Here is a 106,029-nt window from a genome sequence, read left to right as displayed (position 1 = left end):
CAGTCCCAGAAGATCAAAGGCACTTTTAATCCCACCTACAAGGCCCTGTCGCATACATAAGAGACTGATCTATAAGTGGCTAAAGGGACCATTAGGGGCCAAAATAACAGTGTTAACCTGACCAAGGGAGAGCGAGAGCTTTGAAGAGGAGGGGAGCTGAACTGGTTCAGAGCCTGTTGCTATGGTAGCCATGTGGAATAAATCAGCAGCATGAATTCTATTCTCAAATGCCTTCAGCACCTCACCGACTCAGGTAGACCAAGGCAGAATATGAATGAGCATCATATTGGATTTTTGTATTTGATTTTTTTTATTTCCCCAGTATATGGTGCACCATTTGCAAAAACCACATTTCAAATATCATGTTAATTGTACCTATCAGTTAAATTCAAAGTGTTGAATAATTATGAAAATGTTGGTTTATTCTAAGTGATCGCTGCACACAGCTCTCTCACTCTCTTATCTGTGTGGACGTACACTCGGTACACTACGTGATTATTGATAGTCACGACCATAGAGATGACAACATGAAAGGGTCGGCCATCTTTTTTTAATGACAGGTATTTAGAAGGGGCATAGCAGACACAACATTTCCAACCTCAGTCAAAGCTGTTAGTTGAGGAACATTCCATTTAACCCCATTATGAATACATGGAATACAACAAGGGCAGACTCTACAGTGACACAATTAAGAGATAAATAAGGCACAGCATGAAAAAGAGGTGATCCTCCATACTCTATCTTTAGCTGCTACAATTCACTGAAACATCAGATTGTTTGATGTGTCATCTCAGATGAACTGCATATTCATGAAACTGACTCATCAGTTTTTAAGGGCATGCTTGTATGGTCATCCTAAAAATGCTCTTAATAATAAAGTAATGTGGTGTTCTACATTTCTATTTTGTAGTGGCGATTATGAATCCCATCTGCAACACAATAACAAACAACCAAAAAGAGGACAGACTGGTTTAAGGGGGGTGGGAGGCGAGGGGGAGAAAGAGTAAGAGAGAGGTTGGAGTAGCCAGCTGAGAAGGATTACTTTTTCGAATACAGTTATTTACCAGATGTGCACATAAAAACACTGTGATATTTGTTGATAAATACAATATACAATACACACAATACATTTGACCCCAATTGTGTCAATATAAATGTAGACACTTAGAATAACAACAATACATACGGATCAGCCTACTTTTCATCTACAGTTTTCACAAGTGCTTAAATAGTAATTATTTCCATTGGGGGCATAATTATAATAAAACATGCCTCAAATACCCATATTAGTGGTATTGCAATATCTTACTGTATGCATTGTGGTCAATATAACCACACCCACCACAGCTGTGACCACATTACTGTATATCAAATTAGCAGTATCATTTTTCACTGTACAAAAACAATAGCACAACATTTTCCAGTTCATGTCATCTAAAAACAACTACAGAACTCAAAGTAAAGACCAAGAAAATAAGTTATAATAGTACAAAAAAGAAGATTAAAAGGCCATTAGCTTTATCATAGTTTTCTCTCTTAATAGATATACTAAGAGTTTGTCATATTGAGCCATTGAAGGAGAAATAGGGCAGTCTCTGTGTGCGTTGGATCGGGCTGGATCAGTCCACAGGAGTATAAATATTATAATTTTTCTCTTCAAGTCCGAGGCAACATCGCCAAACAGTCGTCCGTTTTCCCAGGGCCTCTGCTCTGACTCTGACATTTATAGTATTTACCCAGGGTCTGCGCCACATAATCAGTAAACACCACACACATAGGGCAAAATGCTGCTTTTTCAATGAAAACATCATGGTTAAACTACTGAATGATATGTAATGAAGCTACTACAGCTATACAGCCTGCTACTGTTGTTTTTCTGTTGCTGCTCATGTTGTAAGCAATGTTAAAACCTTTTACATGGTGCAAACACAGAGTGAGTCTGACCTTTAGACTGTGTGTGTGTGTGTGAGTGTGAGTGTGAGTGTGAGTGTGAGTGTGAGTGTGAGTGTGAGTGTGAGTGTGAGTGTGAGTGTGAGTGTGTGTGTGTGTGTGTGTGTGTGTGTGTGTGTGTGTGCGTGTGTGTGTGCAGTCAATCTCTGCTCTCCTCAGGCGTCCAAGGTTTGCCTGGGCACTCGGTGGGAGTTCTCCTCTCTTCTTCCTTTCCCTCTCTTCTCGCCACCTGGAGAAACATACTTCCTTTTGCCCTTTTTACGTTTTTTATCGGAGCACCACACTCTCTCGCAGTACTCTTCTACTCTCTGGGCATCCCCGTAGCCAATCAGCTGGAGAAACTCCTTGTACCACAGCCTGGAGTGGGGGCCTGGGACTGAGGATGGCACCAGGGCCCTGGGGCTGCTGCTGGGGCCTGGTAGGGGGCCCAAGGAGAAGGGGCATGGAGCTGCAGCTTTCTCTCCGTCCCCATCATTAGCCCTGTTGATCGCAGACTCCACCCTCTCCCCTCTGAGCACGTGGAGAGAGATACGTAACAATGTGTGCACATATCCATGTTCGGCAGTCTGGCACACGTACACACCAGCATCGGAGCTTCTCACTCGTAAAAACAGCAGCCCGTGGGTGGTCATTATAACTCGCTCATCACCTCGAACCTAAAATGGAGATAAAAAAGTGAAACGATTTTTTTTCCTAGCCATTGATGTAGCCATTATTCAAGTCTAGGCATTTTCACTGCTACATTTGTTCCTACCCCAAGAGGGACCTACAGAACTAAAGTATAATTTAAGAACGGTAGAAAGTCAATCGAGCACTCAATACAGTGAATACTGTGAGGAATACAACCATCTCAAGTGTCCATACATAATGCAGCTTTTAATATAATGTTACATTCAAAATATTCAAAGTATAAACATTGAAATATTTTCTGATACCTTTAAATGCATATCCACCATCCCGGTACAAAGAATCCTTATTGATACATTACATATAAATTCCTTTTAACATCTCTTTCAAGAAATAATGTCACAGCCAACCTCACTATGTGAATGTAATTCCGTTCACCAAAATTGCACTGAAGTAGCAGGGTCAATCTATCTATCCGGACAGATTAATAGGGGTACGAAAAAAATGTTGTTCTGGGTAGAGGTTTGCACAAGAGGAATACTTAAAATAGGAATTTACTTACTCATACATCACCTGTACTCTGCTACCTATTAGTGGAGGTTGTATGCAATCCCCCTTGTTAGCAAAATACATGCCCCTTGTTAACCTGCCAGCCCCCTCTTCAGCATCTAGTAGTTAAGTTAAATATGTTGGTCTAGTCTGCCTGACGCATTGATCCTTTATCTGATGGGGGTTTGTGCAGAAGTTATGGCCTTAAACTGTGTGCTGTGTATTGATAAACAGATGGGGCTGTGCGTAGTGATGAAGTAGTATGGTGGGTTTGTAAAAAATACAAAACCTAAAGACTCGTTAATGTGGCGTTGCTAGCTGTTAAACAAAACAAACTCGGTTGGCCTTCTCTGTTAAAAACAACAGATCAAATTATATATTTTTTTGTGTATTGTTTTGTAAAATTCACCTCATGTTTCTCTTCGTCTTTCTGTAAAAACCAGAGGACCTTGGCCTGAAGTGATCGAGGGACACACTCAAGTAAAGTGCTGTTGCTCTCCACACCGTAAACCAGCCTCTCCTCAGATCTGGGTCGTTGTTCATCTACACACACACACACACACACACACACACACACACACACACACACACACACACACACACACACACACACACACACACACACACACACACACACACACACACACACACACACACACACACACACACACACACACACACACACACACACACACACACACCACACACACACACACACACACACACACACCACACACACACACACACACACACACACACACACACACACACACACACACACACACACACACACACACACACACACACACACACACACACACACACACACACACACACACACACACACACACACACACACACACACACACACACCATAAAAGATAGTGAAAAACAAGATTGGAATGAACTCACTTGACCTTTCATTAGCTGACACAAATAGAGTGTTTGGTTCTTTCCCAATCTATCGCCTCAGCAGAAACACACTAACCTCTCACATCCAACAGCAATCAAACATGAAGAGTTCATATTTTTTCATAGTCAGGCAAGTGCTTCTGAAGAACTGCATCATTCCCTTGCTTACAAACAGTAATTGTCTGACATTTATTCTGATAACAATCAAATACACACAAGCATGCTCATGCACACACACATCACACAGTCATTTTATACTAACCATCCATTTGCAGCCCATTGCACAGCTGAACGGCGTTGCCATGGCGAATATCCTGCCGCCTGAATCGTCTGCTGGGATGGGAGTGAGGGAAGTAAAAAGAGAGAGTCATTTTGAACATGTGATGGAAGTGTGAGAGATGGGTGGAGAAAGAAAAAAGGGAAGAAAAATAAATCAAAGAGAGAGAAAAAGATAGAAAGAGGGAGGCGTGATCAAGTGAATACTGATTGGCTTTACAACACATGGCTGTCATGTCTCTTACAGACTGTGATAATGACTTAGCAAACCTCAGAGCGTTGTGACATTCAGAGCAAGATGCTGTGATGAAACAGAAAAGCTGGTAAAGGTGTTAACAGCTGTTATCACACATACACACAGAAAAGATGAGTCTGTATCTATGTGTGTGTGCTGTTACCTTTTAGGGTAGACTCCAGCAGGGTAATATCTGGAGCAGGTTAGACCATCCCATGCACAGTAGGGGTCTCTGGCCAGACAACAGTCAGCACATTCTGAGCCGTAGAGGTCACACTGATGCAGTCTGACCTGAGCCACACCCACCTCCGACCCCACATACAGCTGTTGCTGTGGAACCAAAAGCATAGAAGATTAATATAAAGGCAGTTGAATTGGTTAGGCCTATATTTATATATTTCAGCAGTTTTTACCTCATTTTAATTATATGGCCACAAGGACACAACATTACATGTAAATGATGTCAATTCAAAGTAATAAAACGTGTTACAATGTTAACATCTTGTGGTTAAACAACAGAATTGCATGAACAACAGTATACATTCGAATGGTCATCTTACCCTTTTCGGTGATATTATGATTTCCCTTATTGGGGCTGGCACCTGCAAACAGAAAAACATGTAGCTGTTGATGTTGAGAATTATTCTTCGAACAGCCTGTCCTCCTACAAAAAACGACCATATAGGTTGATTGTTCAGCAGCTAAATACGACCCAGAGTCACGTTTTAAAGTGTAGCACCTCTAGTGGTCGTGTAAGAAACAACATGCTCCTGTCGATTGCAAATGCTCCGGAGGATCGTTTATTCACAAATTACCCTCTGGAAAATCCTAAATTGTGGAATAATTTGGCCATTAAAATGCTTTTTTATTTGATTTCTAGCGAGAAGTGTATATTGTACTTTTATAATCTACGTCCAGTGGATGTGTAGGATCTACAGTTTGATAGATATACGAAGATAATTTGAGGTCTCGCCAGGAGAACGTGTACTGTATATGGGGCAGCTTCCATGTAAAGTTAGCATGGGTGAAAACAGTATTTCCGGTCTCGATGTTTTCATAATAAAACCGGAAGTATTCCCCACACTGTCAAATGATCTCCATTACTCATCCACTAAAAAACATCAGTGTATCCTTGTTAATTACACAATATTGATTGGTTTAAATTGTGTACAATGCTTTTGTGTTTTTAACCTTCGATTCGGAGAAACAAATAGTTTTTTCGGAGTTTAGACACTACAGAGTTTCCGAAGACACTACACTACCCAGAATCCCCAGCTATCGTTTGGGACTACAACATCCGCCTTGCTTTACAAACCCCGTGATTAGCCCTCAAGCTCTGTGATTGGATGTTGGAGTGGCAGTGCGACAAGGTTACGCCGAATGTCAAACAGCTCTTTGAAATGGAATGGAACCACGCCAGACTATCCAAAACTGGACTTGGACGGGTCCAGCCCAGCCCTCCCCCACAAAATTACACATGCTGGCTATTGTGTGTTTCGCAATATGTTCTATGGCACGTCTCTACTGGGAATTGCCTGGAGGTTTAGGGGATACGAAACACATTGGTGTTATCAAATTTAAAACATATAATTAATACATGGGTGAAAATTGCTTGTGCCCATAATGGGCAGCATTAATATACCCACATGACAGCTAAGGTCAGAAGAGCTTTATTTAACAGCTGGTCTTATGTCTGTGACCCCTCCTGTTGTGAATTGATAATACTGAAACATGCACTTGTCAAGGTTCAGATGCACATTTAGCAAATATGGCAGTAGCCATCGATCATCTTAAGATAAGATACTTTATTGATCCCAAGTTGGGAAATGTTTTTGTTACAGCAGCATGTACTACTTTGTTCTACTCCACTACAATTCAGAGGTCAACCTGGTATTTTTACTCTACTACATTTATGTTTGTTACTTTGCAGATTCTGATTAATGATGTGAAATATAAACAACCCTTAAATCAGACTTTCGTTACACCTGAGTAAAATTCAGCCTTATCAGTTTGTCTGTTTTGCACATCCACCTGTTAATATCTTTGGACGTCCTGCACTAAACTGTTTTATTGTAGCGATCACTACAGTATCTTCTTGATATTTTCAATTCTATATTTCTATCATTGACCCCTATTTTGTATGTAGGCTACTCTTAATATTTAAATGTTTTCATAAAAATTAAACTTATTCAACAACTAAATTCAATAACGTGCTTTAACCACTAGGAGGTACGGTTTAGACCAGTGGTCTAGTTAATAAAACATAATAATATCAAACATAATATGACTTCACTTTATTGTGAAATTAAAACAGAACGGTAAAGGAAAATACAGTTTCAGTCTCTCAATGTGAAGCTTATGCATTGTACCATACACTTTTATAGACCTGTAACAGTCAACTGCATGAGGAGTTGGAAAGGTAGTTCAGAAAATCAGTAATATCTTTAAAAACTACAAAAAAATCCCTTTCTATCAGCTGTGCACCGTTATGGTGTAAATATAGACTATCTACTTATTGGATCAAATATAAAAGTCAGCCGAATTAGTGTTGATACTGCAAGGAGACGTATTGTGTGAAAATAAATGGAAGATGTTGTTTAATTGTTGATATGTTATGGTCCACGTCACATATTCAGTTTTGGCGACATCTCTTCCAGTTTGTCAAAAGGTCTTCCGAACCGTGTATTACAATGCCGTTATGTGATGACTTTCAAAGAGAAAAGCAAGAACACTCGGAATAAAGTATTTTTATTTTTTTTTTAAAAATGTTTTCCGATTTCATATCACATAAACACCATATCCCGACGTGCATTGCGGCGTGATTTTAGCCTATCAAAACCTCTGAAAAAAGAAATGTGTCTCTGTGGTGCCGAGAGACGGGAGTCGGAGGCGGGGTATCAAAGTTACAAGCTCTACTTTTATTTAGCATCGGAACACACATGTAAACAACTTCATGCCCGGGAAGCGAAGACCGGCGGAAACAGGAAGTCCGGCTCACTCAAATGTCCGTGCGGAACAATACCCCAACCCATAGATCCGTGGGTGAATAATGTCAATCACCACACAAGCCCCCCCAGTATTCACCCATAGTCAAAATCCTCGTGCCTGGGAGGAAGTACCACCCGACCCCGGCGCGTACGGACCACAGGGGCCGAGGAGGGCGGGGCCGCAGGCGAGGGCAGGGGCGCCAACGAGGGCATCCCCACAGGGGGCGGGGGGCGGGCCATGGGAGGGCGGCCCCGACGTGGGGGCAGAGCCAACTCCAACGGCCTGGAAATGTCCACGTGAGCAGGCTTAATCCGATCAACGGACACAGTCTCAGGCCTGCCACCAACGTCCACCACCAGGCTCTTGTCCCCGTGACGTATGACCCTGAACGGACCGTCGTAAGGGGGCCGCAGGGGACCGCGGTGGGCGTCGTGGCGAATAAAAACGAAATCGGCCGACCGTAATCCGGGGGACACCCGGAAAGCTGGGTTGCTGTGCTGCGACGTGGGGACGGGCGTGAATGTCCCGGCGGTCTCCAGCAGGGAGGAGCGCTGCCCGGCTGCAGACCAGGGCACAGGGAATGAATTCCCCAGGGACCCGTAGCGTCTGACCATAGACGAGCTCCGCCGACGAGGACTGCAGGTCTTCTTTGGGGGCACACCTGAGGCCGAGCATAACCCACGGGAGCTTATCCACCCAGTTGCCGTCTATCAAGCCGGCACGCAGTGATGCCTTCATGGACCGGTGAAACCGCTCACACAATCCGTTAGCCTGGGGGTGATATGCAGTGGTGCGGTGCAGCTTGACCCCCAAACCCACAGCAACAGCGTTCCACAGCTCCGAGGTGAACTGAGAACCGCGGTCAGAGGAGAGGTCAGACGGGGTCCCGAATCGCGCCACCCACGTGCCGATGAAAGCGCGGGCGACGTCGGAAGCTGATGTCGAGGCGAGGGGAACGGCCTCGGGCCAGCGGGTCGTCCTGTCCACCATCGTAAACAGGTAAGTGAAACCGTGAGAGGGGGGAAGCGGACCTACGAGGTCGACATTGACATGGTCAAACCTCCTCTCAGGAACCGCAAAAAGTTCAAAAGGGGCCCTAGTATGGCGGTGGACTTTGGCCCGTTGACAGGCCACGCACGAGTCGACCCAGGACCTCACGTCCTTCTTAAGCCCCTGCCACACGAACTTCTGTGACAACAACTTCACGGACGGCTTCCTACCGGGGTGGGAAAGATTGTGAACCGCCTCAAAAACGGGTCGACGCCAGTCCGCAGGGACCAGCGGTCGAGGCTGGCCTGTGGAGATGTCACACCACAGCTTTGCGCCAGAGTCACCGACCGTGACCTCCTCCAGGCGTAATCCCGTGACCGAGGCCTTGAGGGTCTGGACGCGCAGCGCCCATGCGGAGGTAATCGAGGCCCAGCTGCACAGCTCCGATGACCGCTCTGGAGAGGCAGTCCGCGACCACGTTAGCCTTGCCAGCGATGTGTCGTATGTCCGTGGTGTACTCGGAGATGTACGAAAGCTGGCGTTGCTGTCGGGCGGACCACGGCTCGGCCACCTTGGACATGCAGAAGGTCAGTGGCTTGTGATCCACGAACGCCGCAAACTCCCGGCCTTCCAGCAGGAAACGGAAGTGGAGAACCGCCAAATAGAGACCAAGGAGTTCTCTGTCGAAAGCGCTATACTTGCGCTCCCTGGGAGTCAACTGGCGACTGAAAAAGGCGAGTGGCTGCCAGGCACCGTCGACCCATTGTTCATGCACCGCGCCCACTGCGTAGTCAGACGCGTCAGTGGTGATAGCGATGGGGGCCCTGTGTGACGGGTGAGCCAACATGGCGGCTTTGCTCAGGGCGGCTTTGGTGGCGTTGAAAGCGACCTCCCTTTCAGCCGTCCAGTCTATGGCCTGGCCGGGGGATTTGTCCCTGAGGGCCTCGTACAGCGGGCGCATGGTGTGGGCCGCCCGGCGGATGAACCGGTGATAAAACGTCACCATCCCGAGGAACTCTCGGAGCGCCCGAGCTGTAGGCGGTCGTGGAAAGGCAGACACGGCTTCCACTTTCGACGGGAGGGGGGCGGCCCCGTCCTTGCTGATGAGGTGCCCGAGGAAATGGATGGAGGACAACCCGAACTGACACTTCGCCGGGTTGATAATCAGGCCGTGTTGGTTGAGCCTCGCGAAAAGGACCCGGAGATGTGCCTGGTGCTCTTCGGAGGAGGAGCTGGCGACCAGGATGTCGTCTAAATAGACGAAGATGAATGGCATGTCTCTGAGCGCTGAATCCATCAGCCGCTGAAAGGACTGAGCTGCGTTCTTAAGTCCAAACGGCATACGCAGGAACTCGAAAAGCCCAAACGGCGTAATTACCGCAGTTTTGGGGACGTCCGAGGGGTGCACCGGAACCTGGTGGTAGCCCCGCACCAGATCCACCTTGGAGAAAACCAGCTTGCCCGCCAGGTGTGCAGAGAAGTCCTGGATGTGAGGGACCGGGTAGCGGTCTGGCGTAGTGGCGTCGTTAAGGCGGCGGTAGTCACCACACGGTCGCCAGCCACCGGCTGATTTAGGGACCATGTGAAGCGGCGAAGCCCAAGGGCTGTCTGAGCGGCGGATGATGCCCAGACGCTCCATGTTGACGAACTCTGACTTGGCGACTGCCAGCATGTCAGGGTTAAGCCGCCGGGCCCTAGCGTAGACAGGGGGGCCTTCAGTGGCAATGTGGTGCTCTACCCCATGTTTGGTAGTGGCAGCGGAAAAGGTGGGCTGCGTCAAGTCGGGAAACTCACTGAGAAGGTGCTGGAACTTGTCGCCCTGTGAGAGTGAGCTGGAGAGCCCGCTGAATGACGCCTCGCTGCGGGTACACGTGAACGAGGCAAACGTCAGTGCGTCCACCAGGCGGCTGTTCTTGACGTCCACCAGCAGTCCGTGAGCGCACAGGAAGTCTGCGCCAAGGAGAGCGAAGGAGATGTCAGCCGTGACGAAATCCCACTTAAACCGCTGACCCTCGAAGCACAGGTCCACTGTCTTTGTGCCATAGGTGCGAATAGGGGTGTCGTTAGCGGACGTTAAAGGTGGGCCGTGGCCTCCACCGGCAGCGTCCTCCACGGTAGCCGGCAGGACGCTCCGCTGGGCTCCTGTGTCACAAAGGAGTCTGCGACCAGAGAGGGTGTCCCTGATGAACAGGAGCCGGTTGGATGTGCCCACGCTCGCGGCCACTACAGAGCGCAGGCCTTGGCGTTTCCCGTTACCTTGTAGGTGCAGGGAGGATGGCACATCTTCGCTTTCGCCCCATAGCGTGCATGGTAATAGCACAGGCCAGGGCTGGAGTTGCTGACGTCGGCCCCGGAGCTTCTGCTAGGTGGCATGCCTGTACCAGGGAAGGTGCCGCTGCGTGTCGGTGCCAGCACCTCCGGGGCAAAACGCTGGGTTGCCAGGAAGTCTGCTTCTTCGGCCAAAGCGCGGGGCTCAGTAATAGCCGTGTTAGCAAGCGCTGTCTGTACATGCGGCGGCATGTGCCGAATAAACAGTTCTATGAACAAAAAATTAGGTTCTTCCGTACCCAGCAGGCTGAGCATCATCTCCATGTGGTCAGAAGGCTTGTTGTCCCCCAGGCTATGAATAGCGAGCAGGCGTCGGGCCCGTTCCGACCGTGACAGCTCGAAAGTCTTTAGCAGGAAAGCCTTGAACGCTGCATATTTATCCTGGGCAGGAGGAGATGTAATAAAGCCCACCGTCCGGGTCGCAGTGGAGCTCCCCAGCGCCGAAACGACGTGAAAATAGCGTGCTGCGTCGTCAGCCACTCCGCGGAGGGCGAACTGAGCCTCCGCCTGAGCGAACCATGCAGCTGCAGATGTCTCCCAAAACTCCGGCAGTTTGAAAAAAACGGCGTTACTTGCCATGCTCGGTTCAGTCTCGGATCCTTCAACAAGACTTATGTCGGGGTCACCAATGTGGTGCCGAGAGACGGGAGTCGGAGGCGGGGTATCAAAGTTACAAGCTCTACTTTTATTTAGCATCGGAACACACATGTAAACAACTTCATGCCCGGGAAGCGAAGACCGGCGGAAACAGGAAGTCCGGCTCACTCAAATGTCCGTGCGGAACAATACCCCAACCCATAGATCCGTGGGTGAATAATGTCAATCCATAAAGTATTATTTTTTTTTTTTTAAATGTTTTCCGATTTCATATCACATAAACACCATATCCCGACGTGCATTGCGGCGTGATTTTAGCCTATCAAAACCTCTGAAAAAAGAAACGTGTCTCTCAGAATCGAAAGAGAAAACCCTATGGGAAAAACACAAAAGCATTGTACACAATTTAAACCAATTAATGTCGTATAATTAACTAGGATAAACTGATGTTTTTTAGTGGATGAGTACTGCAGATATCACTGTTAAATCATTTGATCATTGGTTTTATTATGAAAACGTCGAGACCGGAAATACTGTTTTCAACCCGTAACTTTACATGGACGCTTGCCGCATATACACGTTCTCCTGACGAAACCTCAAATCATCTTCGTAATATCTATCAAACTATAGATCCTACATAACGACTGGACGTGGATTCTAAAAGTACAATATATACTTCTCGCTAGAAATCTAATCATAAAGCGTTTTAATGGCCAAACTATCCTACAATTTAGGATTTTACAGAGAGGGTTATTTGTGAATAAACGACCATCTGTAACGTTTGCATTCAACGGGAGCACTAGAGGCCGACAACTTTAAAACGTAATTATAGGTCGTATTAAGCGCTTGAACAAACGACATATTTGGTCGTAATAAGGGCTTAAACAATCGACCCATTTGGTCGTATGAGTTGGAGGACTTGTTGTCTTCGAAAGCTAAAAGTAAAAAGTAACAAGTGCTGACTCTAAGTTCTTTATCACTGAAGGCCCCCCGTCATGCTTCTATCCATTCAAAATATTTAATTAAAATTGCAGCAGCAACTGCTTGCAGTCTGGTTTTCAAATGTATCCGATATTAATAGAATGTATGTATTCAAATCATTCTAAAGATCTCTCACAGTAGGCCTAATACCCAATCATTCTTGTTTCCCTCTGATGATGGACAAAAGGAAATCAGCAACCAGTTTCAGTCAGACAAATCTGCTTAATATGTAACTGCAGCAATAATGGAAGGTTATTTTCTTGGCAGTACAATTTAGAATTTGCTTGGTTACAAAGTATTAACTACTTGGCTTTCACATTTATCAGCTAGAAATAGAGTACCTTGAATACTTGCAGCTCTTCCAGCAACACCTCCTCCATAGAGTCTGTGTCTTTGTTGTAAATGGTGATAACTTTCAACACCACTGAGTCGTCTAACAAAAGAGGACATTTGTCTTGTGAAAAAAAAGGTTTAAAAGGCAATGAAGTAAAACATTTCCTTGAAAATCCCAGATTGAAAACTGTCTCAGTGTATGGAAAACTGTTGTTTTTCACTTATATATTTTAAATGACTTTATGCTAACAGAAAGACAATTTCAATGGCAAAAGGGATGTTAGTGCACCCAAATGTTGAAAGTACCTCCTGTAAATCTGTTATTTTGCCAATAGTATAATTTCAAGCAGTTTTTAGTGACTTTGTACCGGTTCCGATGTAGAGAACATGATAGTGTCCGTCCTGGGCTTGGACTCTGTCCACAGCGATCTGGGTCAGCTTCCTCCTGCCCTCTGTCTGCAGCAGGACAGGTCTTTGATGCTGGGGAAGGACTGGACGATACATCACAGGATTCGAACGCACAAACCGCAAAACCTCATCAGGAAACTCCTTAGAGCTGGAGAAGCCACCACCGTTCACTTTACTGGCACACTGTTAACGAGATAATGTGACAGAAAGAGAGGGAGTAAAGTAAGGACAGAGACAGAGGGGGGCAATTAATTACATCGGCCTTTTATGCAGCATAGAGAAAATCTGACATGCTTTAGTCTGGCTCAGACTGTCCCCGTATGACCTGCTGAGGTGGCTACAACAGTGCTGACATTTACCCGAGATGTCCTACATGCTTTCATCGCTTACCCTCACAAAGGACCTCTGTCATGGACACAGAGTATTGGGGAGTGCTGTGAATACATGATTGGTGCTAACGAAACAATATATGCTTTAACAATACTTTATTCAGACTTATACTCACAGATCCAGGTCGAGGGTAAGGGACTCTACCCTCATAAGGTGTCCAGTGATGCTCAGGCCTCTCCCGGTAAGCAAATGGACCGTTAAAGGCTGCTCTTATATCATCCATGTGATAGACACACACTGCAAAACCTTTAAACACCGTACTGTAAAAGAAGGTTTGATATGTTATTTGAGGGATAGTACAAATTGGACTGTGATTAAATGCAGACCTCACACTTCATGTACCTTGTTGTGCTAAATAGGCCAAAGATTTCTGGGTTTTTGCCATCCTTGTTCTTGAGCACAAACACATCCTCTGAAACACAACATTTAGAAATTAGCTTTTAGTTAGCAACACTAGTTTGACATTTGAGTTTTTCAGGTAAATGTTAAGGAAAATTCGACACGGTCAACATGGTGAACATTAAATGTGCTGATCATGAGCATTTTAGCACTGTCATTGTAGGCATGTTAGCATGCTGACATTAGCATTTAGCCCGAAGGCACTGCAGTGCTAATGTTACAGCTTCACACAGCTGCTAACATGGTTAAGGCAGTTTATTAAGGGACAGGCATACCATTAACAGGTTTTTAATTTCAAGGTTTTAGGATTATTCAACAGATTTAGAAAGAGGTTGAATGTTTTTATCCTGCAGTACATAGACAGATATCCTTTGTTTAAAATAGAGGGGTTTTAGCTCTACTACACCATCTGGCTGTAGCTACATCTTAAGGAGACAATCAGGAGTGTTTTTTGCGTTGCTACTAAAAATTGGTAGTATTACTGCTGCAGGTCGAGCTCACAATACAACAGGTACATTACTGTCAAGAAAAGAACCCTCAACGTTTAACATGACATTATTAAGAAAACATGCTTAGAGTTTCATGTAGCCCCACCAAGTTCATCAAAGTGTGTATCAATGCCATTTGGTCCAGCCACAGAGCAGATAAGACGAGTTTTCAGGAAGGAGCTCCATCTATTCACCAGCATTCTCTGTCCTCCTTGGTCATTCTGACAGATGAAGGCAGATATAGAATGTGAGTGCAATTCCTGGGCTTTAGCTGGATAACGGCCAGAAATCTTTTTACAGCATTGGCATTCTCACCGCACAGATTCGCCCAACACGAGTATACACAGCCTTGTTCAGTCCTTCAGCATTCATCTCTCGCTCAGTGAAGAAGAAGTACACTTTATCATCATCCCTGTCATCGTTGTCTGGAATAACTGCCGACCCCACAAATTTAGGTTCTGCAGGGAAAATCATTTGTCAGAAAATGTACAATGAATTCAAACAATTTTATAAGCTTTTATTGAATATGTATGCAAATATTATCGCAATATCCCAGTACTGATTTTTGGAATATGTTTTGAAATATTATTGATTCATACATTTTTGAAAACGTACTTTTTACCTCAAGCACTCCATTGAATTTAAATTAAGATCCTTTTTTTGTAGTTTAGTAAACAAACCATTGAGTTGCTGCCTGTCGTCTCTTTCAGTGCGCGTGTAGGTCTGGTTGTTCAGTCGACAGAAAGCACCATCATTCTCCCAGTAATCAGTGTAAAGACCAATATACAGCTCTCCTCCTAATAAGTGAAAATGCATATGTTATCAACTGTAAAACCAATTTTGCGGTGATTGAAATACATGCATTAAATATAGGACCACAAGATGGCAGTATTGACTGGTTAAAGGTAAACACTTTGTGCTCAACTGATGTTGAGTGAGTGACAGAGTGAGCAGTGTCTTACTGGAGAGTGTAGACGTACAGGGACTGTTAGGATCGTATGGACAGCGTCCTCTGCCACTCATGATGCTGTCTTCTTCAAGAGAAAACAGCTTATCCTGAGAACAAAACACATATATTCATATACAGGAATATGATGCAAATATGCTGGAATATGAATTCAGCCAGAACAAACATTTAGTAGCTGTTTCCTTGCCATTTCTTGAACACCAGGAGGTTGTGTGTGATAAAGAGATAAAGCTGAACTAGAGAGAGGAGGGATCAGGAAGTGATTGATGAGGAAGAGGAAGAAAGATTGATGAGACAGGAAGTGATGGATGACCAGAGAAAGGAGTTTTGTCTGGAAGTGTATAACCCACTATGGCCTGCTCTTATATCATATTGAATTCACTACTCCTACTCTTCTGAACCTATTGCCCTGCACAGCAGGTGGTGATTGCACACATACACATAGAACTGAACTCTCTTTAGAATCAAAGCTCATATCTTTTGAGCCACCAGAGTGTTTATGACTGTTACTGGCAGATCAGAGGAAATGTCATGTGTTGATTTATGAGTAGCCGTGGCACCCTACTGTGCTGTGACCATCGCCCGATCTACGACTGTAACAGAAGTCCAGTCTTGAATTAAACCCATCCATCATATAATCACAAAACCAGAAGAAAAATAGTTAAAAAAGGCTCACGTAATAGATTTTTTAAATGTCTAGGGCAGTGGCACAAAAACTCTCAATTTGTTTATCTGGGATTGGCAAATATGACAATAGTATTTTTTGTAATTACGGAAATATTATTCTGCTCAAACTTTATGGTAATCCTAGACTAAGTGTAATCTCATACACCAAGTATTATAATTTGTCTGACCTTTATGCAACCTTGGAGAGAGATTAAGTGGCTTATACGGTCCCGGTTTTGCTCTCTCTAAGGGCATTCCAATGATATGAGTGATGAATGGTTCCTGTTTGAATGGCGTGAGTGGCCTTGTCGACCTACTGGACTAGTGTTGGAATGCAGGGCGGAAACCTTCTCCGATCTTTACACTCTAAATACACCCTAGAAACACACACACACACACACACACACACACACACACACACACACACACACACACACACACACACATACACACACACACACACACACACACACACACACACACACACACCACACACACACACACACACACACACACACACACACACACACACACACACACACACTGAGGACTGTTGCATGTTCGGCGTATGTGATAAAAGTGTCATACTAGAGCCAAACATGCTACAGATGGATACAAGCTATTTTGCATGGACACCAGTGCGCAGGAAAAACACTCCTGTGCAACAGACACACAGAAAAACACATATTTGAATTGACCCCTGAGTGTGTCTAAGTCTAAACAAACCTCTTGGAGCATGCTTCAATAGAAAGGAGCACCTGGCCTGTTGTCCCTGTTTAGCTGGACAGTAGATGCGTCAAATTGTTTCAAAATGAATGAGAACCTTGTGCAAAAACATTATGTCTTTCTCTAAGAAAACCAAAACTCCACCCTCTCTTACTCACTGTCTTTTCCATATCCACCCTTCACATTACTCCTTGTTGCTAGGAGGATAAACTCAAGTAGTCAGAGTCCAAGCTGTACTAACAGTTTAAGGAGCTCCTGGCTAAAACATAGAAACTGTGTGAAAAAGGTTTTGGCTACTCCAACAAAACACTAAAGTGTCGAGGAGAATTACACAATGTAAAATAAATATGCAACAATTCCATTGGAAAACATCGTTTTTTCCACCAGTTCTTTGCAGTGAAAATCTGGAGCTCATAAAAGGCAACCACTGATGGGGCGAAGCCTGCGATCTAGTTCAGGCAGTCAACTCGAGCACTTGTGCTGCATTCATACTTAACGCCCCTTGCCACTCTACAACCAACCAAACAGAGTCTCCTTAATATGCCGCTCTATTTAACCTGCCAGATATCTCTCTATGCAATGCTTGCTGCTGCTATTGCTGCAGCAACCTCTACGTCGCTGCTGCTTGCCTGCCCTACCACCACCCCAGTTTCCACCCCAGCTTCCACCTGTAGGCTCGGGGGGTTAGTAATTTAATCATCACTCATCGTGCTATGTATATCTGTGGACTGATGAGGTCCGAGCCTAGATGCCAAACTCAACTATATGCTGCTTCTAATAAACATGTTAAAGAAACACGTGAGTTGTCTGACTGAATTACAGTTCTTAAAGCAGGAAAAGAAAGAAACACCAAAAGAAATGTCCAGCGTGGATCAAGTCATTTCTGGAGAAATATTTTCCAACGCCCATAACTCTGACCCAGTTTATCAGTTTATACTGACCTCACTGAGCACACACACCTGTAGCCTTGGAGGCTGTGCTCTCAGTGTTTTGTCTCCCTGATCCTGTCTGTTGGCGTCAGCTGATAGAGGTGTTATGATTCTATCTTGTTATGCACAATGTTGATTATTCTCTCAGAACTAGCTAAATACATTGGTCTGGGGTAGAGATCTTGAGAATTGGTTTGGCATCTCAACCTGTGTCAACTCGTGGCTCATGACATGTCTTGTGAATTCTCCGGCCGAAGCTCCAAATAAACCGTCAGTGTTTTCCATCAAAGTTCCAGCTCTCCTCGTGTCTCTCTGAGTCCTGTTTCCAATTGCTTCAGAAGTTTTCCTCACAATATCAAAGTGTGGTTTGACTTTGAAAATATCTCAAGATGGGGGAAACCTTTCGGTACTATTTGAATGTTTGGTTGTGAAACTCTAATGCTGTGTTAGGGACTCACCTGCCCTGTGTGTCCCACTCTGACCAGGACACAAACTGGGTTAAAGGCTCCCGTTCCACAGACCAGCAGATGGGTCTGGTTGTACTGTTGCAGGACCTTGATGTAGTTAGCACACTCCGACTGTTGGAAGAGATACAGGCAGCAGTGGGTGGGACGGAGGGTGGTTGGGTTAGGGGTCATGAAGACAGATTGAGGACAAGCGGAGAAAATATTGTAGCGGAAAAATGCCAGAACTGCCAAATGCCAAACTGCCTCATCAATACTTCAGGTTGAACAGAGGTTAATGAGCACAGTAAGATATGTAATTGAATCCACTCGTGTTGGCAGCGTCTATCTATATAATTGACCTATCTTTCTAGAATAATTTTAATAAACTTTATATATAAATGTAATTTTTAACTGAGATGTATCAATGTAAGCCACACTACCCAATGCGCAGTTGAGAACATATTGGTATACAGTCATGAACTGGATGTCCCTTACCTTTTCCCTCCCCTTCATCAAACACTCCTCAATCTGAGATTCTGTAGTGGCCCACTGGATCTGTGAAAAAAAAGTAAAAGTCAAAATGACCTATTATAAAAAATGGCATTGATGTATAGTTAAACATGTGACCAGGCAGTCACTATCCACTACTGCATAATTATCTCTCAAGGGTATCTTGCCATCTTTTTAGTTTCGAATTAAAACATCTCACAGACATATGAAGAGGCACACGTGTTTGGCTAACCTATTGCCCTATGGGTTTGTGAGTTCAAAATGTCTAATTTCCTGGGAGGGATGAAAACAGGCCCACCTCTCTGTGGTGTGTGTTAACCTGGTCCAGGCTAAGGGAGAACAGAGTATTCTTGGCCCCGACATAAATCCTGTCGTGGCTCTCATCCAGCAGCATGGTCTGGGGCTGAAGAGATGCTCCATGTGCCTGGAACACCCAGGTCCTGTTCAGCTGCCAAAGCTCTGCAGGCAACAACATGAACACAAATAATTAACACAAAAGTATAGCAGCACAATAGAAACCTGCTATTTTACAATTTAAGGATCTACAGAGTTTTCAATTCAAACTGAAATCCTCATTTTCTTCTGTATAACCAGCAAGATTACGTTTGACCAAATCCCAATCCTCAAGGGATTCTTACTTCTCCAGTAACATGTGCCCCAACTTCTCCCATGGCCAAGGTCACATTACCACATGTGTTTCTGATTCACTGCTTCCCCAAGGGAACAGCAAAGAGCAACAGCATTGCTATCTTCCCATCTCATCCCTCCCTCTCATGTGGCACCTATGCCTCCTTTCATTACATTTAGATGTGCTTTATGTGTCATTCACTAAAAAAAAGTCTTATTTTTATATTCATTAAAGGTTTATAAGGCATAAAAGAGTGTCATAATGCATAAAAGAACACGGGTAACCGACATTTCAGGCATTAGTACCTACCAATAAATTGCCTTAAAGACTCCTGAAAGGAGAACTGACAGGACATAATGACAATTTATAAAAGCAGGGTTGAACAAAGGTGGATATGGGTCTTGGGAAAGATGTTGTCATGATTTGGAGGGACATTTGATGTGCAAAGCATGGTCTATCATCGTCTCTTAAACCGAGAGAAAACAGTTTTATCTCACAGGAAACGGAACAAGTCTTTTTATCAGCAGTTATTTTGATATACGCCACCACTCCCTGTCAGTCTTGCTTAAGGTAATTTAAATTGACATATCTGTCAAGATCCATTGCTTCCTTTTTAATACAAACACACACTGATCTGAATGATCCCAGACCAATAGATAGTCTGAATGCAAATGTGTGAAACACCCAGTTGAGTGTACCTGATTGAACATGACAGGCTACTCCTTTACCTGCTCTCTGAATGCTTCTGGTGAGGTTGAGGGTGAATGATTTTAAATAAAAAGCCTTAGAGTAATGCACTTCCTCTGGATTTTAATGGCCTTAAAAACCTTTCATTAACACATGACCACGTTGGACCGGGTGTCCTTGTCAAAACAATTAAAAGTAGGGATCTGGTCTGTGTTAGCACCGCTTTTCCAACCTTAGACAGATTCAAATAGACAAGCCTGAGTTTTTGGATCGTATTCATAGCACCAGCATTGCACAGGCTGTTTTCTCTCAATTTGTTATTTTCATGCCTACATTACAGTTTTTCTCGATTGCTAACACACTAACATTATGCATAAAGCACAATTATTTTAACCGACACTCAAAGAGCAAAACATCGGCTCAAATCTCCAAAACTCTAAACAGGTTTTCAGCTTTTCACACAATTTGCAAATCAACATGGCACTTTTTGCAAACCACTGCACACATTTCTCCATGTAAGACACAGGAAGTCACGTGTTAGCAGGTTTAAAACACTGATATTCAAAATGCCTCACACATGGACCAATAATCAAGAAACACGTTCCACCTGACCAAACACCTGATAGCATCATTGTTGGCTCATCAATCAGGATGTTAGCACTATAAAAAGACCACAGGTGAGTACTTTCTTACAGCAACAATGGAAGCCAACATGGAAGCAAGAGCAAGAGGAAGAGGAGAGGAGGAGGAAGAGTACTCTCTAATGAAATGAAATGTTATCAACCATGGTTTGACGATGAGAGAGGCTGGACAGAGGGTTCAGCCTAATCTAAGCCGATTTACTGTTGCCTCTGTAATCCGGACACTTAGACTTGAAAACAGGTTTGTTACCAGTTTGTAGCTCTGCATAATTCATGATATATCAGTGCTTATATCTGTTGTGTGAAACGTATTTACTTCATTACTGTAATTCAATTGTTGGCATGCTGCATACTATAACTGTACACAAATCCTGCACAATATACTGTGGTAAACTTACTTTGATGCAACACAGACACTGACCGACCAACACTATATCTTTGTTGTTTATCTGAAGGACTGAGAAACAAAGAGGAAGGCTAAGGGTTTTCAATGAGGCACAGGAAGCAGCAGTTACAAACTGGGTTTGGCAAACAATGCATCACACTTAGAGAGATCCGAAGCATAGTAGCTATGTGCTGAGATGCATGTTGCACAATGTTATTTTTGAATAAAATGTGATTTTTTTCAACAACTCGTTTGTATTTCTTCCTTTACTGTATTTCTGTAAACTCAAGCAATCTTTCTCTGCAGAAACCTCTACTGTATGTACAGAGCATATCCCATAACAGATGAACGTGCTTTAGATTATGCTCAGCAGTGTGTAGCTGGGTGGTCAAACAATCTAGTGTTATGAATGAAGCGTGTTATATTTGGTGCATTTGCTAAGTCTTAATGTAGTTTTGAGTGCAGTTCTTCACTTAGCAGGATAAATGAGGAGTTTTGCACTTTGGGTGTGTGGTTTTGTGAATTGTGTTCTGAGAAACTGAGCAATTAAAAAATAAATGTGTGTTAGCAATCGAGAAAAACTGTAAGCTGTCCACATTCTACTCTTAAGAAAACTCCCTTTAAATGAAGAGAGGTGAAAAAAAGAGACCCCTGCATGATTGTAATACTATGTCAACCTTACAATACCTCAAATAACGCTGAGATGTCTCTACATACTAGGGTAGCAGGGGGCAATTGTATGATTTGTTTTCCTAGCATCTGTATATTTTGAGGGATACTTGATCTCCAAGAAAGAAGTAGAGAGTGTTTATCCTATTTGTGCAGATTAGTCATAGTAACAGCCTACACTCGTAGAAGTTGTGTTTGTTTAACATAGGATTAGGTATCCACAGAGGATTGGTCGACTTGTATATTTTGTTGGCTATTAGGATTTCTATGTTGGAGAAAAGCCACTGTTTGTTTGAGTAGCATTAGATCTTGGCGGTTAGGTGGCAGAAACTGAGGGGATGTGGCAGTGGTGTTCTGCCAGCGTTCAGACATGCTTCCTGTAATTATCTAATCCACACACACTTAGAGATCTTTCTCTCTGTCTCTCTCTCTCCCACCCACACACCCACACACACACACACACACACACACACACACACACACACACACACACACACACACACACACACACACACACACACACACACACACACACACACACACACACACACACACACACACACACACACACACACACACACACACACACACACACACACACACCACACCCACACACACACACACACACACACACACACACACACACACACACTGTCTCGCCTCTCTATCTCCTCACAGTCCCCTCTGAGTATAGCTCAGCTTGGATCAAGGACAGTCCTCTAACATTTCACTCCACCTTTTCTACAAGTGTTAGACCAGGCTCTCAAACAATCAGCTCCTTCTTTTGGTGAAGTCCAATCTGCTACCACTTATTTAGATGACAGACGTAAACGGATATTTAAACTGATGGAGTAAACAGTCCATAAGCTAAAGCCTTTTTTCCGTCTACTTTTCACCTGTCTTTGTCAATAATCCTGAGTGGCAGCTGATTTAGATGGACACACGCTCACAGCCAGATTCATATATTCTCTAGCTGTCTCACGCTATATAACAAATAAACAAAACTGCAGATAGATTTAGTTTTATAATTGTTTTCACATTTTTAAAGTTAATACCTTGTTTGTTTTGTTCGAGGAGAAAGTAGAAACTAACAATAACCAGCTTGAAACTTGAAACATAAAAAAGAAGAAGAGGATGACAGAAAGCTAGAAAGTATCCAATATATAAGAGTTACTATAAAGCACAATTGGTGGATGTGATTACACTGACAACCTGAAAGATACTTCAGAGACACAATGCTGTTTAAGAGGTTACTCCTCTGTCATTATATGTGCACAAGTTAAAGACAGATGCAGCACTGCTGAGCCTGAAGAAGGGAAAGGGGGGATTTCCACAATCCCCCTCTCCTCTGCTCTCTCTTTTTTCACGCCATCTGCAACCAGTGAGGGCTACTTAGCTAAGGAACTGAGAGGAGGAGGAGGAGGAGGGTGTTTCTCCATCGGCAACTGAGCTAGGGAGACACATGGCCTCCACTGTGATCCCACTTCAAATGGAAAATACAGAGAAAAAGGACTCCCTCAAGACACACACTTTCATCGGCTGTCTGAGGAGTGCTGAGAGATGCCCGAGAAGATTTGGTTAAGTGAAATCAAAATAAACTGTGTGCTGTCCTCCTTAAAAGGAATCACCAATGTGTGTGTGTGTGTGTGTGTGTGTGTGTGTGTGTGTGTGTGTGTGTGTGTATGTGGAGCAATTTGGGGTGATGTGTCTTGCCCAGGGACACAACGACATGCTCTGCAGTGGGACTCGAACTCGCTATCCCCTGATTTGAAGTACAACACACTATCCACAAAGCCACAGCCTCCTTAGCAAAGTGTAAAGAGAGTGTGTGTGTGTGTGTGTGTGTGTGTGTGTGTGTGTGTGTGTGTGTGTGTGTGTGTGTGTGTGTGTGTGTGTGTGTGTGTGTGTGTGTGTGTGTGTGTGTGTGTGTGTGTGTGTGTGTGTGTGTGTGTGTGTGTGTTTCTAGGGTGTATTTAGAGTGTAAAGATCGGAGAAGGTTTCCGCCCTGCATTCCAACACTAGTCCAGTAGGTCGACAAGGCCACTCACGCCATTCAAACAGGAACCATTGTGTGTCCAGTCACAACCTACTTCTATCTACGTTAATGTTTAACCAGGAATCTGGAGGATTTCATATAAAACATTCCTCAGGAAACTCGACACTTTTGCTGTCATAATGTAATGTGTTGCCAATATTAAGCACGCAATTCATGTCAGACACAAAACTTGTGGCAAGGAGTCTCATGTTTCCAGCGAAATAATCCTATATGAGCTACGGGCCTTGTGCTGAAACAGAAACAAAGACAATAATTGAAGTGGTGGTGCAGTTAAAGGGGTTAGGAATAAGGAAAGAGTCTGTTCTCCTGAGACTGTGAAGCTCCTGGGGGGGGGGGGGTCTGGAGCTGGATCACTAGGGTGTTATGCTATTATCAGTATACAGCCTTGTGTTGCTTCATCCTCGTGTGTGTTTGGGGGGGGGGATGATGTCAAGGAGCAAAATGAGAGCCACATGGAGAGAGAGAGGGCAGCCTCTGTTTCTCTGTAATAAGCTCTGTGACCTAATCAACCACACATGTACATAACCTTGGAGCCAATATAAATGAGTTATTGATGTGAGTTACTGCGTGCTTAGCTATACAGTAAGTTAAAAGCTCCTTAACGTTTAAAATGAATATCATATGTTCAATTATTTGTGAGGAACATTTAAAGCAATGTTATCACAAAAAACAATCTCTCAATTATTTAAGAAGCAAACAACCCTGAACAAATACAAGCCTGTGAACAGATTATGTGATGCATTGAAGCAATATCTTCTTGGCATGATTGTGTCTTGAAGCGCTCACTCCCGTATAATCCTTCATTCCTATTTCCCCCCCTCTCTTACATCATTGCAACATACTCTCTAAAGACTAAAACAATCTTTGTGCTTTCTCTCCTTTTCTCAGGTCACACATTTAACTCATCTCCTCTTCCTGATCCCTTCGCCGGGAAAAGGTCAGAAAGATATTAGAGTTTCACCAGCTGCCTTCCGCCCTAGACATCTCATTAATGAACTGGAGAGCACACACATAACACAATGGGAGAGAAAAGGACGCTGAGATGTACATAGACAAAATGAAAAAGCGAGAAGGGGCGAGAGGGTGAGTGTGCAGGGGAGGGCTTGGAATATCCTTTTTCCTTTGCTGACCTAAGAGGTGTGATTTATCTAATCATCCTCATAACCTCAGTTTTCCAGTGGTTTGATATAAGGGCTGTGACTGCCCTATGGCCGAGATCCAAAGTGGTAAATGTTAAATATAGGGTGCACATGTAGGGCGGAAGACATTTAATGGGACAGCTCACTTTTCACATTAGCTTGACATAAAAAAACATACAAATAAAAATCCCCCCATTCATTTTATTTCAGGCAGATATAACTTGAGGCCATACTGGTATTCCCCACTTCACCATCAGAAGACACTCATCTACAGCCACATCATTTCAAGGTTGTAAAATACATAGAGAGAGCACTTACTTGTCTGGAGAGGAAGGTTTAAAATTACAGCCCAAAAGGGGGGTTTCATACATACAGTAATTGCTACCTGAGTAATTCCTGTGTTCACACATGCATGTCTCTATGCCCTTTGTGCTGAACAACTCACCATTTTCCTGAGATTGCTGGAGAAGAGAAATGGATTTAGCATTTGTTGACCTATGTGTGCACAATTTAATTCATTGTATGTCATTTCGTTTTTAAGAATACATCCCACACACGGACACACACACACACACGCACGCACACACGCACACACACACACACACACACACACACACACACACACACACACACACACACACACACACACACACACACACACACACACACACACACGCACACACACACACACACACACACACACACACACACGCACACACACACACACACACCACACACACACACACACCACACACACACACACACACACACACACACACACGCACACACACGCACGCACACACATACCAACTGTACATAGATGTATGAGTAAATCCAGCTGTTAAGTGCTTTAACCAACTTTTGTTTACATTTACTTTGAGGTAAATGTTGAGTTTATTTATTTAAGAGAACATATACAGTATGAGTTTAACCCTGTCAAAACAGCTGAACTTCACCTGATAACTTGATACACTTTCACAGACCTGCTGAATATTTTTATATTTACTATATCATTACTTTTACTTCATTATTTTGACTTTTAAATAAATACATATTTGGCAGGCATGCTAAAGGGATAACTGCTAATTTGCTAACTTATTTTCATGAAATGTTAACGGTGTTTACCAAAGATGCTCTCTTTTACTAAACTCAAATGAAAAGAGAGGCGAGCTTGAAAAATGTGTTTTTCTGCAAACAGCTGCAAGAGCACACAGACTCTCCAACACAAGTAAAAATGTAACTTAATATCCAACATATCCAACTTTGCAGAGGTAAGGACGTTTTAGAAGTGCATTCGATCTGATTAGGTCATCATCATTACAAAACTGCTGTATAACACACTCCACAGCTAAAGCTTGGCGTAATGTCAGTGCTGGAGAGGCAGCAAAATAAGTCTAGCCTGGCCACCTACCTGCAGCCTGTCGGCACTTTGACACATGCTAGCTGTGCAACAGCATCATTAGCAGTAGAATTGATGGTCATCCTAAAATAAGAGCTAATTTCACTCCACAGGACTCGATATTTGAAGCTGCTGCCAAGAGCCTGATGATGCTGATCTAAATCTCATGGATTTGTGTCCAAAAACCCCAAAAATAGTACAAAACAAGCTTTCTGTTCCAGAGAGCATGTCTCCCTATAGGGCATTTCTACGTATAATAACACAGGATTTAGGTAGTTTGGTTGGCCAAAAGTCCAAGAAATTGCTTGTGTTTAAGGACTTTGAAAGCTGCGTAGTAAAGGTTTAGGTTTAATGATCTCTAAAGACAGCTGTGAGCCAGTCGTTGTAACTCAATACTCTGTGTGATTTAGGTAACAACCTTTTGGAGCCGGAGTTAATTGGGGAAGTAAGCAAACTAAAGGATGGCTGGGATGAAAGTGAATTTAATGCATTTGGTCCAGAAGTCTAGACAAGACGATGGTGAATAGATGAAAGAGAGAGTAAATAATAATTCCACACCATGTGTGAGGTGTGGCTAACATCAAAGCATGCTAAGATTCATGGCGGATGGTAAGGTCATCCTTGAACTATGATAATGTGCCCAAAGGAATTCATTCCCAGAAGATAGGAGAAAATCGATCTGATGTTTTATTGAGTTCTATTGATCCGACATTGATATCTGCCTACAGTATGTGAACAGGAGCAGTTTGAAGACTCCCATATTATTCACTTTCATTTCACATTATTCTAGTTTTTCCACCCTCTTTTGATACCAGATGTTGTGGTTATATTTTCTTAGTCCTTAGGGTGAACAGTTTAAACCACAACCGCTCCATCTCCCTGAACTAAATCCAAGTCATTGACGTGTGTGGAATTCACACTATTCTGCTTGTGCATGTGTGCATGTGTCTGTCTGTGTGTGTGTGTATACGTTTGTGTGAACTTAAGGGTGTGTGCACAAATGACTGGCAGAGCACATGAGGCATATATAAGGCTTAGATGTTTTTCATTCCATAATGATAGGATCCCACTGCAGCCGTCTCATGGCGCTGTCAGCCTCTGTGCTAGCCAGAACATGTATCAGCACGGAGAGTTGGAGAGAGAGAAAGGTGGATGCCAATCACTGTAGAGGCTTTCCCCTCAGGCGGTTAATGACATTGTGATATTCCTCCAGCACCTTAGTCACGATCTTACCTAGTATTGATGTGGCATTGATGACTTAGCACATCAGCACTGATCTGCTCACTTTTGATGATATGTGAGGATCATTACTGTGTGTATTTTTCTCTGAATGTTTCCTTTAAATTCATTACCTTTCTACTTTAAAGTGGACCTATCATGCTATATTTGAAACATATACTGTAGTGCCATACCTATATAAAGTATATAAATATATATATTTTTTCAAAATACCAAACAGATCCTGCATTTTAGCCATGCCTCATTTCACTCTATTTGCTCTTTCCAGCCCTGTTTTTGCAGGGGGCTGATTCTGTGAGCTGCAACTGACCACGCCCCCCTGCAGGAGAGGGGAGTTGGCAGTTACTTTGGCATTAGGGCAGGGATATCTAGATACTTTCCAAGGTTTGACATAATGAATTGTGCTACTTTTAAAGCAAGCAACGATGTTTTCAAATCTGTAATAAAAAAACTCCTCAAAAACACTATCGAAGCAGTTCCTGCCGTTGCTAGGTTAGTTCAAACAGTAACAACGGACTATTTTTCTTAGCGGATGCATGTCAATTTAAATCAATCCATACAACTATTTTTTAAATCAATAAAATTATTTTCTAAATTCATAAAAGCATTTCAATTAATATTGGGAGTCATGTCGTTACTTTGTTGAGAATGTGGCCATGTAATAAGTGGGATAATGTGCACATTGCATAATGTGCCTTCATGCCGATCTAGATCCCTCCGCTTCGCGTCGGGCTCCTGATCAGCCTGCCGGTGTTCTTTTCCCCATAATGACCGCGTTTCTGCACATTATCCCTTACATATGATTATATAGAGTCATTATTCATTTGTGTTAAAGCAGGAGGCGCAAACGCTTGCCTCGGGGAGGGAGAAAAAGAGCCACAGCGGAGAATAAACAGAAGGGCAACCATAGCAACCATGCAAGGGAAGTCTTCTTCGCTGCTTTTGTGTCAGACTACAGCGCCACTTACAGGCCTGGCATATGTACTACAGCGTCTCCAGCGCTTTCGAGCAGCAATGGCCGGCCGTGGCCCAACCTCTCATTCCCCTGATAGGTGGAGAATTGACCAATAGCCGTAGCACCACCGTCCTGATGTCAGGACAGTGTTCAAATCTGGATCAGTCTGTATCAGATCCGTTGCAGCCCCTTTTTTTAGAGATTTGGGTATGGAGGAAAAGAGAGAGGGTTGTGTTTTCTGACACTTGGTGAGTTCCCTGGAACACCGGGGACACATATTCATGTATAAAAGACGTACAAAATTGCATTTTGCATGATAGGTCCCCTTTAACTAATATTACTTCTCACTCTGAGAAGTGTGTTTTTATTGTTATTAGTTATTGTAAGACATTTGCAGAAAGTTGCTTATCACAATACTTAAAACCCCCTCTTACAGATGTGTGTGATGGCCCAGACTTGTCAACTCTCATAACGGACTCACAGCTCTGTATTTATGTATGATTTATTGACCATCTAAATTCCACACCTATACTCAACCGTGACTAACAGGCTTATGGGGAATCATCACCTTCTGTTGCTGTAGAGATCAAAGAAACTGTGAGAAAAAACGAATGTTTACTCAGGAGTCTTTATCTACAAAGATAAAACCCCCATTATTGTCCCAGAGATACACAGCAATCTGTCGTCATACCAATGCATGCACATCCATATCACACACTCCGCATGCACGTAAACATGCAAACACGTTTCCCTTTTCTCTCTGTCAGACTAGCCTCATCCATTCCCCAACCGAAAAAACCCCACCTCCATCTCCCTGCCACTATTGCATGAGAAAGCCACATTATGGATTCTCAGCCCGCATGGCAGAGGAATCAAAATAAACTACAGAGAGGCTCCTCCGTCATTAACAGTGTTAACTCTACACCAACTTCTCAAAGTCAGAACAGATGTGAGATCAAACGCTGCATGGTGACTTATTATTTGGCCCTTTAACAATAATACTCGCTGAGAGTTCATTATATATAAATGATAAACTGTGGGCTGTTTGACTCACTCCAGCTGACAATACTATGTATTCTTTTTACACCACATTTTCCGTGTTTGTGCATTTTTGGTTGTATTATTATTTAAAATAAATTGCTCATTAATATATGAACATGTGCTACCATCTAGGCTTCCATTAAATATGCTAAACATTGAGAGTAGAATTGCTGTTCAGTTAAACCTGCACTGAAGGCACAGACAGGGAATGATAATTTTGTTCAGAGCTGCATCGACTCTCCCTGACAGTTTATCACACTATACTGCATCTCCAAAATATTGTCTTCTGGAGATTTGGGCAAACATAGCAATTTTGTGCCAAAGTCAATACAAGTAACACACATTAGAGTATTTCTTACCGTTGTGGGAAAGCCGTATTCTTGGGTAGATGCTTTGGGCAGTGTGAGCCGTGCCCAGCAGAACAAGATACAGCAGCATCATTGTGAAATACACAGTCCTTATGCACTCTGCCATCCTCTTTAATACACACACTCCACGTTTGTCTACACAGGTATCCTGCAAGTCCAATAAACACGGACAGTAAAGTCCATGAAAAGAAAATAAGTCTTCACTGCAAGTTCCTGCAAACAGGTTTTATTAGCAGAAAGCAATCCAACAAAAGTCTACTTGGAGGTAACACTCCATTATCTGAAGATCACCACAGTGTGGATCAACTAGATATATCTCTGCAGCTTCTACACAGTCTCTGCTTTCCCCTATAGCAGTGTGATGAGAGCTGCATCCACCCACTACCTCTGTGGACAGGATAGTGCTCGGGTTGTTATCTTTCTTTTAGTCTTAGTAACCACAGCGAAGAGAGGTCCAGTTGCTACATTCACGCCGCAGTGCCCACTGCTCTCTGTCCATATGTCAGTCCGTCTGTTTGTTTGTCTGTCTTTATGCCCAGTTTAAATCCAGTCTTCCTTATCTGTTGATAAAAAAAAAAACCTCAAGTCTGTGAATCCCACAGAGGTGTGTGAGCTGATTTTTAAAAACTCAATGCATTTGTGTGTCCCAGCAGGCAGGCAGGCAGGCAGGCAGGCAGGGCTGGAGCTGCTTTACTGTATCCTCAGGCTGCGTTCCTCCTTGTGGGTCCACTAGAGCCAGTCATGCTTTGGACGCTAGCCCAGGAAAAGGCAGAGTGGGAGAGGGGAGGAGTAGGGGAGCCTCGTGCCTGGCGTGCAGTCCCTCTGCACTGGGGAGGAAAGTGAAGCTCTCCTAACTCTGCTCACACTTCCACGGTCAGGGAGGATCCAAACCTCAGTGAGTCAGTTAAGATGGTTTCTACCACAGCTACTGATCTGAGCAGAGGCCACCTGCCCAGTGTGGTGTGTCTGAGGAAAAGCCTGTGTGTGAGTGTGTGGTTGGTAATGAGGGGAGTGTGTATCAGCTGCAAGTTGCCTGCTCCTTCTTTCTAGATTGTCTTGAGATCTCGCTCTCCCTCCCAGGCAGCTGGATTAAGTGTGCTGTGTCTCCCAGGCAGGCTCAGTTAGACTCACCCCAGCTCTCCTCTGAGAGAAGTACTGCCTCTCATGTCACTCTACAGACCACCCCTTGCTTCTCCACTCCTCGTTCCCTCCTCCTTCAGCACTTTCTTTTTGCTCCTGCCTCCACTGCATTAACATAGACCTGAGCCAAGATTTTCAGCCTCTTTATTCTGGCTCTTCTTTCATTTTCAATTATTGCTGTCTTTGTGTTTGTTTCCATGTGAATAGTCATTATCACTGTTACCATGGATTTTCAGTACAAGGTTTCTTTCATGCCCTGCTCATTTAATCTCTGCTTCTGTTTATCTACCAACCTCCCACAATCTTTACTTCTGTGAAACCTAGTAATTAAATTGTAATGTATCATTTCATGCTTGGATTTTTTACACTTTTGCCTGTGTGTTTCTGCTACTGTATGTTGTTACTGATTGTGTGGTTCTGTGTGAGTACAGGTATTCAGTTATCATATATATACTGTGTATAAATATTGAACTCATTAGTCTGCTGTTGTGTCCGTGTAGTCTTTTGTTTTGTCTCACGGTCCACAGCTTTCTGTATATGATTAGCAACCACACACTCAAAAAGAAAGAAATAGACAAGATGTGACTGGAGTCATTATTGAATTTTGCACATATCCCACAGGAAAATCCCACAGGCGTCCAGTTACTTGAGTAGAGCGCTTTCTCTCTTTAAAGCCCTCTGTAATACATCTGTTTCTCAATGTCTCTTTCGCTTTGTCTCTTTCGGATTAGCTGTGTGGTGACACCGACGTTAAGTCATGCTGATCCCTAACATAGAAACATTCCATCAGTCTGAAAAAGATACATTTCCTTTCTCAAATATGTCTGATTTAATTTGTGGTAAAATTGTTTCTTATTTTGCAAGACAAGAATTTAACAAGAACACTTCCCGGTGGTAATCCTCACTCATAATTTAAATCCACATTGATTAACGGCAAATGTAAAAATGCACCAAAACCAAAGCTTCATGCAGCATTATGTATTTATTTCTGAAAAAATAGAATGAAAAGGGGGAGGGAGATTTAGGCACAGTGTGAATGTGAGTGTGAATATATACCCATCAAAAAATGGCCAGCCTTTGAATTAAGCCACACACAGTAATGCCAAGTTGGAAATGACTCCATTAGGCTGTAGCAGCTGCACCCTCACTCCCTTGCACCACCCTGAGATCTGATGACTTCAACTCCCACGTTGCACCTGTTCCCCGCCATAACAGAAGGACTTTGTGTTTGAGAAGGTCTCGTAACATACACTATATCTGTTATTCCTTGGCCTGGTTCAATTATAGACTCTCATCTGTTGTTGAGGGTTAGACAACTGTTCAACGTCAGCTTCAGATGGAGCTGACACTATCTGGCTGACTGTGACACACAATTTCATCAGTTCAAACCTAATAGCATATTTGAGCCTTGCATCCTGTTGAAAGGTGCGCCGGAAGATGTTCATATCCGATCTCTTAAGCCCTTGCCTCAGATTGATAGCCATTTAAGGAGGCTAATGCACATCCACCAGTTGGCACAGCTTCCACTGACTCACATTGGCCCCACAGTGACTGAATGGGTCTCTCCTTCCTTCACCCAATCTAATAGCAGTAATCAGTCAGAAATCTGCCTCAGACCAGAAACATCAACAGCTCAGTCCCCCACCTCCCGAATCAGTTTAAACCATCCCTCTGTCCTCGCTGCCCTCCCCTTTTCTTGATTTGTGTTAAACTTTCTGCCCCTTGATGTTGCCATTAGTATGATTCTGACAGTGCTAGCAGCTTGTACCAAAAGCCTTGCTATGCAGCACTCCTACACAGCAGCCACACACCTACTTTCTTTCAACCTCCATTGAAATTCTGTCCCCTCATGTGCGTCCCTGGGATTCCAACAATACCTAGAATTTGTATTCAGCATGTACTGCACTGCGGATTTATTTGCACTGCACTACCTGAGCTCTGTGAACTCTGTCAACTTCTTAAGTTGCAACTTCAAGGTCACAGAATCTAACCTGCACCCTGTCACATCACTAAATGCAATCTTCCTTTAGCTGCTGTTTTAGAAAGCCGGTGTATGTGAAAATACTTTTTGATTGAGTGCTGATGTCTGGTGTTTGTTTGAATAGGCCATGTCCAAACGTCTGGCGGCTCCCCTTTCATGCTCTCTGAACACAGAAAATATTTTCATTCATGTTAATGCTGTGTCAATATCCACCCCTGTTCAACAGAAGCCCCCCTCACCTCCTGTTTTGACCCGTAGAGACAGACACTCCTCCTGCCCTCCACCCTCCTAACATACACAGTGCTTATGTCAATGCAAGTTTTTAACGCTGCAGAGTTACAGTGTAAGAGAGCAAGAAAGGGAAAATAAAGACATCAAAAGCCAGATAGACTCAAGTGGGTGAAGGTTAGTATGTGAGTATGTGTAGGTGCATTTATGCATGAAACTGTTTTTATGTTAGTGAGTGTCTGCCACTGATCACCTGCTGAGCTCCCCTCTGCTAAAGGGAGGTTACGTCCCTGGTCTCCCACGGCAACAGAAGCAGCAGTCTGAGGATCGTGTGTTTCAGAGCCACTAGATACTCAGACCGTTTACACAGGTGGCTATCATATGGCCAGGGAAGTTTGTCCCCACGGCACATACTGACCACAGAGACATCAGTCAGAATTCTAAAGCGGATCTTGTTTCCTTGCCATACATCAGCCAGCACAATATTTGATATCACTTGACTGTCTACACCAATGTTTATCGTGTTTGTGTGGTTTGTAAATTCTGTATTCTAGAGAGCTCATGTTGCATTGTGTGTGATACCATGCAGCGAGAGGGACTCACTGTACGCCACAAACGAACAAATTAAGTGTGGGCCGCCTCCACTGAGAGGCCAGGTGTGTTATGTTTGGCTTAGCTGTGTCAGCTGAGTGCGAACATTGAGTATAAAACCCACCGTGCACACCTTCATGCATATGAAATCATACGTGTAACCACTTTTAACATATGTTAAAGAGAAGTAGAAAGAGGTCTGTATGTATTCTGTTACATTCCATTATTTCCCCACATCTCCCCCACTGAGTGCCGCTAACCCACAGGTAACAGGTAAGTTTGCATGAGTGTCCATGGCAACAAAATGTGGTAAATATATTTTCTATGCCAAATATAATACCAGAAAGCTCAATGTATCATCCAAGCTCAGGTGGTCACTAAACCCCTATCAAAGACGCTATAAGGCCAGCATTCGGTTTTCTTCGCTTCCTGTGATTCAGCTCTTAGGGCATATATCTTAGGCAGTAATGGGAAACACAGCCCAGGCCAGTGTTATGCAGTCACAGATGGTGAAGAGGAGGAATGGTTAATGCCTCTGGAGTGATATGTGGAAGTGACCATCTGGTCTCATGTGTATTCGCATCCATCATCATGGTAACAGGTGTTTGCTCTTTCAGGTGAATTTTGTCATGTTTTTGTTCATGAGCACGGGATGAAAAGCTCATGTACATGTGGAAGTACCCATTTATATGTGTGTACACTGTTGTCCGTAATGCATAGTGACCTAAGTGTGTTTAGTTTTAAGGTTGAAAAACCAGGCTTGAAAATCCATCTTGATACTCTAGTTGTTGTGCTCTGATGGCTGTTAGCAGTAAAAATAAATATAAGTATAATAATAATGGTGGGTGAAAGGAATAGACTAAACATCGGCCTCAACATGTACTTATGCCAATTGTTTCTAGCTGACTGGTTTGGGATGTATTCCCACAGAGAAATGACTGACACATTTAATTTAAGACAAGGGTACAGATGTGTGGAAAACAGCAGAGTTTTTTTTATTGGGAAAAAACAGAGTTGTACATTGCATCAATTCAGACAACATTTGAGAAAACCTCTCATGAAATAGACCAAACTGGCAGTACAACTTTGCTTTGTGTGTCTGCGGGATGTCATGTTATACCTTGCCCTTCGGTGTGTATGAGTGTTTATCCGTACCTCTCATTGTTTATGAAATATGAATAGCGACACGTAAATTGAATCAGAGCGCTCCCATCCTGCTCCAGGGCATGACCACCGTGTGCTGCTGCAACAAGGGGAATATTGTGGCCCTTCCTCCCTGCCTCCATTTTCGGACAATCTGCTTTGAAGTGGCTCAGAAGCAGTATGGTTTCCTCCAAATCCCGTGTGGATTGATTGTCTGTGACCAATTAAGGCCAGCTCCTTTCTAAATCCTGACATGAATTGCTCAACCAATCTGACAAATAAACATTCAGCCAAATAAAAAAACATCCCCTGTTTGATGTATGACATAAATTGTAAAAACAATTAGTTTAATTGAGGTCAAATGCTTGCAAAAAGTACTTGCAGTATCCAGATCCATGAATTAAGAGAGTGAGTCATACTTTGGGAGTATCTGTTAGTTAGGCTCGCTGAGTAAATTATGGGCTAGTGTGTTGTTTCCTGCATTTCGTCCTCCTACAAATACCAGACACGCTTCACATCAACACCTTGTCCTTTTCTGAACTCAGACCTTATTATCCAGAGGACAGAGTGAGACAGCCTTTCAATACTATCTACATTTCAATGTTGCATCCATTGCTTACACACTGACATGCAGTATGTGTTTGTCATTGTCAAACATGGGTAAGAATGTGAGTGGGAAGATGAGAATTGTGCGGAAGGTATCAGGGGCTAATGTTTGTTACAGATGTGCGGTTCATTCTGGCAGAACTATCAGCTAACCTTATAACCTACACTATATCACGATGACTGCTTTAAATGGCACTATCAGTGACCTGTGTCACAATCTCCTGTTAATCCATCTGCAGATGTCACTTAGTTTACATTTCTTCTCAACTCTGATTAATAACCTTTGGCAATCATTTAGATCACCATGAGACATATTCCAGAGAAACACACGCCTGCTGATATACTGTATGTTCAGACATGTTTATGCACACATGTACACACAAGAATGTGATGGGCAGTACCTTAACCTCGAAAAATGTAGACTTTTTAGTTTTTCCACAGCTAGTATCTCTTAAATTAATATTTTTCATATTTGTACATACATATATATACAACACTAAGTGTAAGAAAGACACATTGTGGTTTTACAGGTAGTTATATGGTTCCTGTTTCAAGTTTTTGTAGTAATTTAATTATATTTCTTCCCTCCAACTAAAACATCAACTAAAGTAACACATCAAGAAAGCTTACACATAAAAAATAAAGTGTATAAGCTATAAAACCATTAATAAGCTACAGTTTCAGACTGACGCCAGTGTGGCACTAATCAGAGCAATGCCAGAAGACGGGTGTCTGCACTGTCTGACTTCATTTCCATGTAACCTCCACCGCCTTTGTTTGTCACTCCATGTGTCCATAATTACTGGACTTACAATACCACAAAAACCATTGCAAGATCCGCTTTGACTGTGTAACTGACCGGAGGTAAACATTGGGGTTTTCAAAGTCAATTAAGTCAACACGTAATGTCACTTTTCCTGGAATAAAACACACTTGTTTTGGGTAACATATTTTGAGCCAGTGTGGAGTATACTCATCAACACAGTCTCGCACTGCATTATGAAAAGCATATGCGGTGGTTAAGAAAATGTCTTTCCCCACCACTAATTGGATAATGTGGCAACAGAAGAAAACAGATGTGCTATTTCCATTTGTTTACCACATGAAAAGGTGAGTAAATGGTTACATTTAGACAAGAAAACACCTTGAGGGTAACACCTGCAATCAAAGCAATGGTTAAATGGCCCTTTTGCTGCGAAATGATTTTCACTTTCTGACAGCTATCAAGACCAGGCCTTAAGAACACAACATGGCACCTGGATTTTATCTATCAGTGTGCCTAAAGCAACTCCTGTGTGTCTGTTCTATGATTGACGGGACTTGGCTGCTGTAACAAGACAGTTTTCCACTGGGATTAATTAAATTAAGTATTTTTTTATCCTGCGATGCAAAGACAGAAAACCATTATGTCCAAGAAATCAATATAGGTGTAAACTAAAAAGCAATGTTTTACTGTGAAACAAGATAGAACAGCCACAGCTTTACATTGGTGAGGAATGCATGTCTGATACAGAAAAACAACATTTGTACAGGTAAATATGCTCTATCAGCAACAACTAGACTGGGCAAGCACAAGGGTTTTTGCATGAAATGTATGGAATTTGCTTTCTCAATGCTAAAGGAGCGTCAGTCTTGTATGTGCTCCTGTATGTCCTTTTCCTGTTTGAAAGAAAAAGAAAACTTTAAAGAAATTAGTTGGAATTGTGCATTCCTTATTCTTAAAACATTAGTTCTGCTTTGTAATGTTGTGATCATCTGTAGTATATTCAGACATTCAAATGTAAGCTGACAAATATTAGTTAGGCTGCTGAAAGTTTTAAATAATAATAATAATAATATATTTATTTTGTTAGCGCTTTTACAGGTGCTCAAAGACGCTTTACAGATATAGTGAAAAGAAAAATACATCTTGGCTGAGATAGCGTAACGACATTTTACATCAAGAATATGGAGGTAGTATAGTGCACATTTCTATGAGAAAATGGCAAATCCTTGGTGACAAAGATGAATTTTGGTAGTGAATGTTTAAATGTCTATGTCCCAAATTTATCACAGATTATATCAACACATTTTTCACATGCAGTGTGGGAGGAAGCAGATATTGAGTTTGGGGTTTGTGTGTGTATACTTCCAAATTCTCGCAAAGTTTTGGCAATTTCGAACATTTCGTTATTTTCAGGGAAAGTATTTATGGTCACATTTATATACATAATTTAGAACGTACAATTTAATTAACTGTGATATTTTCAAATGAAGAGTGAATGATACGTTATCCTCCTTGTGAAAGCGGGGCTGAGCCAGAATGACAGTGAGCTAAGCCTTTCACTGTGAGATGTGTTCCAGGAGCTCCAGCATAACCCCGCTAAAACAGACCTCAATCATTTACAGATTAGACGTGTGGAAGGGAGCAGCAGGCAAGAGTCACACAGACAGGCTAGCTACACACATTGCTCTGGATAAATTGACCTCCACTCTTTGGTGCACCGACCTTTGACCCATGTCAGGGCAACTAAGGTTGAGCCTGATGCCTCATTCATGTATTGTCTGATCGTATCTCATCACCTCCTTTCAGCAGCTTTCTTGCTCTTTTTTACATCCCCCCCTTTTATTCCTTTATCTTATATCTGCATGGGCAAACACCCTTTCCCCTGAGGCCTTTAACGATAATCAGATATCTTTTCCTGGATTGTACCTTTTACTTAATTCCATTGTGTACAATACACATTTTACTAATACTTCTCACAAGAATTGGCAACTGTGATTTGGTTCTTGCATTGTGTTAAACTACATTGTCCTAAATAAATGTGACCATGACGTAGTAAATAAACGTTCACATTCACCCAGACTCACATGCTTGCAAATGCTAATATTGTACTGTCTCGAGACAATTACATTACACAGTACTGTACACATAAAGTGATTTACTGGGCTTGTACATCATTGCCACTGCATAAACAATTCCAGCAGCTTACAAACAGTCTTAGGGTAATTGACCATTCATGGTGAAGTTTATTTAAATGTAATTGCATGTTTATAAGTGCACTCCATGAGTCAAGTGTGAGCTAGTAAAGGTGGAGAAAGAAAAATACTTTCCGGTTCTTTTGTTCACTTGATCTGTAAGATGTTCCAAAACTGCCTCGAGAAATCAAGTGTCTGGTGGGATCATTTACAGCGGATCATTTAATTTGAAAACAAGTTTTTCAGTTGTGAACTGTCAAAATTGTGATTATAACGTTTAAGATGACAGGCAGAAAATTACAGTTCAATTTTGAACTTAATGGAAACCAATAAAATACTTACGGTGTTCACAATTCAATGTATAATTGTATCATGTCTGGATTATGAGGTTTTGATATGTTTGTGTGTGTGTGTGCTCAGCGTGTGTCTTTTTTATAAAAATAATTCCTGCTTAATTTCATTGTGAAATATCGAATTAAAAAGAAAACAGGTTATTGTTTCATTTGTCAATTATGATATACTAGTGCATATCTCCTTTTAGATGTGTTCAGGCTGCTGCTTCTTCGTTTATGAAATGAGTCTATGCACAACTTTACAGTAGCAACACTACAAAATACAAAGTGAAAAAGCTCCAATGATAATGTGATGGCTTCCAGGTTTGATAAAAGACTTGGAAGGAAGTCAGAGTTTAGACCTTAGGAATCTGTACTGTAACTGTATGGATACATTGCAACATTGTTAACATACTCACTGACAAACACACACATCCTCATTTTTATCACCCTTTACAGAGAAAATAAAAAAACGACAGTGACAGTGTATTTCCCTGGGTCCTCAGCAACTCACACACTAAGCCTAGCCAAGTAGATCGGCCCAAGGCTTGGCCAGATAATCAAACTAATAAACAAACACGCACTCATAGCCACACAGATACATTTAGTGTTATAGTATGATTCGATTGGCATGTATTGTAAAACTTCCGATGTGAATTAAGATGCGTTCCTCAAGAGTGAGTAGACTGCACCATGAATACAGTATACGACATTATATAAAAAATAACATGAGAGCAGGTCTTTTCCACATAGGAAATGAGCTAAAGGTCTTGTCATACATACAGTGCAAACCTCTTGTTCACTGCTGTCACTCATAGCAGAGAGACACTGCCAACTGTTCAGCACACCACCAGCACCACCGTTGCCAAGCTGCCACAGTTAAATACTCTGTCCTCTGTTTTACCCCACGCAATGAATGTGCCCCTGCATGCTAACACAAGACTAACACACTACCAACGTCTGATGGAGGGAAGCCCACACAGACACACAACCTGAGTGTGCTTCAAAAAATGTATTCATAAATGATAGTCACTCCCATCTCCTATCACGTGAAAATTAAGTCCATAAAATAACTTTAAAATGCCCCACCCAATCACACACACACACACACAGACACACACACACACACAACACACACACACACACACACACACACACACACACACACACACACACACACACACACACACACACACACACACACACACACACACACACACACACACACACACACACACACACACACACACACACACACACACACACACACACACACACACACACACACACACACATTCTTACTACAGTATTTACTCAATGACTCAGAGAGGGACCCTGCCAGAAATCTACAGGGCTTTGATAAGTGACAGCTGGAAGGAACCGAATAGATCATTACCTCACCCTGAGAGCACTGTGATAGACCATACTCTGCTATAAGGTGCCAGAACAGAGGTATGACATATGATATGAATGTTATTCCTTGCCTGGCTAATGGGCTTGGTGCTGCCAGGGGTCATTCTTTAGTTGAGTAAATGTCAGACATGTTGTCGCTGAGTGGGTCGTGTTTGGCTGCACGGGGGCTCTGAGGGAGATGCAGCTCTCTCCAAGGTCCCAGCTGTGTGGTGTGTCCTTCTTTAGGAAAATACAAAATGTTGGGAGTATCCATGTGTGGTTTGCATTATGATCAAAATATAAATAAAGATGTGCATGCTGAAACTTGGTGCTGAATCTTCTGGTTTTGGAATTGTTCCATTCATCTTCCAGGTGAACTCTCTTGTGTCTCTCGAGCTGCCTCAGAACAGGGCAGCTGGAACGCACCAGTGATGAGTGCATGTCTTCAGCAGGACTCTTCTGGGCCTAGTGAAGCATCAACACAGGACATTGTCACTGGTGTAAAATGAATGGGTATCTCTGCTCCATTTCACTTTTACCAAGCCTCCAGATGGGAATACACCCATACCTATTTCCCATAGCGGCAGTAAAGGATGCAACAGCAGTAAAACATGATGAGTGACTGAGGAAAAGAGTCTAATGCACTCGGCGTGTCTGAATGCTAACATGTGATCTTACACTCAGCTGCCTGCCAGATACAAATACTTTGCTGAGGCAAGATGAGTTTCACATGATGAAACAAGGTGAGTCATAACACTCAAGTTTCATTGAAACTCCCTATACTTATTCATTTTCTACAAACTTGTCAGATTTTTTCAATTGTTGTTTTACTTTAATATTATGGTTTTACCCATTAAGTGAACTATACTTCAGTTTTGATAATAAACGTTTGTTGTGTATTACGTGTACATGTGTCTCCTCCAAAAATGTGTTTTCACTTTAATTGATATTATCGGAATTGCAATTACTCTCTTGTGTAACCCCCCCCCCCCCCCCACACACACACACACACACACACACACACACACACACACACACACACACACACACACACACACACACACGCACACACACACACACACACACACACACACATACACACACACACACACACACACACTCACACACACACACACACACGCACACACACACACACCACACATGCACATCCACCGACACATGGACACAAACAATCCAGCACCAGTCACTTTTACGCTGCTATGGAAAATGTTGCACTCCCATTAGCACTATGTACATCATCTTTTTTATATATCTGCTTACTTGAAGTAAATGGTTATTTTGTGGGTTTTTTTATAAATTAGTGAGTGTTCTTGCATTTTAATGTGTGAGTTTTTTTATACCTCGGGACTGTGGGAAACAGTATTTGGACCTTTCTGTGGGTACAAACATATTTTGAGATTGGCAATAAAGTTGTCTTTGACTCTGACTTTGACTTGTGTGATGAACGCAATGCTTACCAAAGATTCTGACACAAAACTGAAACAGTTTTACTTTACTTTCAAAAAACAGTTTAGCAAAGTACAAGATCTTTCAGTGCAATGCAAACAGCAGCCAGAAGGTTATTAGCTTCTACCCTAAACTCTGCATTCCCGCTCTCCCACTCTGTCACTCATGTGTCAGTGTTTCCATTGAGTGTAGTGGTCCTTTGTGTGTGTGTCAGGGCGGTCTTACTCACTCATCCATGGCCTTGGCTTGGACTCAAAGGGGGAACTGCTATTTTCCATTATGCAGAGTGGGATGTTTGAGATGAACCGAATCGAAAGAGGTCCCCACAGCCACCGGGGGGCAGTCAAGCTCTGTGTTACGGTATGACTACAAAGAGCAATCAGTGAGATTTGTGTATGCTGGCAGATGGGGATAAACTTTACAAGACTTTACTTCGCTTAAATTATAACGTGATCAAAGTGGGTACTATATGCTGCACTTTTGCATTGATTTCTGTATCTCTATCTGCCCAAACATTCCCTGGATTTGCAATTTATATATCTAAATGTAAATACCAAAATTGGATATGAGGTTATAATGATCCTTAAATATTGTTATAGTATGATATAACACATTGTTGCCGGGCTCTAAAATAAATGTATAGCCATGTCTGACCATGGCCAAGAGCAGGCTCACAAAGGATGTGTGTGTGCTCTCCAATCTACTACCACTTTGAACACTAGAACCTCTCAATACTGTTTCCTTTGAAGTGTCTGAGGAAGTATCAAGCTCATGAGCTCCCACAGCACCAGTTGAAGTGACTACACAGGTCAAGGTCAAAGCCCAGGTGAGCCATATATTCACTGACCTTTGACCTTGGATCAAAGGTCACCAAATGTGTCAACAGAAGCTCTATTGTGATAAAACTAGGCGGTTGTGTTTTCTACTTTAGCCTCATGACTTAATCGATACCAAGCACCTATAGCAAACATAAGAGCCCAACAAGCAGATGGAAAATGTGAAATATCCACTTTTCCATTTAGGGGTGTATACTGTTTGTGATTTCCTAGTATAACCACCAGATGGCAGTAGTAAAACACAGTTCATATTTTGTTGCCAGATCTACTGAAATAAAGTTCCAACAAGCCCTGGAATGCTGATATTTGATTGCAAGATGTTGGCTTTCTGTTTTTTTTTTTATAGCTTTTGCTTCAGGGGGTCCTTTTGTAGGGGACCTTATGTATTATTCAGATACTGTAGCATCACATTAACGTCTACAATAACTTTCAGTAATTCTTCTACTGCCTGCGGCACATAGGAATACACAGCTTAGCTTTTCACATATTATGATATAATAAGCACTTGAACTAACTCATATTCTTCCTTAACCAATTTGATTTAGTCATATATTATCTGCGATGTTAATTATATCTGCTTGGAAAATCATTACTTATACTATTCCATGATGTGAGTATGCTTTACTTGTATGGATAAAACAGACAACCACAGAAGTAAATCACTGTCCTAAATGTTAGGTTATAAAAGGTTTTCACAATATTATAGTAATATACTCAGCAAGGTGGTGCAAAAACGTAATCTGATCATCTAGCTAAAGGAAACTTTTCTGACTATCTACATCCTATGATACCCGCAGGACACCAATACAAATAGATGAATGAAACCAACACTTCATGAAGAGACATTTATTAGATCAGTAGAATACATCACCACCATCATCATCATCTTTCCTAAAAGCAGTAGCAGCAGCAGCACTTCATCTCCTCACTTTCACCGTATGTCCAAGACAGATGCAACGAGGCACCATTTTGTTTGTCTTTATAATGAGGATCTTATCATATGTCCATCTCTCCTAAAGGTTGCACAATTCTGATGTTGAACTTGTCTTGTTAGCCTTAAATCGTTGTTCAACGGCTCCAGCTGTTTCTCATCTTTTCCGTCACGGTTTCCGAAGCATATGAGGGTTGCAAACACTCACGAGACAAGGTCCTCTGATGTACTGATGTGTTGCAATGCTCAACTAACAGTGCTCCATGTTGTTTTTTTAATTGTTGTTAACAGGTCTGTGGGCGTTTTAAAACCTCAGTGAGATCCTGTTTCGATCTTGTTTATATATTTATTTATGAATACCTACCTCCGGAATGATCAATTATACAGTTAAGAGTCTTACAGAAATAGTATGTACATCTTTGAATTATTTAATATTGTGTACTGCATTAGCAAACAACACAATTACGGTGACAACACCAGACTATATCAACGCTATAGCAAAACAGGAACTCTACAATAGTATTCACATGCACTAGTACACAGTGTGATACTTGTCAAACATAGACCATCGTATTTTATATTTACAAAATGTTCACAGCTACATTCCAGGTTTGTGTGCATTGTATAATCAAAGTATTGTTATAATCAGAAAAACTTGTTTTTTATGTAACGTGCAGTGAATTGAAGTTTTTACACTGCTCTGCCTGTGAAGAATATGAATATGTGACAATACATGTGGAAGAAAAATACATTTGGGATAGTCGGTTATTGCTCAGTGCATTTGATAAGTAATGCATGTGATATTGACCAATATTGATAAATAACTTCCAGTCTTACCACATTAAGTGAAAAATAATACCGTTATTTTAAGAGATTGGTCCTGTAAATCAGATTAATCAAGCTAATGAGGAAAATATTTTCACAATGTACATAATGGTATATCAATAAATACATATATAGTGGTGACAAAGTCTATGCAAATCAAATGAACATGGAAGAAGTCAGCATTACATTTTATGCACTGAGATGATGCAGACATCCGTATGAATTGACAGTCAATTTAACGACTGCTGACACTGGAAGGAATCTGATGAAAACATAAACAAAACAAAATAACAAAACCTGACTTTGTTTGTAAAGCTTATCTAGGGCATAGACAAAAAGACAAGTACAACATCTCCATGTTTTCAACTGCTGTCGAAAGACTTTTTCTTAAATAAATGCACTTTCTGGGATGACAATCTAAAGCAACTAGACAACTGCAAGCCATTCCCTTTATAATGAGGAGATGTCACAGAATACAGTATTTACACATCGTAGCTACATAGTTGAATTCACTGAAAAATGTGGACAGTTGCTCCTAGTTTCTTGCAGTGCCTGGGCATCTTCTAGTGTTGACATATTTAACCATATAATACCAAAAGTGACAAAATATCCCATTTGTGCTTCACTTATGTTGTGCTTGTAATTCCATTGCCACTCCATTTACTCTCCAGACTGTTTATAATGTAATCCCACCTCCTCTTCTTTCATATTTGTGAAGTAAAAAAAAACATGATCAGGTTTTTTTTTAGGTATCTACTTAGTTTCACACTGATAAAGACACCTAACTAGCATGCCATGAGACGATGCCATTGCCATCTCAACGTGGAGTCAGTCATGTCTGTAGGGTGGGTTTATGTATATCCAGTTATTGTGCTGGTTGACACTGCCCCTCCACAGTGTTCAGGCCACAGAGGCCGGCTGAGATAATATGCTCCCATGGTTTCCTACGGTCCTCTGAAGTGCCGTACTGTAAACATGGCTGCCCACGCACAGAACCCACCAGCCGGCAGATCAGGATAGTGTTACCTTTTTCCAGTTTAACTTTTCTACCCAGTCTTTGAGGAAGATGTCTGTGTCTCGATATGAAGGAGAAATGTGGGTAGGTTAATCGGGTTACAGGATGAGGGTGTGGTTTAAGGTATGGGTTTTAAAAGTCTGGGTTTGTAAGTCAGACACTGCGGGGGGCCCTCTCCAGTTCATGGGTCCTGCGGTTGCGTCCCTTCTGCCTGTCTTGCAGGTGTTTCCACTTGGCAGCCAGCCCCGGAGCGTGCATGTGGGCGCGAGGGCTCACCACCTTCTGCTGCTGCTGCTGGTGTATTTGTACTTGCTGAACTAGGTGAGCTTTCTGTTTTCTATGCTTTCTCTCCCTCTTCCATACCTGCTCACAGAACTCGTCGACACTGTTCAGAGTCGGGTGATTGACCAAAGACAGGAAGTCTCTGTACCACAGCTTTTGATTGGGACTTTCTTGAGGTGGGGGAATATGCGGGGCAGGTACGCTGGCTGCTGCCTCTTCATCCCGATGGAGCAGATCCTCCAGGCGCTCTGTGTCAATCACCTCTAAGGTCACCTTCAGGAGGGTCTGCATGAAGCCGTGCTCCACCGCCTGGCACAGATAAATCCCAGAATCCTTCTTGTGGAGTGTTCGAATCAGTAGGCCTTGGTCTGTGCGGATGAAACGCTCTTCTGATTGAACCTACAGTATGAGAAAATTGGATAGACAGAGAGAAAGACATTGATCATTAAGATAAAAGCTTAAACATTTCCCCAAAAAATAATTAGCTATGCCTTATTGCTGTTTTGATTAATATATTTTTTTTTACTAAATTATAGCATTAAATATTAATAAGATACTGTGTTATTTTACATTTTTAAGTTATTTGTCTGCTTTGCATTGTATCTCTATTTCAACCAAACAGTTGAGAAGTGTGTTGTGACATATTTCCCACCTCTTGTTTGCGGTCATCAGCAGAGCGCTGATACTGCCAATATGTCACGGCTCTCTGGGACTTGGGACTGCACTCAAGGAAAGTGCTGCTGTTCTCCACACCATACACAGTCTTATCCAGGAGAGTCGACTGCCCACTGAGTTCATCTAGATGAAACAAGAGAATATATTACACACCCAAGTTTGTGGAAGCAAATAACTTTTGTAGAAAATATTGTGACGTTAAGTGACTCTCTGTATACAACTGGCTGATTTTTCTCCGACTGAATGAATGTAAACAGTACTGAAAGATAGTACTTTATAAGATAGGGGTGTGGTTATATTTTTAATTTTACTTTATCTTGACGCGTTATACCATCTATTTTCTTATCACACTTAATCATGCACAATAGGCAGCTCCCTCCACGGAGGCAGTCCTTGGAGGAAATGGGCTGTAGCTAAGATATGGGAAGAAGGTGCATTTTTATTGAGTCAGTGTTCCACTGATTGATCTCCTAAATGCTGTTTTAAATTCTCCAATCTTTTATCCTTTTCTTTATAGAGTGCTGTGGCTCATTGAAATGTGTATTTAAAAGTGTTGCTGCCTACTGAGTGGGAAGCATCAGGTACAGGACATTTTTGTGTGAATTTCTCCTCCACAAGTCAGAAGCTTTTGTTAACGCTGTTTTAAAAAAATATATTGTTGAGTTAAATGAAAGGAAAGTGTAATCACAGTTATTTGACACCAGTATGAGTGCTGCTTTTGGACTAAGACCACAAACAGGGCAGTGGAGTGGAGGCTTGGCGACAGAGAGGAATCCTGACCATTTTAATTAGAAGCTTCACATGGACGGACTCTAATCTTCACACCACCAGAGACACATAAACACAAACACATTCACATTCTTCTTTAATGTTTTGATCGCTTGAGGAAAGAAGGAGCCTTAGGACAATTTTATGTTAAATAAACAAATCCTTAGAGAAAGCTCTTATCCATATATCATTTGGAAATAATGAAAAGTAATAATATCTGAATTAAAAATAAATGTTATGGCATATTGCATTCGTAATACCATAGTTTGTAAAATACATTTTCTTTCTATAATGTACCTTGGTGTTGCAGATCTGAGCACTGTGTGAGCGGGTCTCCGTTCCTGATATCTTGCCTTCTTGTTCTCCTGCAGAAACATAAATATGAACACCTTCATGAGTCAGCAGACACAACGGCTTCTTTTAATGTGTGTGTGCAAAAATACTCGTGTGTGTAGGTGTGTTTTTGAATGTGGTTTGGATGTGCAGCAAATAGTGGAGGCCAACACAAATAAATAAATTAACCGCGGGCAGCCCATAGCCTAAAAACACTTTAATTATAGGGTGTGTATGACAAAGGAATGCAAACCTAATCAATCATTTCATCATGTCATCTCTCTGGGCTGTAGATGCAAAAGAGGTGGATTTTCAAGTAAAGTGAAACATAATGCTAAGGATATTTTCTGTAAACAATAATTTAAGAGGCTATGGAGACACCAACGCAAACTGGCATCTTCTCCCCCTCTGCTTCCTATTGTTCTAACCCAGTGTGGGTGTGTTGGTAATTGGAGGTAAAAGTGTTCTCTTGTCTCTCTTATCTTGTGTTTGAATGCAGGACTCTGGAGTCCAACTAACAGCGAGAACAGGATACTGTGCAGCGAGCATTCAAATCAATAAGCCCAATGGAGCTATGAGTGGGAGGCTGCACACAGAGCACACACAAGTACACACATACATGAACACATACAGATCAGTCCGCTACCACAGAACCTCTTACACCTAGCTCACCCCTGGTTCACCCAGACAGCCGAAAGACATCACTGACATGGGGTCTCATTTACAGTAAACACATGAGGCAGGTTATATTTCTGGCTCTCTGGTAGAAACACGACCCTCTACCTTAAGGGGGTTTTGGCAAATATACAAAGCCTGCTCTATAAGTGCTCCAGCTTCAGCTCGAACTGCGGCCTGCCTGCATATGTCCTCAATCACACAAGTAAAAAGCCTTCTATATAATGTGCTTCTACTTCAGTAAAATGTAGGCACTATGTTAAAGAAAGCTAATTCTTAAGCATTATTCAAACATTTTTTGTAAATGCTTAAATCTAAAGCAGGTTACTCTTATGCGAAACACAAATACACATTTATCTTAATGGTGCGCTCTTCATATGATGCACATATCCTGTCTGTGCTACTTTCAGTGTGTTCAATGTGCATTCCTAGCCAGATATGATAAAGTATCTCCTGTTGTGCCAGGTTCAAAGAATCATATTGAATTTAAGGAAAACTTGCAGGGCAGATTAGTGACAAGGTGTCCGGCAGCTTGTAAAACACAATAGTAGGGTGGCGACGTGGCATGAATGTGGAAGGATGTGTTCAGTACCTCTTAGTCATGGGAAAGTATCTGGAGCACTCGGTGCCGTCCCATGCACAGTAAGGGTCCCTCGCCAGGCAGCATTCAGCACAAGCCTTCCCATAAACCTCACACCGATGCAAAGGCATCTGGGACACACCAATGTCAGAGCCAATGTACAGTTGTTGCTGTGGAGGAAGAAGAGCGAGAGAAAGTCAATTTTCAATATCAGATATTTTACGTCTTAAATGTAGGTTTTATATCTGGCTGAGTGGTGCGCTTTGAGTAGAACTTGCCTCAGCTTATGTGTGTCAGTAAAGCAAAAAGACAAGTCAGGAATGTGGACATACCAATTTCACTACACGTGCTCCACACCCCTTCTACCTGTCTATTATTCAGTCAAAGTAGAAAAGTTTGTCACCTCTGAGAAAAGTTCTTACTTTCTAAGAAACTGTTTTTTTAAGACAGAAATTGTAGTTTATTTTCATTATATATCACATCTCCACAGGTTCTCCTCAATTAATTCCAGGAGGCTTATCTCCAGCCTTAATTAAAGTATTTTACTGAGGAAATATGTTCTTGTTATCTTATATCAGATTAAGATCTCCTTGTGTGTTATAGCGCGTTCTGCTAAACGGGTTGCTTAGTTTATTTTTGACATGCAATAAGAAATAACATCTATACCTGTTTCACGGAAAGTTCCATTGCTGTGATGGCGGTTGGCTCCTGTAAAAAAGAAAAGTCAATAAAATGGTATTAGACAAAATACTTTAATCTGGAGTATTATTGCAGATTATAAAAAGCAACCTACTCTGAAGACAGTCATTTCCTCCAATAGGACTTCCTCCAGATCATGCCAGGAGCCTCTGGGGATGGATACCACTTTCAGTATTGTCCCCATATCTAGAACGTCATGAAAGCGCAAATATCTTGAGTAAATATCCACTCTACAGTTCATGCATATCCTTCATTTTAATGGATCAATACATAATTGTGTGTATACCTGTGCCTATGAACATGACATCATACTGGCCATCTTCTGCTTCCACTTTGTCCACCACTATCTGAGTGAACTGGTAGTCCACATCTGTCTTGACTATGATTGGTCGGTTGTTGATGGGGTAGACTGGGTTAAACATGGCTGGGTGGCTTCTGGCAAAAGTTACAACTTCATCAGGAAGGTCCTTGGTTGTATCAAACCCTCCAAACGTCTTGCTTGGGCACTGTGGAGAAAAAAGGGATATTTGTCATAAGAATGACATAGAAGGACATAAAGGAGTATTACCTTTCAGGCTCATTTTATAACACACTGACTATTATTAAGATAAAAGTGTAGTGTACTCACTGTGCCAGGCCGGGGGTAGGGAACACGTCCCTGGAAGGGCACCCACTGATAGTTGGGTCCATCTCTGTGAGCGTAGGGACCCAGGAACACTCTCCTGATGTCTGTCATGCTGTACATACACACAGCTGAACCTTTGAAGATGTTGCTAATGGGAAGAACAGATGACTCAGTTAAAGAAAGCTCAGTTCCTGGTTGAAAACAACGAATGTGCAATAAGTAATCATGGCCAAAACTATTTCTATGTTAGCCACAATACCTGGAAGTTGTAAATACTGCGTAGATGATTGGGCTCTTAGGATCCTTTGTGCTCATCAGAAAAACATCCTCTGAAAGCCAAAGAGAGGACAATGTTTATTATAAACACATTCTTTACTATGAAATATCTAATTCTCAGGAAATAATGTAGGAAACTCACGTAGTTCGTCAAAGTGTGTGTCTATTCCGTTACTGCCTGGCACAGAGCAAATAAGTCGAGCCTTCAAGAAGGTGGTCCACTTATTAACCAGACTCCTGTGACCTCCCAGGTCATTCTGTTGGAAAGATCACAGTTCATTCATTTAAAATGTACAAAAACATTTAAACAATAACCATTTGTTTGTTTCATTTTTAGCATATACCATTATTTCATCGTGTTACAAGAGAAAACCTTTTTTTTCTTTTTATATGGAGCTTTATGTAAAGCATTGCTTACATAATGGGGGGATTGTATTGCTTTATTTCATACTCTACTGCCAAGCTGTGAATAAATGCTTCATTACCCTGTGGTTGAATGAGGTGCAGCTTTTCCTCGTTGGCTGGGAAAGGGACATATGAATTTCCTATCCTATGCAATTTATGCTGCCATTCCCCTGCCTTTCACAGCATACTATAACGCAATCTTGTCATTCATATAAGAGATTACACTTCAAAGATTGGATATATGACAATATGCCTTTGTTGGTTGGAGAGTATTGGGATTCAAACTTGTAAAACTTGATGTGTATGCCAAGGAACCTTCAGATAACTCATAATAAAAAGTCATGTAAGAACACATCCTCCCTTCAAAGCAACAGCTTAACTACTGTAGATCAGATCATGAGGAATTAACCATATTACAATAGACAGTTTCTCTGGTAAATTATTGCATTTGTTGTGGATTAAGACCTGTCCATTAATCCAACATGCACTACTTAATAATGGATTTTTCGATGTCGTTGGTCTCTAGAGTACTGTATGTGCCATTAAACCTCGAGAATATGTGTATGTGTGCTTCAGAGTATGGTATTTGTTTTCCGGAACATTGCACACAAACACAGAGGCAGAAGTACTGGCTCATAAAAAAGTATCCTACTTGGTGTTGATTTATGACAGTAAATTAGAATGTGTATAGGCCAAAATGAATTCCAAATCTTGCATAATGGCTGGTTTGTCTTCTGTTGAGCATAGCAGATTCCTGACATACTGGGTAATCAGGCTGTTATGACAGAGGCACGATATACAGCTAAATGGGAGGTTGAGGCAGGGCATTACTTGCTGATCTGCAGTCAGCCCAGTGAATTCCTGATTGATGAAGAAGAATAGGATTTGGAACGTGAAAGCTGATACAAGGCCAGTGATTAAACACAACCATCCCCTGGAGCTAAAGGGTGTAGCAGCCCCAATCAGTGCCAAAGCCTGGCATTAGGATAACATTGCTGCCATTGACAGCATCTGTGCCTCTCAGGTTCTAGTGACATTTAACGTATCTCTCAGGTTTCTGTCTTCGGGGGCCGATTGTAGCACACACAACAAGGCCCACTTTCTCCAGGCTAAAAATAATCACAGATAAGAGGCCCTGAAACCTGCCATTATGAAAGCCACTCAGACACCCGTCAAGTGTTTTCACAGATACAGAAGCTATTTCCCATAATGTTGCTTTGTGTTGTGAGTGTTTTTGTCTATCTCCCTTTGTGGGCATCTGTAGTTTCCTTTGCCGGAGCCTGCTATGGCATGCAAGTGTGTGTTTGAATTGATGCGTACTTTGCAGAGCTGTCCGATGCGAGCATGTGTGGCCTTTCCAGCGTGCTCGCCATCCATCGCGTTCTCTTTGAAGAGCAGGTAGATTTTGTCATCTTCTGGATTGTCGCTCTCTGGGATCAGATGAACACCCACAAACCTGGGATCTGACACACATTGAGAGACATATATTTGAGATAACGTAAGTCAAGACAAATATCAATTATATGTCTCAAAGTGTACATTTATTTATCCCTTTTCAGGATAGTGCTAGTAAGTCCTTACAATTGTAGTACTACATTTAAAGAGGTAAGATGACAATAATGAGAGCAAATTAATGTTATATTTACATTTTTAAGAGAGGAACTCAGGGAATTCAATGTGTAGAGCCTTTTAACCTCTTAAGCCCCAAGCCTGTTTTTCAGGTTTCAGGCTCGAAAATGACATTCCCAGAACAAATGACTATATCTTCACTTCTAAAAGGGGTTAATTAATAATCTAAAGTATAAAGTCAATTCAGATTGAATATAGTAAAACAAATCTAATTATAGTGTCCGTCCAAAAAAACCACATTACTTATAGTGAAAACCACGCTTGAATGATGGGATGGTAGACTGAAAGCTTTAGGAATCGAAACTATAACATATAATAAGTACCCTGTATCAAGATTGATGCACACAAGTGACATTTGACCTTTTTAGAGAGACTTAGAAAAATAAACCCACTTCTGGGGTCATTTGGGAAATAGAAATAGAATAGAATCGAGGGAAAGTTCCTAAAATCCATCGAAACATTACCCATTGGTGAATAGAGTGATGCGCAGCCAGAATGCCCAAAACCGGAAGCTGGGTTGTTGCTCTCATACACTCTAGTAGAAAACAGCAAAGGTAAGACGTATTTGCCGTTTTGGCCCCGTAGAGCTAAGTTGTGTGTTGTCTGGTTTCGCCTTCGCTGCCCTGAGTTTCTTCCCGTTAAGTGGGTATGACACATACATAGTTTGTTAAATGTTAAGAAGCCCTCAGACGCTGTTTCTTGCAAGATGTTGCGTTTTGCCCCCGGTATCGGGGGCATGGGGCTTAACAGGTAGTAATACAAAAAGTGTAATATTGAATATCTAAACTCCACAGGCAGCCAATGGAAAGAAAACAATATTTGGGTAATGCTCTTGTCCAAGAAAACAGGCTGCAATATTTTTAGCAATGCAAAAAAGATACAGTTCATTGAATGAAGCACGAGTATAATCAATTAATAAATAACTGTTTTGAAGTCACAGAAGACATGGAGACAAGAGTAAAAACAAGAGAGTTCTCTAGGGTGGTTTTTTTCTGGGACAATACCATTTCTGTTTTTATCTGTATTTATTTTTAAGAAAAAGTGTAAGACTGTGTATAAATAGAAAACAAAAGAGGCAATCCTTTGTTGAGTTAAGCAGCATCAGACTTCGCATCACCGACACCCACTTCATTTTTTCAGGATAATACATTTGACCAAAAGCACATAAACTAACTAATAGTTGCATGCATAATCAAGTAAAAGTCTGATTGAAAATCTCAGGTCTCTCAATCAAAGACTTTACAAGTGACTTTCTTCGTCTCTCTCACCATTTAACCACCGGGAATCATGTTGCTCGGTCCTGATTGGGTGATGCTTTCCAAGAGTGCGAAAGATGGCAAAGTCCCGCCCCATGAAGTCAGCTGATGTCCCAGCATACAGCTCTCCATCTGTGAGTAAGAGGAATGAATTGGGTTAGTTTAGTAACAGCGGATGGGAAAACACTCAGTTGTGATTTATCCCCTCTGATGCAGGTGTACAAATCGGAGCAATTGTTCAGGGGATTAGCAGTTCACATAGACATGGAGTCCTGGGAGAACACAGAGAGTGATGTACGGGATGAACATCAGGAGTGTGAAATTGACTTTAACACAGCAGGCAGGGCTGAGAAGGGAGACAGGGGAAGGGTGAACGGATGGAGGGACACATGAGGAGGGACAGGAGAGAGGTGTGAGACAGGGGGAGTACATAATAATGCTGGTGAGAGGGGAGAGAGAAAGGGTGAAAGGAGATTGGGGTGATGGGCTGGAAAATAACCATCTGCTAGGTTAAACGGTTTGATATAATATAATGTGACTGGCAATAATTAGGGGTAAGGAGGAAAGACATGCCCATATGCTCACATGCTCTTGCTTTATTTGCCAAAAATGAGGATTCAGTGCAAAGAAAATTATATTAAGTGTCATCTGCCATGCACGCCCAGCACTTAAAGGAGGCATATTCAGATTTAAAATAGACTTTACAGTCCTGCCAATGAGGGGTTTCCAGTGAGTAAATACAAACTACAGAGCAGATGCACTTGTAATGAATAACAGGAATGCCCTGTTCTGTTATTCACGTTTACTTTACTCCCTATATATCTTTTGAAATGAAAGAGCAAGGCACAGGGTGTTTTCAGTACTCCCACGTTTTTATATGACCTTGCTCTGACACACAGAAGAAAGGCAGTGTTTCCGGTTTGAACTTACCAATTAGCATAGAGGCAGTGAGCAACTTGGGATCATAGGGACTTTTCCCACGGCCATTTTCTACCAGAGGATCCAGTCTGAACACGTTGTCCTGGACATAAAGAGACATCAAGTTACAGGGGTTGTCATGCAGTGGTCCACATTTTCTTCGCCCGTTAAAGATGCAAATTACACGGGTAAATAAAGAGTTGGAAATTACTCAACACATTTTGCTGTGACATGCTGTTTGATAGAACACAGTATTAAAATGAACAAATGTTGTGACCCACAGAAAGGTATTTACATTTTAGTCTACATGGTTGCTAAGTATTTCACTATTATAGCCATAGTGTTGAAAACATGGACACATTGTAAATCTAAGGAAATTCTTACCCTTACAGAAAAGGGATTGAGTAGGAAAGCTTTAAATCTCATCGCTCTCTATGGGTGACCTCAACACTAGGAAAGCCATCAGATAAATGACATTACTAGGTCATGATCTATATAAAGTAGATGGCTTTTCTAGGAGATCTTTCCTGCCTCTAATTGTCTGTAAATAGCCGAGTAATGAATAGGAAACGCACATTTATAAGTCTGACTCAGTGACATTTGGAAGAGAAGAGAGCAATTTCCTTCGTTCATACTGAAATGAACACACATACATTGTTTCCATATTAGAGTGATGTATTGGAAATCCTGTAGACTATGAAACGCTGTATGTCATTTTCCACTTCATTTAGCGAAATGCAACCACATTTAAGTACTTACTAAATCATCACAAAATGCCCTCACACCCAACCACGAATGGTCCTTCATAAGTATCGCTTTTAGTCAAATGTAACCTGTGCCTGTACCTCTAGTTTCTTGCCAACCTCCAGGTAGGAACACACAGGATGGAAGGCCCCCGTCCCACACACATAGAGATGGGTCTGGTTGAAAGGCTGCAGCACCTTAATGAAATTTGAGCACTCCCGCTGATGGACAAGAGACAGAGAACAGATTAAGAAGGATTAATAATCAACCTTTGGCAAAAAAAATACTTTAATGTCACAATTGATACAGTCTTTCGTGCCACAGTTGTGCAAAAGCTTGTTGTTGTTTGCGTCAGCAAAAAAGTGGTGAAACAGCTGGATAAGTAAACAGGTCAGATCTCACAAAGAGCACATGTCACAGACAATCCTGTGCTTAAATACAGAAATCTGTAATGATAACGGAGAGCAAAGCCTACTGTAATCTACTTTAATTCTCCTCTAGAGAATGACCTATACGAACTCTAGCTTTGTGCTGAGTAATAATTCTCAAAAATAATATTATGATTAAGACTAAGCTTTATTATCCATGACTGTGTTTTTTTATTTGACACACACACACACACACACACACACACACACACACACACACACACACACACACACAGTCTTTAGGCTTTGCTAGGGAGGCTGTGGCTTAGTGGAGTGTGCTGACTTCGAATCAGGGGATAGCAAGTTCGAGTCCCACTGCAGAGCATGTCGTTGTGTCCCTGGGCAAGACACTTCACCCCAAATTGCTCCTGTGGGGATTGTCCACAGTACTTAATGTAAGTAAGTCACTTTGGATAAAAACGTCTAACAAATGACATGTCATGTAATGTATTGTCTTTCTCTCTGACCTCAGTGACATCCTTCACTGCTTGCTTCTGAAATGTTATGCACATTAGATGTGTAATTTGATGTGAAATTCATACAGAAGGGATTTAGACTGTAGAATAACAAAAGAGGCTGAAACACTAGTCAAGCATAATAATCCTACTGTATACGAATCACAGTAATGCAGGCCAACGTTTCCTTGCCGTAGATGTTCTTGATTTGTTACTGGTGTCATATGTTCTATCATTATTTTAAGAATTTAGGAATATTTATCACAAGTATTTTCTGCAGCTGTGTTTGTGTGTGTTGTATGCATTGTTCCATTGCCATGTGGCACTTTTCCTCGTGCTCAGGCAGCACGTGCCTTAGCAGACCTGACCTCAAACAAAACTGAATGTGTCATCACTTTTTCGATACAAAAAAGAAGAGGATAGGGCCACAAATTATGCATGACTAAGTTCATCTGACTTTAGTGGGTCATCAGCAGATAGCAGCCTCTGTTTACATAAGCTTTTGTTGTCATTTAAACAGCTGTCTCTGCTTGGATTATTGAAGCTTGCGTTGGTGGATTTATCTGAGTGAGGAACATCATTCTTACAGTACAAGGAATAACTGTGTATGATCTCTTTGCACTGTGATATCTGTCATACCTCTGAAAGCACAATATATGAATATTTTACATTTTCCTCTTCCTTCTAACAATTTGTTTAGGGATTTACATGTTGCCATTGAGTTTTATGCATTTTTGTTAGGCTAAGCAATAGCCGAAGCTTTTCATTTGATTTGTGGGTGTTTATTTGGTCACATCTTTCACACCCATATATATTTTTCTTTTCTCTCTGCCTCATTTTCTGAAGTGTTTGCTTACAGTACACCAGGGGACAACAGCACACTCACTCTCCATCTCTCTCCACCTCCCTTTAATTCTCACTCCACTTCTTCGACTCCGTAACAGAAAGAGCACCCCTCAGGGCGCCTTATTCACCCATGCAACAATGTTGACAGAAAACACACAAAGGACTTTGCAGTGCTTTAACTCCGCCATGGAGAAGGGCAGGAGAGCTTGACCAATGCCCAGGCAGCAAACTGAGGCACAAACCGCATTGCTATGATTTTAAATTCAGCCTATTGCCTTAGGCTATTTGGAAGATACAATTCCTAACACAGCTTGAAGGAAGCAGACACAACCTCTCAGTGTGTTTACACAGAGACCCAACACACCACACAAGATGGAATCTGCGACTTACAGGAATATGTGATGCTTGGCTTGTTATGTAGAGTTGAGTGAGGTAAGGAGTCTAAAAGGACCCTTGATCTTAATGCCAAAACAACTTTCAGTTCTCAGATCCTCAAAACTAGAAGCTCATCATATTTATTAAAAATGTTCTTATCCTCAACAGATATCCTTATCCTCAACTTACTGTAGGCCCCAGCAATAGTTTCAGGACAACATTTTTAGGCATGCCATCAATAATAATGTACTTTGATAAGGGGATTCAAGTTTGTCTAATTCAAATGTACATTTTCGAAGAAAATAAATTAGGAAAGCATCTATTTTAAAGCAAACCTCGGTCCAGTTTTGATGTGCTCCCAGAGGTTAGTCTGAAAATATCTAAAAGGAATGGATTGTATGATCGTAGAATTGTATAAGCACATTTTAGATTTAGACAATAACATGTGAACAATAATGCTTATGAATATAATATTCCTGCATTAATGTTACACCCTATATGTTTGGCAGAAATCACAGCAGTTTCCCAGGCCTGACCCACTCTATTAAATAGAGTGCCCAGAGGCTTGATAAGTGATTAAGGTCAAATTACGGTCTCAATCTTGGCTCTGAGATAAGACCTATAGCAAGCTATAGGAGGCGGTGTGTTGTCCATGTGACAGATTGGATATGTCAACAAACTGGAATAAACAAGCTGAAAGATAAAGACATATCTTGTATTGTTTATGATTAAAATGCCATATATAATGGAGAACATATCCCTATGTAATCCCTGTGCAACTACAAGTGAGGATTGTTTTGAGACCTGCAGAGTTGCACTTCTTTCCTAGCACAAGAGAACAAAGACATTTTCAAAACATCTGTGGGAGTGGAGGGGCAAAAGGCTGGCACCCACTTGCAAGATGGATGTTTTTAGCTCTTACCGAGAGATCTTTTCCTGCCCACTTGCATTCATCTCTTCTGGTGGAAGAAGCTGGCCAAGGGATCTGCAACACAAACACAGTTCCTCTGCATATTAGAGAAGAATCATCCCCCTCCTTGAATCAATTTAAAAGAGTGATACAGCTTCTGCTTGTGTGCACGCATGTGTACATGTAAGGGTCTAAGGGGTCACAATGCGATTTGTTATCCACTTTGTTTCAGTTTATTCCATTATTTATCCAGGTGTGCAGAGAGCAGCTAACATGCCTGGCACAGCGTGTGATCGTGTGCGACAGCCCTTGTCTGAAATATTAATGAGGTTCTTTTTTCAGTAGAAACAGAAAACAAAGTCCCGAGACACCTGAGCTCCAGGCTGGCACTTTGGATGCACACTCAAAGCAGTAATTACGTTGGTCAGAAATGCAAATAAACTTAAAGACATAATACATGTGTGAAAGGATGAAGCCACCAGACAGACTCACTGAAAACCAAACAATGGCTTTACCTGTGTGTAGTCTTTGCTGATGTTCAGGAGGTTAAAGGAGAATATGTGGTCTTTGGCTCCCACCACAAGCCTTCCTTTCTCCTCGTCCAACAGGAAGGTGTGGTAAGACGAGCTGTTGGCAAGGCCTTCAAACGTCACAAGGTTGTTAGACTCCAGCATGTCTGCAGAGAATATGGAAAGAAAAGTGATGATCAGCATAATATGATAATCACTTTGTGAAAATCACATTAACAGTGGGCAGCATAAAACCTGAAGAAATCCATCAGGTCAGTGTTTATTTCAATATTTATATTACTTTTCCAAAAAGTCTGAAAGACACAGCCCTGGTTTTAGAAAGCTTTCAACATTTCCAACCACTCTGTGACCACAGGTTCACCTCTCCATTCACCAGTCTGCCTGCTCTGTTGTAATGTTCCACATACGCTGACAGTTCACTGCTTTATTCCATGAGGGTAAACTGAATAAGTGCATTTTTTTTACAGTGGGTTGGTTTGGCTATATCCCCGATAGACTGGTCCTCTTCAAAGCCTCCTTTAGAGTTTCTTATGTGTTGTTATCCTTTTGATCAAAGTTGTAGCTTCCATTCCATTAACAAAATGGTCTCAGGAATAGAAAAAGTACAACACGGCCAAGAGAGGAAATGCCAACCCTGGAAGCCAATCATCAAACTGTCTGTAAGTGACATTGACCAAAGCAGCCAAGCAGAACTTGGTACACACACAGAAATGATGGGAGGAATATGTAATACCATGACTCTGCTTATACTCCATAGTACAAACTGCAGGATTCCTTCAAACTGCGTCCGCTGTGGAAATATGTTGCTATGGATAAATGCTTACGCTTTGCAGTGTGATGCTATAGCCTGCCAAGAGCATTTGTTTTCACAGTGGAAGGCAAAACTTGACAAAAACAGACATTTAGAATCTCCATAACGACCTTTCAAAGTGGCATTATGACTGTCATTTCAAACACCTTTTTTGTATCTTGTGCATACACACAAACACATTCATGCTCTCTCCTTCTCACACTTTGTTCTCACCCACAAATTCTGACCTCCCATTGATCCCCCACACAAAAGGGTAGAGAGTTATGGAACAGAGGAGAACTGGTTCATTTGGTGCTCTCTTTCTCTTTCTCTGGGAGTAAATAACAAAAACGTTCATTAATGTTTTAGCAAGAAGAATGCCCACTCTCTGAAGTGTGTCAGAACCCGAGAGAGTGAGAAGACACAAGCTGGCAAAAGAGCTGGTGTAAGAGAAAAGAAGAGGGGGCTTCACACTGCTTTTATTCATTCATAAACTCTCATTTTAATATGAATTCAAAACATGGAACAACATAACTTGGCCGCTTTAATCTGAGAAAGTTTGAAAATCGAAATGTGTGTTTAACAAATGTGACATCCAGCTGTGGGCCACTCAGTGTATTGTAGAATACAATAAGTAAACAAGGGAGCAGATATTTGTACTATTAATAATTTACCCATTATAAAATGATCCTCATAAAGCATCATGGGTAAATGGGTAAATATCTTTATCATTATGTAAACTTTTTATAGAGATCACGTCTGTCTAGGTCAAATTGATCATTATACCCGTCATGCAGATCACCATCTTATTACCATGTATTACATGCATATAAAGTAATGAAACAGACAGCTGATTTGAGTTTCAACCTGCTGTGTGAATTCAATTACTATGGTGTGCTTCATTCAAATACTGTACATCACCAGCACCATCTGACATTTTTAACAGACGTGAAAATAAAGTGTTTGTGCTTTATGTTCCTTTGTTCCTAATTTAAGAACAACATATATTGTTCAACATCTATTTGTTCTTCTTTTCTTAATGAACACTTTATAAATTATAAGGCCTTTCAGTTGCTTTAAATGAATAGGCTTTAGAGTTATGCAAATACTTTTTATAGAGCCTGTATTCTGGAAATAATAGCAAATAACAGGAACTGTAAAAAAAAGGGTGATACGTTGAGTTTGAAAAGAGAAATATGTTAAATGTTAAGGAAACCAGCTGTGAAATAGAGAACCTCTTGGCTCTGCTAACAAACTTCCTGTCTTATTGAAACACTTTGGCTCCAGCACTGCTCCAAATACAATCCTTTTGTTACTGATATAAATGCATGAACACACATGAAAGTGCCTTGTGCCCAAAAATGCACAATACTGTACACACAGGATGGTGATATACAATGGGTTGACATTGGGTCTTCATTGTCATTGTTTCAGTTATTTAGTTGGTTTCCTGTGCCTCATCGCTAATGGAGACAGATTTAGTCTCGTAAGCGCATGGTGCTGTGACCCAGGGAAGTGGTCATCTTAACATGACTTAATAATTCCACAAAGATTTAAAATAAGATCTAAATGCATGATACTTAGATACTTACAATGATTTGTTCCAAACCCAAACGCTGTTCAAGACATACAGTAGCAATGTAAGTCAGACAGTTGTATTCCAGTATGCATTGCACGATTTATATACAGACATTTACACCAACTCATATCTTGTATGCTTATTTAAATAGCTGCAAATTACAGAGTTAAATTAGGTTATTTGTATTTTATTGGGGGAATGTTTATGTAATATTTAATGAATTTGGGACTATTGGGTTGTACATAATATAGTATTAAGAATGGAAAGTAGCTCAAAGTCATAAAGAAGTTGCAGTAAAAGTATTGCTTGGCCTACTATAAAGCTGTGTCCCAGATTTATTTTCCTGCTGTTACCTTGGTGATCAATCATTACTGGATCCAATGTAAGGCCTTCACTGATGGCACAATAGCACCAGCCTGCTATCTGTGACCCTCTATCCCCTGCACCGGTGCTGCGTTTGTGTGGGAGAATTAAAAAAAACTCCACATGTTTAATTGCTCTTTTTACTGCACTTTGAGTGTACAGTTTTGATGTTGTGCTGCTGTGTTTATTGTATTTTTGTTACTCTGGCACAACAATTTCCTTCAGGATAAATAAAGTCTTATCTTATCTTATCATACAAGCTGTATAAAACTAGGAAATATGTATGACCTGCACGTCTGTGTGATTTGTAGATTATATAATCTGTTTCTGTAAAGGATATTAATAATTGCCCACAGAATAATACTTGTTTTTATAAACATCAAGGTGTCAAAGAGCCATAGGGAAACTGCACAGACATGATGATAGCACTTCACTTCTCTTCAAACCACATCCACCCACCACACACACACACAAACGTACACACACTCTGGTTTGGGAAAATTGTCTATGGAAATAGTGTCCATGGCAACAGACCAGACCATTCAACAGAGACTACTGCTAAGTTATTAAAAGCTATTCATCCAGAGGCAGATACTCTATGTCTATTGTGTGTTTATCTTTGTGTGTATTTATGGAACATGCTATGATGTGTGTTATTGGAAAGAAACAAGATGTTCCCAAGCCACGCCAGAGCAGTAGCCTATACATGTCTGAACTGGTGTGCCCTCCGGAAAAATATACAATAGGTTGTCAACCTGTGCATCTATATAGCACAAGTTTTACTCCATTTCATCCTGCATTTTTAAACCGACCAATTTCTTCAAAGCAGATTTGATACACTGCAAGCTTTGTAAATAATAGTTTGTACTGTGATACAAAATGTTGTGCGACATACTGTAGAGCATGCTTTGCGTTATTAACAGAGATACAGACAAACAGGCATGAAGAGACAAAGAAAGAGCCATAAAGACAGGTGGATAGACAAATGTGTGGCCTGTAACAGGTGTCAGCTGCTTCCTTGCCGTATTTTACACATTTCTCTTTAACCCTGTAACCATTGAGGTAGGCCTGTCACGTCCTGCAAATGTCTCTTTTTACCAGCTGTTTGATGACTATACTTTCTGTTTCACGTCCATTTCGTCCCTCCACTTGTTTTATTTTCCCCTCCCTCTATCTCTCTCACCACTACTACAGTATATTATGTTACGACAAATGTGTGTGAGAAAGCTGAAGAGTGAGAGGAAACAATGGAAAGTGAGAGAAAGAGTGAGGCAGATGGAATGGATGCAAAGAATCAACAGTCCCATGTGAGACTGATAAAAATAAACTCTTTTACCCTACATCCACTCCGTCTTTCTCTCTCTCTTTCTCTTTCTCGACTGGAGGGCACAGAGATGTTATCTAAGTGCTTCCTACGAAAAAACAGAAACACATCCTAACAATAACCCACGTTTGGCCGCACTGCATATGAGAACGCAGAAGTTTGGCCCTGGTTCAGCAGCCTCACTGACGTTCATCCTTCACATGGCTGAGTGTATGATTGCACATTGACAAAACACACTGTGTCACTTAAAGTGTATACTGTGACTGATTCATCCACGCCTGGGGGGAAACACCACTAAGCTTCATCAGTCAAGTAATTTGTTCAGTGTCAAGCAGAAATGCAGGCAAACACCTCCTGAACTTCATCTCCACATATTGCTGGCCGATCTTTAACATTGCCCATTTGAGGTTTAAGGTGTTCAATGAGTCCTGTAGTCAAAATAAGGAATCCCACGCTAATTCTAGTTCAAATAAAAAAAGAGTAGTTGCTGACATTTTGGTTAAACAGTGTATTGTATGTGAAATAATCACTGCATTTTAGTGTCATCAACTAAACCATATTTTTTACTTCATTCCCATCATGTTATATATTAACATTCGAAAATATAATTTTTGACAACGGCAAATTGATTTAAACCATATTGCTCAGCCCTACTTGACCTTTATCCTGTTTGTCTGCCAATAGCCCTGGGCACAGGAGATGATGTAAGCAGACATTTTACAACAAAGTTAATTCATTATTGAGAGTATCTCACTTTGCAGCTGGTAGAGCTGATGACTAAGTCAAATGATTACACCAATTCCTCTTAAAGCCCCTGGTGAAACAAATCAAACAAAAACTGAACACTGCCAAACAAACATGCCTCAAGTTGGAGGGGAACAGACTATTGAGAACGAAGAAACAAGAAATCCCCCAGACATCCAGCACTCTGAGTGTATTGGGACCTTCCCATGGCCATTCAGGGCCATTCAGAGTTTATACTACACACCCCGAGAAACCCAACTCCGCTCTGAGGATTCTTAACGTGCTTACGGATTAAGGGTCTTTAAGAGAACTTCTCCATTCTCCAACCCTGATTAAATGTCAATTTGCACCAGAATGAAAGAAGAATAACACGAATATAACACAAAAACAGCTGGACTTAGCACATTCTTTACTACTAGGTGTTCAAAAGTACTGTGGTTGTGTGTTGTTGTTCTTAATGCATTATCCCCTACGTGTGTGTGTGTGTGTGTGTGTGTGTGTGTGTGTGTGTGTGTGTGTGTGTGTGTGTGTTTGTGTGTGTGTGTGTGTGTGTTGTGTGTGTGTGTGTGTGTAAGCTGTTGGCGCTACTCAAGAAAGGGGTGGACAGGTCAAAGAGAAGGAAAGAGACTGAGTACTTTTGGCAGTACACACACATCCTATAAAACTAAAGTGCCACCTCTTCCCTTCCCTGGACAGCATTAAACATGTGCTCCACTTTTTTGTGGCCCATAAACTCCCAAAGGTTGTTTTCTCCCAAAGGGGTCCACTGATTACCCTGGGGGCGGGAATGAATTCAATAACAATGTCAAACTATGACAGTGAAATAACTCAATATATGCTTCTGTGGGTCACTGTAAATCCAAAGCCTCCCAATATCTCATCATCACCCAGTCACTTAGTTGTTGACACAGTTGGACCTAAGCTTGTGTTTAGGTAGCCATGGGGTACCTTTCTGATCTATCCCCCTACTCAACTGCCCTTCTGCCCCTCAACCCCTCGCTTTCAAAGATCTCCTGGGGTGTGTGTGTGTGTGTGTGTTTGTGTGTGCTTGTGTGTAGTGGATGGACAAGGAAGTTGGTATGAATGCTTCTGGGAGCCTAACTGTTTTAGAGGGGCTCATATTTAGGGGGAGCCGGCTGACGCTCAGGTTCACGCTTCTGAGGTAAACACTTCCCTGCTGTGTTCATATGAGATAAGTCCTCAGTTGAGTCAAAAACATGTGCAAGTGTGTGGATGTCTTCACACATTCATTTGGACACACTTAGATTTTTTCAGTATTCCCCGTGACCTGTAGGGGTCAGAGTTCCTTCACCTCAGTCCCATGTGTCACTGATGTTCCTCACTAGGCTGTCTCGTTACTGCTCTGAAATTTACCTCAGTGAATATGATGTCTTCCACTCTATGTGTAAATCTGAATAGGCTTCATCTATCACAGGGGTAATAAATAATGTATACAGTGATATAAATGATTCATAATGCAATAATCCCATGTCACCACCAGCCTAATGGGACCTACAATGGTGTTTGATACAATTCTACAGTCTAATTTGAATAATATTTCAACCACGTTCCAGGCATGAAAATTCGACCTGCCCGCTATCCTCTGGCTATAACTCCGCATTCAGACATATGGTGCCAAATATTGTCTCTACCAGGCAAAAAGGGAATGAGATTAATGGAAATATTGAATTTTGGAGATGGCAGCCAAATAACCAAGCTGGCCAGGCTGCTACCTGAAGGCCTGGCTCCTAACAGAGATATCACTGCATGGGCGTGTTTCACCAAACTGACAGCATGTTGTTTTAAATGACTGATACACTCACAGGTATCATTAGCTAACTACAGATGGCCATGTATTTATGTGTGTTTCTGTGTGCGTGCGCATGCTCGTGTGTATAATTATGGATCTTCCAGTGCTGAGCGAGAAATATTTCTCTTTGGCAAAGCCATCTGCTGAAACAGACCTGCACCATTCATCCTGAGTATAATTACCATGCAGGAAGAACAGAGCGGAAAAATGACATCCAGGAAAAAAAGAAAGGCAGAGAGGGATAAATGACGCTAAACTGCCAGGGAGCCCAAGTCTGGCACCACTTTCATTGCAAAACTGACAAGAGCAGTTGATCAAAAATAAAAAAGAGTGACAGGAAGAGAGAGTGCGTATCACGGAAATACTTTTGTAATAAACAGTTTAGTTTTGATAAAGAGATACATGAGGCAATGAAGTAAAAAATAAAATCAGTTTCCTAGGTACTCTCTTCTAATATCTCTTCTTGGCACAATAATTAGTGAATTATTCTGCATTCATTCCTTTTTATTATTCCCAGCTGATTGATTTACTGAACCAATTATGATTTTTACAAGGCTTGCAATAAAACAACACAGTTTTGCTTTTTAAACTGAATGTAATGGAACATAAATACTATACTTGGAAGAGTAATCAGCATTTCTGATTTAACAACAAATAGGAACTTGCATTTGCAACATGCAGATTTAGACAATCTTAAACAACTTTCATGTTCAAATCTAGACTGTAATTCCATGACTAACACAACAAAACAAACAGATGTTCATTAGTTTCTGTTACACGACCATAAGCCATAATACTTGATAAGCCTTGTAAAGAATCTACTTATGGTAAGGCAGTTTGCATTGCTGGTATTTTTACAGATAGTCAGTGAAGAATATCTCTCTGTGTCACAGGGAAATCAAGGATCTCACAGTTACAACAACTTCTTTAGACTTCTTCTTTTTTAGTCACTTCATCGGCACACCACATTTGGTTTGGGAATATACATCTACTTAATCAAAGGGCAGACCATTATGAAAAAGGCTCCAATTCAGACATATTTTCCTTCTATGACAGAAAACACAAATGCAAGGAACTCACCTTTATAGGAGAGTTTAAGACGGGGGACGTTGGTCTTGGTCTGTTGGGCTGCGCTGCCATCCGCCCTGAGCAAAAACACCCCACACAGCAGCACAATGCTGCCCCAGAGAGAGCCCATGGTCCTGGGGCAATAGACACAAGTAAGGTCCTTTAAGTTCACACCTCCAGTGCGATCAGGCTTATATCTGAGTAGTAGAAGAAATATCCCTGTTGTCCAGCGTTTATGGAAAACTGCTGGTGGGTCTGTCCAGACTGGTGCGCAGCAGGTTTCGTCCCCTGCCAAATGAAAAACCCTTTCTTGTTCCAGGGGTCAAAAGCCAAAAATTAGAGTCCAACTCCAGGGGAGGCACAACCTGCAAAGCAGAGTTGGGGGTTAAGGGTCAATGTCACTGCAAGTCCAAGGTAAACTCAACCAAAGTAAGCACAAAGAAGAGATCATCACTGTATAAGATATAAGGAAGACGAGTGAGAGGGTCCGGGTACGAATGCCATAGTTTTCTGTCCTGGTACCTAACCAGCATGCGGCTCTGTCTAAACAGCCATCCACGCTGTCGCAGAGTCTCTACCTTTAGCTAAAGAGAGAAAAACAGGTCCAGTTTGTTTCAGCTGTTAATCCAGTCTGCTTGGTAAACACAATCTGCACTGACTTTCTCTCTCCCCCTTCCACTCTGATTTTCTATCTCCCTCTCTCTCTACTTAGCACTAGTTCAGCTCCACTCAGCGCAGCTCTGCCCTGTCCCCACAGCACAAGGCACACAGTGCAACTGAGAACAGCTGAGGCAGACAGCAAAGTCAGAGTGAGAGAGAGAGGGAGAGAGAGGGAGAGAGAAAGAAGGAGGGGGGGGGGCAGGGAGAGAGAAAGAAGGAGAGAGAAGAGTAGAGAAGAGAAGAAGAGAAGGGAGTGCAGTGTAGGTGGTGGAAGAGAGGGTGACAGAGAGCATAGAAAGAGAAAAGACAACAGTGTAAGCAAAAGTAGGATAAAAACGTTATGGCAAGGCAGGAGGCTAGAAAGTGTATACAGACCGAAAAACAAAGCAGAAGATGAGGAAACTCTCTTACCGAAATGTTACATTTAGTTATTATAGTATATATGAGAATAAAAGAAAGGACACTTTTTGTCCTTATATATTGTAACTCCGACAGACATTTAACAAAATAAAGGAACACACGTAAGTCCTAATGCACTAATATACATCATCATTTCATTGTTATCTCAATTTTATTAATGCATAATGCTATGTATATATTCAAAGGCATTATTGGTTGGTATGTGGTTAAAAGTCCAGTACATTACGTTTACTACTATTCAGTGTAACTGGGAAGAGAGCTTCTGTTAGGTTGTGTTTTCTCTGCTGGGTGCTGAAGCCAGACAGTGAGACTACAAAGAGACTCTACCAAATGCATGCTATTTAACTGAATCCTTCACATCATAGCATACGTCGCTTACGCCACAGTGTTGATGCTCATGGTTTCGTGGAACTATCCAGGACAGCAGACAAACACATCTTGTCAAGTACATCTGTCTGGGTATGGCGCCACTAACGTTTCAAAAATCACATGGGTGAACACAGAAGTTCATTTTCAAGCTTAATGTAAATTTCAAGCTTCAACGTGCAACAAATCTCATTCTGGTGAAAAACAAGAAAAGTTATTGTACTGAGCAAAGAATATCATCTCCAGAAGGACGAGATACCATAGAGCAAGGTTTCTAAATGTGGGCACTAAGTTGAAAAAGTGTAAAAAACATTTCACCAAGCAACATTTCTTTGTGAAGAACAATACATCGCTCCACTGACAAATGAAGCATTCTTCAGAATAATCCACATTCTACATAAATACAGTGTTCTAAAAGACATTTAAAACTGATTCTTTAATATTAAATAGTCAAGCATAAAGGGAAGATTGATTGGGTATTTGTTGGCCACTCCATCTTAGTCTGAAGGGGTGTTCCCTGTCTTTTCTCTTTAACCATCCCAAATGAGATGTCAATCTTACCCTAAACAGCAGACCCTCAGTGAGCTGATTCCTTCTCGTGGTGAATGATAATGACTTTAGTGGCAATGGTGTGGTGTAGACCTCTAACAGGCTGTATCCATCTGGATAAAGAGCCATCAGACAGTGGGAGGAGAGCTGAACTAATTCTGCAGTGAGTGGATGGGCCCCACGGTTATGCTAATATAAACTGGCGCTTGGAGGTTTCAGGGCGAACACTACAGGGAACAAGTGTCACGCCAGTCTCTGCTTCCCTTACACACTGGATTAGTGGCTGAAACAGACAGATCCTTTCCTTTGCTATGTGGGATTGGCAGTGTTGACGTACCAGTTCATTATTCCAAGGATCGTGTAACACAATCTGCCATACCTAAGGCCAGACAGAGCGATCGTTTGAGGCAAATTAGGAGTGAATGGCCCACTTGAGAATGTTACTACTGGCCATACTCCTTGCATGGTGATCACTGCAAAGTGTTTTCATGCATTTGTTGTTCAAGTGGATAACAACTAGCTCCTTGTACCAGTATGTCACATCATTATTGCCATCTAAGAGCTTGGTTGATTAACTGTCACTTGTGATTCTGCTTGATTCTTGTGAAAAATGCATATGCAGACTTAACATTTGGCAGTTAAATCATCCTGGCCGTCTCCTTAAAAAGGAAAAAAGACATCGGTGAGAATGTCCCAGTTCCAGTCATAAGGGAGTTATTTAGTGCTTCTAACTCAAGTGTTCTTCACTTTTCTGAACCCCACTGAACCCCCTCAGTTCACACTATTCTAACTCCCATGCTATGCAATTCTCCTAACTTCTCTCTAATTCAGCCTTGCTCTTGACGAACCCTCAAAACGCAAGTTATATTTGAATGTCCAGAAAAAAAGTTGTACGAGCGTGTAACTTTGACTCAACATTTTTTTCAGCCCTAGTCTTGCATAATGTCTTCCTTTGCCTGTCGCCTCTCAACCTAGCTATGGTTAAAAAATACACTGAATAACATTGGTCCAATAAAAAACAGGGACACGTCCTTGACTATGTGCAGGTTTTTACAAAGCCCAAAGAGAGTTGTGTGTTTGAAGGAGAATGCCCCTCTCTGAAGCACCAATTCAGCCTCATGGTCTAAACTCTCCTATTCACTAAGACAGAGGGCCCAGAGTACTCTGACCATCTCAGAGTTCATCAGCTCCTGTATATGCAAGTGAGGTAGGATAGAGGGGGACACATAGTGGGAGGTATGGTATGTTTGGTTGATCAGGCCTGTGGAGTTGAATGGGCAATGGATCTGTCGATACCTTTTGAAAGCTGGAGCCCCCCATCAGAGTTCACTCAGCCCTCCTTATACAATACTCAATCCACCTCACTACGTCCCCTGCCCGCACAAGTACACCCCCAACCCTCAGATCTCCTCACACACAAGCTGCTTTCCTCTTTTGCCTCCCTCTAAACATCACATCCCCCCAATCCACACCAGTGCATACATTAACCCCCATCTGCTGCCATGTCTATCCATCGCTCTACATCTACTGTAGTATACCCCACACCAAAAAACCCCTTCCATCACTTTCTCCATTCCTCTGTCCATTCACCCTCTTTTTCTGTTTCATCATCTCTGACCTCCACCTACTCACCACAAACCCGGGAACATAATCCCCTAAATGAGAGGATTTGGCTCAGCAAAATTGAGCACAAGCCCAAGACAAGCAAATTAACCACATTTGCCGCCCACCTTCCCTTTACAATACCGGCCTGCATAGTTCACCCCTGCATCCACCCACCCAGCTGTAGTTAGGATTACTTCACAACAGGCAGCACTGAGTGACTTGAACAGGCAGCATGCTAGGGAAAAAAAAAGGAATTTCATGAATAAAAACTATCAAGAGTAATATTACAGGTTCAAGTATTAAATAGCCTTTTAGGAATGGTTTCATAAAATGATTCGTCAAGGTATTCATGCTCCATCTGTCTTCCGTTCCAATGAGTGGAATAAATCACCATACGAGCATTGCTGTGCATTGTATGACATTTTGTTCTAATCCATCAGATGAGATGAGATATACGAAGCAGTGACGCAGTTTGGCCCCACTGCCATGGATATTAGGTCGCTGCTTAGGACAGGACTGACGTACTGGCATTGTGCTATTGGCATAAAACATACACAAACATGCAATGATGGAAGCTAGCTGTGTGAGCCAGCAGGTCTTGGTATGAAGGGTAAAAGTAAGACCTTTCTATACCTTCCTTTAACCAATCAAGTACTCACCAACTTACCCCAGGGGCATCGGGTAGACAAGAAAAACACATCATGTCTGAACAGCAGTATTATTAATATTTGTGTCTGAGTGTAATCATATTTGAGCATATCTGCCATCCCTCCCATCTAACAATAGGTGGATCAACTATTTTCCACTCCAACTCCTCTATGTAAGCAGACTCATGAGAGTATGGCATAAATAGACAGAGTATGTTGTGCACTATTCATGACTGAATAAACTACATGCTGTTGGTGATTTACTCTTTGTTCATGAAAAATGGATGAAAATACAGCAACAACCTCAGAGCTATGAATAAATTACTAAGAATAGTGCATCGTCTCCACACTGAAGCAATTGCGATAACAAGAGGGTCCACTATTGCAAACCTAAGAGTATGCATTTTGCCAGTTCATATCATGACATCACATCACAACACATTTACATATCAACACAAAAATATCCTGGAAACATATCAACATGGGAAGCTTTGTCATAAAGCATTCTCAAATAAAACTACAAATGAACAAAAAAGCAAACTCCATACCAGACATCGCTCCTCTAGCGGACTTTAGCAGTTTACGCCATATGGGCATTAACAGTAATATCAGAAGACGCAGCGTCTGTTTGGATGTGCATCACTCTTTCACCAGCCACATTAATTTATCATCATCCATCAATATTTCAACCTTTAGGCTACCTGCTTCTCAACCCCACAGGGAACAACAAAAGCCTCTCTCTGACTCAAGTGAAGCCATCCAGCGATTACACGAACAAGGACTGTGACAACACCTTTCTCAGTCATACAGTACACTCATATAAAATGTGTCAAAATATTATCGGCTGAAAAGTAATCTAAGACAAAACGGTATTTAAAATAAGGAACCTCTTAACGATGTGGAAAACAGTACAGACAAAGAGTAGAGTGGGTGATCTACAACAAATATTACACTTGTGAGCAGAACCTTTGATCCCTTAAAGCCACAGTGTTAATATAATGTGATACTTGTTTTCATTCTTGGAGGTAAGAGCGCAGGGTTAGCTGCAGTAAAGGCTATGGACCTGGCTATGGTTTGCTCAGAATTTCCTTAGGGGGGGTTCATTGCAAGGTATCCTCTCTAAGCACTTTTGTTCCAAGCTCCTTCTTAACATTGTGCAGCACCACTTGGCAGACACGTTTAATTTCCTACAGACTTTGCATGCTTATAGGCTTCTGGGGGTGTTCCTTTATAGAGATCTGTTATCATGGTGAATCAGCTCCTGTTCTAAACTGTATGTGTCCCAACTGAGGTTTTATAAATGGGGGATAAAAACCAGACTTACAGTGCAGCTCAAGTCATGCACCATGTTTGCTTAAGCTTTCTATTAATGCACTGAATGGGGAATAATGTTAGTGCTTCCTTAGAAAGAAACCATCACACTTGCTCTATATGATCCTCAATGACTTTTCCAAATATCCTTTTATAAACTGAGTTTGGAGATGGTAAACTATGTCTCTTACTGAATGGCTGGTTGATGACTGTCTGCACTGACCCTGAGAGAACAAAAAAGTGCTACAACTCAACAAAAAACGCAGGCATTATTTAAAGACACACTTTATTTAAGAAAAAATCCTCTTATTATACTACAAATAGAAAGTGTACAACCAATTAATTTTTGACAATGAAACCTGCAGAATTCCACCTGAATACAATCTGCATATTATGGAAACTCCTTTCATAACTTATCTTTACTCCAACATTACATCTATAATCTGTCCCATAAATTAACAAGGTTTGTAAAACTGCTGCCGTTTGCATATTTAATGTACAAAAGTAATAAATAACTTGAGATTTAAAACACCTACGTTGCAAAGTTTATGTTTCAGAGCAGAGTCTGGTTTCCAGGGATGAGGGAGAGGGTATAATGAGAGAAAAATACCATTTTGTTTTAGCTCAGTGGAGTGACAGCGGTCCAGACATCACACAGTTCATTTCCTTCACGCTATAACAAACTGAATTGACATGACCATATACTTCACTTTCTGTTTCTCAGTCACACTTCTGATGGTTACCACAATAAGCCCTACAAATCTCAAGGTGTGGGTAGGAAAAAGTGAGAAAAAAGAGAGAAAAATAAAACCATAAAGCACTAAACCATTGCCCAGCATGTAATAGTATACCTTTTGGAAATAGACATAACAATAACTTATTTTAGGGAAACATATAACTGACTCAAACGTTTTTTCCCCCTCATTGTGGGCAGGGCCATGAACACACAGGAGCTACTGTTTTTAAAATGAAAATCCAACTTGCTGATAGACAGCAGGACAAATGAATATTTCCCAGTTTGCCTGTCTCAAACAGAGTCTAGAATAATAATCAACATTCAAAATTCTCAAATGGTTTTACTAAAAAACTAAAAAAATAAACACAAATGTGTTAGTCAAACACATTTGACTAATACATAAGTAAAAGGTGAGACTTAATTAAAAACAAATACTGGAGACTTGGGATTACATCCCCGCTGAGTCTTTGATCAGAAACGAAGGGGGTTAGCTAAGACGCAGTGTCACTCTAGGTTAAGCCTAACCTCTAAGCCTGTAACTCCAGTAGCCTGAAAACAAAGTAAAAACAACTGACCAGGACTAAATATGTTGAAATCATCCTTCTAGATGCGTCAGAGTGCTTCTTCTAGTCCCTCCCAATCAGCAGGACAGCCTTGTTTGTCGGTTCCTTTTGAAATGATCCATATGAACATGAACAATATAATTTATAGGAGTGTTATCAAAGTGTTCTACCTATTAAGGTTTGACTAAGTCTAGGCAACATTAAACTGCTTGGTCAAAGAACACTGAAACCAACACTGAGGGTCTCCAGTGTCAAAGACAGATTTTTCTTTGGTCATATATTTGTTTAAATGAATAAAGATGATGATGAAAAGAACATTAGTGCATTGATTGCTGTTATCCACACAGACTATTCACGTTGAATGTCCTTGTAATGCTCCCTTGTGCATTCTAATCAAATTGCCCTGCTTGCCGCGGCTGACCCCTGAATGTGCACATCAGCAGTGTCATTTGAGCCCATAAACATTGTGCGTTCTGACATTTAACGATGGATTTACTGACCTTGTCAATAGCGGGGGAGTCCAGGGGAAGGTGGGCTTGATCGATCGATCTGGGGCATATTTTTTTAATGGAGCTTCTGGTGTTAAGCTGAGGTCAAACAGAAGGAATCCATGAGCCTCCATCCTTCCACCCAGATTTATACCTTCAATCGGAACCTTGACTCTGACATAAACCTGATAATCCCCATTCAGCCTTGGCCTGTTCTGTCCTGACTGAATACAATCTACCTACTCTAAATCACTGAGGGCCACAAAAGACGGAGGAAGAGAGGGGCGTTAAGGGAGGACAAAACATGGACAGCAACAAAACTGAAGACAAAAAGGAAGTTAAAGGAGTGGAAACAGGTGGGAGGGAGGACCAGAGACAGGATCATTTATCACTTGATGTTTTTGAAGAAAGAGAATAACCCAGGTATACAGATGCACATCAATCAACACTGTGTTCACTCTGTTCAATATCTTAGGGAGGAGTCATTATCGTCCTGTTTCAGGGCTGGAAGGCTTCATCAGCTCTTAACAATACCTGAAGTGAGAAGCATCACTCGCAGGTCATTATGAGACCCGGGGAAAGGTCTCCTCTTTCAGCCCACATTGCCCCTTATGAAACCAAAATAAAACACACTCTGGATCATGTCTTCTGTCGCTCCTCCCTTTCTGGTTCACAGCTCTGTGCCCCTGTTTTGTCTGTCAGTCTATACTCATCCAGACACTTCCAGCGTTCTGTAACTCCAGCTCGAACCTCACTTTGCCGAGACCCCAGGGAGGTTGATAAAACACCAGCAATTCCACAGTAATTAGTCAAGAGGAAATTGCACCTCATTTTGGTTATTGCTGGACACGTAGCAGAAATGTGACACAACACGTTTTCATCCTGTCCATTCAGCCAAGGTGCTGGCTCTAAATGTACCATGGTACACTCCTATCTGCATTTTTAAGAATTCAGAAAAATGTCAACACTTTAAAATTATAATAATAAAAAAATAAAAAAATTATAGTGGAGTCTTTTTACTTGTATATACGAAGAAAAGTAAGACTGTTACATAATAATTAATAAAGTTATACTTTATATTATTGCAAAGGTGTTTCATATATTTCAACATTGTATTTATTATAAAGTATGTGCGTTAATTATTAGCAAAACATTTGTAAACCTTTTAGAAATAGTTTTTAACACATCTATAAACAATAATGACAATCTACTTGTAACACTTTTTTATTGGTTAATAATGTTTGTTAAACCATCTCGAAACATCATTTTTTGTGTATTATAAAATCAATCTATAGATTCATGATGATGAACTATGAATTGATCATTTAGAAATGTTGGCTATGATAACGGGCTATGGTACAACTATATTATCCATTTAGTTATTATTAAAACAATGTCAGTGTACAAAATGACAACTCAACCGAGTCATTCCACCTCTGTCCTTCATCCAAAGGTATGTCCAGGTATGTTTGTAGACACACAGCTGTAACCTCTGCTGCAGTCTGCCAGGTGCAGCCATATACATTTAACAAGACTGTTAACATACAGCTCGTAAATAACATTTATGATGCATGTTCCCTTTGTAAAGGCCTCACCATAATCTGAGCCCTGCATTACATTTCTTAGAAACATGTTTTTACCGGATTCAATATCATGTCGCATAAAAGCATTTATCAAAATGAGTGCCCTGCAGACAAAAACAAGTCATCATGAAAGGACAGTGTGTTTAGGCTCTCATTCTGAGTAGGAAGCCTGCATTCCTGTAAGTTAATACAGGGCACTCACTGACTACTGCTCTAAATTAGGTAGGGAGAACCCCTGCAACCTGCAGTAAGAGAAGGGGGTATTATTGTATGACCCCCTTAGCTAAAGTATCAATAACTGCCGGGCTTGTCATGGTCGAGTGAGAAAAGCTGTTACCTGGAGGTAAGAGAGAAACAACACATATCCATCTCTCAATCTCTGATTACAGGACTGATAGCAAACACTCTACGCTGAAGTAATGCCAATACTGGGCAAGCAAACCTTGGGAGGTGCAAAGAGGAGAGCATAATTCATTAGAGAAGAGAAGCTCACAGCATTCTCTTCTGTGAAAATATGTGGGGAAAATTGTCCAGCTGTCCAATTAAGCAGAAGCTCCAACCCAGAAACTCATGCCCAGGAAGGAACCCTTGGCCCTGCTTCCCAGTGTATTACGCCACATTAGTCAGACACCAGTCTCTGCCAGGCATCACACACAACACAGCCACTGCTCTCTGAGTCTAAAATCTCATTTATTCAACCTTCCTTTTTGTAATCCCTTTATCTCATCCTCATTCAGGCCTCATGTTCTTCTGCTTGGACGCCTCATCACGGCTCCCATAGATGTACATTCTTAAGTGACCCATGGGTGATCAAAGATGAAGGCAGCCACTGTTAGAGTGGACGAACACATTCTTTTAATGCTGCTGATTGCATACAAACACAAACTCAGAAAACCATCCTGACACGCACAGTAATTGTATTACGACCTAAGCCCCTTTAGCCTCGGTATTCAATGGCTCTGCCCCACTGACCGCGACCAAACAGGGTCAAAGTGCCCAACCTGCCATCTGTAATCATACCACAGTGCTCTGCATCTTTCATGTGTCTGATTGGAAAACATTGTATCAATGCATAATTTTGTTTTTATCATTATGATGGATCCATTGAGTATGATCACTTGTAAACATGGGTTTAAACGATTGTTAACGAGCGCTTCATTTTCTAATCTAGTACTCATCAGCACTCATTGTTTAAAGTTTCTGCTAAATAAAGCCATCTGTATGTGAATAATCACTCCGTATAAAACACATTCCTCTCTCTCTCAACTGTTAATTATATGCCTTCTTTTGAGGTGTATTACAAACTAGCCCAGGGCCAAACCTGGTACGACTACTGAATAGTTGGCCTCGTTTGTTTAAAACAGTCAAATTGAGTGGAAAATGGACACACTTTGCTTAAACATGTAACAAAGCATAATTGAGAACACAATGTTAGCTTCATTGTTAAATTGAGTAATTAACTAAAGCCGCAACAGTGTGTTATCATACTTGGCTCCCTCTCTCCAGTCTGTGGTCTGCCATGCTGCATACAATATTGTGTTGGGAAGGGGTTTGCAGTAAATGAAAAGAAGCGGAAAAGGGCGGCCCCGGAGATACATGCGACCATATTGCACCTCAGAACAATAACAATGTTATGAACAAACACTCATGCTTATTTATGATATTGCCCCATAATATCGTATATAATATTATTTATAAAATTGCCACAGCTTCTTTCAGCTTTTTCCTTTTTTCTTTACCAACACTCGCTGACTTTTATTTAACTGGAAAGTGAGGTATTACAAAGGCTTTTGAAACCATAGTGACCTTTTGACTGCTGTCACTCACACCTGCACAGACAGGCTTATAATAACCCAGCCCCACCTCTTCACCCTGCACTCCATGGGGAGGAAGGTCGGCAATATGAGGGGGAGGAGCGGGAATTAATGGCACACTTAGAGAGTCTTCTCAAAACAGAGTTAAACTCACCTCAGGACATCGGGGTCATTATAACACTCTGCTCTAAGGTCTGCCACCTCCCCTTCCTAAACAAGGTAAAGGAGAATAAAATAACCCTCAGGCTGTGTTGTCTACAAAGTTTACTTAAGGCACCATGCACTGCCACACAGTTCGATAACTATTATCAATTGTCAAATGTCCTTTTTACCAATCACACTCAACGAGTCACACTGATTTGCTTAACGGCTGTGCGTTTTGACAATGGAGCAATATACATAGGATTCAAATGTTGGGAAACATTGTGCTAATGCAGTTGTCTCAATAACATATGGAAAGAGGGATTTGCCAAACACTTTTAACCTCTCATTTTTACAACTTTTACCACTTAAAGTTGTGCAATTGTTTATTGGTTGTGCAAAATGAAAGTACCAATTACTAGTGCAGCAAGGAGTAATACAGATTGTAAAATGCCAAAAGTGAAACCATTCACAGTGAGTAAAGACATGCTGGTCAGTTTAGCAAGTCATCTAAAATGCTATTTGTCAGCAACACTAGTGGATAACAGTTTAGTGTACTCTGACAATCTCACTCAGCAGCAAAATAGATCATATCTGGTTATTAATGTAAACAGTGGGGTGTTTATTATATCTGGAAACTGCAATATTAGCCACACCAAATGTTTACCATAGTCAATATTACCATTTAAATGTTTATATTATCCTTTCATGAAGGCCAATTACAGTGTCTTCCCCAGATTATCCATGTGAGATTGGTGGCTTTACACCAATCACAGAACTAACTATTGGATCAATCGCCTCTTCACAAGAGCAAGCTCAGGTACATTTTTCTTAGGCCCCGTCCACACGGAGACGATATCAGTTGAATCCGCTAACATTCTCTATCGTATAGACGGTTCGTCCACGCGAGGCCGACACGGAAATGCGGATTCGGAGCCCGAATCCGATACACTTTGATAACGGCTCCCAAAGTGGGTAGGTCTGAGGATGAAATGCTTGCGGCTCCGTGTGTACGCCCTATACGATCATTCCCTGAAAACGATGACGCCATAGCCCCGCCTCTCCCCACCTCTCCTGCTCACCCCCGCGTCATTGCTGATGCGTTTCGCCAACAACAACAACAATGGCGGATCACAGGATTGCGTTCGTGCTCCAGACGCTACTGACAATGATACAGATTTTAGTGCAAAATGTACAGCTCCTCTACCACAACCATGAGCAACAATAATAATATAATAAAATACAATAATAATAATATTAATAATAATAATAGTCATAGGTCTTATTCGCTGCTTTTGGTGTATTTTGTGGCAGAAGTACAGCGCCACTTACAGGCCCGGCATATACATACATACAGCGTCTCTGAATTCGGTTCGTTTTCGTCTCCGTGTGGACGGGGCCTTAGATGGGAGTTTTAAGATAATTGGCGCTCTGTGATTTGTTCTAGCCTTCCATTTCATACCTTTTATAGATATAGTATGCTGCTAAAGCAACACTCTTTTCTGCAAGCCTGTAAGACATGGTTACTGAATAAAAGATAATGATGATGAAATGTAAAAGTACTGAGAAAGCTAAAGAAAACTAACTTCCCCAGAAGTCCTTGCTAAAGTCAATCTCTAAGATAAACCAGTTGGATGACACTTTAATGCCTAATTTCCAGGCACCATTCTGCTGTAAAAGCAGATAAGAGCGATAACGGAGAGGCAGTAGATAACATGTTAATGAGTGCAACAGACATGTCGATTCATCATGTCTTAATTAGTCTTACCTTCATTAACTTTACCTTAATAAAGCTCCGGCAAAATTAATGAATCATTTAGCTAATTAGAATATCTGTGTGAGTATAAATCTGTGCCTTGAAGCAACTTTAGCAAATCGCTTAAGTTAATTTAATAAGAATTTGTCCTTCAATGACATGACCAGACATGGCTGACTTTAATTCAGAACAGCAGTCTAACCACAGAGGGCTTTTACTCACCCTGTTTCCATGGAATGTATGATTGGTGAGTATGTGTGTGTGTGTGTGTGCGTGCGTGCATACAGTGCGTGCGTGCGTGCGTGTGTGTGTGTGTGTGTGTGTGTGTGTGTGTGTGTGTGTGTGTGTAAGCACGTGCAGGCATGTCTTCATATGTCAGTAAATGTGTGCACTAAGGGGTGTGATGGGGGTGTGATAGGTAATATGGAGGAACATGCCCAGGTCCCCTGTTCCTCCACGCTGACTGCACCTACAGAAAAGGGTAAATCTGATACTTTGTCACAGTTTGCAAACAGAAGCGTCCGGTGGGGCAGAGGGGTAACCTTATGGGTCAGCTAGCATGAACTATCAGAGCAAACATCTGTGTCAGCACAGGGAGGGCTTTGGGTGTGGAGGATGGTGTGTGGCCGAGATAAAAAAAGAAATAAGTGATTGCTGGAACAAGACATAAAGAAAGATCGAGATAATTTTAAAATGAGTACCCTGCGGGCATCACTGTGACTCAGTCCTCATACGGAGGATCCAGGTTCGAATTCGGCCTGGGAACATTAACGTATGTCATCCCCTCTGTCTCAACCTTTCTACAATGTCTCTATCCAAAAAAGACTGGCCCAAGAGCACCCAAAATCAAACAGTGAGCAAATCATTGCAGAAAATGAGGGATTGCTGGGATAGATGCGTAAATAAAGGACTAGCAGATGGAGGTTCAAGACAAAATACATCACAGTAGCTCTGAGCAAACACTAGTTTAGTTAGGACTGTAAACAAATATCTGACTGCAAATTGCACAAGCATTTCTCTGCACTAAACTAAACATTTTTTTCTTGTTAAGATGAGGCTGCTGTATGTTGTCGACAAACGATAGCAGACCCATTAATTGGGGAGTGACTTAAAGGAAATCTGAGCTGGTGTAAAGGGGGAAGTTTATCTAAGATAACCCAGGAGATAGTAACTGACAGGGGTTATACTGTAGATAAAGACACAGACAGTTAAGGTTCATCATCACATGGAGGATAATTAAAAGGAGGATTGTGTTGTGTCATTACAATATTAGAGTAAAACTACTGTGTTGTATTAATATTGCAAGAAAAGTCAAATTATTTGATGATATTAAAGGTGGGGTAGGTAAGTTTGAGAAACCGGCTCGAGATACACTTTTTGTTATATTCCATGGAATGCTCTTAACATCCTGATAGCAATGAATATATTAAGTGCTTTGACAACAAATCCATAAAAAATGTCATCTGTGGAAGCCGTAGTACTGTAAAAAGCACGACCAATCATTTTAGCCGGCCCAGCTAAAATAACTGGATGGCCTACCTACCTGTCAGCCTTCCATCTGTGCACAAACTTATCTCGTGCCCTCATTGGTCATGTGCACGTTTGTGTGTGTTGGAGGAGGGGCTCTGTAAGGAAGTGGCAGATTTGTTCCGGTTGTGTATTTTCAAATTCTAGCGCACTCGAGCTCGTTTCTCCAAAATTACCTACCCCACCTTTAATGTCTATTGTCTGCCCATACTGCATTTTTTTGCCAATAATCCTAGATCAATATGACTTTATCATAGTGCATTATGTTTTGCCAGTTTTGTTCTCAACAAATCACCCAAACAACCTTCAGTCAGTCGTGAAACTGGCACAGTGAAAGCATAATTTGATTATTTTTTATCACGTTTCTAAGAAACATTTTGACACCTCTAACATTTCTATCTAGGCATAAGGGTATACGTTCATTAAATGTGGGTAATTTGCCAATCTCTTAAAAATAACTAAAGATCGCAGATGTTACCCAAAAAACTCCAAACAAACATAGGTCGAAAATACAGTATTTCCTTGGGGAATTCCTTTGTCTCCCTGTTTTAGAAACTACCAAGCAGGATAATAACAGATGACTTAGGTGCTGTTTACACGAGAACGCAAACGGTTGTATCCGCTACTTTTCTCTTTCGTATAGCCCGTTCGTTCACACGAGGCCATAACAGAAACGCGGAAACGGACCCCGCAAACGGTAACGGGTCCCAAGGTGGATAGATCTGCAAAAGGAACGCTCTGGGGGGGCAAACGGCTCCGTGTGTATGCCCTATACCAGTGCTTCTCAAAGTGTGGTCCGCGGACCACTGGTGGTCCATGAGCGCCCCCTAGTGGTCCGTGAGTATATTGGTAAAATTTCACATTTGAAATAAATAAATACATTTTCCGCACTCTCGCGGGAATATCTCCGCAATGGAGCGAGGTCAATTGCATGATATAGCCCAGCGCAACACCTTCATCACACATGTTGCCACTTGTTTGTACTATTTTCAGGCGATTTGTAATCTGTTCTAGAAAAACAATGTGTTTTTATATTTGTGGAGTTAGGTGGTCCGCAAGTGTTTTTTTATTGGTTAAGTGGTCCTTGGTATGAAAAAGTTTGAGAAACACTGCCCTATACGATCGTTTCCTGATAACGATGAAGCCATAGCCAGCCCCACCTCTCCCCACCTCTGCTGCTCACTGCTGTAGCATGGTCAGTATCTAGGCGTAGTTCTGGACCCCGACCTCAATTTTAAATCCCATATCAACACAATTACTCAATCAGCATACTATCACCTGAAAAACATAGCCAGACTTAGAATATTCATGTCTCAACAAGACCTTGAAAAACTAGTTCACGCCTTTGTTTTTAGAAGGCTTGATTTCTGCAATAGTGTATTTACAGGTCTCTGTAAAAAACTACAACTAATCCAGAACGCCGCTGCCAGAGTCCTGACCAAAACAAAAAGAGTAGAACACATCACCCCAGTACTCAGGTCTCTGCACTGGCTACCAGTAGCTTACAGAATCGATTTTAAAATTATATTGTTAACTTATAAAGCATTAAATGGTTTGGGACCCCAATATATGTCTGACATGTTGCCCTGTTACGAGCCCCCCAGAGCTCTGAGATCATCGGGGGCGGGCTTACTCATTGTTCCCCGGCTCAGAACCAAACACGCCGAAGCTGCTTTTAGTTTTTATGCTCCCCACAAATGGAATGAACTTCCAGAAAACCTGAGATCTTCACCAACGCTGAGTTATTTTAAGTCGAGGCTAAAAACACTACTTTTTACAGCTGCTTACCCAGAAGCCTTTTAACTTGTTTTAGCACTTACCGTATTTACAATGTCGTTTTTAAACTATTTGATATCTCATTAATGCATTGTTTTTATGAAACTGTTATTCCATTATGTTTATTTATTGTGTTCCTCTCTGTTCTACTATCATGTGTTAATGATCATGTAAAGCACTTTGAATTGCCTCTGCGTCTGAAATGTGCTATATAAATAAACGTACCTTTCCTTACCTTACTGTCAGTAGCTACTACTGCTACTGAACATGCTACAGATATTAGTGCAAAATCTACAGCTCCTCTACTACAACCATCAGCAACAAGTGGACATGGAGAATTACATGAACTACATGTTGCTACATCCACCGCGGGGCATAAACAGAAGGGCAACCATGGCAACCATGGCAACCATGGCAACCATGCTCGGGGGTCTTCGCTGCTTTTGGTGTATTTTGTGGCGGAAGTACAGCGCCACTTACAGGCCCGGCATATGAACTACAGCGTCTCCAGCACTTTCGAGTGGTCTCGTGCGGAAGTACAGCGCCACTTACAGGCCCGGCATATGTACTACAGCATCTCCAGTGTTTTCGAGCGGTCTCGTGTGAACGGAAGACTTTTTTTATATCGTATTCGGTTCGTTTGCGTTTCGTATGCGTTTGCGTGTAAATGGGGTCTTATTCTGTCTGGATCCTTAACAAAGAGTACATTTACAAATGGAGTGACTCTTTCATAATGAAACCATAACAGCCAGGATATGCACTCTCATGCCAGTGACAGAAAACTAGTAGCACATTTCTCTTAAACTATCTTAAAGTTCAATTAGCCCTCTGTTCGCTGACCCTAACACTGTGTGTGAAGAGGGTGTAATGAGAGGAAATAGCATAAGTGACTCCATGCTTTCTGCCACCCTACTTGATGACAATAGACAATTGGTGGGGAGAGGGGGGCTACATTTCTCAAGAGGTATTTCCAAAATGGAGTTATTCAAACTTTGATCTTTAAACTCCGTGTGATGAGAGCAATTTCAAAAAACAACAGTACTTCCCAGAACTAATTTCTCTCCCTCCCTTCCAAGCCTGTACAAGCAGAACGTGTTTGGCCTCTCCTCAGTTGTGTTTTTGCAAACTCCATAATCAAACATTCAGCTAATTTTTCTCAGAAACTATTTATGTTTAAGAGAATCTGGCTGAGCATTATGAGAGTTATGCCAACCCCTCTAACACTGAAGCATATGGTAATGGTCAGCTACACTTAGTGTGAAGTATTCTGTTGCATTGTGCCCAGAGAAACAGAAACCATGTGTATGGTTTTGGCTTTGCAACAGCTGACCATGCGAGGGGAAAATGTAGAGTAATTGTCAAGAGACAATGCGTTTTCAATCCAAGCTGGCCCAAATATAAAGCCTTAACAGAGATTCAACACTTTGCTTATCCCAGAAAACAGGCTGCAACTTTGCAGGAGCTGGGACACTGATCATAACATTGGCTCAACTTCTTTTTTTTTGACACTCCCTCATATTGTTTTCTTTTATATTCCTTCAGTTAGTTAATTATTATGTATAAGGTAAGGAGTGGTCTTGTTGTGGTGAGTCTGTTCGCTCTCTCTCCTGAGACAGGGCAGCTGTGCACTATCTATCTATATCTACTGCTGTATGTGTGTGTGGTGTGTGTGTGTGTGTGTGTGTGTGTGTGTGTGTGTGTGTGTGTGTGTGTGTGTGTGTGTGTGTGTGTGTGTGTGTGTGTGTGTGTGTGTGTGTTTTACAGTATTTAGAGCTGCATGAGCCACTGTCAGCACCTTTAACTAGTCCCCACAGTGCAGCATGGCAGTAAATAAGATGTCACGCCTTTCAACCTCTTGCTTAAGAGAACACATCCCTGTACATAGCTTTTAATTAGACACTAAAAGATCAGTGTAAACACAGACAGACGTGATAAATAACATCCATTAGAGTACCGCACAATTTACACAAGTTATTTGCAGCACCCTGTGGTACGTTCAATTTCGCTGACTAACCTTTGACAGCATACATCATCACAATGCACCCCAAAGGAGGGCAGAGCATGTATTATGTGTCTCATTGATGTAGGTATTAAGGAGTTTATATTACTTATCCCCTGGTTGCTGATAGTTGAGAAAATACAAACTGCACATGCAAGTCATGTTAGGGGATATTTAATGCATCATCAAGTTACAGAGGCATACTGTCTGATCATAGAGTAGAGGTATGCTTGCAGGTCTGTCTGGATTATAAATGTAACTTGCTTAAAAATAACTAGTAGTTAGTAGGCATTCATTATCATCTGTCATCACCTGAACCCTTTTTAGCTAATCATATCTGACCAAACTATGATAAATGTTAACTGCACCGTTCAAATATTTCAGATAAACCTGCAAAATAACGGTCATATTGAAAACCTATATCCTCAACCATGAACAGTGAGTTTTTTCCTATGTTGAAAACCCATGTCTTACTGAACACTTAATAATTCCCTATACTTAGCTGCCCTAATAAATCACCCACAAGAACACAATAATCTGTGCTGTCCTAGTTACTATAAAATGTGATGTACACAAAGAGAAAAACACCAGGTTGCGTTATGAGATCACATGGCATGCCCCAGGTTACTGGTTACTCATCCCAATGACACCAACCGATTGTATTAAAGACTCACTTTATTGCCATGGCAAAAGATGTGATCACTGAATTCCTTACCCTGACAGCATGATATCAGCAATTAGAACACAATAGATCTCTCTATGGATAACCAACAACAACTGTCCTGTCTTTTTTGCCAAAAAAGACATATCCAATCTCCCATAGTAATACTGTAAGAATGCTGTTTACAAAAAACAGGGTGTCCACTTACAATTATTACTCCAGATTGATGTTTGTAAAGATGTCCGTGTTTCTGAACGAGTGTGTGTAAGAGCAAGTGCCTTTGGGTGTGTGAGAGAAAGAGAGAGTCTGTATGAGTGTGCATTGGGTCCAGCCTTGTAGTGTTGGGGGTTGGAGGAACAGCAGATGAGTTTAAGTGGGCAGCAATATCAGTCCTCGCTACATCACTCCACCATCTGCCGACCACTGATCATTAGCATCTCTATTTCTCACTCTCTCTCCCTAAGTCCTACAAACATAAACACAGTTGTGTGCGCATACTGTGTACACAAACCGTCCCTTCCCTAGTTACTTGTCTGATGTGACAAATCATATTGGTGTGTGAGTGTAGATGTGTCTCACAAATTCACCTGGGAGTAGAGTGGTTACGTCAGCTGCTCTCAGGAGGGGCAGGGGTTGGCAATGGGCATGCCCGCCTGCTGCCTGCCTCTGTTGGGAACATGGGAGTGTGCAGTATTTGGCAAAGAGTAATAGCAAGATATGGAGAGACAGGCAGGCAGGTACACAGAGTGAAAAGTGCGGGTGGGGGACCACAGATGTGAATCTCTCCCCCCGGAAAAAAGGATGTGCGCAGAGATCCAGCCAACAGAGAAACACTCATCTACAGTATGACTCATTGATGGAGACTGTGTGACTGATTGTTTGTTCCAGATGCCACAGACCCATTAAAAGGCTACAGTATGTACAGTCTATGGTTCCCAAATGACAAAGATTTACGACTCTCCAAAGTACATTACAATAAGGAACAGCCTGCCTAGTAGCCATTCAGAATATTCCAACACAGGAGCAAATATTTCCTTTGCAACAGCCCAGCAAATGACTTCACTGAACCCTCTTACTGTATGTCCTCATCCAGAAAACACACACGCATGCAAACATATCAATGGTATTAATTTGAAAACACGTGTCATCACATTGAATTAATGCAGTTCACTGCCAGAGCCTATCGACAAGAGTCCACTGAACATAGACCATAATCAATTTAGCATGCAGCTTCCATAAAAACAAAGATAAATGGAAGCCAGTACAGTCCTGGCATTGCATGTGGTTTTCATCAACACACACTGACACCACCATGCGGCAATGGAACAGCACCTAAAGAGCAAGCAATTTCCAGGCCACCTCTGAAGCAGTATTTCCGTCTAAATACTACTTTGAGGAAGGTTTTCAAAACTCTGGAAAGCTAATACCGCAGCAGTTATTAGATTTTTTGTCTTGACAGTTAAAATATTAGAAGAAATATTGTGGTTAGGGGAATTTGTGTACCACCCCTGCTATGCCAACAGAATAGTCTAAATGAAATCAATGAAAAAGCAACCTTTGTTTGACGCATGATGTTGGTCGGGAGTCGGGACACAGTTTTACTTCTCAAAGTTAAGTGATGTTTAGTTCAAACTACAAAGGTCATGCTGAGCACTGCCAAATGGTATTGAGATACTTGACAGCATGTCAATATCGTCAACTCAGGGTAGGGTTTAGCCAATCAATATCGAGGACACCAAGCCACAAGCTATCACTGAGCAAAGACACAGAGTCAGATCTGTTTTCATCACTCAACAGCTCGTGAGGGAACTATGGTAATCTGATACATGAGATGTATCCTTATACATACATTATTTACATACATGTGTGCCTTTCACTTATAGGATTTAAAAAGATCACTTATTTTAAATACTGCACAGTCAGCACTGCTGAACTGGCACAATGTCCCAACAAATACAACCACATATACACACAATGCAGTTGTGTGTTGCTGTTGATATTGTCCCAAGAAGTGACTATATTTTTCTCAAGTAGGCAATTACAGAGACCACAGCCAATGAGACAAACTTGGCATATCATGTGTGAGTAACAGTTTACATTTTTATTTTTGACAATATTGTAATTATTTTACCACAGCAATGTTATCACTACATGATCAATAGCTCCATTATATCCCCCCCAATGAGTGTTTGAAATGATTACTCAAATGGCGAACAGCTGCAGTAGTAATGTAGTTCTTCCAAATGACATTTTTGATTAAGTTTGTGTGTGTGTGTGTGTGTGTGTGTGTGTGTGTGTGTGTGTGTGGTGTGTGTGTGTGTGTGTGTGTGTGTGTGTGTGTGTGTGTTTGTGCATGTGTGTGTGTAGTGGGTGTCTGTCCTGGTCCCTGTCCCAGACTGTGCTCACCAGGGTCCTAAAGTTATCCAGAGTCACCGCAGGACTATTGGATGGCTGTCAGCACGCTAAATTAAAAACCAAAAGCATGCAGCGTTTAATTTCTGTGTTTTTACACCTAATGGAGTGAGACTGCCTGCCGCTGCGGTGCCTCGAAGTGTGTCTGCGTGTTTGTGTGTGTGCCATATACAGTCTATGGTGTGTGCACATGGAAGCACACATGTGTGAGTGTTACTTTCACAAAGCCCTTTTGTGCTGTGTTCTACTGTCTCTCCTGCCTGTCCTCCTACAGGGGGGATGGGGCTGATAGACTCTCCCAATCATCAACTCTGCATAAAACAAAATAATAATTTGTTCTTTATTAAATCTTTTGTATTATTATATTTTTATACTAGGATACAGCATGTGATAGATCAACAAACCGAGGCATAAACCATTGCTTCAGCAAATTCTCTTAAAAAGTAATTATTCCAAATGACAAGACAATTTAGTTGAATTAACAAAAAGTTGGGTCCAAGAAAAAGAAGAGGTCTTGAGAGATAATTATGTGTCGGTACAGATTAGCATACTGTTGGTGAACTTAGTAAACAACATTTATGCAAGGCTCTAGTGTGATTAGTGGCTTAACAACAGAAGAGCAGTAGACCACATTCATAAGCTTCTAATGAAACATAATAGCTTAAATTGGACACTGTTGAGCAATCCAAGTTATAAGTACAGTTTTTCTTTAGAAGTCGGTCAAGCCCAACTGATGAACTAAAACTTTTGGATGTTCGGCAGTTTTGATTGAATGAATGGAGTGTTCCTTATAAAAGAAGGTGGGATCTAAATGTGAACTTTTATGCACTTTGTGGAATCCACATTCATAGACCATAGACCTTTCACCAGTAATTAAGCATGTTAGCGTTCAGCCATTTCAAAATCGTGACTCTTCTTTGACCTCCATTGTAAAGAGCACTGCGCAGTGGAGATGATGCAGATGCCCTTTAGCAACCTACACCATGGTAATGCAGAAGTGAGGAGAGAAACGAATGGGACCAGACAGTTATTAAAAAAGGAATCAAATTTTGATGACAAAACTTTTACCATGTGCCAGATTTATACAAAGTGGAAAGGTCTTATCTAAGGTCATCCTGTCAGTACAATACAATCTGAAATCTGTTCTCAAAAGTATTCCATATATAGTATATACAAAAAAATCCCAATATTTGAGATTATTGTGACTATTGAGTGTCTTAATACCTTTCACCCCATAACAAATAAAGTATGGTCAAGGCGTACTTTTATATTTGAGTAAATTTTAGTCAGGTGCCCCTACAGTATGTAAATTAGAATGTTTTTTTGTAAGATTGTTATTATTTATGCTGGTTATATAGCCATTAGGAAATTCTTTGAATATTCAACTGAAGATAACATGAGGCTTCAAATCGAGTAAGTTAAATCAGGTGGTATCCTGTCAAGTTACAGTCTTTATGGCAAATTGCCATTGTGTCACCATCCCACAACCAAAGGAAATTTGGTCTGGAAAAAGAAAATGTGGGTGTTTAGTACTAAAAAGACAGTACAGTAGACTGTGAAAGCCTAATATTGACTTCTGGCAAATGTTGTAATAAGTCTTAGCAAGAAAGTGTAGCTTTTATCCCTCATTGCTTCCATTTGAAGCTTTCCAGAAAGTGATCTCCTTGATGGCCAGTATTAACAGGCGAAATTAAAACATAAAGGAAAGCCTGTTTCAATGTGTGACATTTTTTTAATTAAAACGTGTGTTTAAGGGTACATTTTTTCTTTAAGTTTACCTACAGTAGCACGGTGGGTGGCAATTGAATATGTGTTATGATTTTATAATTTTTCCCAAACCATTTGTGCAGGGAGATCTCTTGTGTGCATATTTTAGACTATGACAGGCAGATTATTATCTGACACAGTAAATCCCTGACGAATTGTTGTATAAAGTATCTGTTCCAAGAATGTCTACAAAGACATTATCAGAGGTCTGGTCAGGCTTCAGCATATCAGATGGAGAGGGAAAGGAGAATAAGTTATATAAGCCAAGGTTATCCTGTTTTAAAAGAAAACCAGAGCCAAAATGACTGGGCTTCAAACAATAGCCTACTCCATGACAATCTTAGTTCAGTCTGTATTAAATAATTGTAGTTATTTAATGCGTATGTTTATATTCTGTTTCTATGTATGAAGCAGTATTTCTCAACCTTACTGATCTGCGTCTACTGTATTTTCAACATTATCAAAACAGTTTTTGACATATCCGACACAAAAAACACAACCGGCTGACTTGTTGCAGCTGTTGGTTTTACAGAAGCAAGAGTGCACAAGTCATATGCATGGTAAAGAGAGGATGTTTATTCTGGCCAGATTTCATTCTCAAAAATATTAAGGCTAATTCCTTTTTGCTTTTTCTCTCAACCTTTCTTTAAATGGGACCCAGCGTGAGTCAGAGGATAATCATTTCTGGATCAGTGCGAAATGTTGATTGCACGCTGTAGACTATGACATGCAGATTATTATCTGACATGGTAAATCCCTGACGAATTCCTGTACGAAGTCTATCCTTCGACCAAGTCTACGCAGACATATTGGACGTCTGGTCAAGCTTCAGCATATCATATAGCCTGGATGGAGAGAGGGTACGTCCTGTAGTTGACTAAAGTGAGTGGAACCATCTGTCGGGCATTAGAGCTTTAGTGTGCAGCCCTTGTCTTCGGCTGTATGAAAATACACACCGGTCTCTCTAATCTGACCTGCCCAGCCTTACTATTTATTATTTCTACCTGAGACGGAAATGTTTGGTAACTGGACCTGTACTGGTCTGACGACTTCATAGACTGTATGAGACTGTAGAAGATGAGGAGCTTTCGGTAGGCGTGTCCAGAAGCACTGCTAGCAATTACAGACCTCGTCAAAAGAGTGCATTTTGGGAGCTGAGCAGGCATACCAAAACCCTGTGTAAAAACAAAAAATGTGTGTGGCATGTCAGCTCCTGATAGACATTAAATGTGATCCAGAAAATCCAGTTTGAGAAACCTATTCAGAGTATGAAGGCTTTTGTTGCGAGCAGGATTGTTATTGTCACAAGAATGTCACAAGAATTATGAGATAGACAGAATCATTAGGAATGTGTTCACCATTTAATGCAATTTGTATAATAGTATATTGTGCGCTGTTGGTGATAACTGAGATGTGACATTTATGATCCCGAATGAGTGAATGTGATTGATCAGGTGAGTGTCTGCGGCTGGTACATAATAGGAAAAGCAGCTGGACCAGAGAGAGAGAGAGAGAGAGAGAGAGAGAGAGAGAGAGAGAGATGAGAGAGAGAGAGAGAGAGAGAGAGAGAAAGAAGAGAGAGAGAGAGAGAGAGAGAGAGAGAGAGAGAGCGAGAGAGAGAGATAGAGAGAGAGAGAGAGAGAGAAGAGAGAGAGAGAGAGAGGCTACTGAGGCCACACTAAAACCAAACGGAATTTGACACATGTTCTTAAAAGATGTACTGTTTTAGACTTCCACACAAGTTAATATTTCACTGTACATACATACAGCTTTTCAAAAGCACTTAGGAAGCACTGGTCTACCATCGCTCCCACTCTTGAGTTTATTGTTTAAAGGGTGGTGGGGCAGCAGCTGTTAGTGACACTGCAGACCTGTTTCTGCACATGTGTGTTTGTCAGTTCATCTCAGGGAAATGGAAAGTGTGTGAGTGGAAAGTGTCTCACTGTTATTGTTATTCATTTGCAGATGAGTCATGTGATCAGTGAATGCTTTCATTACAAAAAGGAGATCAATCTCATTACCGTATTTTGTTTGATTATTTTACTCTGCCAATTTATTTTCTCTGGCCATTTTGTCACAGGTGGCTGTGGTAAACTGGTGTGTGTGACAAAGTGTTGATTTACACACCCAGCAGGAGCTCCACATGGTAACCAGGAACAACCAAGAAGGGGCATCTAAACACTTTGTGAGTTAACTCTGTGGAGAGGAAGAGAAGAGAAGGGGCATGAACTCAATAAAGATTGAAAGTTAAATAGTGTAAACATTTTCTCAGGACTTGAGGGGAGATTGGCACTCAGTGGGAATATTAGGGCACACACAAACACATGTTCACCCAGATGGACCTTTCATGCATTGTGTAATATTAATGACCCAAACTGTTGCAGTACAGGTGTTGTTTTGCAGTATGAGCAGTAACTACAATTATCTTTTACCGGAAACTTAAAGAACAAAAAATGAGGAAAGTATGTTTTAGCAGTAATAACTACCATCACACCTTGAGTCATACATGTATATTATTTCTGCTGGTATTAACACCTGAACCATTAACAGTAAAACATGTTTATTGTTAGTAAAAGCAGCATGTGTGAAAGTGCTTGCACGCACGTAAACACAGAGAGACTCCTCGCCGGTCGTCTGTCTGGCCTCAACACCTGGTCAGAGAGAGAAAATGAGTGGTCAGCCATCTCAGGACAATAGCCACAGTGTCCATCCAGCTCTGACCTCTCACACACTCTCAGCCAGCACGCAGAAAACACTCTGCGCCATGGGAGGCCGCGACCAACAGCACACTGCACTGGCCTCTGTGACATTATCCATGCATCCTGTTGCTGTCAGCATCCCACCCCCCCCCTCTCTTCCTATCATCCCTCCTTTTTTCCCCATTACTTTCTGTTGCTTTTTCTCACTCTCCTACACTTTTTCTCTCCTTGAACCTAAACATTTAAGATGTTTGCCCTGTGCTGAAAATGAAATGAAAGTGAAAGCAACATACAGTACCTCCAGATTGTAAACCCTCAGTCCTAAAGCCTAAAGGGTTTTCCAGTAAATAAAAATTGCAGTGGAGATGTTATTTTTATGTATATAACTTCAAATTTAAGCAAACATCATCCCAGGGAGTGAACTGATTATACTATTAGCTATCCCACTAGTCTGCTTTGTGCTTTTTATTTTTATTTAACAGCACGCAGTACTTGTCCTGCCAAACCACTAATTGAAAACAAGTGATGTTAGAGATGTGAAACTGGGAAGAGGAAAGAATAGCAGAACCCAGGAGATGGGTGTAAAAACAGGTCATATAAGCTGTGTGTGTTTGCTTACAGCCCATTCACCTCCAGAGCAGGGCTGGGGTGAACAGGCTCTATATATAGCTGCAGTGAGGGTGCTTTGGTGTGGCTGCTCATCTCTCTGCCCTATAACTCACTCCAACTCTATAGACTACAAAAGTACTAAAGTACAACCACAGCTTCCTGTTAGCTGTCATTAAAGCCAAACTAAACAGAGACGGAAAGATTTGCTCTCTTTAAAAAGTCATTCAAAAATAACCGACTGATAATAACTTTTTTTTTCCTTATAAGAAAGCATTTTGTCATGTAAAATGTTCACATTGCTCATATATTCTGCTTCGAATGTTTCAGCACTTTATAAAAAGTACAAGACATAAAATAGGGAATTATTGTTCCCTGTGGATTATTTTATGCACATTTAGAATTTTGAAAAACCCACGATCCTACTGTTGTCCTTTCTGATCAGCATTCAGAGTAAGCAGTTGCAGTATAAGTACATTTTAAACCTTAAAGGGCAAACCACAACCTCAGTCAGCTTGAATGGAAGATGTGGTGCCTCATCTGTGATTAATGGGTGTGAATGTGACCCTGAACTTGATGACCTTTGTACACATACAGAATCAGTAAAACACAAACACACCACACACACACAGGAGCCGTGTGAAATAAATAGCTCATGTGTGAGGGTGGTGACTGTGCACAGGCAGCTGTATTCCTGCTTGTGTTAGTGATAGCATTGCATCTCAACTTTAGTCCATATTGCTGGAAAATGACTTAACACATACTCAGTTGAGGTTTGATATTCAAAGGCTAGTTCCTGTAAAGTTTGTTAAGCAGAAATTCACATTACTACACAAGTGTGTTGTGTGGATAAATGTCAAGTTTTAGCTCCAGTAGTCAGACATCTCCTGTTGAGCAACCCATCCATCAGCAGGACTCAGACTAGCTGCGGGGCTTCGGGTCACCTTACACCGTGTCTTACACCCCAATTCCCCGCCCTCGCTACATTTTTACACTGGTTGACTTCTTTCTTTCCCATCTCGTATCTTGTATGCATCATTCCTTCGTCCTTCAACCTACGAACTCTCTCCGTATCCTTATACTGTTTTCTCTCTTGCTCCCTCTCTCTCTGGGCTTCTGTACTTCCTTGTCCCCCAGGCGCCATAACTCTTTCCCTTCCTCCCTCCCACAGGCTGGGCAGTAAAACAGGAGCAGGCTCATGGGAGGCCATTAACCACCAGAAACGCAGCATTAGAGCTCAGCAGCAGAGCAGACGACTGCAGACTCGTTCACACAACTGCTGAAGTATGGTAGTGTGCAACAAATGAGACTTCTGACCCTGCAGCTGTACACTAAGAACAGTGATCAGCTAAACTCAAATCTGTCTCAGATCCAGATCACACAATACAGTAATTCATAGGGTTTCCTTGATTTATGTGCAGTTCTTGGTAAAACTAAAACCAATTAGACTAATATTATATCAGTTAAACAAAAAAAAGGAACAATGTAAACACATTAATATGTGTATTTGTTCTGTAGGCCATTGCCTCTTGCAGCGACCTCCACTTGACACAGAGTGTGGAGTCAATGAACCTTTTAATATGTTGTTATGGGATATCATTTTGTTACTCAGGTCACAGGACTTGATGGTTTGATCCAGGGCATCCTTAATCACTTAACACTCTGTAAACAGACAGCATTGCCTTTTTTGGCGCAGTGATTTAAGATTTAAATTATGGGCCTTAAAGAATACCTTTGGATTACTGCATATTTTAGTTTATTCAACAGTTTGGTTATTGCCAAAAGCTTTAATTAACAAAGTTTCTTTGGCAATTGAAGGTAATTTGATTCATCACTTAGCATTTAATCAGATAAAATCAACATTGAAAGGTCATTAACATTTGCAAATCTAATTTAGCAAGGCCAAGGCCAAACTGCTTCCTCTACTCTTCTGTTTAAAATTACTTTACAAGCAAATACATACAATATAGGAAATAACAATTTGTCAGGGAGCAAACATTGATTCACTTATTTAACTGAAATTATTTTAAGGAATGTTGAGTGCAGTATTTGTGTGAGGGTGTTCATGTGAAGTTTGACTGGATGAGTGCAGAATTGCAGGCCCCTCACCCCGGTCAGGACAGCTGCATCGGGAACTCAAGCAGACCTTCCTCCTCATGCCCCTTCCTCTGCCACACACAGAGACACATTGACAGGATTTTCTACCCTTTAGCTGGGTGCCGATCTTGCGTGTGGTCTGTAAGGCAATGCCCTTGTTATGAGGTGCTACGTGCTCGAGACGCTTACTTCGGGATTTACATGAGAGGGAAGTCTCAACTGTACTCCTGATCAACACACACACACACACACACACACACACACACACACACACACACACACACACACACACACACACACACACACACACACACACACACACACACACACACACACACACACACACACACACACACACACAACTGCCAGCAAAAGCCAGGTGGTACTGTCTCACTAACGAACAAAGGCAGGCTTATTCTCATAGTGTGATGGGAGTAATGCATTTGTCCGATTAAAGCCACAAATCCTGTTTATGAGTAGGATCGAATAACGGCTATCAAGTAAAGACTAGAAATACCAGGGTTACAAAAGGGGCAGGCAATAGCATCAGATTGTCACCCAGGGCCACTTTTCTGTTTCAAGCTAAAGACAAATGTTACCTTTTCTTTGCAACAGCAATGTGCAACTTGCAGGAAGGGCTAAGGCGTACTGTATATGCAAATAGATACATCATTGTATACCTCATGGCATAACTCTCTGGCTTCCTTAACCTTACCATTATTGACCCTATATAGATATGAGGACCAGCGACTATGTTTTAAAACAAATTGAAAATAAGTCGTACAAACATGCAATTATTGCTAACTTACTTTGATGTTTAATTTCAGACAGCAGAGAAATATAATCATTTGTTTTTCAGAGTAAGATATTGTCACGATTCTTATGTCATGTCACGGTTTTAGTTTTGTGTGTCTGGTAATGGGTTTTGTTTTACTGTTCTTTTCTCCCTGTGTTTTTCCCCTGTCGTTAGTTTCCCTGGTGTGTCTGATTGTCTGATTGTGTTCACCTGTTGCCCTTGTGTTTCTCCTTCCCTGCCCGGCTGTTTCTCGTCTCGTGATTACCCCTCCTTGTATTTAGTCTTGTCTCTTCCTGTGTTCGGTGTTGGTTCATTGTTTGTCTTTCATGTCTCCCTTCATGTTGGTCACAGTCACATCTTTTTTGGATGCTACCTCATGCTACAGTACCTGTTCATGGATTCATGTTTTTCAGCTTTTGTAAATAAAGCTCGCCTTTTGTTTCATTTTGAAACCCGCTTCCCTCCTCAATCTGCATTTGGGTCCTATTTTTCCCCAACCCTGACAGATATGGGGTATGCATTCCCACCTCAAATGGAAAACACATGTTATCTACAGGTAAACCTTTATGATAAATGTAAATACACACTGAATGGATACTACTTACATAACATAATACAGCGTATTCATTAAAAATCCACTATAATAAAATCAGACTTTCTGCATAAGAAACTAGATTCGCAACAGTTTAGATCCTCTTGATATGAATATGGGTGATGGGGCCATCATTAGTAAGTTAACATGTCAACTGCAGACAGCGTGCTGAAACAGCCCAATGTGCATGTGTAAATTAATTGAGTTTTCAGTTGTGGTGGAACATGATCTCGTACTTAGTTGGCTGTTCGTCTAATTGGTTTCAGAGTTACAGAGCTTAATGAAGATCAAATAAAGATGTTTCAAGACACCTGTGTGCTGGTGTGTGTGTCCCCCTGTGTGTATGTGTAATGTAACAGAGACCCCTCGACAGCTCCCCAGAGACAGGCTTGACACAGAAGCTAAGAATAGTCCTGGCTGTATTACCACCAGTCAGGGGGAGAGAAGTGGTAATAGGGAGAAGAGGCAAGAGGGGGGGAGAAGTGACACTATGCCGCATGGGAGATGTCTGATAGACACAGGAGCCTTTGCCCTTCATTGGACATCTCTTTTACCTGGCATAGATATACACACATGACATGACATGACCGATGACCCCTCCAACCTCTCAAACAGAAAGATACACACACACACACAACACACACATTTCAGGCATGCATAGGTTATGGCGTTTGGAGCCTAACCTCTTATTTTTAGCCTGAGTAAACAGTGGCCTGTGCTTGAGATGTCCATCATCACTGAATGTGATGCCATGAATTGTAGGAGGTGGGTGGACATGTCGAAGGGAGGAGGAGGGAACAGGAGGAGGAGACGGATAATCATCAGGAAGTAGGACGGCCGGATCGCTTAAGACACATTCTTGCCTGTAGATTCATGAAGACCCAGGGCTATTATCACTGATTAAAGGACAGGGATACAATCGGTTACTGACATTTTAAGAAATGTGTATTTTGGCTAAAGAGCCCTATTTATTTGGTTTTTGTCTGGACCAGGGTTTGAGGACAGATGGATAGACAGGGAGAGGTAGAGGAGCTACAAAAACAACATATCAGTGGATGTTGAACAGTGGGATGTGTGCTACACACACACACACACACACACACACACACACACACACACACACACACACACACACACACACACACACACACACACACACACACACACACACACACAGTCTTCTCACATGTCAGGTGAAAGGTTGTGACCCTGCACTAACAGCTCTATTTCCTTTGCCATCGAATATGAGAGCTTCGCCCAGGATCCCTAAATGGCTCTGAAAAGTGAACAGTGCACCAATGACCTGTCAAAATAGACCTATGACAGCAGGCCAAGGACTAACTGCATGTGTGCGTGTGTTTGCATGTGTGTCTGTGTTGACACTGAGAAAATTGAGACATGAATAGCTGTATTCAGGCAGCAAAACAGCTACTCCAAAGGTGGTGCTACATCAGTATTGGTGCTGATGTCTGATAATCACCTGTCATTTGAGATAATTGGGTAAATGGGGTAATGGATGTCCCTGTGATCCTCTGAGATCATCATTACAAACAGGGATGGACTGATATATTTATGCCATCTACACTTGCTGTCCAGTCAGTGGTATAATAGGATGGACCAAAGGTAATTCATTGTGGGACATCTTTTTATTTTGGGTTCTATAACTAGTAGTAGTAGTAGTAGTAGTAGTATAACAGAGGGATACAAAGAGAGCACGCTGAGGCAGACAAAGACAAAAGCAGGATTTGACAATAAGAGCAAAGAGAATGACAGACGTAATAAAAAAAAACTGAAAGCGACCGAAATGCTCTGCCGGGTGGTTAATGGTGGCTCAGGGATGTTCAATGTACAAAAGGGGGAAAGATGGAGCACATTACAATATCAGTCTACCATTAGGTCTCACTGCCATTTTAGATTTAATGACATGCTGGGTGGTGTCCAACCACATTTAATGTTCTCATCTGCATAATAGTGCTGCCCTTACAGCACTCGCAGGGGAGTAATACCTCTCTGTGATCACCCTCCCTCTCTTTATCTCTCTCCTGCACTCTTTCATATACACACACACACAATTACACACAAGAACAAATGACCATTAGCATACACTTTGCATAATCGAGCCAGTGTAAAAGGGTACAGAGGACATTTGTGTATGTACTGTAAAATATGATCAAGCCAAATTACCAGTTGTTAAAACGATCCCTGCGCCGTTAAATAGTTTGTCATTAATCACGGCCGTTTCGCTGCAACATTTTCTTGTTAGACTAATGGTTAGAAAAACTCATAACATTTACATGATGTTGTTGAATTTTTCAAAATTGTTTGAGTGATTACAGTACAAACAATAGTCATACTTATTCCATAAATGAGGCAAACATTTGACTTTAATAGAGTTTAAATCCACAGTCTTTTAAAAATGTTTAGCACTCCCCAGATAGATATCAGAGTAGTTGAGGTCTCAATAGTTGAGGCTAGAATCCAGCGAGTAGACTGGAACAGCTGGAAGTACTAAGACTCATGAATGAATCCAATGAAATGACACTCTCCACTGAGAACGTTATACCATTTATCAAGTTGATGGTGGCTTTAATGTAATCTCCTTCTCCCTTTCTCTCTAGGTAACACACATAAACATGCAAGCACACAAGCACACATAGTAAGTAGGAATCTGAACCACCATAAAATGCATAGCAGGTTGGCTGTGACCTCCATGTCTCGTGTGAAATATATTCTCTGCTCATTCTTTCACATATTTCAACTTTAAGCATGGCTGAAGGAGCCATAAAATGGCAGTGAGTGCGGTGATCTATCACTTGCACAAGGCTACTGAACATCCTCTGTGCTGATGATAGCGATGCCCTTCATGCCCTTCATGTTCTCTCACTGTGCAAGCACTTTCAATGCCATCTTGAAATTATTTTACTATAGTTGTAAAAAGGAGTTGGTTGGAGAAGGGTTAACTTTAGAATCTGCTGATCATGATACGCTGTCTAGTTCTTAATACCTACTGTATGTCTGGATTGTTATACAGTGCAAATTGATATTTTTGCATGAGACATATGCGGAAGGAATATTTCAATTTTAATTTGACTGAGACGCTGACCATGTGTGTGTGTGTGTTTGTGTGTCAGGAGGCCCTCACGCTGGAAGATAGGAATGCACCCGCCATGAAGCAACATGACAACCCACCAGCACGTGGATTTGGAAAATACATCAAAGACAGAGCCATATGGGTAAGGTTATCAAAGCCACAGGAAGGAAGATGAGAGGAAGGAAGCAGGAAAGCAAGAAATAAACTACTTACATTTAAAAAATATAGTCAATTTTACAGTCTACCATAAATAATAATCATAATAGACTACCATGTGGTTTGGTGATGATTAAGGAAAGTAATTAGCTAGAAATGAATGTAGAAGGAGCTCATTAAGAGAAATGCTACAAGACGGGGGCTTATCACACTCAAAGAAGCACAGGCAGCTTCTCCTGTATGAAAGCACTGAATCATCCGTCATACAAATCAGTTTAAAACACGAGGAGAACCTGCTGTGATCACCAGGCCATGGCATCAGTTTTATGAATGATAAAGCAGTGTCGAGCCACGGATGTAATTTTTCATTTCCAGCTGTACACAATAGGCCTCACAAACTGGACTGTTTCTCATCCGATGACTGGCATTCATTAGTGGGACATCTGAATGGCCCTGAATCTGAAAAGGAGCTTCAGTCAATAGGAGCATGGCCTTTCCATTTATCTTTTCAACTGAAACTGATTAATACAGAGAATGCCAATACTCCCTGCCTTTGCACTGCTATGCTGCCGTTTCTCACTGCGATGCCAGCACCAAATGTTGTTAGCAATCATAAATAGAAATGTAACACGTCAAATGCCCTTCTATATATATCTTAGTCTGGTGATGATATTGCATTTTCCATGCAGCGAGGTTAGAAGAACTTAAGGTCAAAACATATATTTCTGTTTTTATAGAGTGTGTTCCTCTGTTGCTTTTTCTGAAAGTTGCTTTATCCAGATTTTGTCTTTTCTAATGATGTTGTACATTTGGTGAGGCACCTGGAGTCTTAAATGAAATACCCCTTGCTCTTAATAAAACTGTTTTGTTTGAAACTTGTACACAATAAAACAGAGAGGAACATTGTGTATTATTGCAAAAGAACAACAGACTGTTGCAAAAGAGCCAACGAGGATCTTGTAAAACCGAAGTGACGAACCGGGTTAAACTTGCAGGAAATGTCTTTAGTTGTTCAGCAAATGTTTTGAGTTAGGGAAACAAGGAAACATGCTCTTGAATGCTTTTTCACTCAACACAGACATAAGAATGAAGGAGCATGCAGCCTTGACTGTGCTTAACAGTATCAAGTGGAAAGCCACAGTGCTGCAGCTGCTACAGTGCCAAACATTTCATCTAAGCTTTTGATCTCCCAACGCTGGCAACTCATCGCCATTCACACCTCTGGAAAATACTTAGAACATACCAAGTGTGCACCCACACAGTTACACACATACAGTCTTAAAAGCACTCATGAGTCTCTACGTCGCCTTGTTTGCTAATGTGTTAAACGGTGCTATGATACCTTTCCTGGTTTACACAGCTGAAGTCCCTGTTCTCTGAGCCGGTGTGAACATTTGTGCTCTATCACACCTTCTGATGTGATTTGTTCTATTTTAAGAATTGTATAGGTCTGTTTATCTAATTTTCCACCTACATTACTGCAGCTTAAACATTGGGAATTGTTAAACAAAAACAGATTTAAAGGGACAATATTTGCTTTCAGCACAAAGCCCATGCAGGCCCACAGCACAGGTGCATGTTTAAAACCAAGACCATGTCTTTGACAAAAATGACATGTGTCTTTGCCTTTCCTCCTTAAATAAAACGCTAACTGCAGTCAAAAAAACATAATTTTGAGTACCATTGCAATGTGCTTAAGAGTATGACCCGCAGTCAAATGTATCAAATCGTGTCAAACATTAGTGATATTGTTCCTTGCGACTCAACTCAATTCAAACAAACAAATCATAATGCTGCTACATGAAATATGTATCTAACATGTCTAAGTAGTGATGGATTGGGGATTTAGCCATGTCAATAAATAGACAAGGAATCCAACAGTCATCAACCAAAACTAGGCAAAAACAACCGAAGAAAAGCGGCACAGACAGAGGAAAAGTCCCCAGGACTGCATGATCATGATACCGACTTGCTCTCACACACTGTCGCTCAGCTCAGTGTCAAACAATGAGCAGAGTGAATTAGTGACCCCAAGAGGCAAGTGGTCGACCATGGCAGGACAAATGCAACACTGAAACCTATTGTTACTGGTTAAAATGCATAAGAAATAGCTCTTGAAAAGGAGAAGGAATTTGTCTCACCTTGGAGTCAAGCAGAGAGTCGAGTCTAAGGGCAGCGACGAGAAGTGTTTGGTTTTCAGCTGCCAAATCCTGTCTGGTATGATGTGATATGACTGAAGAAGGAGGAGATGCCATTGCTTGCCATTAGGCTCTAGACGGAAACTAGTCCCATTCAAGAATCCACTTTTCTTTCTCACCTCTCTCTCCTGCTCCTCTCCTCACCCTAACATCTGATAGCCCTGACCACTTGCCAAAGATTGTACTCTAAGATCAATATCATGAGAGCCTCTCTTTTTTATTTCTGTATCCTTTTCTATGGCCCGATGGTGTCCTACATTTTTTGTTTTTGCTGCCTACATATGTAACACAGGGCCCTTAAAGAAGTTATGTATCACCATAAATGTGCTTGGGGAGACTGAGATGTCTGGAGACAGATGGACACTGATGCTTTAATCTCTCTCCAGTAGCTGAACTGCTTCCAAACCCATAGCAGTGTACACCATTGTCAAACTGCTAAGGAATTCATTGGAACTTAGATACAGCAGTGATGATATGAACTCAACTAATTTAATATATAGATATAATTAGATTTACTTGGTATTAGAGTCCGCCTGCACCTCCTTACCTAACAGTTGATATCTGCCTCAACAATCAGGGAAATATTTTCCAAATGAGATTAGTGCAGGCCATGTGACCAATTGGAAAAAACGATTAAGGCTAAAGGTCAATGAGGTGTGGCATCAAACCTTACTGAAAGCTGTATCCATTTCATGGATACGCACACTGTGTTGGCCCCTGGGATCTGTGAATTCCAGGAGCAATATGAGACACACATGCAAACACACATACTCATACAGAAACACATACAGTTGGGAATTGTGTCTGTCCTGGTGTTGCACACACACACACACACACACACACACACACACACACACACACACACACACACACACACACACACACACACACACACACACACACACACACACACACACAGCTACATCAACAAACTGTAATGCCTAATGCAATAAGGCTCATGCTGATGCAGTCGTTCAACTTGATATGCCTATTCATTAAGTACATTCAATTAACTGTATATGAATGCTCTGTCTGTCAATGGTGTGTCTCGGCTCTAAAATGGGAAATAACAGTAACATCAGCTCATTTGCAGAGGTAAAGATGTTCTCACCACTCTCCAAATTAGGATAACTTCACATCATTTGTCTCAATTGGTTAAAATTGTAATATCCAAATGGTTTAACTGTAGAGAAATATAATTAGAAATATTGGAATTGGTAACTCAGTAAAACAGTCTGTAAAAGCTATCATCACAGTACAAATTACTTTATTACTGTAATTTATATTGTGAGTACATTGTATCATTCAGAGGGTGAATAATAATACAGTAGGTAACTCTGAATTACACATTTTAATGTGGAGATATTTAATTATTAATGCACTTTTTATAATGAGTTATTATGTTATTGATGTTCATTGTCTAAGTCTCTTTAAAGTCTAAAGTTGAGCAAACAGTCACTCAAAAGTGTTCATGTTTAATATTATGCTGTTATTATTTATCTTAAAAAGGGTAGCTCAGATTTTTTGAAGTGGAACTGAGAACGTGCATAATACATTGACTATCAATAACACCTTGCCTTTATTCATACATGGATATCTTATGGAATTCCTAAAGTTTTCATAAGATTGCAACCCATTTCAAATAACTGCAAGTGTAATGGTTTTTTCTGTCAAATGTGTGTTCAAATTGAACAGGACTTAGCTGGTTAAACATGTCCCCTTTTTGACATGATGTAAAAACAATTGAAAACTATCAAAACAGACAAAACCCCTGAATCGAGTAATGATTCCTGGGAGTGATTTTCATAATGTTCAAGATCATGTAAACATATTTGAAGGCTGCCATGAATTTGACACAGATTAAACAATTGTTGTCTTTATGTTGGAAATACTACATCTAACAAAAACAACCTGCCTAAAAGTCAGACTGACCTGAAGCTGATTCAAATGGATGTTTTGAGAAAATAATATGTCCTGATCTACAAAATCAACCTTGAAATTGGAGTGCTTTCTTCACACCTAGACAATGAAAATAGCTGAAAATCCTCCCCGGCCCCAATGTTCTGGAAGATTACCATGTTTACTGAGCTCATTAGCCTCCGTGGCTGAAGGTATTCTCTCGTGGGGTTTGGGTTTCCATAATACAAGGCACACACAGGACATGGCGTGTCGGTACTCATGCACAGCACTTTGTCCAAGCTCTCTACCCTTATTCACTATTTCATTTTCACAGAGGAGGAAAAGCATCTTAATATGGTACTCAATTAAAAATTATGTTACATTAGACATTTTACAACAACAAAAAATAGGACCTTAATACACAAATTCAAAAGTATATTGACTCTGCACATATTTTCAAACCATAATCTATAAAGATTGGATTCTTGGCCAGTTAATGATTCGATACATCATCGTTTAGCATTTGGATTTGCAGCAGCACTGTTTCTACAGCATCTCCTGTAGATCAGATTCTAGACAGGAGCCAGTTTAAAGAACTTCTTCTTTGAAACGGGTAACACAAACCTTACATTTATTTAAACTTGATGACACTTGCAGTACCATAAACATTGAATGTTATGCTCTAATTGAACTGCTGTTATGATTAATCAGTGGAAACCTGACCACTTCATGTGGAGGTCTGCTCCTCTTTAATCCTTTTCACATGTCTGTAGCATGAGGATTCTATAGGCGACTTAATGAGATGATACGGTAACATGAGTAATAGCCAGGCTGGATGAAAACATTTGGGGAGAAATTAAAATGATATACTTATTTAAAAATGAACACAACCAAATCCTTCCGACTACACTATCTTTTCCTTTTCAATTCTGCAGTCTACAAGTACTAGAAACACTCCCAAGTTACAGATGAATCTGAGATAATACAATTATTAAGGGTTTGATTGGAGTAAGATGTGTTTAGTTGTATAGGTTATTGTCTCTACATCTGACAGCTGTAAGCAACACAGTCATACCAACAGCAGTTAATAACATCACATTGAATGCATGTGCCGACCAAAAATAAAACGAGACAGTTGTTTTTATAATCAGGACGTTTTCTCATGTTTGACATTTTTTGGAGAAACATTATCATTTCCCAGTAGGGAAAGACTACAACAACAGCCATATCATTTAATGTAATGTTTGATATTTGATGAGACTCTAGACACATGAGTACAATCAGTATCTTGCAACTCTGCTTCTTTGATACCAGAGATGTCTGAGCCCAGCAGCCTTTCTTGTAACCCCTGACCTCTAATGAGAAGAACATGGGCCTGATCAAAACCTTGGTGAAAGCAGATATGCATGGATGCACAACTCCAACTGACACCCGATATCCAATTAGCAGCGACGACCCCACAGCCGACACAAAAAACGTGCATACCATATCTACAAAGCATTCGCAACGACGGGGCATGGAGGAGCACATTCACAGGAGACATCTCATTTACATGGAATTTCAAGGGAGCTCTACAAACACAACCAATTAAAACATCTATCATAGGGTGTGTTCAGGATATTCACTGCATCCTGCCTGTCCTGCCACAAATTCAGGAGTGAGGATAGATCATGTACGTCTGTAAATCAGGCAGAGAGAACACAAGTAGTCATTACTCGCAGGAAACAACTGTTTGTAGCTCATACACATACCTCTTGCCTTCCAATACCCCCAGGCAGCCATCAATACCGCCCAGCTCGACAGCTCCCATGCAACACTTGGCTCTCTCCGCCCAGCCCAGAAGTTCACTGTCAACACCTGACAAATACACACATCTGCACAGCCGTAAATACCCTGTAATATTGAACCAGGAACACCTCTCCGGTCTGACATCTCAATTCCGCTCTCTTCTCATCTATCCTGTCATGGTGTTTGATATCTTGATCCTCCGGGGGTCCTGTGGAAGTTTTCTGTGGCACACCTAGTGTTTATTAGAAAATACCTTATCTTTAAACTCTTGCACCTGGACATACTTGCTTAAATTGACATAAATATGTGCTCATTGGTGTCAGTATGATAGAGGCAGCCAGAATGACAAATTCAGGTCAACCGATATATTGCTATCTTTATTGTCATTTATAAGTGTCATCAAACAAAAGATACTGTTGATAATTATTGTGACATGTTTTACTCACTGTAACTGACCCAGAAGAACAATGATATGACACAGCTGAACAATGTTTTTTTTTACGGGAATGGAATGATTCCTGACACGGAAATCTAAAATAGCTACACACCAACCACTTCTTAAACCGGGGCCACAAAAGTTCAGTCACATCATTTACAGTGTCAAACCTGGGCCCAAACCCCAATCTCATTCACTGTCTCTGATTTAGATTTATCCTCATGGATTGCAAGACTTAGGAAAACACTGAATAGGGAGTATAATGTGCATGTGACTTTGTCTGTGTATCCTGTAAGGACACTACATGGGGTCCTAACCAGACAGGTCATTACACCAATCACATCAAATGAAGCACTTCCTTTCGTAAAATCTGGTTTCCTTCCTTGAATTCAGTTTCCTTGTTCGACCCCCCACTGCCTCTGTCTGCCCGTCTTGCAACAAGTCATCTTTACTCAG

At 41.3% G+C, this 106,029-nt stretch overlaps 2 protein-coding genes across 3 annotated transcripts; both read right to left on the bottom strand.

Moving 5' to 3' along the window:
- Positions 1–530: 530 nt before the first annotated feature.
- On the bottom strand, positions 531–31,023 carry sema3e (sema domain, immunoglobulin domain (Ig), short basic domain, secreted, (semaphorin) 3E). 2 transcript variants are annotated; one of them, XM_034215684.1, is made up of 17 exons: positions 29,894–31,023; positions 18,994–19,154; positions 18,681–18,740; positions 18,198–18,317; positions 15,414–15,507; positions 15,132–15,248; positions 14,767–14,909; positions 14,558–14,672; positions 13,907–13,976; positions 13,680–13,824; positions 13,135–13,357; positions 12,775–12,866; positions 5,110–5,151; positions 4,713–4,879; positions 4,301–4,371; positions 3,536–3,669; positions 531–2,606 (listed from the first exon to the last, which is right to left on the bottom strand). In XM_034215684.1, the coding sequence occupies exons 1-17, from the start codon at positions 30,006–30,008 to the stop codon at positions 2,106–2,108; spliced, it is 2,370 nt and encodes a 789-aa protein (XP_034071575.1). In that variant the 5' UTR covers positions 30,009–31,023; the 3' UTR covers positions 531–2,105. The 2 variants fall into 2 exon arrangements, with proteins under 2 accessions (XP_034071575.1, XP_034071576.1); XM_034215685.1 differs by having other exon boundaries at positions 4,301–4,368.
- A 12,383-nt stretch (positions 31,024–43,406) lies between these two features.
- On the bottom strand, positions 43,407–66,564 carry sema3ab (sema domain, immunoglobulin domain (Ig), short basic domain, secreted, (semaphorin) 3Ab). The gene is made up of 17 exons (XM_034215686.1): positions 66,447–66,564; positions 58,742–58,902; positions 58,239–58,301; positions 55,314–55,433; positions 54,481–54,571; positions 53,563–53,682; positions 51,986–52,128; positions 50,403–50,517; positions 50,244–50,313; positions 49,988–50,132; positions 49,646–49,865; positions 49,454–49,545; positions 49,327–49,368; positions 48,673–48,830; positions 47,370–47,437; positions 46,282–46,427; positions 43,407–46,028 (listed from the first exon to the last, which is right to left on the bottom strand). Exons 1-17 carry the CDS (start codon positions 66,562–66,564, stop codon positions 45,501–45,503), a joined length of 2,400 nt encoding a protein of 799 aa, XP_034071577.1. The 3' UTR covers positions 43,407–45,500.
- Positions 66,565–106,029: the final 39,465 nt, after the last annotated feature.

Source organism: Gymnodraco acuticeps, unplaced genomic scaffold (genome assembly GCF_902827175.1).
Source record: "Gymnodraco acuticeps unplaced genomic scaffold, fGymAcu1.1, whole genome shotgun sequence".
Classification (NCBI taxonomy): domain Eukaryota; kingdom Metazoa; phylum Chordata; class Actinopteri; order Perciformes; family Bathydraconidae; genus Gymnodraco; species Gymnodraco acuticeps.
Note: the sequence above shows the minus strand (reverse complement) of the source record. Positions and strands in the feature narration are given on the sequence as shown.

Excerpts from the sequence above, each read along its gene's own strand:
- sema3e (XM_034215684.1), bottom strand. The coding sequence starts at position 30,008 with ATGGCAGAGTGCATAAGGACTGTGTATTTCACAATGATGCTGCTGTAT. Across the intron at positions 13,825-13,906 it reads GGCCTATTTAGCACAACAAG|TACGGTGTTTAAAGGTTTTG; the intron begins GTACATGAAGTG and ends CTTCTTTTACAG. Across the intron at positions 12,867-13,134 it reads TGTTCTCTACATCGGAACCG|ACGACTCAGTGGTGTTGAAA; the intron begins GTACAAAGTCAC and ends CTCTTTTGTTAG.
- sema3ab (XM_034215686.1), bottom strand. The coding sequence starts at position 66,564 with ATGGGCTCTCTCTGGGGCAGCATTGTGCTGCTGTGTGGGGTGTTTTTG. Across the intron at positions 46,428-47,369 it reads CTCAGATCTGCAACACCAAG|ATGAACTCAGTGGGCAGTCG; the intron begins GTACATTATAGA and ends TGTTTCATCTAG. Across the intron at positions 46,029-46,281 it reads CTGATGACCGCAAACAAGAG|GTTCAATCAGAAGAGCGTTT; the intron begins GTGGGAAATATG and ends CTCATACTGTAG.